The sequence below is a fragment of the Phodopus roborovskii genome, unplaced genomic scaffold (assembly GCF_943737965.1).
Source record: "Phodopus roborovskii unplaced genomic scaffold, PHOROB, whole genome shotgun sequence".
NCBI classification, from domain to species: Eukaryota; Metazoa; Chordata; class Mammalia; order Rodentia; family Cricetidae; genus Phodopus; species Phodopus roborovskii.
Window position 1 is genome coordinate 318,333 of NW_026126439.1, and position 144,179 is coordinate 462,511.

Genomic DNA, 144,179 nt, shown 5'->3' on the forward strand with positions numbered 1-144,179 from the left:
AGCAAATGGGAGCTGATAGCTTGGGAACACGCATAAGAATGAACTAGGCCCCCTGATTGTGGGTGACTTGGGGGGCTTGGGAGTATATGTGGTGAATGGCAATGGAACCAATATTTATTTTCACTGGATGAATGGACGTCTGGAGCCCACTTCCTATGGAGGGACACTGTCACCCTAGATACAGGGGGAAGGACCTCAGTTCTGCCCCAAATAATGTGACAGACTTTGATAAACCCCATGGGAGACCTCACTCTCTCTCTGAGTGGATTAGGGATATGAATGGGAGAAGGTAGAGGGGGGGGAAAATGGGAGCATGGGAGGGAGAAGTACATGGGATTGAAGATTGTTTTTTTTAATAAAAAAATTAATAAAAAGAAAAAAAAACTGAAAGACAAGTTAGAAGAGAAAACATCCACTGTGATGCATCAATAAACTTATAAAAGAGCATAAAGATTTATTGAGCTTTAAAAGAAGAAAAAATATCCAGTGATGAAAGTAAGAGATAAAATATAAAACCATAGTGATTTCAATCGAATGCAGATATAGTAGGACATGAAGTTATATGCATAGATATAAAGTAATGTAATGGGAAAATACCATAAAATTCTACAATGAGAACCAGAAATTGAAACAGCCTGTTGCAATATTTTCCTTATTTTTTTAAAATTTATTTATTTATTTTGCATACTTACCACAGTGTTTCCTCCCTCCTCTCCTCCCATTCTCTTCCTCACTCCCCATTTACTCGACCCCCCCCATTCAGTCTTCCTCTTAGGTCTCTTTTCATAAAGGGGAAGGCCTTCCATGGGAGTCAATAAAGCATGGCACACCAAGTTGAGGCAGAACCAAGATCCTCCCCCTTCATAAATTGTGGACATGCAAGGCAATCCACCATCAGGAAAATATGTTTCCAAAAGCCAGCTCAAAAGTCAGAGACAGGTCCTGATCCCAATGATAAAATCTCCACATATAGATCAAGCTATAAAACTGTCACACACATTCAGCGGGTCTAGGTCTTTCCCATGCAGGCTCCCTAGCTGTAAGTCTAATGTCCTTGAGCTCCCACTGGCTTGGGTCAGCTGTAACTGTGAGTTACCCAAACATGACTGCAGTATCCATCCTCCCTTTCAAGACTTGGACAGTACTTGGTTGTGGATCTCTGTATTTGCTTCCATCAAATACTGGATGAAGGTACTCTGATGACAATTAGGGTAGTCACCAATTGAATTACAGGAAGAGGCCATTTCAGACACTGTCTCCACTATAGCTAGGAGACATAAATAGGTTCATCCTTTTGGATTCCTGGGAGTTTCACTGGTACCAGGCTTCTATTTAACCCCAAAATGCCCTTCTACAAGAATTCTCTTTTATTAGTATCCCTGTTCATAACTACCCTCAATGTGCCCAACCTAATTCCCAGCCTCCAGTTTTCCCCAGGAAATCTCTTGTATTTCCCCTTCCCAGAGAAATCCATGAGTCTCTCTTTGGGCCCTTTTGTTACCTAGCCTCTCTAGGTATATGGATTGTAGCATAATGAATTTTCACTTTACAACTAACAAAAGAACACAAGCTTATGAGTGTCTGGATTATCTCACTTATGATAATTGTTTTTCTAGTTGCATCCATTTGCCTGAAAATTTCATGATGCCATACCTTTTTATAGCAAGTAATATTCCATTGTGTAACTGTACCACATTTTCTTTATACTTTCTTCAGTTGAGGGGCATCTACATTGTTTCCAATTTTCTAGCTATTAAGAGGAGCACTGCTATGAACAAAGTTGAGCAAGTGTCTTGTAGTATATGATCAGGAATTCTTTGGGTATATGGCCAATATTGGTATAGATGTGTTTTAGGTAGATTTATTCCCAATTTTCAGAAAAGCCACAGTACCCAGATTACCAATTTCCAAAGTGGCTACACATTTTTTTACTCCCACAAGCAGTGAAAGAGTGTTCCCCTTATGCCACACCCTCTCCAACACAGGCTTTCAGTAGTGTTTTGATCTTACCCATTCTGACAAGTGTGAAATGATATTGCATAATTGTTATGATTTACATTTCCCTGATGGCTAAAAAATGTTGAGCAATTCTAATGTATCTCAGTCATTTGAGATTCTTCTGCTGATGAATTTTCACCACCCCATTCTTATATTTTTGATTGTGAGTCTAGCCTTTAATGGCTGAGCCACCTCTTCAGAATTATTTGCTATTTATTTTGTCATTTAATTGAGTTCTTTATATATTTTGTACATCAGTCCTCTGTCGGATGTGTGGTTGTTGAAGATATTTTCTTTCTGTAGGCTGCCATTTTGTCCTATTTGAAGTGCCTTTGTATTACACAAGCATTTCAGATTCAGGAGATCCCACTTATTGTGAATCTCATTCTCTGTGCTACTGTTTTTTTATACAGGAAGTTGCCTCCTATGCCAATGTGTTCAAGTCCTATTCCCACTTTCTTTTTTATCAAGTCCAGTGTAATTGGATGTATGTTGAGAAGTTTGATTCACTTGGACTTCAGTTTTGTGCAGGGCAATTAATGTGGACCTATTTGCATTTTTCTACATGCTGGCATCCAGTTATTGAGCATACCAGCACCATTTCATGAGATATTTTCTTTTTCCAATGTGTAACTTTGGTCTTCTTGCCAAAAATCAAGTGTTCATAAGTGTGTAGATTTACATCATGTTCTCTGATTTGATTCCATTGATCCACCTCTATCTTTTGATGCCAATACCATGCAGTTTTTCTTCCTATACCTCTATATTAGAGTCAGGGATGGTGATTGTTTTCCCTATTTTGTGTTTTTGTCCTTTGATCCTTCCATATGAAGTTGAGTATTGTTCTTTTGAAGTCTGTGAAGAATTGTATTGGAATTTTGATAGGGATGTCATTGTTTCTGTGGAGGGATTACTTTTGGTAAGATTGCTATATTTACTATTATTAAATTTATCAATCCATAAGCATAGAAAATATTTCCAGTTTCTGATATCTTCTCTATTTTTCTTCAAAGATTTATAGTTCTTGTAATACAGGACATATACTTATTTGGTTAGAGTTACCCCAAGATATTCTACATTACTTGTGGCTATTGTAATATGTTGTTTCTTTGCTTTCTTTTTCAGCCCATTTATCATTGTACACAGGAGGGCTAAAGATTTCTTGAGTTAATCTTGTATCTAGCCAAATTACTGAAGGTGAAATCAGCTGTAGGAGTTACTTAGTAGAAGTTTTGGAGCCACATGCATATAGTATCATATCATTTGCAAACAACAATAGTCTGACATTTTCCTTTCCTATTTGTATGCCCTTGACCTTTTATCATCTTAGGTCTCTAGCTAGAACTTTAAGTACTACATAGATACAGAAAGAATAGACAGCCTTGTCTTGTTCCTGATTCTAGTGGAATTACATTGGGTTTCTCTTCATTTAATTTGATGTTTGGTGTCAACTTGCTGTGTACATTGCTTCTATTATGTTTAAGTATATTTCTTGTATCCCTAATATCCAAAACCTTTATTGTGAAGGGTTTTTTAAGGTATTTTCAGAATCAAATGAAAAGATCATGTGGTTTATTTGTGAGCAGAGGGAAAGAGTCCACAAAACCTGAAATAAATGAATATCAAATATTTATTTGGTGAACATTCACAGAATGAAAGTAGAGATCTGCCAATGTCTTCTGCCTGTGGGGCTGAAGACTGTATTTCAATCTGCAACCACTATGCAAGTGAGCACACCAGCCAGAAAACACACAACCCAGTACAACTTTTAGGTTACCAAGTAGGCAGGAAGGCCCTAAGGTATGGTTTGATGCCCCAAATTCATTGGCTAAATGGATTGAAATCTCATAATACTTCCCCATTTTTCTTAATAAGACGATTTGAATGCTATGATAAAACTATATACAATAAAGCAAATAACAAGTATTGTTCAGGAAAAGAAAAGACAAAAACAAAAAAAAAAAAAAAAAAAAAAAAAAACCAGTGACATTAGAGAAAACATCAAGCAAGAAACATGAACTAAATGTTCAGGATACAGGTAATTGGTAAAATTACAGATTAGCCCAGCAGGTGTCCTATCCTGAGGAGCATAAATGTTGTAACTAAAATGTCCTAGCTAAGAAATCAGAGGATAGTAGCTCAGACTATCTAGTCTTCAATCCCATCAAAGACTGAGAAAGAAAAGTAAATATTACCTGAGTAAGCTGGAAGTGAAGGCAGGCCACTTCCATAAGGTAGAAGAAATGACAGAAACAGCTGGCTACCAGGACAGTGATCCAAAGTTACACAGTAGCATTGGGTCAACCAAATTTGGCTAAGGCCTAGAATAACTGACAGACAGTTTTCTGAAGCAGGAATGTTTGAAAGACTGCCCTACCCCATCTTGGCAGTCTCTTTGTTTCTATCCTGTTTGTTCTGTTTGTACAGTTGAGGCAAGGGCATTTCTTTGCTCAGTAGGCCAATTTTGCCAAGAAGAAAGGAAACACCATCATACCCTCAGGAATAACTTGGCACTATCAGGAGCAATTATGTCTCATGTCAATTATTAAATCACGTAACTGCCATGTTCTGTATGTCTTTAGAGAATTTGAAGATCATCTAAAATGCAGAGTACATCTCTGGGCAACTGGAGAGGCTGACTAATATAACTATGTCTGAAATGCATGGGTGAATATAGTCTATAATTTGTAATACCTGCATAGCTTGAAGACTAAAGCTTCGCATATCTTTAAAGAGATGTGCAACAATAAGGACAAAGACCTCAAATTGTGTATGTGTGTATGTGTGTGCATGCACACACGTGTATGTATACAAACACACATTCACACACATGCACACACTATATGTATGTATATACATATGTGCATATGTATATATATAGTAGTAATTTATAGTACAATATAAAAAAATATCCTAAAATTGCATCAATATACAAAATATCTTAAGCCTATGTAGAATGCATGTAATGTGACAAAATAATTTTAAATTAGTGTGCAAAAACATTGTAAACAGAAAGAGGAGAATACACAAATAACAAATATAGTTTCACATTTTTATCAGTATCCAAATTATCTTATGAAGAAATAGAAAAATAATTTTACATATATAACAATATACAAGAATCTGAAATCAATGTATGTTATCTTTAACTAGTAGTTGCTGAAATACATCACAAATAGATAGACTAATCTACTGATAATTCTGTACCATTGATCCCCCCCCTTTACTTTTGCAAAAGAGAATCCTGAGTCCAAACTTTATATTCCACTCTGAACCCTATTACAACTTCAACCAATCCTTAACAGGAGATACTTAACCATAACCTCGAAAAAAGACCAAAAGTTATCCAACCCAAAAGTTGGGAGAGGTGGCATAATTTTATTACAATTATTTCCAGCTATCACTGGGGCTAAAAAACTGAAATCCCACATTCTTTCTGTCAGTTTATTTATATGGTGGATTACATTGACAGGTTTACATATCTTCAACCATCTCTGCATCTCTGTGATGAAGCCTACTTGATCATGTGAATGATTTTCTTTTTATTTGATGTGCTCTTGGATTCAGTTGACCAGAATTTTATTGAGTACTATTTTGTCAATGTTTATGAGGGAAATTGGTGTGTAATTCTCTTTCTTTCTTGCATCTTTGTGTGGTTTGGTTATAAGTGTAACTCTATCCTCATGAAAAGAATTTGGCAATGCTCCCTTTATTTCTTCTGTGTGGAGCAATTTAAGTTTTGGAATAGCACTTCTTTTTAATTCTGATAGAATTCTGTATCAGATGGTTTCAACCATCTGATCCTATGCTTTTTTTGGGAGGGGGAAAGAGAGGACTTTTAATGACTGGTTCTATTTCCTTAGGTGTTATAGGTCTATGTAAATTGTTGTCTGTCTTAATTCAATTTTGCTATGTACTACCTATCATGACATTTTTAATTTATTTTAGATTTTTCCAATTTTGTGGATTACCGGTTTTTGAAGTATGACTTTATGATTCTCTGAATTTGCTCAGTGTCTGTTGTTGTGTGTCCATTTTCATTTCTGATTTTGCTAATTTGGATATACTCTCTCTACCTTTTTGTTAGTTGTTTGGTTAAGGGTTTGTCTATGTTGTTGATTTAATTTCTAAATGAACCAATTTTGTGAGTTTAAAGTTTTATGGTAACTTATCTGGTAACTTCAGCAGTCACTTTCCTGTGAGTCATTCATGTTCAGTTTATGCAACATACAATAAAACAGTCTAGACAAGAGTAGTTTCTTGTCCAAATGGCTATTTTGCCAAGTTGAAGGCAAACTCCATACCAAGTTTCTTCAATGCCCATCTTCTTCTCTGATGTAGTTGATGTTGCCAGGAGTAGTTATGTCTCATTTTCATGAAAACCCCCCAAGAAACCATTTTAATTGTGATATTCTGTAGGTCTTGGAAAGGTTTTGAAGAATGCTTATCCATTTGAAATATGTCTCTGTATATCTAGAAATCCTATCTAACATAATTGTAAGTTTTGACTATTATAGGTTACAATCTATCATCTGTATTTAATTCTATATTACATTTTGCAATGTGCTGTATAAACACAATATCTAAACAACAGTAGAAATATAAATATACTAAACTGACTAAAATCCATATCAAGGTAAAGTGTTCATTTCTTCTCATATTCCTTTTCTTAAGAAAGAGATTGTGATCGTTATCCATTTGCAACCAACTCCATTTTAATAAAATAAAATATTTATTAAAATATTTGAGAATATGGGTATAGCTCTCTTCAAAATGCTTTCTGTTGTTTTAGGGTGCTGTCAATCTCAATGGAATCCTGAGAAAACCAAGAATCCTGTCCAAATCATGGCTGTAGTAGTCTGAGAGGCTGCAAGAAGCTATTATGGATGTTGGATCCCTTGGGCCACTGCTTCAAGGGGTCTTGCTTGATCAAACCATATTGGTCTGGAAGGAATCCACAGCTTTTTGTTTTCTGTGGAAACAAAATAAAAATCTTCTGTCCAAAGTAACATTTAAGTCCTTAGACTTAAAATTTGAAGTTAAGGCATTTTTAAAAAGCCTTGGATCAGTCTTGTAGCACTTAAAATCAAGTGTCTTTTAGCAGCTGTTGCTTCTTGCTCAGCAATCCAGTAATTCAAAGACATCATAACACAGGATCTAGACTTTCTGTGTATTTTCCATCTTTATATGGTGTTTCTTATTACTCTATTTCTTTTATTTTCATTTTTTTTTGGGGGGGGAGACAGGGTTTCTGTATGTAATGTTGTCTGTCCTGGAAATTACTCTGTAAAGCAGGCTGGCCTTTAAATCACAGTAATCTGCCTGCCTCTGCCTCCAGAGTGCTGTGCCATGACACCCAGCTACTCTATTTGATTTTTAGGGAATGTATCTTTCTCTTTTCTCTCCCAAGCCTACGTATATTTTTAAACATACTGTAAACCTTTTAGCTATTTTTCTTTCTTTGAATCTATCTTTACTATGTATCTTTTATTTACCACATGAGTCTTCCCAGCTGAACAGCATGGCTAAAATTATAGTGGTCCCTAGCTCCATTCTATTCCTTTGCTTTCTGGGAGTCTAGCTTCATGCTATTGCCAAAACTCTGTGAAGTTTCTAGGTCCATATCAGCACCAAGAAGCATGCCTCCTGCTGGTCATAAACAAAACTTAATTGTTTGGTAGAAGGGCCTGTTAAAAGAGCCCTGTACTTTTTGCTGCTAATGATGAATCAGGAAGCCTCTCTTAAAGGAGTTGTGAGCCTCTCTACTTGTCTCTAGCAAATAGAGCCCACTTGAGAAAATGTGAGTACCTAGACACCTTGCTTGCCTCTGTTCTTTGTGCTGAGAATCCCTTTTAAAGTTTTTGTCACATTTTACATGTAAATTCTTGTTCCACATGTGGGTGCCATTTTGTAGATAGTTTCCATTCTGCCAGATCACACAGCTACTTAATCCCAAATAAACACATAAAGGCTTTTATTAGTATAAACTGTATAGCATATGACTCAAGCTTCTTGTTGACTAGCTTTCTTAATGATTAACCCATTTTGATTAATCTAAATATTTTAACATGGTGTTAGGTTAACCTAGAATGGTTCAGCATGCTACTTCTTCATTGGCTACATGGTGTCTCCCTCAGCTTCTCTTCCTGTCCTTCTCTCCAAAATTCTCCTAGTCTGATAGCCCTGGTTATACTTCCTGCCTGGCTACTAGCCAATCAGTGTTTTATTCTTCAACCAATAAGAGAAACATATATACAGAAAGACATTCTCCATCATACTTCCATCCCTGCTTTTCTTAGTTTTGGTCTTTTCATGATGTCCCATATTTCGTGGATGGTTTGTGTTAGGGATTTATTAGATTTAACATTTTATTTGACAGTAATTCTATTGCTTCTATTGTATCTTCAATGCCTCAGACTCTCTACTCAGCGTCTTATATTCTGTTGAAGATGCTTGCATATGTAGTTTCTGTTCCCTTGCCCTGATTTTCCATTTTTCTAGAATTCCCTTGGTTTGTGTTTCCTTTATTGCTTCTATTTCAGTTTTCAGGTCTTGAATAATTTTTTTTCACATCTTTGTTTTTTTATTAGCTTTCTTTAAGGAATTCATTAATTTCTTTTTCATTTTTGTCTTTTCCTTGATTTCATTAATGGTATTTTCTTTTCCTCTTTAAGGGTCTCTATCATTTTCAAAACATAATTTCTTTTGCTTCAGCTATAATGTTCAGGCCTTTCTGTTGTAGGATTACTGTATTCTAGCAGTAATATATTGTCCTTTCTGTTGTTGAAAGTATTCTTATGTTGATATTTACACATCTGGGTTTGGGGTGATTATAGGTGTGTGTGTGTGTTGATATTTTGTTGTCTTTGTTGAATGGATTTCTTCCTTTATTATCTAGTTCTCGGCAATAGTGGAGAGGCTACCTTTAATGCCCTTCCCTTATAATGAGATTGGTGACTCCCTAAATGTCATCCTTTAGCCTTCATCCAGTAGCTGATGGAAGCAGAAGCAGACACCCACAACTAAGCACTTAGTCAAACTCCTGGAATCCAGTTGTAGAGAGGGAGGAGTGATAAGCAAAGAGGTCAAGACCATGCTGGGGAAACCCACAGAAACAGCTGCCCTGAGCTCATGAACCCCAGACTGACAACTAAGGAACCTTCATAAGACCGAACCATGTCCCCTGAACATGGGTGTCAGTTAGGGAATTTGGGTAATCTATGGATATACTGGTAGTAGAACCAGTATTTATCCCTAATACAAGAACAGGCTTTTGAAGCCCATTCCCTGTGGAGGGATGTGGAGGGATACTCTCTCAGCTTAGATAAAGGGGGGAGGGCCTCAGTCCTACAGATTTTGATGATCACCCATGGGAAGCATCACCCCTCCTGAGGAGTGGATAGGGGCACGGAATGGTGACCTGGTAGGGGGAATGGAAGTATGGGAGGGAGAGGGAACTTGAATTGGTGCGTAAAATAAGATTTTTAATTTACATAAAAAATAATTTAAAAAATTCATGGAGAAACATCTTTGCTTGTTCTCGGCTCTCTTGCTTGTGCTTTGCTTGCTTGCTGTTGCTTCTGCTTCTACTACTGCTCCTGCTGCTGCTCCTGCTGCTGCATTTGTACCCTCACCACACCCATTTGCCCCTTCCAGACAGTTTCTCACCTTTGGGATGAGAATTTGGTGTCTACATGTGTCTTATGCCAATTCCAGGTAGTCAACTCTCCCTTTCATGTTCCACATCTAATAACTGGTATCCAACTTGTTGAATCTAGGGACTTTGCAAAGTTACTGAATTTCACAAGGAATTGTAATGATGGAGACTTTAAAGAGTAGTTTCTTTTTTTTTTGTGATACTATTGAAACAACAACTGCACCTGATGTTAATGACACAGTTGGTTCATTTCAGAAAGTGCCTGGCTCTCTGGGGAAAAGGTTTGTGATGTTTGCACAGATGGTGTTCCTGCTGTGCTAGGATATCGAACTGAAATTCAAAATTTGGTATTGAATGAGTCACCAAAATCTCACTGCATGATTCATTGGCAAATATTATCATCAAGGCACTAACACAAGAGTTATAAGAAGTAAGGAAAAGGGTCATAAGTTCTGTCAGTTTTGTAAAGCAACCACTTTAAATAGTAGACTGTACTATTAACTGCAATTACTTGTATACACTGAAGAAAGATGTCCTTTTTTACACTACAGTGAAATGGCTATCTAGAAGATAAAATTTAAAATGTGGTTCAGAGCTCTGTGATGAACTCTAAACATTTTTATTTAGAAAGCAAGACCACAGTTCAGAACACTTTTCAGTATTAGAATGAATTGCAGAAAATAGCTTACTTTGTGGACATCTTTGCCATCTTGGATGAGTTCAATTTATGACTTGAGAGACCAAATGCAGAAGACTCATTTGTCTGAAGAGATTTTATCTTTACAAATGAAAAGTTAGCATTGTCAGAGAGAGAGAGAGAGAGAGAGAGAGAGAGAGAGAGAGAGAGAGAGAGAAAGAGAAAGAGAAAGAGAAGACACAGAGAGAGAAATGAAAAGAAATTGTACATAGTGTGTGCCTTACCTGCTTTCTTTGAGGAACACAACACTGAACCAAACAGAGAGATAATGATAATTTATGTGAAAAAATAACACCTGCATATGCTTGCTTCATCATATTTTCCAAAGCTACCTAACATCCCACTTGCACTTTCCAGAAGCACATTCACAATGTTGAAAACATTCCTGATACAGCACAAGAGGAGTTCATTGAAGTTAACAGTAATGCAGTGAGAACTGATTCTTTTCAATGCCAATTACACAATTCTGGAACAAGTATTTGCAGTCATACCCTGTTTGGTCTGAGAGTGTGTTGCTCCTTCTTCCATTTCTGACAACATATCATTTTGTGACTGGGTTTTCCAGCTTATTGGTTATCCAGTCAGCTAAACACTGAACTGAACTCCTGGAATCCAGTTGCAGAGAGGGAGGAGTGATAAGAAAAGAAGTCAAGACCAGGCTATCCTGAACAACGGGGAGCTCATGGATCCCCAGACTGATAACTGGGAAGCCATCATTGGACTGACTCAGACTCCCTGAATGTGGGTCTCAGTTAGAAGGCCTGGGGACCTAAGGGACCTTTGACAGTGGAACCAGGATGTATCCCTGGTACATGAAAAGACTTTAGGAGTACATTCCCCATAGAGGGATACTCCCTTAGCCTAGAGGCAGGAGGGAGGGCCTAGACCCCACTCCAAATCAGTTGACATATTTTGATGATCCCTCCTGGAAGGCATTACACTCTTTGTGGATTGTGGGGGGGGGATGAGGTGGGAGGGAGGTTCGGGGGCATGGGAGTGAAGAAGAGGGAAGTGGTATCAATATGTAAAATTTTATAAATTGAATTAAATTTAAAAAACAATTTATGGTTGGGTTAGCCACAATATGAGTAACTGTATTAAATGGGAGCAGGAATAGGAAGGTTGAGAACCACTGCCCTAGACTCTATATTATATTACAGAGCCAAATAGGCTCATCCTGGGTTAAATGAACATTGTCTGGGTTATCATTAATACTGGTAAAGGAAGTCATCAGAAAGAAATATGTATGCATATATATATATTTCATATTATCATTGATTCTTGCTACTGACTATGTGAATATAAATAGAAAAGAAATAATTATACATTGGCTTACTTGTTTTATAATAACACAATTTAATTTTGATAAAAGATTTAATTTAATAAGTTATATAAACTTTAAATCTGCTCCAAAATTATTTCAGTGTAATTTGGTGTTAAATTATACACACTTTACATATTAACCAAATATCAACAATTAAAATCAATCAAAGCAGAATATTTTTCTTCAGAGATTTTTAACAAAATTGATTGATAATAATACAATTTTTTTCGTATGACAATATTTGGTAGAAATTCATTGTCATTTTCAGTGACTCTCCTTCTATTTACATTTTTATTGGGTACTATAGTTTTGGACTTCCATAAGTACTGAAAATTTCTTAGTACAATGTCAGTGAAAATAATAGTGGTATTAATTACCATATAAATTAATAAATTAACGGTAAAGAGTGTTACATACACCAATTAACTGGAATATTTTTCTAGTACCCCTCCTTCTTCCTTCCATTCCCCATTCTTCATTCCTGCTCCTTTATCCTTTTCTTTTCAAAGCTCTTAAAAATGGTTAAATGTAATGCCATAATGAAACTATTCACATAAATGAATCATTGTGTGCTGTCTTTGTGTTCATTGTATCTATTTTCTGTGTGCACAAGAAACAGCTTTTTAGTGATAGAATGAGATAGTGCTCTTTGAAGCTTTTAAAGTGAAATACATTAAAACTAGTACTGGAAACTTTCAAAAGAAAAGAATACATCTAGTTTAAGGTTTTTCCAGAATATCAGACAGTTTGGACCTTAAACATTTAACCTTAAAAACCTAAATAAACAGAAAGCGACACCATTATGCCATAGTAGTTTTTTATAATAAAAGTGATGAACAACTGAATGGTGTCCTAAAATATTTTTGCTCAACATAGCTAGATGAGCAAATCAATATTGTTGACCTATTAGTTCTGATCCATACAAAACAACACAAGTTTCTCAAAAAATAATATGCTCCCTCCTGTTCCCATTTTCTGAATAAGAACCATGAAACTGGGAAGCCATAGCTCAGTACAAAGATGAAGAGGTTTTCAAGGGACACGTGTACTCTTACCCACAAAACATACACTCACACACAAGGAAGGAATTTTACTGAATTGCTGATTATGAAACAAAGAAGGAATGAAGAAGGATGTTTATTTCTATCTTATGATTTCTAGAATTAATGAAATTCCATCTACATTTAGAAATTGAGTGAGAAAAAATGAGCAAAGATTTTCCAATTGTCATTTCTTAGCAGTGAATGCTATGGGTTTACTTAGTGGAAGGATTTATAACAAAAAATAAAATTTCATACAACTATTACTCATTCATGACCCAAGAAGACTGGGACAGGGAGATAGTGATCAGCACTGACTTTGTGGGTTCACTTTATCCTAGAGGTTTTGATTTTTCCTTTTTTTTTTTTCTCCCATGTGGTAAGCCACATTCTGTTATCAGTGGATAGGTTTTGTGGTGTTACTTGATGTTGTAATATTTTAGGATTTTGGACTCAGCAAACAACAGAAACAGCATTTGGGTGGGGCAGCTCACATAATTATCAATGCCAGAAAATTAACTGAATTGATACTTAGCATATTTTATACTAAGTTTTGAGGCAGGAGGTATAGGCAGGACCACTAGACTAGGAGAATGTTAGGAAGAGAACGGCAGAGTGAATGAGTGTCAAGGGAGATGTCATGTAGCCACAAAAGGAGTATCAGGGTCAGGCATTCTCTGGTAACCTAAGACCACCTGAAAATTCTTAGTTTAATAGAAATTGGTTAATAATTAAGAGAGAGCTAGGCAATATGAAGTCTGAGCTATTGGCCAAACAGTTCATAATTAATATAAGCCTCTATGTGTTTATTCCCAGTTTAACAGCTGTGAAACTAGGTGGGAAAGAACTTCCATCTACAGAAATTAAATATTCTCTATGACAGTGTCATTTTATAAGAAAGTGAGTTTATGCTGAGCCCATTTTTGTTATCTATGTGATTTGGAATTATATGTATATTCTTCAGAGAAGTACCTATTTGAGTGTAGAGGATATAGAGAGGAACTTTGAGGGAAGATACATTGGAGGGTTTGAATAGACTATAAGGAAAGACATGATATAATTAAGTTTTAATGTGAATTTTACTTTAGAAAGATGCCATTGATTTTTTCCATTAAGTTGTGCTCCATTGTCTAAATTTACCATGTTTTCATGATCAGTTTTAAGGTTGAGAGGCATATAGGCTGTTTCTAGGTTCTGGCTATTATGAATAATGCTGCTATGAACATAATTGTGTCAATGTCCTTGTGATATAAGTATGCATCCTTTGGGTATATGCGCAAAAGTGGTATTGCTGGGTCTTGTGGTAGATTGATTCCCTATTTTCTGAGAAGCTACCATACTGATTTCCAAAGAGGCTTTAGACATTTGCAGTCCCAGCAGTAATGGAGGAGTGTTCCCCTTACCCCACATCCTCTCCAACATAAGCTGTCATCTGAGATTTTTATCCTAGCCATTCTGACAGCTGTAAGATGGTATCTCAGAGTTGTTTTGATTTGCATTGCTCTGATGGCTAAGGATATTGAACATTTCCTTAAGTGTCTTTCAGCCATTTGTGATTCCTCTATGATAGTTCTCTGTATTGACCACTACCCCATTTTTAAATTGGATTATTTTTTGTGTTTTGATATCTAATTTTTTGAATTCCATGTATATGCTGGATTCAGTCTTCTTTCAGTCTTCTGTCAGATGTGGGGTTGGTGAAGATCTTTTCCCATTCTGTAGGCTGTCATTGTTTTCTTGTTTAGACAAATAAAATGTGTACTCAGTCATAAGTGGAAATTAGATATAAATCAAATGATAAACAGCATATAGCCCACAACCCCAGAACCTAGGCAACAAAGAGGACCCTAAGAGAGACATACATGGATCCACCTAGAAACAGGCAAATAGACAAGATCTCCTGAGCAAATTCGGAGCGTGGTGGGCATGGGGCAGAGTGGGAAGGGAGAGAGGAGGAGGGAAGGAAAAAAATGCATAGCTCAATCAAAACACAGTAAATAAAATACCTAATCCAAAAAAAAACATAAAAAGAAAAGGATACATATTTAGAAAGCTGTATGAATGAAAAAAATACATAACTTCTATGAGGAGATACTTAGCTTTACCATAGATAAGCTAAGTAAAAGCAAGAACTCACTGTGGAAATGCAATGATCAAGAGAAACTGGGAAATTCTAGTTACTGTTCTTTATCTATCCATGCAATCATTTGGTACAGATTACAATATTCCTAAAATATTGAATCCAAGTTGGCAGAAGTAAAAAATGTATAAGTTTAAATTTTTTTCATATTATATTTTATTTTATAATAATATTTTATAAACATTTATAATTTGGAGTAATTTGTAACATCCACTACATAAATTAAGTCTTATGATAAATATACATGTGTAGAATCAGAGAAACATATTCAATACTATGTCTTTAATACTATGCTATGCTTTTTCTGGGTGCCAGCATTTCCAGACATTACTTCAATGTATTTACTTAATATATACATATATATATTTAATACATATATATATTTAAATTACTTAAATATATGTGTATAAATATATACTACATATAGTATATATGTATTTATGCATAAATATATACTATAAATTGCATGTTTAATTAACATACAATTTAATACTCATTATTTGAATATAATTCTGACTGACAATAGTGTAATCATAGCTATAGATCTAGAGTACGAGGAGAACTTTGCAGACCACTTAGGGACTTGGATTTACATTAATTAATACTTGTAACTTGAGTCATGTTTATAGTTATGAATCTGAAAATCAATAGTTTCCAGGTACTATAAATACATATAGAACTCTTAAAGTAATGATCAGCAAATGCTTTTTGCAATAATTGCTTTCAATTCTTCCCCATTAGAACATTTTATGTTCTTGCTTTTTGTTGTTGTTGTTTGTTTTCGTTCTTGTTTTTGTTTGTTTGTTTTGTGTGTGTGTGTGTGTGTATTTTAGTGTTGTTCTTTACCAACAATGTTAATGCCACAAGGACAAATATCCGTGTATTCTGTGGGCTATCTCCAGTCAGGTGCTAGTCAGGAACTCCTTGGAGGCCCCAAAACAGTACAAGTGTTCTTGGTTGGCCATTGGAACTACAAGAGAAGACAGATGGTATGAGGCTATTGGTGAAGACATCGCATAAAGGGAAATTAAGCTGAAACTGAGGTAAAAGCCTCCTTTCTGTTGATGTCTATACTAAAAAAGGCTATTGGAAAAGTGATATGGGATGTCCTTCTGTGTGCTGTGAATGTGTTGTTATTATTGGTTGAAAAACAATTTTGATCAATGGCCAGGCAGAATATAGTTAGGTGGAAAATTCAAACAGAGTTACAGAAAGAACGGTCAGGAAGATATCATATAGCAGCTGAAAGAGTAATATGTCACAATATTATTGGTAAGCCTTGACCACATGTGATTCACAGGTTCTGAAAAATGGGTTAATTTATAAGAGAGAACTAGCCAGTAATAAGCCTGAGCCATTGACCTTACAATTATATTTAATGTTATCTACTGAGTGATTATTTTGTAAGTGGTGGTAGGGACCCATGAGTGGGAAAGAAATCAGTCCAAGGGGACCAGCAGGACAAAGAAAACATTGAACTATAGGAAAGAAAAATTCATATATAGACTGTCCATCTGTGAATACTGTGACCTGCAATAATCCAGGCAAGAAATACTGAATAATACAATAGTGACATAACTAGTATTGGGTGGCTAACATTTCCTGATTGTATTTGAACCCTGCTTCAAATGAGGGGATACATGACTGATAGTACGTGCTTACAGGAATGCAATACTGATGTTTTGCTGAATGGATGTTCATTCTAATTGCCTTATAAATATGTATGTTTAGATGATACCTATAGATGAAATGCTCAGTCATGATCAGAAAAAAATCTGAATTTTTTTTCAGATCAGTGATGAATAACACAGAGATTCATAACTGGTCAAAATATCAAAAATAAGTGGTCAGTGAATCCACAGATCTAAATGAAACACTGCACTACTCCATCTAGAGATAAAGGAACATTTTAGAAGAGAATGGAGAAAAATTGTAAGAATTATGTGATGGGAATGCATGTTGTGAGAACCATCTTCTGGATAAAGATTGGACATTTTATTCATAAGTAAACAAAATCTGTGGCTTAATGAACAAAGGAAAGGTATAAAAGTAAAAGAAGCCTGGACAGGAGGGCTAAGGGAAGATGAGAGCCAAGAATTTTAGGTAAATGTAAATACTAAAACAAATTACTTACATTTTTGTTTTTTCCACAGTTTTATGTACCAATTGAAATATAATTTGTCAAAAATCAGGATCATACAGCAAGATTCTTATTGCATAATATTAAAGAAAATACACTTTAATTTGTTATATATACTAACATATGTACATACATATTTCAAAACAGATGTTGATATTTAAGTAAAATTTTGACTTCTCACTAATTTCATTGGCATAACAGTATCTAGTAGAAAATTTCATATGGAAAAACTTAAAATCACTTCATTATGGATACAAATGAAGTGTTTTCCTATACAATCATAGATCGGGGGGGAAAACTACATGGTTAGAATCTAGCTGCAAATCACATTCAAGAGCCTTCTCCAAACTATTCCACACTGCATTCATATGAGTTTGTATTTGCTCTCAAGACTACTTTCCTACTGTTGTCAGGTAAACTTATACTTATTATAACTTTGTGTGTAATTTTGCTTAAAGAAAATTTCCTCAGGCACATCCCCTGAATTTTTATCCACCAAGAGCAATGACAATAGCTTGCATTGTTGTGGTTACTTCTATAGTTTTGTAGTTTTAGAGTCTGATTTTAAATATCTCATTTCTCAGAAGGTTGCTAAGCTAAGAAATGCAATAACAAGTTGTGTCTGTTCTTTTTCATCATGGATTAATCATGACATAGGGCATTCTCAATTTAGAAAATTGATACCTCTTGCCACCATAGCTCACAACCATTAAAGACAAAACACACAGAATGGAAAAGAAAGAAGAAGAGGGAATATAAAGGCTTCTTCCATGACCTCAAGCTGAGATATGCAATGCCTGTTTCATATAATAGTTATTAAGGGGAGAGAGAATGTTATGAATTAACTACACCCCAGCCTTAGCTAACACACCAAGACAAAGGCAGCATTGCAATGCCACTGAAATTCAAAAAAGGACATGAAACAAGCAAAATATATTCATTAATACACACTTGAAACATAAGTTAGAACAATTGAACAACATACATTTTATAGAAAATATGACATTTAAAAAGCTTATAGATATATAACCTGAAAAACTTGTGACATAATTGATTTCTGATGATAATATAAATGTTCTTAGCAGCAATGTAATTTCAAGCCTTTGAAATTCAGCAAAAAAAAAAAAAAAAAAAAAAAAAAAAAAACTAACCTTGAGGCCAGAAAGAATGTCACAAACATACAGGACCTGACAAGCAAACAACAAGTACCAATTAGCATATGATTAATGTTAGCACTCTCACATTCCATATTTCATCACAAGTACAAAGTCATTATTTCTAAGACATACTTTTACAATTTGTAATGCTAAAGAATAAATATGGGCAATCATTCTCACAAAGTCCAGTACTATGAAGCCATTGTTCATGAATCATATTTCAATTTCAAGAGATTACAATTTGAAAAGATGGAGAGACTAGATGACTATAACAGTTACTGAACTTAAAACATTTCTACATGTCTTAAGATGTCTTTCCTATTATCTGAAAAGTTTTATTTTAAAAACATATGGTGACTAAAATACTAACTTAACACCAATGTCACATGTTGGTCAGGGTTAGTGATGAAAGTGAGAAGTTTATATTGCAGTGTCAATAGTCTGTTATTCTATATCCTCTCCTCAAGCACAACACATGGAATAACATGGATACATAATAGGCATATCACATCAATGATTTTTAAAAGTTCATCTGTGTTATGTGTATTCCAATATCCAGTTTTCTCTCATCACCACAACCCACATATGTCTTTATAAAATGAAAACTTACAAAAAGGAAAGTAGTAGGATATTTTCCCAGACATGCACATTGTTCCTCTATTCACAATAGCTAGGAAAGTGAGGCAACTCAAGTGGCTTTCAGCTGATGATTGGATACTGAAAATGTGGTTATATCCACAATGGAATTATATTCAATTGCAAACAATAAAATCATGCAAATTCAGGTAAATCAATGAAACGGAAAAATGTTATACTGATTTAGGTAACCCAGACCCAGAATGAAAAACATCACATTCTCCCGTTTTTGTGGATCCTAGAACTCAACTTTAGATTTGAAAATATAACTTGGTGTAATTATAGAAGTCAGGAAAAAAGAAAGGTCTGTGGTGCTTGAGAATAAGAAAGGAATAGTTGGATATAAGTGCTATGACAGGGGCAAGAAGAAACATGGGGGGAGCTTAACAACACACAAGGGGAGTATAAACAAGACAGGGTATAAATAATGCTAACTATATTTGAAAAACACAGGAAGTCATATGTTACCTATCATACAAGATATTCCTTCAGGAGGACTGAGCAGTAGGATGTAATTATACATATGTTTTTGTTACATGAAAATTCTTACACTTTTAAAAAATTTACATAATCACATCATTGATCCATATGAAACTAGTCTATTTTTTTATTTATTTTATATAACCAAGTCCATTTAAATGAAAACAAATATTTATACACAATATTTGGGAATTTGGGCGACGTTCTTTCCAAACTACTTCCTGCTGGTAAGGAGCTCTGTCATGGGGGATTCGAAGAAGATTCAGAATTCCAGGCTGTAGTCTGTAAGGTGCTTTGTCCAGCTGTTTTGAATGTAGGATCACCTGGTAATCTGTTTCAGGTGGTGTGGCTGGATCAAACCACATTAGTCTGGAAGGAATCCACAGCTTTTCATTTTCTGTGGAAACAAAAATAAAAATCCTTTTCCCCAGTAACTTGTCCTTGAACTTAAATTTTGGAGTCAAGGCATTTTTTTAATTTAATTTATTATTTTACATGTTGAACCCAGTTCCCTCTCCCTCGCTCCCTAACTCCCTCCCTCCTTTCCTCCCTCCTTCCTTCCCTCCCTTTTACCCTCTCTGCTCTAACCAACCTCCCCTACCATCCCCCACCCCAATTCCATATGTAGGGGAATGCCATCAGTTAGGTTCATGTAGATCTGACAGGTCATGTGAAGTAGGGACTAGGACTTCTCTCCTGTTTCTAGATTAGGGCAGTTATCCCTCCATGGGGGAAGTATTCGCAAAGTCCTTTTGTGCACCAGGGATACATCCTGGCTCCACTATCTGAAGTCCCTTAGACTGCTCATTCCTTCTGGCTGAGACCCATATTCAGGGGGGCCTGAGTCAGTCAAATGTTGGCTTCCCAGCTATCAGTCTGTTAGCTCCTCCTTGTTCAGGTAAGCTGTCTCTGTTTCTGCAGCCTGGTCTTGTCCTCTCCATCAACATCTGGGTTCTACTTCGACTCAGTGTTTATGTATGGGTGTTTGTTCCTGTTTCCAACAGGTATTAGTTGAGGGCTCCATGGATAAGTTAGTTGTTGATCTCACTATATGGGAAAGCCTTTCCAAAAATGCTCAAATTGTTAGTTGGCAGAAGTCTTGTACTTCTCTAGAACTTTCTTTGGGTTCAATTTTATCTTCAAACCATTATTGGCTCCCTCTTTTATGTTCTCTCTCTCTCTCTCTCTCTCTCTCTCTCTCTCTCTCTCTCTCTCTCTGCCTCTCTCTCTTTCCTGTCATCTATTCCTAACCAGGCTCAATCTTCCTGGTTGCACAGGTTTTCCTTTCCTCCCCCTCGTTTTCTCCTACTTATCTCTCCACTCTCTGCTCCCCCACTTCACCTGAGCTCTGGGGGGACTTGTCCATGACTAGTTCTGTGAGGGACTTTATATGAATCTCTTACAATGCACCTCGTATCCTAGTACATCTGGTGGTGTGAATAATAGGCTGGTGATCCTTTGATCTAGGTCTAAAATCCATATATGAGTGAGTACATACTGTGTTCCCCTTTTTGTGACAGGGTTACCTCATTCAGGATGGATTCTTCAAGTGCCATCCACTTGCCTGAAAATTTCAAGATACCATTATTTTTTCTGCAGAGTATAATGCCATTGTGTAGATGTGCCACATCTTCATTAACCATTCTTCAATTGAGGGGCATCTAGGTTGCTTCCAGGTTCTTGCTATTACAAATAGTGCTGCTATGAACATAGTTGAACAGATGTTTTTGTTGCATGGATGTGAATCCTTTGGGTCTATGCCTAAGAGGGGGATTGCTGGGTCCTGTGGTAAACTAATTCCCATTTTCCTGAGGAACCACCATACTGATCTCCAAAATGGCTGTATGAGTTTGCACTCCCACCAGCAGTGGAGGAGTGTTCCCCTTTCTCCACATCCTCTCCAGCATGAGTCATCATTGGTGTTTCTAATTTTAGTCATTCTGGCAGGAGTAAGATTGTATCTCAAAGTTGTTTTGATTTGCTTTTCCCTGATAGCTAAGGATGTGGAGCATTTTCTTAAGTGTCTTTCACCTTTTTTGATTTCCTCTATTGAGAATACTTTCTTCAGTTCTGGATCCCATTTTTAATAGGGTTATTTGGTGTTTTGTTGACTAGTTTCTTGAGTTCTTTGTATATTTTGAAGATCAGCCTTTTTTCAGATATAGGATTGTTGAAAATCTTTTCCCAGTCTGTGGGCTGCCATTTGGTCTTGTCCACTGTGTCCTTTGCCTTACAAAAGCTTCTAAGTTTGAAGAGGTCCCACTTATTAATTGTTTCACGCAATGTCTGTACCCCTGGAGTTTTGTTCAGGAAGTGGTCTCCTATACCAATTTGTTCAAGGGTACCTCCTACTTTCTCTTCTAAGAGGTTCAATGTGGCTGGACCAATGTTGAAGTCTTTGATCAATTTGTAGGTCTTTGATCAGTTTGGACTTGAGTTTTGTGCATGGTGACAGACACGGGTCTATCTGCAGTCTTCTACACACCCTCATCCAATTGTGTTAGCACCATTTGTTGAAGATGCTGTCTTGGCCCCATTGTATAATTTTAGCTGTTTTGTCGAAAATCAGGTGTTCATCGGTGTGTAGGTTAATATCAGGATTTTCAATTTGATTCCATTGGTCTACCTATCTATTTTTATGCCAATATCTGGCTGATTTCAGAACTACAGCTCTGTAGTAGAGCTTAAAGTAAGGAATGGTGATGACTACTGAAGTTCTTTTATTTTATAGGGTGGTATTGGCTATCCTGGGTCTTTTGTTTTTCCATATAAAGTTGATTATTATCCTTTCAAGGTTGGTGAAGAATTGTGGTGGGATTTTAATGGGGATTGCATTGAATCTGAAGATTGCTTTTTGGCAAGATTGCCATTTTTACTATGTTTATCCTACCTATCCAAGAGCATGGGAGATCCTTCCATTTTCTGGTATCTTCTTTAATTTCTTTCTTTAGAGTCACAAAGTTCTTATTATATAGATCTTTTACTTCTTTGGTAAGCGTTACACCAATATACTTTATGTTGTTTGTGGCTATTGTAAAGGGTTCTGTTTCTCTGATTTCTTTCTCTCTCTTTGTTTCCTGAAAAAGTAGGGCTTTTGGGGGGGGGGTTATCTTGATCCTGCTAGTTTGCTGAAGGTGTTTATCAGCTATAGGAGTTCCCTGGTATAGTTTATTGTGTCGCTTATGTAAACTATCATATCACCTGCAAATAGAGACAGTTTGACTTCTTCCTTTCCAATTTGGATCCACTTGATCTCCTTTTGTTGTCTTATAGCATTAGCTAGAACTTCTAGTACGATATTATAAACAAATCAAGAGAGAGGTCAGCCATGTCTTGTTCCTGATTTTAGAGGAATTGGCTTAAGTTTCTCTCCATTCAGTTTGATGTTGGCCATTGGTTTGCTGTATTTTGTTCTTATTATGTTTTGGTATGCTCCTGTGTTCCCTGACATCTCCAAGACCTTTATCATGAAAGAGGGTTGAATTTTTTCAAAGGCTTTTTCCGCATCTAGTGACATAATCATATGGTTTTTCTTTTTCTGTTTGTTTATATGATGGATCACATTGATAGATTTTCATATATTAAACCATCCCCACATTCCAGGTATGAAGCCTACTTGGTCATGGTGGATGATTTCTCTGATGTTTTCTTGAATTCAGTTTGCCAGTATTTATTGAGTATTTTTGCATCGATGTTCATCAGGGATATTGCTGTGTAGTTTTCTTTCTATATTGTGTCTTTGTGAGGCTTGGGTACCAAGGTTATTGTGGCCTCATACAAAGAGTTTGGCAATGAACTTTCTTTTTCTATCTTATGGAACAGTTTGAGGAGTAGTGGTATTAGTTCTTCCTTGAATGTCTGGTAAAATTCTGCCTTGAATCCATCTGACTCTGCACTTTATTTAGTTGGAAGGCTTTCGATGACTGGTTCTATTTCATTGCGGTTTATAGGTCTATTTAAGTTGTTTTTGTGTTCTTGATTTAATTTTGGTAAGTGATAGTTATCCAGAAATTTTTCCATTTCCTTTGAATTTTCAATTTTTGTGGAATACAGATTTTCAAAGTATGACCTGAAAATTGCCTGGATTTCCTCTGTGTCTGTTGTTATGTTACCCTTTTTGTTTCTGATTTTGTTAATTTGCATGCTCACTCTCAGCTTTTTCATTAATTTGGATAAAAGTTTCTCTGTCTTGTTGATTTTCTCAAAAAAGCAACTATTCCTTGCATTGATTTTTTTTTGTATTGTTTTCCTGGTTTCTGTTTTGTTGATTTCATCCCTCAAATTGATTATTTCCTGATGTCTACTTCTATAGGGTGAGTTCGCTTCTCTCTGTTCTAATGCTTTCAGTTGCTCTGTTAATTCTCTTATGTGACTATTCTCTGATTTCTTCATATGTGCACTTAATGCAATGAACTGCCCTCATAGCACTGCTTTCAAGGTGTCCCATAAGTTCAGGTATGTTGTGTGCTCATTCTTATTGAATATTAGAAAATCCTTAATTTCTTTCTTTATTTCTTCTTTGAACCAGGAATGGTGTTATTGCACATTGTTCAGTTTCCATGAGTTTGCAGGTTTTCTGCTATTTGTGTTGTTGAATTTCAATTTTAAAGCATGGTGGTTTGATAAGATACAGGGGACTATTCCTATTTTCTTGTATCTGTTGAGGTTTGTTATGCCACCTAGTATGTGGTCGATTTTAGAAAAGGTTCCATGTGGAGCAGAGAAGAAGGTATATTCTTTTGTCTTTGGATGGAAGGTTCTACAGATGTCTGTGAACCCCAGTTGAGACATAACTTCTGTTAATTCTTTTGTTTCTTTGTTGATTTTCAGATTTGTGGTCCTGTCTAGTGTTAAGAGTGGTATATTGAAGTCTCCCAGCATAAGTGTGTGAGGTTTTATATGAGCTTTGAATTTTCGTAGTGCTTTTTTATGAATATGGGTGACTTTGTATTAGGGGCATAGATGTTCAGAACTGAGACTTTGTGTTGATGGATTTCTCCTGCGATGAATATGAAATGACTGTCTTTATCTCTTTTGATTAATTTTGGTTTGAAGTCTAACTTGTTAGATAGTAGGATTTCTATGCCTGCTTGCTTCTTATAGCCATTTGATTGGAAAATCTCTTCCTAACCCTTTACCCTTAGGAAATATCTATCTTTGAAGCTTAGATGTGTTTCTTGTATGAAGCAGAAGGATGGGTTCTGTCTTTATATCCATTCTGTTAGCCTGTGCTTTTTATAAGTGAGTTAAGACCATTAATGTTGAGGGTGAGTAAGAACCATTGATTGTTGATGCTTGTTTGATTTAGGTTTGTTGTTGGCAGTGGTATTGTGAATATATTAGTTCTGCTTTAACCTTGGTTTCTGGTGTAGTTTTATTATCTGTTGCCTACATATTTCTGGGCGTAGTTCCCTTCCTTAGGTAGGAGTTTCCCTTCTAATACTTTCTGTAGGGCTGGATTTGTAGATAAGTATTGGGAAAATCTGGTTTTGTCATTAAATATCTTGTTTTCTCCATCTATACTGATTGAGAGTTTTACTGGATATAGTAGCTTAGGCTGGCATCCGTGTTTTCTTAGTACTTTTAGAACATCTATCCAGGACCTTCTGGCCTGAAAGGTTTCCATGGAGAAGTCAGGTGTAATTTTGATAGGTCTGCCTTTATATGTTACCTGTCCTTTTTCCTTCGCTGCTCTTAATATTCTTTCTTTATTCTGTATGCTAGGTGTTTTGATTATTATATTTCGAGGCTTTTTTTTTCTTTGGTCCAGCCTATTTGGGGTTCAGTATGCTTCTTGTACTTTCATGGGCGTGTCCTTCTTCAGATTTGGAAAGTTTTCCTCGATGATTTTGTTGAATATGTTTTCAGCACCATTGAGCTGGGCTTCCTCTCCTTCCTCTATGCCTATTATTCTTAGGTTTGGCCTTTTCATGGTGTCCCACATTTCCTGGATGTTTGGTGTTAAGGATTTGTTGGATTTATGATTTTCTTTGGTCGATGAATCTATTTCTTCTAGTTTATTTTCTGTTCCTGAGATTCTCTCTTCCATCTCTTGAATTCTGTTGGTTATGCTTGTGTCTGTAGTTCCTGATTTTTTGCCCAGTTTTTCTATTTCCAGAATTCCTTTAGTTTGTGTTTCCTTTACTTTCTCTATTTCAGTTTTGAAGACTTGAACCGTTTCCTTCACCTGCTTAATTGTTTTTTCTGTACTTTCCTTAAGGAATTTGTTCATTTCTTCCACTTTTTTGTTTGTTTTTTCCTCCATTTCTTGAAGGTATTTTCTCACATCTTCTTTGAGGGCCTCTATCATTTTTATGATGGTAATTTTTAAGTCGTTCCCTTCTGCTTCCTCTGCTTTGTTGTTGTGTTCTGTTCTAGTTGGTGTAGATTCCCTAGATTCTGGTGGTGTCATGCTTGTTTTTCTGTTGTTAGTGTTTTCTTGTATTTCCTTCTTCCCATAGCTTTTTCCAGTAGGTGTTGGTGTATAGGCAGGTCTCCTTTGTTCAGAGTTGCTCTGAGAAGTCTCTGTAGTATTATGGACTGTTGGCTCCACCCTCTGTCCCAATGCTCAACCAGAACGGCAGGACTGTGGGCAGGGTAGGGCACATTGTAGGGATGTGCAGGCTCATGGTGAGGATGGGTGGGGGTGTATCAGAGCTCCAAGGGTGCTCTCGATGGGGTCAGGACACAGGAGCAGCATGAACAAGGGCCAACCCCAGGGAGTTCAGACAGGTGGAGAGGTTGTAGGGGAGAGGCAGCCCCTATTGGGCCCAGACTCACCTCTGGCCAATAGCTGGACAAAGAGCACAAAGGCTGAACTGAAACTTGGGAAGGTTTTGCAGGATAGTTGGATCTCACTGGAAACTGGAACTCTCCAGCTGAGTCCTCTTTCTTTAGCAGAGGCCCAGATTTGGGTGTCAAGGATCTTGCCGGCAGGAACTCAGAGTGGACCCGAAGAGATAGGTAGATCGAAACTAGTCTATTTTTTGTATTCCTTAAATTGTGGAATTATTTTTTTAGTGTTAATAATATTACATTATATAAGTAAATGAATTTTAAACACAATTTTAGAGAAATTGGAAGATAGCTGAGTCAGTAATAGGCTTGCCATGCAAACTTGGTTGGACGCCTGAATTTGATTCCCAGAACATACATAAAGAGGGTCGTTGGTTTAGTGCCATGGGCTTGGGTAATCCCAGTGCTGGGAAAATGGGGAAAGCAGCAGCCTGGGGCTCTCTTGACAGTTAGTGCAGCCTATTCAGTGAGTTTTGGGAAGATAGGAGATCATCTTTTCAAAGTTCTCCACTCACACATTCATTGATTTGACATGTATTAGACACAAATGCATTTCATCAGAGACAGTGAACACAGAGAAAGTAGTTAAAGCTGATTCAATTCTAGCTAGTAGGTTAAACATCCATCTAGCATGTGATTGTTGGTCAGAAAAATGTTGGCCTAGGTTGTTCTTGTCTTATGACTTTATCCCTGTCACAAATCTCTAGGACAGAATAAAGTGATAATAAGTATTAATAAAATGTAAATGAGTTAAAACTTCAGTTATAAATATGTGTTTTATTATTGCTTATTCTAGTTTCACTTGCATGCTGAAGAACTAGGGAGAATGGAAGAAGGGTATAAAACGTGGTTCTCAACACTTTTGGGTTCACATATCAGTTATCCTGAGTATTAGATAATTACAATATAGTTCATAACAGTAGCAAAATTACAGTTATGAAGAAGCAAAAATTAATTTTATGAGGGTCACCACAACATAAGGAAATGTATTAAAGGGTCACAGCATTAGGATGGTTGAGAACCATTGCTGTAGAAGAATATATACCTGTATGAAATGTAACTAAATAAAGTCACCACATAATGGGGAAGACAGTGCCTCAACAAGACATCTTATGTCACCAAGTAAATCCCCAGTGACAGGAATAGTTTATATCTTATTGGGTAGTTGGCTATAGATTCCCACCCCCTGATATATTTAGAATCAAAAAGTACGTTTAAAAACTAATTTTATTGTTTAGTTGTGTGTGTCTGCATCTTTTTCCACGAGCTACTAGATGAGGGCTCTATGATGGCATATAAGTTGTTATCAATATCATTATCAGTGTTGGGTGAATGGGCTGGGAGTTCAGGGAACAAGTGAAGGAGGGAGGGAGAGGGAACTGGGATCATCAATATGTACATTAAGAGAAAAATAAGAAAATGTAAAAAAACTCACTTTATTGCTTTTTTAAAAATTTAATTTATATATGTGTTTTTGTCTGCATGTAAATCTGTGTACCACATACATGACAAATGCTCCAGGAAGCCAGAAGATGTCAGATCCTCTAGGAATGCAAAGTAATAGATTACTGTGAGCCACCACATAGGTTTTGGAAACTTATTCCTCTGGAATAATGGTCATGACCCTAAACACTGAGCAATTTCTCCAGTCCTGATTTTATGAACTTAACTACATGTAGTTCATGCCATCTTTGTCCTGGAGGAAAAAGATAAAAACTTGATTGATAACATCAGGTTCACATAATTAATATGAATCTAATGTTCTTGAGGTTAACATATCTAGAAGTAAATTATACTCAAAGGTGATATACTTCTATTAATCTTCACCACAATGCTTGTGAGGGTATCATTTGATAATGGACATTGCCACAGAATAGTTTAACAGGTTATGGTGGAAATTAAAGTGTTCCAAACAAACAGACAAATAAAACAGCAAATAATTTAAAACTAAAGTATACTCATTTTTTACTACTAAGCCTAAAAACAAACATGCAGACACACAATGCTAATACATTCCAACTTCAGTGCTATTTTGTGCTCTAATGACCCATTTTTAAATATCAGACAGTACCCAGATATTTTTTCTAGAAACTTGTTTAGTGTCTCATCCTCAAGGCTCCTTGCATTCTTTAAAGGAAACATGCTCTCCTGTGATGTCAACAGTTTGCTAAACCATTTGAGCCAGCAAAAATCCCAGTGCTGGAAAACCTATCCCGATTTTCGTGCCTTCACGGGTTGTCTTTCCTTGTGGTATGCCCACATGACACTTCAGGATAGTCATTGCTGCCATAGGCATTGATTTCTAGAACCAATTTTCTTCCTAGAACCATGTAGAAGGTTTATAATGACCCTTCTCTGACTCCTTTTGTTTCTACTGTTTCTCACATCCATAAGGTTTGCAAAATTCTTCTAGCAATTGTGCCCTATTTGTGGGTTTTTGTCATATGATATGATGAAGGCCCCAGTTAAAACTTTCCCCTGACTTATCACTTGCAGAAACTTCATACAATGTAATCTTGAACATAACACCCTTCTGGGAAACTGGTAAACATAAACATATAATCTTTAGAAGGAAATAGAAGGCTCAATGCTTGGGCTCACCTTATCTTCTAAAATAGATATTGTTTGTTCATATTTTTATTCTTCTACAAGAGTAGCAATTCTTAACAGGTTCTTCCAGTATGGTATAATTAAGAGTAGATTATAGAGTGTCTATAATTAAAACCATACCAAATCCTCATTCTCTGGGGGAAATTACTACTGTTGTTCACAGGATAATGTGTGAAGGTCAGTGTGCTATGATCAATCTTTCTCCGTTTTTTGCTTACTCTCTCTCGTAGGCATCAAGCTCATCTATTTTCAATGCAATTTGTAGTCATCTTACAAACAAATTTTCCTATTATTGTTCTTTCTGTTCAGTTTTGGGTGGTAGCCCATATCAATACCTGCACTACAATTCATTTTCCAAAACCAGAAGTGAGTTGTGCCTGGATATTTGCTTATGTACCTGGGATATTATGAAAAAAATAATTCTGCACCATAAACATTAGAGAAGACTAAAAAGTAGTTTCAAATATTTACTTACAGAGAAACCATCTTCATAAGAATCAACTACTGTCCTATCTACAATGCACACTTTAGTCTTAGCATATACTTCTCTGCCTTTCATTATTTTGTGTAAATATCCCACTTCAAACCAAGTCACAATGCCACATGTTTTTCTTTGACTACCACAGCTCTACTGTAGTAAAAAAAAAAAAAAAACAGTGTGTCACTGCTCAATGATATGGAGGCATCCTGACCAATGTTATCATAATCCTAAAAACAAAGAATCATAAGAAAACCCAAAGCTACTTCTGAGCAAAGCAGAGAGGACTAGATGGATTATAGGCCTACATAGAATCAGGATTTCCTCAATAAACTGGAAGCCTACACTGCTGACTTTGTACTACTAAATTGTAGAGCCTGGAACACCTAATACACTTTGTTTTATTTGACAAGCCTCTAGACTTTTGCATCATCTCCATCTGTCCAGATGGTATGGCTTCTTATTTGTCTGTTTATCTTTTCCATAGCACTGATCTCTCTTCTCTACACACTTACCCACTTACTAGCATTGTGCTTTGATTTTGTTGAATAATGTGTGTGCAGGCTGGAAAAAGCTGCAGGCAGGCAGCATAGAGGTCAAACGTCTGGATTATTTTAGGAATGAGAACAAATCCCAAATCCCTACCAAAACCTTTAAGTTGTCAGTTTTTTAAATCTTCAGCTTATACATATTTACACAATGATTTAATGATTTTATAAAATTGAAACCCTTAAACCAATTTTACAGATGATTTTTAGGAGTGATAATTTTGACAGTTGTTTGTTATGTCCATAAAGAAGGACATATAGTTAAAGATGCAAGGTTCCTGTCATTCTGCTTCCTGTGTAAAACAGTGAAATTCTAAACTTCATCTCCCTGAATACAGCTCCGTGTCAGTAAATATAATGCCCACAGTCTGAGAAAGCTCTGGAACCAACAGAAATTAAAAATTTCAAGACATTGAACACCTAGAATAAGAGTAACCGTATTTGAATATCAACATTGATGCTTAGAATCCCCTGTGTAGCTCTTCCCAATACTGAACCAGTACATTTGTTGTAATGAGTTTTACTCTGCTAAAACATTTCTGTGAAAATTATTCAATTTTCTCAACAAGAGACAAGCTTTGGAAACTATTCACTTTCTGTGTGGTGTACCAATAGCTCTGACATGTATAAATGCATTGATTTTATTTCTTCCTTTTGTTAGTAGTCATTCTAGGAAGAGGAGTCTCTAACTTGGTACCGTGTTGTGGGCAAACAAAAATGAATGTTGTGTTCAGTGTAGAACTATAAAATACCATCTGGAAAAGCAGAGTCACAACAAAATATTTTGGCCTGATTTTGGCAATTCATGCTACTGGCATATACCACACTGGAGAGCAAGGGTGTCATTCAGGAAAGAAATATATTATAGATATATTAAAAATGCTTGAGTGTGAGATATTTTGCCAAATATTTTAATTATGTCAAGAAATTAAAACACAAGTAAAAAAAAATAGAAAAAGAAAGCCTCAATTCCTAGGAGCATGCCTCCTTCTTACTAATATTATATTGTTTGAAGTTTCTTAACATTTGAGAAATTTATTCTGATCTTCTTTGCCATGACTAAACAGCTGGATCTGAAGTATATTATCATTAAACTGTTTGAAATAGAGGAATGTTTTTAATTAATGAACATATTAATTAATAAACATATTTCTGTAGCTATGCATCCATGTTTGGATACTCATCCACAATTCATGAATAGAATTTGGGCATCTTCATCCTTAAATCCACACAAGCTGAGGTAATTGGCAAGTTCAATAAAAGTTATAATGCTTGAAGAAGAACAAATAAGCAAATACTGGCATGAATCCAATTAAATTAACTTCCAAAGATGTATATGCTAACTCCCACTCCCATTCCCTCATGCTCCGAATTTGCTCAGGAGAACTTGTCCCTTTCTCCTTCTCCAGGGGACCATGTATGCCTTTGTTAGGGTCCTCCTTGTACCCTAGCTTTTCTGGAAGTGTTGGATTGTTGGCTGGTAATCCTTTGTTCTATGTCTAAAATCCATATGTAAGTGAGTACATACTGTGTTTGTCTTTTTGTGACTGGACACAGACCCCCTGAATGTGGGTGTCAGTTAGGAGGACTGGACAGCCGATGGGGCCTCTGGTAGTGGACCAGTATTTATTCCTACTATACAAATGAACTTTGGAAGCTCATTCCACATACAAGGGCTCTCAGCCTAGACATATGGGGAAGGGCCATGCTCCAAGTAATAATTCAGACTTTGAAGACTCCCCATTGAAGACCTCAGTCTCCCTGGGGAGTAGAAATGGATGGGATGGAAGTTGATAGGGGAAGACATAACTGACAAATGTGAGCTGACAAATATACAAAGTACAACAGACAACTGTGGAAAGCTGAGAATGGGAGAGGTGGTTTTCCTCTGGGAAGAGTACACCAATTATTTATCTAGTGTCAAAAGGTCAGCGCTGAAAACATAAAAGTAACATTATACAAATTAAACAGATTATACTTTTATTTAGGAATATATGCTGCCAATAATAATTAAAGAATGAAGAGCTCACAGACTTGAAGGACAGCAGAGAGAGGTATATGAGAGGGTTTGGAGGGAGAAAAGGTAGAGAAATCCTGTCATAATCTCAAAAAATATAAAAGTAAATAAATAAAAAATAAATAACTACCAAAAATACTGGTAGGCTGTTGTTACTCTTCTTGTCTAAGATTAAGATTAAGATGTATTCTATAGAAAAATTTCTTTATGGATCTGTTTTACGTGTGTGTGTATGTGTGTGTGTGTGTGTGTGTGTGTGTGTGTGTGTGCGTGAACATGTAATGGTACAATTATAGAAAAAGAAGTCACAAATTTGAGGAGAGGGTAGGACATAGGAGAAGCTGGAAGCAAGAAAATGATGGATATAAAATATATAAACAAAGTACTCATGCATGAAATTCTTCTAAAATGTTTAAAATTAAAGAAAGACTGTAACACACAGTTAGCATGGTTATTACTCATTAAGTTTAGGAAATTTTGTTTACCCCACTCTCTTATTACTTTATTTTCTGAGAGGTTTAAGTGCTGAAAGTTCTAAATTTGTCCTAAAGCATAAACTGTAATATCAGGGATCTGTTCAAGATAACGATGCCTACAATATCAGGACTGTAGCAGTCCCTAGGTTAAGCTGCCTGCCCTTCAGATAGAAACGTTGGAATACTTTTGGGCAAGAAAGTATACATCCTTGAAAACACTGTTCTGACTAATGGAAAATTACAAAAGTCAATCCCACAGCCAAGTGGTAAAGATAATTGTATCCCTTTGTTTGAAGTGCTAGCCTGATTTCTGACTCAGCACTGCTATCTCCCTTCTACTCTACTTGAGTCACACAGCTGAAAAGAAGACCCAACATGTTTCTCATTTCTATTGTCTCAATCTCTCCCTCCCAATAGCAAAGCAACTAGTTAGTTGTCTGGGGTTCATTTTATTCAGTAAATAGTAATCATAAGGCTTGACTCTCATTACCAAATCACACATAAATATTATCATGTTGGTAGGATGGTTGTGACTTAATTACTTAAGAGGATATCTGCCTGGAAACCTTGCAAAGTCATAATAATAAAAATGATGATGATAAAAATATTCATGAATTAGCCTTTGAATGTCACTATTTTAATGTACTTTTAATAAGAACTGATTTTATTGCACATCCATTTAAGTTTTTGTTCTGCTTCTTAGGGAGAATAAGGCATTCCACTTCTCTTGAGAATGTTGTAGTTAAGTCCTTCTCTACCAGATTCACATTTGAAGCTTTGAGTATCCTTCCTCAGACAATGAACCTGAGGATGACCCCACTTTGGGTTTCCCAAGGCTTTCCCTTCTTTTTTAAAAGAGAAGAAAAACAAACTAAATTAATAAAAGGATTTCGTTATATAACACAAATCCTTCTAAGACAAGAAATTCAAGGAATTGCCCAATTTAAATATTTATGACTTATGGATATGAAAATAAGACAATATTTGAAAAAGAACCGTATACACATGAAAAAAATGCTAACTTTTGTCTTGCACCAAAACAAACATCTCCTATTCCTCTACCTCACACGTTTTCAGCAAAGCACCCTGAACATTTGCATGATGGTTGTCAGGTCTTCACATTGTTCTGTGAAGACGGATTGGCTGACTTTCATACAGTAAACTTTTACATATATTTAACTAAATTAAGAAAACACCATGATATGTATTTAAATATAAAATATTGTTTTATTATGTTATGTATATATTCATAGAATCTTAAAATGTAAAGGATTAATGAAAGCTTTTCTAAGAATAAAGACATAACCTCTGAGCAGGAACATTTGAGTATAGTAGAAGTAAATCAGAGAGAAACTCCTGTGTCTGACTCTGGAAATTTGCAGTTGAATTTTAAAGGATGGCATGTTTGAGGCTGGGAAAAAATTTAAAGCAATTAATTGCATCCTGGGGGTTGTACATCACTTCATATCTGTATGAAATTTCATCTGGAATCAGATCCTTCAGATTTAAATGTCATCTTTATATTTCCTTAAGGATAAAGATAAGGCATTTGTTCCCTCAGTTCTTAAGAATGACTTGGTTTTCAGGAACTCTAAGGGATTATATCTCTTCTCCAGATGTCCAATCTCAGCTACTACTTCTTCAATCCTGGAGTTTTTCTGCCTCCAAAACAAGTGCTATAGAAAGACTCTTACACAATATCAATTTGGTTGCCAGCTTAAGATAAGTAGCCTTGTCCCCAGTGGAGCACAGCTTCTATGTGCTTTCCCCAAGGGAATACTTCCCTGAAGATTTTTGTGTCAATGGTGCTGATCTTGGTGGCTTAACCCCAGCTAATAAGCTCTGACTCCGCTTCAGTGGTGCTCTTCTCCTGTAATGGAGCCTGACTCTTCAGCCCAAGCTGAGCAGAATCACAGTTTCTGCATCTCATACACCGTAGCAATGGTTCTGATGGAGGCTTTGATGAACTCTCAATCTTCTCACTGAAACCCCACAAGCCAGGCCTCTGCCATCTGCATTGTTCTCACGTCTTATCCTCTAAACTCCCACAAGAGCATAGTAATCTCTGAATACCCAATTCTTTTCCAAGTCCAAAGTTCCACACTTCTTTCACAAGTGCCTTTTAAACATTATTAATAAGGGTATGAAAAGGTGGTTACAAGTAGGATGCAGACAGAAGAGCATGAAATGTTATCATCTTGAGGTAAAACAGCTAATTACAACTAATGCACATTGCATTAAGTTAGTTTGTTAAAAGGTAAATTTCTTTTTTCTTTACTTATTTACATCTCTCACACAAAGAGAAAGAGAGATCAAAGGTTCAAATAATTCACATTTATTTCATGTTTGAAATTTCTTTGAACCTTTCTTTTGCACATGTTCTTTAATGCCTTCTTAAAATGCTTCACTGTGTATTTTCTCTGTCAATCTTTTATTTATCTAACTATCATTCTGGTGTAGGAATAATAAATAAGTGCTTACTGTGCTGAATGAGCATTGATCCAAGTTTCTTAGAGCCTGGAATTAGATTTCTTGATGGAAAATTATTTTAAATGGATGAAGCTGTTCAAGACTCTTCATGTGTATCACAAGTTGCCTTGAATATGGATGTTTAAATTTAGAAAGCAGTGTGCATTGATTCTTATGAACACTTATAGTACATTTCAAAATATTTTTTGATAATTTGGAAAACTGCAAATGTCCAGTCTGTGCTTTAATTTATTTTCTCATAGTCCTTACTATGTAATTTCAGCATATTCTTTCATGTTTTCAGTAATCGGTTACTAGTCTGTGACGATACTCCTTTTCTTATGATATAGTTCATTTGAATGTCTGCTATATTCAAGTTTTGAACCATGTATTGGATATTTGATGTGTTTACTCCAGGGAATATTCCAAAATTTTGCTTAGAATTAAAAATGCTATTCCTTTAGTTATAAAAGTAAAACATTTCACATGACAAGTTATCAGAAAAATGGACCCATCAGATTTCAGTGAGGAAATTCATCTTCAACTCAATCAACAGCATTTTCCACCATCCCTTTCAGATGCCTGCAGTGCTATTTGCTTATTTCAGTGACTTCTACTCTAGTCTGGATCTCTCCCCTGGTTTCTCCACCACCTGCCCCCTTCTCTGTGCCTCCATTCCTCACTCCCTCCCTGTCTCTTGCTCACTTTCTGCATGGTTTAGAAAAACAAGATCGGTGGCAATTGTCTTATTTTCCTGTTCAGCATTTCCTTTTCAACTTCATCACAGGCATATATATGGTATCATCTTACTTTTGAGGTAATATAGTATCATATTTAGTAACACAAAGTTTTTATTTAGCCTCCTAAACATGAACATTTATATTCATTCCAATATTTAAACTTTCATGAGCCATAGAAGCAAAAATTATCATCTGCCTGTCTTTATGTATTTCAGGAAATAATAATTAAATTTTATGTATAGAAAAAGAAAACATTTACAGAAAATTTAATTCCCAAATTTCTCTTTGCAAACAAAGCCTAATGAAGATGGTCAGTCATAAAATATTGAGCACTTTAACATTAACTGTGAGTTCAAAATGGCTTAAATATTTTGTTTAGACTTATTTTAATGTAGTGACTTTACAATTTAAAAGAACATGTTAGAATGTAACTCTGAGATATCACTTTCCCAGTACAGCAGTGTAACACTTCTGCCAAACAAAATAAAACTGCTGAACTTGTCTGAAAATAAGCTTTGAAGAAGAGAGAGAACAGAACACAGTGTCTATTTCTCCAGAGATATTTTGAGAAATGATAAAATTGATTTATAAGTCACAATTCAAATTCAGCATTCATGATATGAAATATACCTAGATATTCTCATTTCTTCATTTTTAAATCTAGACCTTTGCAAACTGTTATGAATACAAATTTTTGAAAATTTAGTAAATAATCAAGAAGATACATGAGGAGGCAGGAAGTATCATCTCAAAAGTGGATGAACACTGCTGATATTTGAGTAAATCTCCCACATATACATGTAAAAAATACACAAAACACCAATTTAAACCCTGTGCTATTTTGTATCTGAATGCTGATTCTTTATTTTATTTTAATTTTGTTTTTTTCAAGACAGGGTCTCTCTGTGGCTTTGGAGGTTGTTCTGAAACTAGCTCTTATAGATCAGGCTGGTATCAAATTCACAGAGATCCGCCTACCTCTGCCTCCTGCGTGATGGGATTAAAGGTGTGCACCACCACTTCCTGGCAATTTATTTGATTTTATTTTATTGGAAAATGATGATTTGTATTAAAGAATAATTTTATTTTTAGTACTTTTTAAAAATGTATTAAAATTTTGAAGAAATGGTCTTAGTTTGTTTAGAATTATTGATTGAAATCAATCACCCAGTCCTTTATTTTGTGTATAACATGTTCCAGACACCCTTGCTGCTATTCCTGTATACTTCAGTTCAGGACACATTCAAATACCTGATGAAGACAAAGACAAGCACTTAACTTCTCAAACTTGAACATGGGGCAATGACAGTGACATGGCTTGGGACAATTAGAGTCTTCAGAATAATTCTTTTTAAAGCTAAGCTTGTTCAAAATATTGTTATCATTATAAGGTCAACATTACACATATAACTCAAAGAGTTCATTTCAAATGGGGTACTTTCAGTAATGGACTGCAAGGATTTCTTTAAGATAAATAGAGGAATCTGATGTCTATTGCTATGGCAAGTTGTATTCAGATTAGAAATAAATAGCATCAATTAATTTATATGTGTAAAATGTATGTTTTGCCCAAACTGTAAGATCAATTTGAGAACACTATTAATGTATTAGTTCTGTAGCTTTAAAAATACAACTAATTCTGAAAGACAGAAAACAGAAAATCCTCATGTCAAAATAAAGCAAGCATTTGATGATGGAGTGAGAGTAATGGAAAGAACAGACAAATCTCAGATGTTTACAATAGCCAGGGTTTCACTGTAGGTAATGAAGGAACAAAAATAAATAAATAAAATCATACATACATACATACATACATACATACATACATACACACATACATAAAACCAGGAAACTAATCCTGCAAGTAAAGTAGCAAGTTTCTCTAGCTTGCATTCTAAAGTATATTCAAAGGTATTGGCAATCAAGCAACCATGAAACATCTTTGCTATGGTTTCTATTCTATTTCAGCTAGTCACTGATTAAGAAATCCTTCTTTTCTGATTGACATACTGTGGTACCTTAGGTCAGGTCAAAAGTAACAATACTCAAAATACTTAAAATCCAAGAGCCAAAGTTCAAATCATGCAGGAGAGACTGGAACTACCAATTAATGGAAAGAGTGATTCTACACGTAAAGGAATCGAAGGTCCTGGCAATTATGAATGTAGTCCAGGTGATGTGGCTAAGGTCATATTACATGTTACTGGTGATCTTTATTTTCATATAGTTGTCAGTAAATGGCATGAACAGTCAAATAAAAGGTAATTGTCCTTCAGTTTTTGTTTCCTTTTGAAGTTTGAATGCTACTCTGGCCTAAGAAATTTATAAATATTCTCTCACTTGTGAAGGCAGTTGAGTTGTTCTGACTGTTGCTAATACAACATATTTCCTTAGACATTGTGCTTTACTAGGCAACAGAGTCAAGAGCTCTATTTTTTCTTTCTTACTGTTTGAGTACTTACATCATCTCTTATTTCTTCTCCCTGTCAACTACACTAACTCATTTAGAACTCTTCTGATTATTACAGATAAACTGAATCATTCTTTTCCTTTGAGTCTTGATGCAGATGGTTGTAAATGATACAATGTTAATGTGGATAATATTTTCCTTTAATTTTTTTATTCTTGAGAATTTTATAAATTCATACAATGTAATAGGCCATATCTTCTCAATTTTCCCACTTTGGTCTCCTCTGAAACATCTCCCAACTTCATGTATTTTTAAAAATAACATTCTAAGTCCAATTAGTACTGTTCATATTTTCATGGGTATGTTGTCATCCATGAAAACATAAGGAAACTAACAGTGGCGACATTACAAAAGACTATTGACTGTTCCTCAGCAAGGAGTGGTACATAAGGATCATTACTGACACCACATGTCCTGGTATTTTGCTGGCTTGATCTTGAACTGGACTTGTATTGTGTAGTTAACGACAGTTTCTATGACTTTTCAAGGGCTGAGATCATGTCATGTGCGGAAGTCAGTATTTCAAAGCAATCCCATATGGCCTTGAACTCTTATAATTTTTTTTGTATCCTCTTTCTAAATGTTCCTTGAGCCTTGATGTGGGGTTGACAATTGATAAAAATGCCTCAGTCAGAGCTGAGTGATAAGACTTTCCTTAGCACCTTCACCCATTGCATATCTGCATTGGCTGCTGCTAACTTCAAAATGAAGTTTCCTTTACCATAGCTGAGGGTAACCTTAGTCTGCTGGTTTAAACATAATATGTGGAAAGTAATTCTAAAACATGGCCATTTAGCAAAATAAAAATTGCAGACTTTAGCCTAGAACCTATCTTCTCCTAGTCATGGGCTTTTGGTCAAGATTTGATTACAAGACAGGAATTTCCTTCCAGTGGAGAAGAACTCAAATTTAATTAGAAAATAGTTGGTTATGCCCAAAAGGTCATGTCATTACTTCATGAGTGTGCATCTATCCCTTGACAGGTCAGTGTTGAAACATGCATGGTCCAGTTCAAGAAAAGTCTATTGATGACTTAGCACCTTCTGAAATGTGAAAGTTAGACAAAACAAAGGAAGCTTTCTGGGTTGTTCAGTACTGAATTATCTTTGGCTTTGTAGCCAAAGTGTGTGGTCCTTCAGTTATAGGTTCTTATAATCTAGTCATTTGGGTAACCAACCTATTTTCCTTTGAATACTTTTCATCCTTACTGAGAAACGGTTGATAAAGTACCTATGTATTACATTTTTCCTCTAATAGCCAAGTTCTTCTGAGAGTGACATTTTCCACATATTCATGTTAATCCCATTCCAACTCTTTTTATTTATGAATTTTTTCAATTACTTTGTTAAGTAGGTCACTAACACTTTTCATACATCATTATGTTGGGTTAGCCACTCAAGACCCCCAAGCCTCTCCATCCTTAAAGCCTTCAACTTTCTTTAACCCTTAAACTCCAGTAGTAACCTTCCATCTATAACTTTACCTACAACATGCCTTTGGGTTATCCTTCCACTACACTCGTTGATTTCCTCCATACTCTTATATCCATCCTTTCTGGTGCATTAAATACCTAGTATCTCAGTCATCTTTAATGTACAATCCATTATTCCCCCTTCTTTAATGTGCATCAAAAATGCCATTTCTATTTTCCTGTCCTCCTCTTCTGTCCTATTATGTTACACACACAATATAAAAAATTTGAAACTAGAATCTAAATGAGAGAGAATGTGTCATGTTCATCCTTCCAGGCCTGAGTCACCTTAGGATAATTATTATCTACTTCTATCCATATACCAGCAATTCTATGATATCATTTTTCTTTACACTTCAATAATCAAATTACTTTGTTCTTTAAATATATCACCTTTTCTTGTCCATTCATCTTGATTCTTTTTTTATTAATAAATTTTTTTCTTTGAAAATTTCCAACATGTGCAGAATTCATTCTCCCCTTTCTCCCCAACTTCTTTATCTCTGTCACACAATCATCAATCTACTTCTACCTTACAAATCTCTTTACCAAACTCATGCATATTGGCAACTAGTCTTTAGTCTGGCAGTTTCTCAAAACAACACCAATAACAACAACAAAAACCCAAAACTAAAATAAGCCCACCTATATGGTCCAGTGTTGTGGGTTTGATGATGAATGCTACTCACAGGCTTATGAATTTGAATATTTGGATCTATTTGGTGGGACTATTTAGGGTTGTGGGCCTCCTAATGTGTTAAAGGTATGCTTCACTTTTTGTGCAATCTCTGTTTCTTCCTACTCTCTCTCTCTCCCTCTCTCTCTCTCTCTCTCTCTCTGCTTTCTCTGTACATAAAGATATAATAAGTCAACTTTTTAAATTTTTTAATTTTTTTTTACATTTGAAACAAGCTTGTTTTATATTTTTTACATGTCAATTTCAGTTCCTGCACTCTCCTGGCCTGCCCTCTCCCCACCACTTCTGACTTCTCAAATAGAATTGAAAGAAAAAGACTCTTTCTTCCTTAAGTTACTTTTTGTTGTGGCATTTTATCACAGAAAAATGTAATAATAATAATATACATCTATAACACTAATGTGCATATAATCAAAAGAATTTACATCTTAATACAAGAGATATTTAAACACCCATGTTTACTGTAGCTCTACTCACTATAGCCAGGAAATGAATGGATAAATTTGAATTGAATTATTTATTGTTTCATTATGTCTTTTCTTTATAGTTAATGACCAAATATAGAGGCAAATAATGTTGATAAGAGAGGAATAATCAGCTTCCTCAGACATGAGCCCCCTAACTGGTTATCCAATACTAAGTGATAAACCATGAAATTATAAGTGTATATGCAAAAACTAAGCAGATTTACTATATTTCCATATTTATAGTGTGTATATGTATTTAACAACAATTAAAGAAAAATAGGCTGTTAATTTGAGAAGGAGTGAGGTGAGGGTCATGTGTTGACTTTCATCCACAAATTCACATCTGTATCTGCTAGGTCTGGGATCTGAGGACCTGAAAGAATGGGTCAGACTTAGTATAATACTGTAGACAACCTCACTTCAGTTTCAGGGTACTTTTGTATATGAATGTAACAAGAAAGCAATGATCCAAAGAAGGAAGAGTTCAGAAATTCATGATCAGAAAAACATGTAAATAAACACCAGCAAGCACTTACTAAATATTGAAAGTATAGCCCTTTCCCAGAACTTTCTCAGAACAGAACAATTCCCTAGCACATACTGTAGATTATAGCCAGGAAAGCATGAAAGCAAGGTAGAAAGTACCTGATTCAGGGTACACTGACAAGATAGGTTCTATAGCTATGGTATGATATCCAATAAGAATAAACATATCTTATGAATTGAATGCAAATATTTATCACATGAAGTATGAAATCAGATCCAAGAACAATCTAGAAAATAAAATGCACCAGAAGTTATAAAAAAAGCTCTTTTTCCATGTTCCTGGAGCATGTAGATAAAGCATCTCATATCTTACACCTCACACAGTTCCCCAAGGTGTTGTTCACTATTCATCATTCTTCTGACAGTGTTTCAACAGCTATGGAAAGGACTGGAGAGAGTGAAGGGAGTAAAGGGGAGAGGATGACATGATTTTATTTCATTTAAGAAATAAACATAAAGTATTTACAATAGTAAACTGGATGCAATGTCCTCTTCTTTTAAGATGTGGTTTTAGTTATTTCTCTGTTTTATGGGCCTAATAACTGTATTTCCCTATAAGGTACAATGCAATTTTGAATTTATGCTAAACATTGCATTGTAATCAAATAAAGATCATGAATGTATCTATGACAGAATATTTATGGTGTTTTGCTACAATTAGTTAAAATGTTTTCCATTATGTGGAATCATGCATCATTACTAACTACAGTCACTTCATTGTGCAGAGGTACAGGAGCAGGGCTTATAGCATCTGTCTCCTTGTAACATGGACCCACTCACCAGCCTTTCCACAGCCCTCAAAACACTACTATCCTCTGACTTTTAACCACTATTCTACTCTCAATTTTATAACATCAACCTAGTAAGTTCCATATATGAGTGAAATTATATGGTATTTTTCTTTCTGGAACTAGCCCATTCTGCTTAATATAATGACTCCTAGGTTCATCTATATTACAATAAATGACAGAATTACATCTTTTGTGACTGGATGACAGTCCTCTCTTTCTAAGACCCATAATTTCTTTATCTAGTCATCATCCATTGATGGAGAACTGTTCGGAAGAGTGCCGTATGGAACTTAGTAGTTCATGTGACTCTGACACATCCCATTTGCTTCATGTATATTCTTAGTAGTGTAATTTTGGATCATTTTAGGAACCCCATGCTGGTTTCTCTAATGACTGTCCTAATATACAAATATAATGTTAAAGCTTCTTTTTCTACCCATCATCCATTACCATGTGTTATGCTTGTCATTTTGGTATTAGGATCTCTATCATATGGTTAATCATGATTTATGTTTTTCAGATACCTGAGATTCTGAATAGTTTTAATATGTCTCTGTGTGATTGTATAACATTGCAGAAGAAATCTTTACTGGGGGGGGGAAGTCTTGGTTCTTTTTGGACCTTTTAGTTTTTGTTTGCTTGGTTTTTCTATTGGGCTGAAGTGCCTATATCTTTTTTATTAGTTGTTTGAGAACTTTCTACAATGAACATATTCACATGCTCCCAGAGCTCCTCCAACTAAACAAGAAAGCAGAACATGAAGAAGTCTTCACTGGTGAGGATTTCATTTGTGAGCATTTGTCGCAGTTTGCTGATGATTTTTGTATATCTGTCATCTTATAATCAGTGTTTGAGAATTCAAAAGAAGAATCTATTAGCAAAGAAAAATATCAAACAGGAAAAGGTTAAGAGGACAGCATAAGGTAATAAAATAATAATTAAAATATTATTTTAATTCGCCAGAGGAATCAAAGTGTATTTTCTTTTTGAAATTCTGTAGAAAATCTGGGTGTTTTTTTTTATTATTTTATTTTATATAACAAAGTCCAATTAAAGGGAAAACAAACATTTATACACAATATTTGGGAATTTGGGCGACGTTCTTTCCAAACTACTTCCTGCTGGTAAGGGGCACTGTCATGGGGGATTTGAAGAAGATTCACATATCCTCTGGCTGTAGTCTGTAGGGCTGTTTTATCCAGCTGTTTAGAATGTAGGATCAGCTTGTACTATGTTTCAGGCAGTCTGGCATGATCAAACCACATTAGTCTGGAAGGAATCCACATCTTTTCATTTTCTGTGGAAACAAAAATAGAAATCCTTTTCCCCAGTAACTTGTCCTTCAACTTAAATTTTGGAGTCAAAGCATTTTTTTAATTTAATTTATTATTTTACATGTTGATCCCAGTTCCCCCTCCCACCCTCCCTCCCCCCAAACCTCCCTGCCTCCCTCCTTCCCTCCCTTTTACCCTCTCTGCACTCTCACATGCACTCTAAACACCCTCCCCTCCCATCCCCCCACCCCAATTCCATATGTAGGGGAATGCCATCCAGTTGGGGTCATGTAGATATGATAGGTCCAGGTCCTGTGAAGTAGGGACTAGGGCTTCTCTCCTGTCTCTAGATTAAGGCAGTTATCCCTCCATGGGGGATATGTTCCTAAGTCCTTTTGTGCACCAGAGATATATCCTGGCTCCACTGTCTGAGGTCTCTTAGACTTCTCAGTCCTTCTGGCTGAGACCCATATTCAGGGGGGCCTGAGTCAGACCCATGCTGGCTTCCCATCTATCAGTCTAGTGGCCATTAGCTCCTCCTAGTTCAGGTAAGCTGTCTCTATGTGCTTCTGCCGCATGGTCTTGTCCTCTCCATCTGCTTCTGGGTTCTAGTTCAACTCAGTCTTTATGTATGGGTGTTTGCTCCTATTTTCAACAGGCATTAGTTGAGGGCTCCATGGAGAAGTTAGTTGTTGTTCCCACTCTCCGGGAAGGCCATTTATGATAGCCTTTCCACGGAAGCTGAGATTGTTAGTTAGGAGCAGTCTTGTAGTTCTCTTGACCTTTCTTTGTGTTCAATTTTATCTTCAAACCAATATTGGCTCCCTTTTTTATGTTCTCTCTCTCTGTCTCTCTGTCTCTCTCTGTCTCTCTCTGTCTCTCTCTGTCTCTCTCTCTCTTTCCTATCTTCTATTCCTAATCAGGCTCAATCTTCCTGGTCGCACATGTTTCCCTTTCCTCCCCCCTCATTTTATCCTACTTCTCTCTCCATTCGCTGTCCCCCCTCACTTCACCTGAGCTCTGGGAGACTTGTCCCTTCCCAGTTCTGAGAGGGAATTTATATGAATCTCTTAGAATACAACTTGTATCCTAGTTTGTCTGGCGATGTGAATTATAGGCTACTGATCATTTGATCTAGGTCTAAAATCCATATATGAGTGAGTACATACTGTGATCCTCTTTTTTGTGACTGGGTTACCTCATTCAGGATGGTTTCTTCAAGTGCCATCCACTTGCCTGCAAATTTCAAGATACCATTATTTTTTTTCTGCAGAGTAGTATTCCATTGTGTAGATGTGACAAATCTTCATTAACCATTCTTCAATTGAGGGGCATCTAGGTTGCTTCCAGGTTCTTGCTATTATGCTGCTATGAACATAGTTGAACAGATGTCTTTGTTGCATGGATGTGAATCCTTTGGGTATATGCCTAAGAGGGGGATTGCTGGGTCCTGTGGTAAACAAATTCCCACTTTCCTGAGGTACCACCATACTGATCTCCAAAATGGCTGTATGAGTTTGCACTCCCACCAGCAGTGGAGGAGTGTTCCACTTTCTCCACATCCTCTCCAACATAAGTCATCACTGGTGTTTCTAATTTTAGCCATTCTGGCAGGTGTAAGATGGTATCTCAAAGTTGTTTTGATTTGCATTTCCCTGATAGCTAAGGATGTGGAGCATTTTCTTAAGTGTCTTTCAGCCTTTTTGATTTCCTCCATTGAGAATTCTTTCTTCAGTTCTGTACACCATTTTTAAATAGGCTTATATGGTGTTTTGTTGAGTAGTTTCTTGAGTTCTTTGTATATTTTGGAGATCAGCCCTTTGTCGGATATAGGGTTGGTGAAAATCTTTTCCCAGTCTGTGGGCAGCCGTTTGGTCTTGTCGACTGTGTCCTTTGCCTTACAGAAGCTTCTAAGTTTGAAGAGGTCCCATTTATTAATTGTTTCTTTCAGTGTCTGTGCCCCTGGAGTTCTGTTCAAGAAGCGGTCTCCTATAGCAAATTGTTCAAGGGTACCTCCTATTTTCTTTTCTAAGAGGTTCAATGTGGCTGGATTGATGTTGAGGTCTTTGATCCATTTGGACGTGAGTATTGTGCATGTCGACAGACATGGGTCTATCTCCAGTCTTCTACACACCCTCATCCAATTGTGCCAGCACGATTTGTTGAAGATGCTGTCCTTGCCCCATTGTATAATTTTAGCTGTTTTGTCGAAAATCAGGTGTTCATAGGTGCATGGATTAATATCAGAATTTTCAATTCGATTCCATTGGTCTACCTGTCTATTTTTATGCCAATACCAGGCTGTTTTCAGGACTATAGCTCTGTAGTAGAGCTTAAAGTAAGTAATGTTGATGCCTCCTGAAGTTCTTTTATTGTATAGGGTTGTTTTTGGCTATCCTGGGTCTTTTGTTTTTCCATATAAAGTTGATTATTATCCTTTCAAGGTCTGTGCAGAATTGTGGTGGGATTTTAATGGGGATTGCATTGATTCTGTAGATTGCTTTTGGTAAGATTGCCATTTCTACTATGTTAATCCTACCTAACAAAGAGCATGGGAGATCTTTCAATTTTCTGGTATCTTCTTTAATTTCTTTCTTTAGAGTCACAAAGTTCTTATTATATAAGTCTTTTACTTGTTTGGTAAGCGTTACACCAAAATACTTTATGTTGCTTGTGGCCATTGTAAAGGGTGATGTTTCTCTGATTTCTTTCTCTGAGTCTTTGTTGTCTGAAAAAAGCTACTGATTTTTTTGAGTTTATCTTGTATCCTTCTTGTTTGCTGAAGGTGTTTATCAGCTGTAGGAGTTCCCTGGTAGAGTTTATTGGGTCGCTTATGTAAACTATCATATCACCTGCAAATAGAGACAGTTTGACTTCTTCCTTTACAATTTGGATCCCTTGATCTCCTTTTGTTGTATTATAGCATTAGCTAGAACTTCTAGTACGATATTGAAGAGATATGTAGAGAGAGAATAGCCTTATCTTGTTCCTGATTTTAGAGGAATTAGCTTAAGTTTCTCTACATTCAGTTTGATGTTGGCAGTTGGTTTTTTGTATATTTCTCTTATTATGTTTAGGTATGTTCCTGTTATCCCTGACCTCTCCAAGACCTTTCTTATGAAAGGGTGTTGAATTTTGTCGAAGGCTTTTTCTGCATCTAGGGAGATAATCGTATGGTTTTTCTTTTTCAGTTTGTTAATATGGTGGATCACGTTGATCGATTTTCATATGTTAAACCATCCCTGCATTCCAGGTATGAAGCCTACTTGGTCATGGTGGATGATTTCTCTAATGTATTCTTGAATTTGGTTTGCCAGTATTTTATTGACTATTTTTGCATCGATGTTCATCAGGGATATTGCTGTGTAATTTTCTTTATATATTGTGTCTTTGTGAGGTTTGGGTACCAAAGTTATTGTGGCGTCACAAAAAGAGTTTGGCAATGAACCTTCTGTTTCTATCTTGTGGAACAGTTTGAGGAGTAGTGGTATTAGTTCTTCCTTGAATGTCTGGTAGAATTCTGCCTTGAATCCATCTGGCCCTGGACTTTTTTTGGTTGGAAGGCTTCCGATGACTGCTTCTATTTCATTGCAGGTTATAGGTCTATTTAAATTGTTTATCTGTTCTTGATTTAATTTTGGTAAGTGATAGTTATGCAGAAACTTGTCCATTTCCTTTGAATTTTCAATTTTTGTGGAATACAGATTTTCAAAGTATGACCTGAAAATTGTATGGATTTCCTCTGTGTCAGTTGTTATGTTCCCCATTTCATTTGTGATTTTGTTAATTTGCATGTTCTGCCTCTGCTTTTTCTTTAATTTGGATAAAGGTTTGTCTATCTTGTTGATTTTCTCAAAAAACCAACTCTTTGTTGCATTGCTTTTTGTATTGTTTTCCTGGTTTCTGTTTTGTTGATTTCAGCCCTCAAGTTGATTATTTCCTTGCGTCTGCTCCTGCGGGGTGAATTCGCTTCTCTCTGTTCTAAGGTTTTCAGTTGGGCTATTAATTCTCTTATGTGACTATCCTCTGTTTTCTTCATATGGGCACTTAGTGCAATGAACTTCCCTTGTAGCACTGCTTTCAAGGTGTCCCATAAGTTCGGGTATGTTGTATCCTCATTCTCGTTGAATATTAGAAAGTCTTTAATTTCTTTCTTTATTTCTTTTTTGACCCAGGAGTGGTACAATTGCACATTGTTCAGTTTCCATGAGTTTGCAGGTTTTCTGCTACTTGTGTTGTTGTTGAATTCCAATTTTAAAGCATGGTGGTCCGATAAGATACAGGGGACTATTCCTATTCTCTTGTATCTGTTGAGGTTTGTTATGTCATCTTGTATGTGGACGATTTTAGAGAAGGTTCCATGTGGAGCAGAGAAGAAGGTATATTCTTTTGTCTTTGGATGGAATGTTCTATAGATGTCTGTTAACCCCAGTTGAGACATAACTTCTGTTAATTCTTTTGTTTCTTTGTTGAGTTTCTGATTTGTGTTCCTGTCTAATGTTGAGAGTGGTGTATTGAAGTCTCCCACTATAAGTGTGTGAGGTTTTATATGAGCTTTGAGTTTTAGTAGTGTTTCTTTTACGAATGTGGGTGACTCTGTATTAGGGGCATAGATGTTCAGAATTGAGACTTTGTGTTGATGGATTTCCCCTGCCATGAATACAAATGACCGTCTTCATCTCTTTTGACTAATTTTGGTTTGAAATCTAATTTGTTAGATATTAGGATAGCTACGCCTGCTTTCTTCTTATTTCCATTTGATTGGAAAATCTTTTCCCAACCCTTTACCCTGAGGTAATGCCTATCTTTGAAGCTAAGATGTATTTCTTGTATGCAGCAGAGGGATGGATTCTGTCTTCGTATCCATTCTGTTAGCCTGTGTCTTTTTATAGGTGAGTTAAGACCATTAATGGTGAGGGTGAATAAGGACCATTGATTGTTGATGCTTGTTTGATTTAGGTTTGTTGTTGGCAGTGGTATTGTGAATATATTTGTTCTGCTTCACCCTAGGTTTCTTGTGTAGTTGGATTATCTGTTGCCTACATTTTTTGCGGGTGTAGTTACATTCCTTGGGTTGGAGTTTTCCTTCCAATACTTTCTGTAGGGCTGGATTTATAGATAAGTATTGGGAAAATCTGGTTTTGTCATTAAATATCTTGTTCTCACCATCTATATTGATTGAGAGTTTTGCTGGATATAGTAGCCTAGGCTGTCATCTGTGTTCTCTTAATACTGTTAGAACATCTATCCAGGAACTTCTAGCCTTGAGGGTTTCCATGGAGAAGTCACGTGTAATTTTGATAGGTCTGACTTTATATGTTACCTATCCTTTTTCCTTTGCTGCTCTTAATATTCTTTCTTTATTCTGTATGCTAGGTGTTTTGATTATTATATTTCGAGGCATTTTTTTTCTTTGGTCCAGCCTATTTGGGGTTTGGTATGCTTCTTGTACTTTCATGGGCGTGTCCTTCTTCAGATTTGGAAAGTTTTCCTCGATGACTTTGTTGAATATGTTTTCAGCACCTTTGAGCTGGGTTTCCTCACATTCCTCTATGCCTATTATTCTTAGGTTTGGCCTTTTCATGGTGTCCCACATTTCCTGGATGTTTGGTGTTAAGGATTTGTTGGATTTATGATTTTCTTTGGTCGATGAATCTATTTCTTCTAGTTTATTTTCTGTTCCTGAGATTCTCTCTTCCATCTCTTGAATTCTGTTGGTTATGCTTGTGTCTGTAGTTCCTGGATTTTTTGCCCAGTTTTTCTATTTCCAGAATTCCTTCAGTTTGTGTTTCCTTTACTTTCTCTATTTCAGTTTTGAAGACTTGAACCGTTTCCTTCACCTGCTTAATTGTTTTTTCTGTACTTTCCTTAAGGAATTTGTTCATTTCTTCCACTTTTTTGTTTGTTTTTTCCTCCATTTCTTTAAGGGATTTTCTCACATCTTCTTTGAGGGCCTCTATCATTTTTATGATGGTAATTTTTAAGTCGTACCCTTCTTTTTCCTCTGCTTTGTTGTTGTGTTCCATTCTAGTTGGTGTAGATTCCCTAGATTCTGGTGGTGTCATGCTTGTCTTTCTGTTGTTAGGTGTTCTTTTGTTTTGCCTTCTTCCCATAGCTTCTTCCAGTAGGTGTTGGTGGTGTATCCCCCCTCTCTCTATGGTTTTTCCCCAATGGGCTTATGTGGGTCTGAGATTCAATATCTGTAGCTCTGTGTGGTCCAAGCTCTCTAGGAGGTTTCTCCGCAGACAGGGATCCAGGGATGGGTCAAGGATGAGGATCCAGAAGAAGATGTAAGCAGGTACTCACAGTGGTCCTTTGGCCAATAGCTCTGGCCAATATCTCTGGCCAATAGCTGGCGGAAGATGGCAATGGCTGAGCTGGAACTTGAGAAGGTTTTGCGGGATAGTGGGATCTCACAGGAAACTGGCGCTCTCCAGCTGAGACCTAGTTCTTCTGCAGAGGCCAGGATTTGGGTGTCAAGGATCTTGCCTGCAGGAACTCTGAGTAGACCCGCAGAGATAGGCAGTTCTCTGGGAGGGGCCCGGGACTCCAGCAGAGGACTAGAGGCGGGGTCATAGACCAAGCTGTTGGAAATTATGAGTGGTCCAGTGTGGATAGTCAGGTCTCCTTTGTTCAGAGTTGCTCTGAGAAGTCCCTGAAGTAGGGTGGACTGTTGGCTCCACCCTCTGTCCCAGTGCTCAACCAGAGTGGCAGGACCGTGGGTGGAGTAGGGCACAAGGTAGGGGTGGTAGGCTGGCGGTGGGGATGGGTGGGTTGTATCAGAGCTCCAAGGGTGCTCTCGATGGGGACCGGAGACAGGAGCAGCAGGAACAGTGGCCAACCCAGGGCTTTATTGAGTATTTTTGCATCAATGTTCATGAGGGATATTGGTCTTTAGTTCCCTATCTTAGTTGTGTCTTTGTGTGGCTTGGGTACCAAGGTAATTGTAGTCTTGTAAAAAGTGTTTGATAATGAACCTTCTGATTTTATTGTGTGGAATAATTTGAGGAGTATTGATTTTAGCTCTTCTTTGAATTTTTGGTAGAATTCTGCACTGAAGTCATCTTGCCCTGGGCTTTATGTCATTGTGAGTTTTTGTTGACTACTTCTATTTCATTAGGGTTTATACGTCTATTTAAATTGCTAATCTGTTCTTTATTTACATTTGGTGATAGCCAATCAGAAATTTGTCCATTTCCTTTCAATTTTCAAATTTTGTGCAGTACAGGTTTTCAAAGTATGATCTGAATATTCTCTGGATTTTCTCAATATACATTGTTATGCCCCCTTTTGATTTCTGATTTTACTATCTGCATTCTAAATACTTATTTTTATATCCACAAATAAGTGTTGTTCTTACCTCTCATCCAAGAACCTAATGTTTTGCCAAGAACTTTTTCCAGGAAACTTGCTCATTTAAAGCATTTACTATAACTCTGTAAAGATTCCTTAGTCTTTTCTGTTTGTGTCAATATATTATTTTGAATTAATTGAGCTTATTCTTTCCAGTGTTTATGGATTAAACACAACCATTGACATTACTTTGTGTTAATCCAAAACACTGGAAAGATTAAAGTTCATTAGGTTCAATCTGGTTAGGAATTAATAAAGAGTGATTTCCTAATTATTCCTCAGCTAGAAAGGATGTTAATACTTCTATCTTATTACTATGAAACTTCAATTGATATTCTTTAAATCATATTGACATATTTATATTTAACTTTAAAACAATAATTTGTTTCTAAGGGTAAAAAATACTTAATATTTTGTGTATACATTAAATTGCTACACACACACACACACCACATTAATAAACCTAATGATTTCATTTCTTTTTATGAAAGCCATTAATGTGAGATATATTTTCTATTCATTTTTCTTTTAGTTTTTAAAGCAGGTCTCATTCTATAACCCAAGCTAATCCAGAGCACAGTGGCAACATGGAGCACAAGTATATTTCATGATATATAAATAGGAGGGATAAAGGGTTCTTTCTCACTTCTGCTCATCCTATAGCCTCAATTATAGTCCATCATCAGAAACTATCATGAAGGGGATCAGGGAGATAAAGTTAATCTTCTCTGTATGTGAAGGCTGATATATCCTGTCCTGTCACATTAATTCACATACTATTGACCATGTCACTGGCCTCTTGTAAGAAGTAAGGTTTTTCCGCCCATTGCCTGGTCTTGTCCTGCCGCACGCCAGCCCCAAATAACACACAGAGACTCTGTATTTGATATTATACTGTTGGCCAGGTGCTAGTTTCTAATCGGCTATCTCTGTCTTAATTATTAACCCATTTCTGCTGATCTATGTATTTTCACATGGCCTTCTCTTACCGGGGAGGCGGCTGGCGTCCAGCTCTCTCCAGACCCTCCATCTTGGCCCCTATTTCCTCCTTGTCTCCTAGTCCCTCCTATCTTCCTTTCCTATTGGCCAACAGTGCTTTATTATTAACCGGTATGAGAAACATATACAGAATGACATCTCCCATCAGCCTCTCATCCCAGGAGAGTAGCTTGAATATAATGGATTTGACCAACTGTCATGGCCAGATTCAGCATGTGCTTCAAGGGGCAAAGGAGCTACTGATCCTTGCTTGTCTAGAATATTTTGATTTCTAGTTGGAATATAATCTTTATACATTTAAAATCATCAGGATTTTGTCAAACAAAAAATAACTGTCTCCTAATATTTCAAATGTGCACAATTATGGACACATTTATTTTTGGTGGGGAAGATTCTGACATCCTATCAAGAATAGACTATCTGTAATTAGTCTCTACCAAAAACTATATTGCATTATAACCTTGGTAATTGCTAATGATTTAGGATACAGCTGTGTATAGATTTCTACACTAATCACAAGGCACAATATAGTTTGTTATTGCATTTGAAACTAGTTGAAAATAATAGTGAATATATTTTTATCACAATTGTCCTACATTTCAGTGCATATACTACATGATTTTAAGCCATAGAAAATTTTCCCAAATACCATGCACTACATTGATTTCTGATTGCAGAAAACATAACCAAGTGTAATCAGTCTGGAACCTATCTAAAAGTCTTAGCACCTTGGACAGTGCCAATGATTGCCTCATATTTATATAAGCACATGTACATCACCTTCTGGACACGTGTATTGATAGAATCTTGTGACTTGTCTACTGATGATATGAAAAGCATTCTGTTATCTGATTGGCATGCTATTTTCTGAGTCACTAAATATATTGAATAAGCCTTTAATGCCTTTAACCCCACATATGTGTATATTATAGCTAGTATTGATGGACAAAAGCAAATAAAATTAACAACTGATATTATAAACTATACAAATCATGGTTAACTCTACAGATGCTAATGAATTACAATGAATTATACTGCAGAGATGGGTATGAAAAGAGTAAAAAAATTCTAATGACCTAAATATGGAAGTAGCTAAAACACTTGTTGAAGCATGGCATAGACATAGTTGGGTAAGTGGATCCAATCCAAACAAATACCAGTACTAATGCAAGACCATATAATAATATGAATATGCAGTTTGTGAGTAAATAAGAAAACTGCGGCTATGTTGTGGTATGGGCCTGTGTAGTATATATGTTAAGTAGAATGAAAATTCAAAGGAGAGAAAAAAATCTGATATTTTCCTCAGAATTGATACTTCACATAAGAAATGATACTTCTCCAAGTTGGCTTCAATACTTTCAAACCAAACTATAAATCTTTACATCTCAAGCATTCACTTTGTCTACTCTGAGCTAAACTCATAAAGATAAATGCAACAGCACTACTGACAGAGAAGCAGGTAAGCTGACTGCAGATCCTTACCTCCCTCCTCTTCCTCCAGATGCAATGCCATCACTGGCCATACAGCCGAACATGTGCAGCAGCTTCCACTGACATCCATGGTGGACTACACATATCCTCCCCTCTGAGTCTGTTTTCCAACACTCCTTGTTTTATCCTAGGCCCCAAGTCCAACAGCCATTCCCTGCAATCTCACCAGTCACTCTTGCTAAGGATGTAGGTAGACTGGCTGCAGATCTTCACCTCTGCTTCTGCTTCTCCAGGTCCAACCACCAAGTCTCATCCACAGATCTACTGTAGAATATCCTACCAGGCAACACACAGCCACCACACTCTCCTAAAATCCAGAGAGGAAGCAGAACCAATAAACAAAGTACCAACTCACTAATGACAAAGCCAAATGTTCACACATTGAATATAATGCTCCAAATCCCAAATGTCTAGATGCCAATATAAAAACACAATCAGTAACATTCAGAAGAATATTTATCCACTAGCTGCCCAGCAATCCTACCAAAGCAGGCCTCAAGTAGTCCAACTCAGATGAAACATAAAGGGGACCTTAAAACAGCCTTTATGAATATCATAGAGGTCCTTAAAAGGGAAATGAATAAATCCTTTAAAAAATCTATAAAACCTGAAGGTATAAATACAATCAGTAAAAAGAATCCAAAGTGAGGAAAATGTGGAAATACAAATTTTAGGTACTCAAACAGCAACCTCAGAATTATGCATCACCAACAGAATGGAAGAGAAGAATCTCAAGTACTGAAGATACCAAAAAAATAAAAAAAAGAAAAAAAAAAAGAAAAAAGAAATATATACATCAGTTAAATCTAAAAATAAATAATCATTGTACAAAACTTCTGTGAAATCTGGCACAATATGAAAAGACCAAATCTAAGAATAATAGGAATAGACAAAGGAGAGAAAAAAATTAGTCAAAGGCACAGAAAATATTTTCAACAAATTTCTAGAAGGAGATTTCCATAACCTAAAGAAAGAGATGCCTATCCTGGGTCAAAAGGCACACAGTGCTTCAAATAGAAGAGTAAGTTTCCTCAGCTCATAATCATAGGAACACTAAATAGGTAGAACAAGGAAAGAATATTAAATAAATGTTGCAAGGGAAAAATACTAAGTAACTTATAAAAGTAGACCTACTAGAATTATATAAGATTTCTCAATAGAGACTCTAAAAGCCAAAAGAACTGAACAGACAAACCTATAAATTTTAAAAGACATTCCAGTCCTGGCTATTATACTAAACATAATTTTCAATCATCATAGATGCAGAAAATAAGACATTTCATGATAAAACCAAATGCAATTTTAAAAAATGTATATATAAATCCAGTCATACAGAAGGTTCTAGAAGGAAAATTCCAACCTAATGAGATTAACTACATCCAAAATAGCACACACCTATACTATACCACCACCACTCAGCTGTATAACAGCAATTGGCATGCAAGTCTGGGGACCTAAATTTGAACTCCTAAAGCCAGGTAAAGTAGTGAGCCTAGAATTCAGTGCCTCATCAGCAAGATGAAAGACATGGAAAGGAAAATCACCATAAGCACACAGGCAGGTTCCCTTGGTGAACACAGCACAGAAGCAAACACAGATATCCTAACCAAAATAAAACAGAAAGTGGGGACTAGAGAGGGTTCTTGATATCCTCATGCCTGCCTTCGCAAGATGACTAAACACACACACACACACACACACACACACACACACACACACACACCACACACACACACACACACACACACAACATTGTTGCTTTGCATTCCGTTCTCATGGCTACGAGCTAATGGTAATTTGTCATTCTCATTTTATTGTGGTTTTCAAGGCTACTAACATGAACCACCAACTTAACATCAACAACTTAAAAATATATTGACTGATGTTGTAAATATTTGGCCAAGGAAAAGGGAACACAACTGTGTAGAGCAATACTTATAAAGTTAAGGGATAGTTTTTATATTCCCAATTGTGATGATGACATGACTATATGCATATGTGTGTATACATGTAAAAACTCATTAAAAGCAAGCATCAAACAAAAATGTTGTATATATTCACTATGACTCAATAAAATAAAAACTGAAACAAATTCATGAAACAAAAATATGAAAATGATGTAATTAGACACCACACACCTGCACAGAACTGTACACCATCACCAAAAACTCTTAGTCATCTCCAGATCTAGATCACACATTTAGCATCTAGCCCTGGGCAACTGCCTAGCTTCCTCAGAAGTCAAGACTTAGAAAGGTGCTGGCATGATGGCTTGCTATTTAGACCCTTTGAACAAAAACCAGTGAGGAATAAATAAAAGTAAATGAAAAGAAGGTACTGTCAGTATGTTACTAAGTTCAGGACTCTCAAGGGAACTGAAGAAGAGGCCCAAAAGTATTATTCTGAGACAAGGAAACTATGTTTTCTCCATCAGCTTTCACACCATATTGATTGAAGCTTGTCTTGGGAAATTCCAGATATGTGCACATTCAAAATGACCTGGTAGATTTCATAGCTGTCCCCACAGTAGCAAATGCCAATTTTAAGAGAAGATGAATGTTTTCTTGAAAGAAAAGGGTATAGGATTTCACCCACATATGTTTGATTTCTGTATCTGTGGCTGGAGGGTCCAAATTAGATAAATTGAGTAGTTTTGAAAAGACATACATCAAGATTTGAATAAATTCAGTAACAATATGAGGACTGTAATGGCAATGACCTACCCTCCTCTGCTGTCTATTGGCAATACTTTAATTTCAAAAATCTGTGAAAGACTCCTCCCACCTGAAAGATTATGATTCCTGAAATCTGCTAACACCAGTAAATAAGTGTGTTACCTTATGAGATAAAGAAACTTCTGTCCTTTATTGGGAATGAGTAACATCTCTTTGAAATGTCTTCCTTATTTCAGACTCAGTTTCCTTAATCTCCAGTTTTCTGACTGATGTGAATCTCCTCTATGTTCTTAGAACCCATCTTTTGTCACTTCGGGGTATTAGTTTCACCTCATATAGAACTGTCCCATCACCTCAGATTAGCAAGTAGCAGAAGTGGATTTGCTCTGACTTTGGGACTTTGGGTTTGATAATCTAACTGGAACACTGGCCGGCACCTGTAGGGCACACAATGAATAAAGGCAACTGAGCATCTAACTGGATCACAGTTAACACTAGGCATAGTTAGTACAATTCCCAGGGAATTTGTGTTTGTATCTGTGTTCTATTTACAATGTAAAGCATTATCTTTAGGCCACACTGACATCCTTTTTCCTGTAAGGAATTAGTGTTATATTTCTTTATATTCATTAACAAAACAAAGAGCAAACAAGAAATATTGTTTATTCAGATGTCTTTTTACCAGTTTGCTACAGTTCCAGCATTATATTAGGTACTGGGAGAGTGACATCTACTATTCACAACCTCTTCTACAAAATAAAAAAAAGAAAGGAAGAAAGAAAGAAAACATAGCCAGTAACCTATAAAAATGTTAGCATTCAAAATTATAATATAAAATGCATTGAGAGCCCAGTGTGGTGGTGGATGACATGGCCATGTGGGTAGTTGAAGCAGGAAGATAAGAAGTTCAAAGTCATCCTCAACCATAAAACAAGTTCAAGGCCAGCCTGAGCTCCATGTAACCCTGTTTAAAACAAACTACAGATGAAAACAAAAAAAGAACAACTAAAAACAAGACATGATTGCAGAAACACATAGAGACAGCAGACCTGAACAAGGAGGAGCTAATAGGACCCCAGACTGATAGCTGGGAATCCATCATGGGACTGACTCAGACCCCCTGAATATAGGTCTCAGCCAGAAGGCCTGAGCAGTCTGAGGGTCCTCAGACAGTGGAACCAGGATGTATTCCTGGTGCACAAAAGGACCTTACGGGCATATCCCCCATGGAGGGATAACTGCCTTAACCTAAAGACAGGAAAAAGTCCTAGTCCCTTCTTCAAATGACTTGACAGATTTAGATGACCCCTCCTGGAGGGCATCACCCTACAAGTGGAGTGTGGGTGATGGTGGGAGGGGAGGGTGGTTGGGGTTCAGGTGAGGGGGGGAGAAAGGGAAAAAAGTGGGGAGGGACAGGGAACTGGGATCGATATGTAAAATAAAAAAATAAAATTAAATTAAAAAGGAAAGAAAATAAGACATGATATTGCCCTTTAAGATAGTTAACATAAATACTTTAGTTATCACATCTGATCTGATCTTAGCAAAATCCATATGATCATTTTTAGTTAAGAATACTATTTAAGTAAAAACAAAAACAGTTGTACCATATTTTAAAGAAACAGAAGAAAATTAAACATTTTTCTTATATGTTGAGTATTATTCCTGATATATGTTGTAATTTTCTGTCTTACTGGAAATTTTTAAGTCATAAGTATTTGAATAGTATTACCCATCTGTTCTTAAAATTAGAGAATCTTACTTTTAAAAGCTACACTACTAACAACTGGCAACTCCTCTAAGTTAATCTAATTTCTGGTCTTGACTGGCCATGAACTAGAAACGTTACAATCTACTTCCCTACTGCTATTTTGTTTTCCTCTATACTTAACTTTCCACCTCCCCTCGATGATTAGGACTGGCTCTAACAATGCAAAAAAAAAAAAAAATAATGAAAGAAAGAAAGAAAACTACCAATCACAGAACAGGTAAAGGTAAGAACAGCTTCCTGAAATTACCAGGAATTTCAGGTAAGTTTATGTTCTATTCTCCTGCAACCAGGTGAACTTCATTCCACATATTAAGGCTCCCCACAAGAGTCAAGCAAACATCCACTAAAGGGCAGTTTTTCTTGCACACTTCTATTTTTTATTATTTCATATACTTCATTAAATATAGAGCTTTGTTTTCAGACATATTTGTTTTTAATCTCCTGTGTTTGCCCATTGTTTATGACCTCAAATGGGATATATGTTATAAATATGTAATATAATTCTGGTAGTATTCCTTAAGCCCTTATAAATATAAATATTGGATCAGTGGCTATAACAATGTACAGTTGTTTTTAATTCCAAATTGTTTTCTAGAAAATTAGAAATATTTGATACATTTTTCTTATGTTATCTGTGTACAATCATTGATTCCTATGGTGTAAGGTTATAGAAAATGGTATCTCTCATTGATTAGGCATTTTCTCAAATTCCAGAAAGTGTGAGTGTGTCTTAATCATGCTTGGGGCAAATGTGTTTTCATAATTTGTTCATTGTTTTTTCCCTGTTGCTTTCTAACTTTCACATCTTACCAGTGACTTGTAAAGCTACTCAATAATCTTGATACTTATTTTTCAAATGCTTTCTAAGTCTCTATCTCCTTTTTTATTTTATTTTGCTGATTTTCATGGGAGTTTTATTTTCCATTATGATTTCTTGTATGATGTCCATACTTATAAACCTTGCCCCTTCCATTTTCATTAATATTACTTTATAACTTGTTTTTACTGTGTAAGGTATTTGGTGTACAAAAACACTTGAGCCATATACCTTCCAATACTTTGCATTTGCAAAATAAATTGATGGTTATTAGTTATTTAATGAACTTGGTGTGGCTTATAAATTATACAAAACATGGAAGTCAGTAAGGCAGGGCTGGGGGTTCTGTGGAGGGCCACACTTGTCCCTCCTGTAATGATGACAACAATCCTGATGGACACTCACCTTTCATTTGCTGGCACTTCTGTGTCTTTTAACAAAGTCTTCTTTTATTTCATTTTTCTTATGAACATTCATTGAACTTCTTTATTGATCCTCTATAAAGTACAAACAGATAGCACCCAACAAATGAAGCATAAACATTTTCATGACCTCTTCTTGCTTGTCTGAAATGAACCTTCAGACAGGATCTGTACTGGTTTGGGTTCTCTCCCTCCCTTCCCAGCTCTCTTTACCTCTCTGTAGAGACACAGTCTCATTATGTATCTCTGGATTTCCTATAGTGTAGCACAATAGACCAAGCTAGTCTTGGACTTAGAGATCTGCCTGCCTTTGCCTCCTGAGTACTAGAATTATAAGCATACACCACTATGCCTGGGTTTCACTAGCTTTCTTTAAAGTAAGAAGAAATGGAGTGTTTTCTTTAACACTGCACAAATTATGATGAAGTTCTTGCTATTCTCCTTACCAAAACTATTTTTGCGTATCTCAGTTCTTCATTCTGGTATTCTACACTTATTTTATGCTATTTTATCCAGATAATTGGGTGTTTTCACACTCATTTTCAATGACTTATTGATTGATGTGCAAGTGTCACTGCCTCTTTGTAAAGAATGAAGAATGTATCCTTCTTTCATAATACATCATCCCTTATTGCACTAGATGTCAAGTGACACCACACCAAAAAATAATTTTAATACATTAGGAATCTGTACAAGCTCCAGCAAGTGTGTACCATAAACCTAATATGGAGTGAGTCTTACTTCTATAGTTGTGTTACACGAACTCATGACTCCCAAGGATGACTGTAGCACCTTAAATATTTCCATGGAAAGTGAAGCATCAGTGACTGAAGTTTCACCGGAGAGTAAGGACAGAGAAAAAATACAGAATTTAAGAACTCAGTTGGATGTGACCTTCCTGTTTATATTTTATTTGTTTGTTTGTAAGGATATGGGGTACCCTTGGCTGTCCTCTAACTGGCCAGAATAGCCTTAAATTCACATCAATATATCTGCTTAGTCTTCCTACTTCTGGAATAAAGATATGTGTCATTATGCCCTGTTATTTTCCTTATTTAAAGAGTACCAATGAAATCAATTTTTGGTAGTTATTCTGCACACTATATGAAGTAGTTAAACATCATGTGCAATTAACAAAAAAGCTTCTGACACAAAAAGGGCATTCAACTGAGGGAAAGAGGAAGTGAATAAAATAATTAAAAGAAAAATAAAAAAGAATATCTTAGGTTAAAAGAAGCATCACACTTAAATTTCTCTTTTACATTAATTAGTATTGGTGATATAAAATAAACAACTGCTCAATCTACACAAAGGACATTAACATTTCTTATCTAACTATACTCTGCACTTATGTTGTATTTCATCATTACCATCCTTGACTATGGGTGTGAAATTAGGTGAATCATATTGTATTTACAAATAATAGGAAAAGTAATATGTGCAAATATTATTTTAAAAAAAAATAAAAAAGAAAGTAAAATACACCATGAAGGCAGCTATTTACCAAGATGTATTCATTTGCAAGTACACACACAGCAAATCTGTTTTTTATGTATCAACAAGTAATTTCATGGTTGAATACACTTATGTAATTAGCCATTATGTTTTAGCATTTAAGTGGCTTTATCATAGTTGATGACTAATACTTAAACTGAGAACCCTGACACAGCCTACGTAACTGAATAGGATTCCATGATTTCAAGAATTTTTCCTATAAATCATTGAATTTAATCTTCAAAATAACCTCACGAGTTAGTTACTTAGGGAGTGTATGCTACTGGTCATATTCACCAGTATTAAGAACATCTTTCCTCAAAATTGCTCACTGGTGTAAACACTAGGATATCCTCATCACCTGTTTCCTAGGAGTGTGGTATTTTCCATACCCACCCTTATTCATACTTTGTATATATGTGCCACTTCTATTGATAATTGTACCTAATTAATTAATCTAGGCTTGTAAATTCTCATTTCCAATGACAAGGGGATATATATATATATATATATATATATATATATATATATATGTGTGTATATATATATATGTATACATATATGTGTGTGTGTGTATATATATGTATATATATATTGGCTGAATCCATGGTATATGAATCTTAAAAATTTGAGAGGTCCAGTCTTTAATCTTAGGTAAACAAGTAGGAATGACAAAATATTCTTATGGGCATTCAATTCATATACAATTTCAAAATGATGGTGGAGAGGCAATTCAGGGTTGTTTGCATGCACATATATCATCTATCAGAAAACAATCCATTGATTATGAAGCATGTGTATCTTTATTTTACTAGTTGCAGAGAAATTTGTATCTACTTCTATTCTCCAATGCTGCATTTCTTCCTTAATAACTGTGAATAAAATAAAACAAATCTACACATCTTCACACCACATGTGAATACACCAGAGTCTGAAGCTTTAAGATTGTCCGGGTCAGGGGCAATTTACAGACAACAGGCATAGTAGTGGATATAAAAGTGTTACAATCCCTGAAGTATGATTTTCATTTGTCTACATGAAGAAGATAAATAATTAAAGACTTTTTGCTATGTAATTGATGGCTTTGGTTTTCTTGTTACAAACTGACATACTAAAGAAAATCTGTTCTCATACATTTTAACCTCAAAAGAAAACCAAACAAACAAACAAAAACAGAATAATCTCACAACATATTTAGAAGCATTTTTGACATTCTTATTTAATGTTTAGTTTTACGTTTTCATTAAAATTGTCCAATTTGAATAAATGTCCAAAACCCCTTTGTAGCCTTAATGCTATGTGGGAGTGGGATATTTCTTGAAAACTTATTATAATATAAAGTTTCTACCACTAAGCAGCATATTAACTTATAGAGCATGGTTTTTGAACAGTTTTCATTGAGTTAAATTGTAGAAGATTCCATCAAATCCCACCCTTTACATTCAGACAGAGTAATTCTGAAAGATGCCAAGTGTCTATAGTTTTTTTCTTAATTAATTATTGAAAATATTTTTTATTTAGCAATATGTTTGAGACAGAAGTTCAGTAATTGTAATATGTTTATTCATAACGGTTCATTTTTAGTCATTCATTTATTCTGGCTTTCAGTTGAATACTGGCATCACTAATATTAAATTTTAATTTAGGCAGACATGTTGTATTTTATCATTGGTTGCTATTTTACACATTTAGTACCCTTAGTAATTTTAGATGTTTCCCTTGAGTTCTAAGAAACATGTAAACTAGAAAAAAAAATTCACATGTCAAATTAACCATCCCTAAAGACTATACAACTAAATGAACTTCTGTACAATACAGTTAAAGTGTTCATTTCAAACTGAAATTATGGAACTTCACATTGGATTTCACATGTTGACTACAGAATATATTTAATGAGCTTACCTACCATCAACACTAAGGAGCTAGAAAAGCAGTTGCCTTTATGTTATCTTTCATAACTCATATGGTATCAGTCTACATAATTAAACTTAATACACCGACTTCCAGGTTCATATTTAGGTTAAACCATCTCAGATTCCAATCTTGTTTTAGACGTAGTTCTATAACTGATCCCAACTGTAGTGAAACCATTTCTACATTCAAATTTTATATTTCCTACTGATTCTGCTATTAGTAGTCACAAAAGCTGGTAGATTTTATTTTAACTCTTGTGGTAAAGAGAAGAGTGATGTTTATCAAAAGAAGAAAAATGGCACATACTTTCCTCTCCTCCCCTTCACATTCTCCTACTTCTCTCTCCATTCACTGACCCCACCACTTCCCATATGCTCTGGGGGACTTGTCCCTTTCCCCTTCTATGAGGGACTTTATATGGATCCCTTAGAATACTCCTTGTATCCTAGATCCTGTCAATTATAGACTTGTGATTTTTGCTCTAGGTCTAAACTCCATATAAGAGGGAATACATACCATGTTCCTCTTTTAGTGACTGGGTTACCTCATTCAGGATGGTTTCTTCTGGTGCCATCCATTACCTGTGAATTTCAAAATTCCATTATTTTTTTCTGCAGAGTAGTATTCCATTGTGTAGATGTGCCACATATTCTTTATCCATTCTTCAGTTGAGGGGCATCTAGGTTGCTTCCAGGTTGTTGCTAGTACAAATAATGCTGCTATGAACATAGTTGTGCACATGTCATTGTTGCATGGATGTAGAAAATTTGGGTATATGTCTAAGTAGGGGATTGCCAGGTCCTGTGGTAAACTAATTTCCATTTTCCTAAGGAACCACCATTCTGATCTCTAAAATGGCTGTTCAAGTGTGCACTCCCACCAGCAGTGGAGGAGTGTTCCCCTTTTTCCACATCCTCTCCAGCATAAGTTGTCATTGGTGTTTCTAATTTTAGCCATTCTGGCAAGCTTAAGATATTGTTTTTATTGTGTTTAGGTATGTTCCTGTTATCCCTGACCTCTCCGAGACCTTTATCATGAAAGTGTGTTGAATTTTGTAGAAGGCTTTTTCAGCATCTAGGAAGATGATCATATGGTTTTTCTTTTTCAGTTTGTTTATATGGTGGAACATGTTGATAGATTATCGCATGTTAAAACATCCCTGCAAACAGGGATGAAGCCTACTTAGTCATGGTGGATAATTTCTCTGATATATTCTTGGATTCAGTTTGTCAGTATTTTATTGAGTATATTTGCATCGATGTTCAACAGGAATATTGGTCTGTAATTTTGTTTCTTAGTTGTTTCTTTGTGATGCTTGGGTACCAAGGTTATTATGGCCTCATAGAAAGAGTTTGGTAATGAACCTTCTGTTTCTATTGTGTGGAAAAATTTGAGGAATATTGGTATTAGTTCTTCCTTAAATTTCTGACACTTGCGACTAGGGAGATTGAGCCAGTGTAGGAATAGAAGACAGAAGAGAGAATGAACGAACATTAAAAAAAAGGGAGCCATTAATAGTTTGAAGAGAAAACTGAACCTGCAAAAAGGTCTAGACACCTACAAGACTACTGCCAACTAACAATTTGAGCAATCCTGGAAAAGCTACCATAAATGTTCTTCCTGGATAGTGAGATCAACAACTAACTTATCCACCATCATGGAGCTCTCATCTAGTACCTGTAGGAAACAGAAGCAAACACCCCTAACCAAACACTAGTCCAACTTGAATCCAGATTCAGAGGGAGAGGACAAGATCAGGGTGCAGAAACACATAGAGACAACTGACCTTAACAAGGAGGAGCTAATGGGCTCCCAGACAGATAGCTTGGCATCCAGCATGGGACTGACTCAGACCCCCTGAATATGGGTCTCAGCTAGAAGGCCTGAGCAGTCTAAGGGAACTCAGTCATTGCAATTAGGATGTATTCCTGGTGCATAAAATAACCTTGTGGACACATCCATCATGGAGGGATACTCCCTTAACCTAGAGACAGGAGAGAAGTCCTAGTCCCTACTTCAAATGACTTTACAGATTTACATGACCCCACCTGGATGACATTGCCCCACATGTGGAATTGGGGTGAGGGGATGGGAGGTGAGGGTTGTCAGGGTGCATGTGAGGGGGGAGAAAGGATTAGAGGGAGGGAGTGAGGGAGGGAGCGAGGGGGATAGGAAAAGAGGGAGGGAGAGGGAACTTGGATCAACATGTAAAAAAAAAAAGAAAGATAAACTAAGATTAATGTAATAAAAACTACTGAAGAATTATATAATTGTTACTCCAAGTTCAAATCAGAAAAGACTCAAAACCATCAACCCTGTGATTAATAGCTCAAAAACCTTTCAAGACACAAGGGAAAAACCTATCAAAAATGTGTAAAGGACTAAGATCTGTTGACTATGAAGCAAATAAAAAAGTATAGACGAAAGTTGTTTTCTTTTCAAAGAAGACTTACCAACTATTATATAAAGAATTGTTTCTTGATGACTACAATATCTATGCTTCATTGGTTAACAGCTTTTGTTATTCTGGCAGAGAACATGGGTCGATTCCCAGAATCAAAATTGTGGCATAAAACTTTCTGTAATTTTGTTACAGGGATCTAATACCTACATCTTAATTCCATGGGCACCAGACCCACATGAAATACATGAACATACATGCAAGCATAGCACTTATAAGACAAAGCAAATTAATTTAAATATTTTAGATAAGATAGTTGGTCAGGTGGAAATACTCAACCTTCCTTAATTTCTTCAGCAGTGGCATCCTGCTTTCATTTCTATAGTACAAAACAGAAGTATTGCCTACCTATGTTTGGTAAATCTGTCTAGAATTTACTGTCAAGAATATGGTCTCTAAAATTCCTGTTTTGGTTTAAAAGAAGAAGAAGAAGGAGGAGGAGGAGGAGGAGAAGAAGAAGAGATAATTTTAGCTTTCATACATCATTCTGGTATCCTTAAGGGGTGTAATGCTGAAAGATAACAGTGAGATTAGTGGAGGGAATTCCGCCTATAGCAAGGAGAGGAACAAGCAGTTTGGATGATTCTGAAATTATGAAAGCAGAAAGATCCAGCCTTGGTTGTCCAATGAGGTGGTGTGAGCACAGTCCAGTTTTTCTAGAACTATTAGATGGTTTATTTGTTGAAATGATGAAAGCTAATGAACAGCTCTGGAAGCACATGCAGAAAGGGGAAATCATTACCTTAGTCCCTGGCCCTGTAGTATGTGGTATAGCATGAAGACAGCACCTAATACATACAATGCAGGATGATTAAGATTGTGTGCTCATTGTATAAATCCCATCATTTGTGATAAAAATGTTTGAAATTCACTAAGGGATTTTGAAATATATAAATTGCTTCTGAAATTTTTATCATGCTGCTCAATAGATCAGGAAGAAACAGTACAAAAAAAATGAAAAAATAAATTCCTCATTGGCATGTTGATGATGTTCCTTTGACCATGGTGATCCCATTCTTCCTACTTTCTTTGCCTATGACTTCAGGCATTTAGATTTCACACAGAGAACAATGCAAACATTTGTCTTTCTTTGTCAGGTGTATATCACTTAGCATAATATTATTCAATTTTATACATATTGCAAATAACATTGCCTTTCTTCTTCAAGGCATTTTATCACATACACAGATGTACACAAGTGTGCATGCTTATGTCTTTGCACATTCATTTGTTGATTTTAAAAAAACATGTCATTATTCAATAACCACAGTAGCCTGTAATGTTTTAAAATACTGATTTAAAATCTTTTTTATGAATACTCAGAGGACCATTAGTATATTCTACTATCTTCCTCTCTCTTTTTTTATATTTGTGGTATAGGCTGTCATTGTTTTCCAGACTGGCTTTAAACTTGTAATTCTTCTGCACCAGCCTTCCAGGTGGCTGAGATTAGAGGAATTACACATCAACTCCTGCACCATTCTATTTATATCTTTATTATCATCACTATTTGTTCACAAAGTATTGTTTTGTATATAATGACTGTACTAATTTATACTCCCAAATATGCAGTGCTTCCCATGTCCCATGCCTTATCAACACTGTGACCTTTAATCTGGCTGCTACTCTAAAAAAATGTTAAGTGATAATTAAACATGATATTAGTTTACATTTTAATAATTATTCATCATGGCAAGCAGTGTTTTTAAGAACTTTACGTCCATTTATAACTCCGTTTGAGAAATGTCCTAAGGTCTCTTGAACATTAATTGTTTGTTCACATTTATTATACTTATTGTTTATGTACATATACACATGCATGCTATAGCACACACTGGGAGTAGGCTAACTTACAGGTGCCTGTACTTTCCTTTCATCACATTTGTCTCTTGAGCGAAATGCCTGTTGTCAGTCTTGGCTATAAGCATCTTTATCTGCTGAACCACTTTGCACTCTCCAGCCAACAGTTTCTGACTATAAAATATATTAATTTTATTTCATTGCTTAGATTTTCTTGAATATGGGCCTCTAACCAAAAGTGTAGCTTGACAATATCTTCTCACTTTGCAGAGGTTTCCCCTTAACTATAAATTCTGTACTGTTTTTTAATCTTGTTTAGAAGGCACTCTTTTATGTGGATGTGATCTTCTTAATGTTTGCTTTTCAAGCAATATTTTTGGAGTAAATATAAGCAAGTCTCCATTTGACTCACATTAATTCTTATGGTTTCTTTTTTTTTTTTTTTAATGTGTAGCCCAGGCTGGCTTCGAACTTGTGATCCAACTGCCTCTACCTCCTTCAGCCCATCCTACTGGCATGTGCCACCACAACTGGCTTTCAGTTATGGTTCCTATCACCTCAAACACTTCCAAAAAGAAGCCAACGTACTGGATCTAATTAACATCAGGAAATGAAAACTATCATGGCTTGAGTAAACACTCAATTTAAATCTCCACCTACCTACAATAACTTAGTCACAGACACCTCTGGACCTCGGTTTCTTCTATCTAAGGAATCTGTAACTCTTAAAACTCAAACATGAAATGACCATTAAAGGTTAGAGTACTAGAAGGTAGTCTGTCTGGGACTCTGCAGAAAAGAGCTGTTAAATATTAGCATATGAAGGCATCAACTGAAAATAGTACCATACTCATTCAGTTTTTCTCCAGCATTTTTTTTTAATTTTATGTTTTGTGTGTGTTTCCATTTTTTATGTGTATAGGGTGTTTTGTCTCATTTGTGTGTATGTAACAAATGTATACATTTCCCAGATGCCAGTAAAGGAAGTTGGATTCCCTGATATTGAAGTTACAGATAGTTGTAAGCTACCATGTGGGTAATGGGAAGTCAACCCAGATTTTAGACTAACACTCATTTCTCTCCAGCCCCCACACTCAATTTTTCTAACTTTTCAATTTTACTTTTTTCTAACCAACACTCATCCTATATATTTTAAAGCAAAAGCCACATACTAATCTATAGTGTTTATATATATACATATATATATATAACTATATATATATACACACATATAGTTATATATATATATATATATAGTGTTTGTACACTGTATGCATATCAACACTGTGTTTATATTTGTATATGTGTATGTATATCCACATACATACCCCTCCCACCCAGCACTCTGAACTATTACCAGCAAAGAAAAGGACGGGGTAATATCACATTTAAAAACAAGTCAAAACCTCTTGTGAATTTTTTCGTTATACATGTGAGATGTGTTTGATTACTTAAAGGTTTCTTCCAAATTTAAGATTTATGATAAGAATTTAAGACTTAAAATCCCAACCCACAATGAGAAATCAAGCATTCATTGTGAGCAGACAACATTAATTTAAGGTACAACAAGCTTGCTATAGTCCATATCCACTTATTCATCTCTGCTCTTGTGAAGAAATCTTTTTGAACATATACTTACTGCCTTATCTAGAACCCTTTTATCATCCATGCCTCAGCATAACTCATATTATTTTAACTAATGCTCCTAGGATTTAGAAGTAAGTGTTGAGAGCTGGGCTGTGGCAGAGCATGCCTTTAACCCTAGCACTAATGATGCAGAGGAAGGCAAATCTCTGTGAGTTAGAGGATAGTCCTACAAGATAGACCTACAAGACTGACCCCAACTAACAATTTTTTAAAATTATTTTTTATTTTTATTTTATATATCGATCCCAGTTCCCTCTCCCTCCCTCCCTCTTTCATTCTCTCCCACCCTCTAATGCCCTCCAGCCACTCTCCCCTCCCATCATCTGCACTCTACATGTAGGGTGATGACCTCCAGGAGGGGTCATCTAAATCTAGAAAATCATTTGGAGTAGGGACTAGGACTTCTTTCCTGACTCTAGGTTAAGGGAGTATCCTTCTATGTGGGATGTGCCCGCAAGGTCCTTTTGTGCAACAGTAATACAGCTTTATTCCATTGTCTGAGGCCCCTTAGTCTGTTCAAGCCTTCTAGCCAAGATCCATGTTAAGGGGGTCTGAGTCAGTCCCATGCTGGATTCCCAGCTATCAGTCTGGGGGCCCATTAGCTTCTCCCTGTTCAGGTCAGCTGTCTCTATGTGTTTCTGCAGCCTGGTCTTGTCCTCCTTCTCTGCATCTGGATTCCAGTTCTGCTCAGTGTTTAGTTATGGGTGTTTCCATCAGCTACTAGATGAGAGCTCCATGATGGTGGATATATTAGTAGTTGATCTCATTATCGGGGAAGGGAAATTATGGTAGCCTTTCCACTGTTGCTCAAATTGTTAGTTGGGGTCAGTCTTGTAGTTCTCTGGACATTTATCTAGAGTCAGTTTTCTCTTCAAACCTATAATGGCTTCCTCTTTTATGGTCTTTCTTCTCTCTTTCATTCCTCCTCTGACTCAATCGTCTTAGTCCCAGGTACTTTCCTGTCCTCCCCTTCTCTTTCTCTTAGTTCCCTCTCCATTCACTGCCCCCTTGAACTCCCCATGTTCTCCATTCCCATTCTGTGAGGGATCTTATGTGAATCTCTTAAAATCCTCCTTGTATTCTAGTTCCTCTGGCGCTGTGAATTATAGGTGGTGATCTTTTGCTCTCTGTCTAAAATCCATATATAGGTATGTACTTACCATGTTCCTGTTTTTGTGACTGAGTTACCTCATTCAGGATGATTTCTTCAACTTCCATCCACTTGCCTGGGAATTTCAAGATTCCATTGTGGTTTTTTTTTCTTTTTTCTTTTTCTTTTCTTTTTTTTTTTTTTTTTTTTTTTTCTTTTTCTTTTTTTGGTTTTGTTTTTTCTGCAGAGTAGTATTCCATTGTGAAAATGTGCCACATCTTCATTATCCATTCTTCAGTTGAAGGGCATCTAGGTTCCCTCCAGGTTCTTGCTATTACAAATAATGCTGCTATGAACATAGTTGAACACATGTCTTTGTTGCATGGATGTGGATCTTTTAGGTATATGCTTAAGTAGCGGATTGCCGGGTCCTGTGGTAGACTGGTTCCCATTTTCCTGAGGAACCACCATACTGATCTCCAAAAAGCTGTATGAGTTTGCACTCCCACCAGCAGTGGAGGAGTGTTCCCTTTTCTCTACATCCTCTCCAGTATAAGTTGTCATTGGTGTTTCTAATTTTAGCCATTCTGGCAAGCTTAAGATGGTATCTCAAAGTTGTTTTAATTTGCATTTCCCTGAGAGCTAAGGATGTTGAGCACTTTCATAAGCGACTTTCAGCCTTTTTGATTTCCTCTATTGAGAGTTCTCTATACTCAGTTGTGTACCCTATTTTTAAAAGGGTTATTTGTTGTTCTGTTGACTAGTTTCCCAAGTTCTTTGTATATTTTAGAGATCAGACCTCTTTCAGATGTAGAATTGGTGAAAATGTTTTCCGAGTCTGTGTGCTGCCCTTTGGTCTTGTCAACTGTGTCTTTTGCCTTACAGAAGCTTCTAAGTTTGAGGAGGCCCCATTTATTAATTGCTGATCATTAGTGTCTGTGCTACTGCAGTTATGTTTAGGAAGCAGTCTCCTTACCAATTTGTTGAAGGGTACCTCCTACTTTCTCTTCTAAGAGGTTGAGTGTGGCTAGATTCATGTTGCGGTCTTTGATCTATTTAGACTTGAGTTCTGTGTGTGTCTGTAGACACCGTCGTCCAGTTGTGCCAGCACCATTTGTTGAAGATGCTTTCCTATTCCCATTGTATACTTTTAGCTGTTTTGTTAAAAATCAGGTGTTCATAGGTGTGTGGGTTAATATCAGGATTTTTTATTAGATTCCATTGGTCTACTTGTCTATTTTTGTGCCAGTACCAACCTTTTCTCAGGACTATATATAGCTCTGTGGTAGAGCTTAAAGTTGGGGATGATGAGCCCTCTTGAAGATCCTTTTTTGTATAGGGTTGTTTTGGCTATACTGGGTCTCTTGTTTTTCCATATAAAGTTGATTATTATCCTTTCAAGGTCAGTGAAGAATTGTGCTGGTATTTTGATGGGGATTGCATTGAATCTGTAGATTGCTTTTGGCAAGATTACCATTTTTACTATGTTTATCCTACCTATCCATGGGCATGGGAGATCTTTCCATTTTTTGGTATCTTCTTTAATGTCTTTCTTTAAAGACACATACTTCTTATTTTATAGGTCTTTCCCTTATTTGGTAAGTGTTACCCAAGATACTTTATGTTGTTTGTGGCTAGCTAGTGTAAAGGGTGAAGTTTCTCTGATTTCTTTCTTAGCACCTTTGTAGAATAATGATATGATAGTTTACATAAGCGACCCAAAAAACTCTAACAGGGAACTCCTACAGCTGATAAACACGTTCAGCAAACTAGCAGGATAAAAGATAAAATAAAAAAATCACTATCCCTACTTTATTCAGCCAACTAACAATTTGAGAAACAGTGGAAGGGCTACCATAAATGCCCTTCCCTGATAATGATATTGATGACTAATTTATCCATCATTATGGAGCCCTCATCTAGTAGTTGATGGAAACAGGAGAAGACACCTAGAGGTAAACATTGAGCTGAACAGGAATCCAAATGCAGAGAGGGAGGACAAGACCAGGCTACAGAGACCCACAGAGACAGCTGGCCTGAATAAGGAGGAGCTAATATGCCCCCAGACTGATAGCTGGGAATCCAGAATGGAACCAACTCAGACCCCCCTGCTGAAAATTGGTCTCAGTTAGAAGGCCTTTGAAGCCCAAGGGACCTCTGTCAGTGGAACCAGGATGCATCCCTGATGCACAAAAGGACTTTGGGAGAACATTCCCCATGGAGGGATACTCCCTTATCCTAGAGGCAGAAGGGAGGGACTAGTCCCTACTCCAAATGACTTGACAGATTTCGATATCCCCTCCAGGAAGGCATCACCCTATATGTGGAGTCAGGCAGGTGGGCGGGAATATTATGGGAGTGTAGTCGTGGGTTATGGGAGGGTGGAAGAGCAGGAAAAAGGGAGGGATGGAGAGGGAACTGGGATCGATATGTAAAATAAAAATATAAATTTTTTTTTTAAAAAAAGAGGAAAGACAATTTAACATTTTCACATGGTGTAAAAAAAAATGGTTTCAGTATATGGCAGACTCTGAGATCAAAAGCTTACTCCTGTTAGCATCACATAAAGTTTTAAACGTTACATGTTCCATAAACAAATATTAAGTCTGTTCCAGACAGTGACTCTAATGTTGCATGGTATTATTCTCTTACCTCTTGTACACAGGCATTTATGTTTCCACATCATGAGTAATTGATTGGAAAGCCGTGTATTCTTGCTCTTTTGGAGAATGAGCATGATTCGTGTTACTTTGAAATGTTCAGTGAGACATTTTCTCCTAGGTGAAACTTAGATAGAAAAATCATGCTGACTAGAATCAGCAATCTCAACCTCCTTTCAGCTTAACATAAAATAATGGACAAAGTGCACAAATAACTGTGGGCTCTCAAGTGCGCCGAGGTCAGTTAGCAAATACTCCCTCTGCAGTGCAAGAAATGTATGCTGCATGTCTCCTCCTCTGCAGCTGGCAGGCCTAGTCAAGGCATCTGAACTTCAGTCAAGCCTCATGCTGTAAATTCCACAACCAGTGTGCTTGCTGGAGGAAGCCGTTGACACCCAGTGAAGGAAAGAGCAACATGCACATTTTAGAGGATACATCTTTACAGAAAAATAGGTGCACACTCCAAATAACTTGAAATATTCGTCTGTGGCTTGTGACAAAAACCTACTTGCACAGGAAAATCAAGGTTTCAATCTGTTTTGCCTTTCAAATATTATAGGCAATTGGGGTTTATTCAAAGAACAGTAAGGAGATTCAGCAAATTTCAATCTTACTGAATAATAAATGATTTTTGTGGACCATCCCTGATTACAAGGGACCTTGACACCTTTGTGTTGCCATGGGCTATTTAGCCCCTGACAATAAATCTCTCGTACCATAGGATGAACTTATGTTCCCTCTAAAATCTGTTTGTGACACAATCCTTGAGATTATGATGTAGAAATATCACAAACATAAAAAATTTCAGTACCTTGAGTAGTCCTTTTTATTTTCTCTCTCCTGATATTCAAACTAACCTAAAGACTTCCAAAATCAGCAACTTCTTCCTTTGATATCAAAACAGAAGACAATCAAAACAATAATACCATGACCAAAGTATCTGCGTTGTCTTTTATAGTCATTGAGAGCACAAATCATAGACTTCCATAATGCTCTCTCACCACTCAAAAACAAACAAACAAAAATCATAGCAGCATAGTCAGAATGATTTCAAAGACAAATCTTAAAAATTGTGATATGGATGCTAAACTGAAGTTCTTTACATTTGATGATTTCCAGTGGGGGTTAATGTGGAGGACTCAGTTTTTTTTTTTTTTTTTTTTTTTTTTTTTCATGGCCTGGCCACTGGGAATCTGACCATGTTCTAGTGGTCAACACAATCTGGATCTGGATTTTGTTTTTTGTTTTTTGTTTTTTTTTTGTTTTTGTTTTTGTTGTTGTTTTTGGTGGTGGTGGTGGTTTGGTTCTTTTTCTTCTTGTTCTTCTTGTTCTTTCTTTCCTTCCCTTCCCCCTTCCTCCTCTTTCTTCTTCTTCTTTTTCTACTTCTTCTTCTGTCTAAGAGAGGGTCAAAAGGATGGGAGCAGACATGAAAGGAGTGGGAAGTGAATGTAATGAGGGTTCATGATGTGAAATTCCCAATTGATCAATAAAAATGTTATATACATGGTGATGGCATTTAACGATAATTTAAAGAGCAAGTAACATTTCTAGTGTATTGCAGTATTTTAGAGGAATAACAAGCATTTATTTCCTTTCTTTTTCCTCCTTTTACTTAAAATCTATTATTTTTTCATATATCTTAATATGGTTTCATTCTACTTCCCTCTACTCCTCCAAATTCCTCATCTACCCTCCCCTCTAGATGTACTCTTTTTGTCTTTCATTAGAAAAAAACACACACTTCTATGTGATAACCATGAAATATAAGAAGATAAAATAAAAATGGTCAAGTCAGTGTTAGACAAGACAAACACAAGAAAAAGAACCAAAGAAAAGTCACAAGAATCATAGGTCCACTCACTCATACACTCAAGAATCCCATAAAAATGCTAAACTTTGAGCCATAATTATATATGCAGAGGAACTTGGATAGATCCATGATGGCCTATGGATGATACATCTGTCTTTGTGTTCATATGAATTTTGCTCATGATGATTTAGAGGGCCTAGTTTTCTTGGTGTCTTCCATCCTCTTTGGTTCTTACACTATTCCTGCCTCCTCTTCTACAGGGTTCCCCAGAGGACTGCGGATGAGGACAAGAATTTGACATAGATATTCCTTTTAGGATTAAGTGTTCCAAGGTCTCTTACTCTCTGAATAATGCCTGGCTGTGGGTTGCTGCATTTGTTCCCATCTGTGGTAGAAGGAAGCTGTTTATCATAATACTTGAAAAAGGCATTGATCTATAAATATAACAGAATATCATTAAGAATATTTTTAGTCATTACATTTTTTTGAGACAGGGTTTCTCTGTGGCTTTGGAAGCTGTCCTAGAAGTAGCTCTTGTAGACCAGGCTAGCCTCGAACTTACAGAGGTTCACCTGCCCCTGCCTTCTGTGTGCTGGGATTAAAGGCATACACCACTATACACAACTACTCCCAGCAAATCATTACTTTTTTTAGACCAGTAATATTTGGTTTTACACATGTTTCCTGTGCTATCTAGTCTATTATTGTTGGCCATGCAAACAGTGTCAGGCATAGTTTTCATCTCTTGGAGTGAGCTTTAAGTCAAATCAGTTATTGGCTGGTTATTCATGCAAACTTTGTGCCACCATTGCAATGTCATATCATCCAGTTAGAAAACATTGTGACATTGTGGATCAAAGGGGGTTTTTTATTTACTTTTTTTTTTTTTTTTTTTTTGCTTTGCAGGAAGTCGAGAGATTAAGATGGAGTAGAAAATATAGCAGACTATTGAGTGTGGCTTCATCTAGCTAATTTATGGAGCAGGGGATGAAGGAAAATGCCTTAATATAATCACTGATTGAAAGCAGATGCAACATTGGTTTGCGCTAAGAATTTATAGAGAACTATTGTCCCATTAGGATAGATATTTTGTTTTAATAACACAGGGCTGTTCAGAAAAGGAAAGTCCAGTTTCAAAAGACTGGCCATTTCTTTGCATGTATAACTTGGCATACCCACATGTAAACACACACACACACACACACAGACAAACTTTCATGAACAGATACTCATACTTATGCACACATACACACACATGTACATACATGCACACAAATGTGCATATAATCATTTACTTATACATATTTACATACTCATGTACATTTACATAAATGCACTCAAACACAATCATAACCACATATGTAAACAGTTATTCATATATCTTCTCATATATACATCCACACTTATAGACACCTACATAAACATATATACATACTCAAACAGACATACACATACATATTCCCATATACACATACTTAAACAAAAAGTCATACAATGTCATACATACTATATCACATACTTTCACACAGTGGTGCACAATACAAGAACATGTACAATACTCAAAAAATCAAATTCATATGTACACATACTCATGTATATAGACACACACATGTATACACACAAAGACACATGGTAATATGTGTTCAAGAACACAAACAAGCATTGATGGACACATACAGATACACACTAAAATAGATGCACATGCACACATACAGGCAGACATACTTCGATGGTTTCAGTGACAACCAGAATGATTGCTTTTACATAGCATAAAAGTACATTCTTGGTGAATGAAATTCACCACAAAAATTTTAGGTATTGCAATTAATGGTAAAGAAAATAATTATTTTAAATTTCAGAAATTTTAAATCAATTATCAGAGATTTCAGAGCTATCCTCAGGGACAGACAAGCACACAGGTATTCATAGGCTTAGACAGAAGTTGTCTGCTAAGGTCACATATACATGTGAACATTTAGAAATATCCACTGTCAAGATAAGAACTTAGCATCTGAAATAAGGAAGATAGCCTGACAGGGCATGGTCAGTAAGCCCTTCTTCTCTAATCAACTTGGCAATAGTATACAAATTTTTGGGTTCCCTCTAGCCACCATCTAAACTATCTCTAATTATGTTCCTGCTCACGGACTGACATTCAAGCACAGCCCATTATGAAAGGAACAACATAGCTCATCTGTTTAGCTGAGTGAAGACTATAAACATGGATCACTCTCCAATTCATCAAAATGGTTCTTATTGGTGATGAGTTATTTCTTTTATTCATACCCTATCATATCTATAAATTTTGCTATATATAGCAAATAAATCTTCTGAAACTGTAAAATTCTTCCTATAAATTTAAACAGCAGCACTGTCTTTGAATATTTTAATGTAATATATGATTTATTGTCTCCTTCCTTAGCTTTTAATATATGAAGGGCTGTCCTAGACACTGCAGTCTCTGATTTGCTAAAATATATATCTGAACACTTTGTTCTTGTTGCTGTTTGAAACTGAGGTAAAAATGTCAACTGTAAGAGTTATCACCACTGTGACATCGAAGCAGTTACATTATTATTAATAATAATGTTTTGCTGGATTTTACTTTCATTGAAAATATTTTTCTTGTTTGTTCCTAACACTTATTCTGAACTCTTTCCTAAACTTAATCAATTAGCAAAACATAATGTATTTATAACATGGAGATTTTTGAAAATTAAAAATTTGGAACACAGTAGCCAATGCCAGAAATGTTTTAGAGAGGCCCCATGTCTAGTCTATGGAGAAGAAACAGATCTAATTTACTAGCCACTAAGCGGCCAAATGCTATTTTGAAACATAAAACCAGATTATGAACATTGTCTGCTTAACACCCTCTGTGGACTAGTCAGCGTAATTGTTTTAAAATTCAGAGCATATACAGAGTAAATCAGACAATAAAGGAACCAGTAAAGCTGTCCCCTCACTAGTTCCTGAGCCACATACAACAGACATTTGCCTCCAGCTCTTAGGATCTAGTCCATTTACCTTAGTTTTGGTTTCCCTATTAGAGCCTTTCCATTAGTTTTGATTTTCTGGCCTCTATCTGCCTGTGGAATTTTGCAAGTCACTTTCTGTTTATTGGGGAATAATCAACTAAAATACTGTTTCCTAGGGAAGCCTTCGCTGATATATAAGATGCACCTACTCCTGTTAACAGATTATTATGATATTTTCAATATTATTTGTTTATTTTCCAACCATTTATTTATTGTAAAAGGTACAATAATGGGCTTTCAATGATGTACACATCCTGTACTATTGAATATTTAATATAAAGTATCCTAAGGAACTGTCTAGATGTCATTAATATGATGATATTTGGGTTAGTGATAAAGTTTGCATTCTCAGAAGCCATGTAAATGTCAGGTAGGCATGGCAGTCAACTGTAATTGCAATGCTTCGAAGGAGAGACAGAGCAGCAATCTGGCTAGCTATACAGGCACAACTGGTGAGCTCTGGATTCAACTGAGATATTCTTCCTCAACTAACTCAACTAATTAATAAACTAATTAATTAATTAATTAATTAATCAATCAATCAATGGGGAAAGCAATCCGGGTATGGTGGTGCATGCCTTTATCCCCAACACTTGGGAGACAGAGGAAGGCCTATCTCAGTGAGTTCAGTCTAGACTGGTCTATTGAGAGAGTTTCAGGACCACCTCCAAAGCTACAGAGAAAGACAATACTGAAAATCAATCAAACAAACAAACAAACAAAAGAAGAGGAAAGAAATATATAAAGATTCTTTTTATTGCTATTGAATATTTATTTATTTATTTAATATAACCAAGCCCATTTAAATGCAAACAAACATTTATAGACACTATTTGGGAATTTGGGCATCTTTCTTTCCAAAATACTTCCTACTGGTAAGGGGCGCTGTCATGGGGGTTTCTAAGAAGATGCAGAAATCCTTGCTGTAGTCTGTAAGGCTGCTTTTCCAGCTGTTTTGAATGTAGGAACACCTGGTACTCTGTTTCAGGCGGTCTTGCTTGATCAAACCGCATTAGTCTGGAAGGAATCCACAGCTTTTCATTATCTGTGGAAACAAAAATAGAAAAACTTTTTCCCAGTAACTTGTCCTTGAATTTAAATTTTGGAGTCAAAGAATTTTTTATATTTAATTTATTATTTTACATGTCGATCCCATTTCTCTCTCCCTCCCTTCCTCCCTTTTTCCCTCCCTCCCTACCTCCCTTTTACACTCTCTGCACTCTCACATGCACACTAACCACCCTGCCCTCCCATCCCCCCACCCCAATTCCATATGTAGGGGAATGCTATCCCATTGGGGTCATGTAGATCTGACAGGTCATGTGAAGTAGGGACTAGGGCTTCTCTCCAGTCTCTAGGTTAAGGCAGTTATTCCTCCATGGGGGATGTGTTTGCAAGCTCCTTTTGTGCACCAGGGATATATCCTGGCTCCACTCTCTGAGGTCCTTTAGACTGCTAAGTCTAAGTTTGAAGAGGTCCCATTTATTGATTGATACTCTCACTGTCTGTGCGCCTGGAGTTATGTTCAGGGAGCAGTCTCTTACACCAATTTGTTCAAGTGTACCTCCTACTTGCTCTTCCAAGAGGTTAAATGTGGCTAGATTGATGTTGAGGTCATTTATCCATTTGGACGTGAGTTTTGTGCATGGCAAGAGACATGGGTCTATCTGCAGTCTTCTACACAACCTCATCCAATTGTGCCAGCACCATTTGTTGATGATGCTGTTGTCACACCATTGAATAATTTTAGCTGTTTGGTCGAAAATCAGGTGTTCATGGGTGTGTGGATTAATATCTGGATTTTCAATTTGATTCCATTGGTCTACCTGTCTATTTTTATGCCAATATCAGGCTGTTTTCAGAACTATAGCTCTGTAGTAGATGCCTCATGAAGTTCTTTTATTGTATAGGGTTGTTTTTGGCTATCCTGGGTCTTTTGTTTTTCCATATAAAGTAGATTATTGTCCTATCAAGGTCAGTGAAGAATTGTGGTGGGATTTTAATGGGGATTGCATTGAATCTGTAGATTGCTTTTGGCAAGATTGCCATTTTTACTATATTTATCCTACCTATCCAAGAGCATGGGAGATCTTTCCATTTTCTGGAATCTTCTTTAATTACTTTCTTTAGAGTCACAAAGTTCTTATTATATAGATCTTTTACTTGTTTAGTAAGCATTAAACCAAGATACTTTATGTTGCTTGTGGCTATTGTAAAGGTTGATATTTCTCTGATTTCTTTCTCTATCTCTTTGTGGTCTGAAAAAAGTAGGGCTACTGATTTTTTTGAGTTTTGCTAGTTTGCTGAAGGTGTTTATCAGCTGTAGCAGTTCCCTGGTAGAGTTTATTGGGTCGCTTATGTAAACTATCATATCACCTGCAAATAGAGACAGTTTGAATTCTTCCTTTCCAATTTGGATCCACTTGATCTCCTTTTGTTGTGTTATTGCTTTATCTACAACTTCTAGTACAATATTGAAGAGATATGGAGAGAGAGAGAGGGCAGCCTTGTCTTGTTCCTGATTTTAGAGGAATTGGCTTAAGTTTCACTCCATCCAGTTTGATGATGGCAGTTGGTTTTCTGTATATTACTCTTATTATGTTTAGGTATGTTCCTGTTATCTCTGACCTCTCCAAGACCTTTCTTATGAAAGGGTGTTGAATTTTGTCGAAGGCTTTTTCAGCATCTAGGGAAATAATCATGTGGTTTTTCTTTTTCAGTTTGATTATATGGTGGATCACGTTGATCGATTTTCATATGTTAAACCATCCCTGCATTCCAGGTATGAAGCCTACTTGGTCATGGTGGATGATTTCTCTGAAGTATTCTTGAATTCGGTTTGCCAGTAATTTATTGAGTATTTTTGCATCGATGTTCATCAGGGATATTGGTCTGTAGTTTTCTTTCTATGTTGTGTCTTTGTGAGGCTTTGGTACCAAGGTTATTGTGGGCTCATAAAAAGAGTTTGGCAATGAACATTCTGTTTCTATCTTATGGAACAGTTTGAGGAGTAGTGGTATTAGTTCTTCCTTGAATGTCTAGTAGAATTCTGCATTGAATATATCTTGCCATGGACTTTTTTTGGTTGGAAGTCTTTCGATGACTGCTTCTATATCATTGTGGATTATAGGTCTATTTAAGTTGTTTTAATGTTCTTGATTTAATTTTGGTAAATGATAGTTATCCAGAAATTTTTCCATTTCCTTTGAATTTTTAATTTTTGTGGAATACAGATTTTCAAAGTATGACCTGAAAATTGCCTGGATTTCCTCTGTGTCTGTTGTTATGTTCCCCTTTTCGTTTCTGATTTTGTTAATTTGCATGCTCTCTCTCTGTTTTTTCGTTAATTTGGATAAAGGTTTGTCTATCTTGTTGATTTTTTCAAAAAAAGCAACTCTTCGTTGCATTGAATTTTTTGTATTGTTTTCTGGTTTCTATTTTGTTGATTTCAGCCCTCAAGTTGATTATTTCCTAGTGTCTACTCCTACAAGGTGAGTTTGCTTCTCTCTGTTCTAAAGGCTTTCAGTTGCTCTGTTAAATCTCTTATGTTACTATCCTCTGTTTTCTTCATATGGGCACTTAGTGCAATGAACTTCCCTCGTAGCACTGCTTTCAAGGTGTCCCATAAGTTCGGGTATGTTGTGTCCTCATTCTCGTTGAATATTAGAAAGTTCTTAATTTCTTTCTTTATTTCTTCTTTGACCCAGGTGTGGTGTAATTGCATATTGTTCAGTTTCTATGAGTTTGCAGGTTTTCTGCTATTTGTGTTGTTGTTGAATTCCAATTTTAAAGCATGGTGTTTTGATAAGATATAGGGGACTATTCCTATTCTCTTGTATCTGTTGAGGTTTGTTATGCCACCTAGTATGTGGTTGATTTTAGAGAAGGTTCAATGTGGAGCAGAGAAGAAGTTATATTCTTTTGTCTTTGGATGGAATGTTCTATAGATGTCTGTTAACCCCAGTTGAGACATAAATTATGTTAGTTCTTTTGTTTCTTTGTTGAGTTCCTGATTTGTGGTTCTGTCTAGTGTGGTGTATTGAGAGTGGTGTATTGAAGTCTCCCACTATAAGTGTGTAAGATTTTATATAAGCTTTGAATTTTAGTAGCATTTCTTTTACGAATGTTGGTGCCTTTTTATTAGGGGCATATATGTTCATAACTTAGACTTTGTGTTGATGGATTTCTCCTGCGATGAATACGAAATGACTGTCTTCATCTCTTTTGATTAATTTTGGTTTGAAATCTAACTGACTGCTTGCTTCTTGGTTGCATTTGATTGGAAAATCTTTTCCCAACCCTTTACCCTGAGGAAATGTATATCTTTGAAGCTTAGATATGTTTCTTGTATGCAGCAGAAGGATGGATTCTGTCTTCTATTCATTCTGTTAGGCTGTTACTTTTTATAGGTGTGTTAAGACCATTAATGTTGAGGGGGAGTAAGGACCATTGATTGTGAAGCTTGTTTGATTTAGATTTGTTGTTGGCAGTGGTATTGTGAATATATTACTTCTGCTTTACCCTTGGTTTCTGGTGTACTTGGATTATATTTTTCCTACATTTTTGTGGGCATAGTTACTTTCCTTGGGTTGGAGTTTTCCTTCCAATACTTTCTGTAGGGCTGGATTTGTAGATAAGTATTGGGAAAATCTGGTTTTGTCATTAAATATCTTGCTTTCTCCATCTATAGTGATTGAGAGTTTTGTTCGATATAGTAGCTTGGGCTGGCATCTGTGTTCTCTTAATACTTGTAGAACATCTATCCAGGACCTTCTGGCCTTGAGGGTTTCTATTGAGAAGTCAGGTGTAATTTTGATAGGTCTGCCTTTATATGTTACCTGTCCTTTTTCCTTTGCTTCTCTTAATATTATTTCTTCATTATGTATGCTATGTGTTTTGATTATTATATGTTGAGGGGTCTTTTTTCTTTGGTCCAGCCCATTTGGGGTTCGGTATGCTTCTTGTATTTTCATAGGCATGCCCTTATTCAGATTTGGAAAGTTTTCCTCGATGACTTTGTTGAATATGTTTTCAGCACCTTTGAGCTGGGTTTCCTCACATTCCTCTATGCCTATTATTCTTAGGTTTGGCCTTTTCACAGTGTCCCACATTTCCTGGATGTTTTGTGTTAAGGATTTGTTGGATTTATGATTTTCTTTGGTCGATGAATCTATTTCTTCTAGTTTATCTTCTGCACCTGAGATTCTCTCTTCCATCTCTTGAATTCTGTTGGTTATCCTTGCATCTGTAGTTCCCGATCTTTTGCCCAGTTTTTCTGTTTCTAGCATTCCTTCTGTTTGTGTTGCCTTTATTTTCTCTATTTCAGTTTCCAAGTCTTGAACTGTTTCCTTCACCTGTTTAATTGTTTTTTCTTGGCTTTCTCTTCTTTCTTTGGTTTCCTTTAGGAATTTGTTCATTTATTACACTTTTTTGTTTGTTTTATCCTCCATTTCTTTATGGGATTTTTCTCACATCTTCTTTGAGGGGCTCTATCATTTTCATGATGGTAATTTTTAAGTCGTTCCCTTCTGCTTCCTCTGCTTTGTTGTTGTGTTCCATTCTAGTTGGTGTAGATTTCCTAGATTCTGGTGGTGTCATGCTTGTCTTTCTGTTGTTAGGTATTTTCTTGTATTGCCATCTTCCCATAGTTTCTTCCAGTAGGTGTTGGTAGGGTCTCCCCCCCTCTCTCTATAGTTCTTCCCAGGTGGGCTTATGTGGGTCAGAGATTCAATGTCTGTGGCTCTGGGTGATCCAAGCTCTATAGGAGGTCTCCCTGCAGACAGGGACCCAGGGATGGGGTCAGGGATGAGAATCCAGTAGAAGATGCTACTAGCCAATGGCTGGCGTAAGAGGGCAAAGGCTGAACTGAAACTTGGGAAGTTTCTGCAGGATAGTCTGATCTCACTGGAATCTGGCACTCTCCAGCTGAGGCCTTTTCTTTAGCAGAGGCCCTGCTTTGGGGGTCAAGTATCTTGCTGGCAGGGAACTCAGTGTAGACCTGCAGAGATTCTTGATATTATTAATAACATGCTTACACACATGTGTGTGCCCTGTTGCAAATATGCACTCCAAATACATATGCATGAAGAAAAACATGATTCAGGAAATCTATTTGTAGTTACTATCAAGGATTAATCAAATTCAATCCTGAATATTCTTGAAAGTGGACATCGTTTCCTGCCAGTGGTTATTCAGAGTGAACAAAGGCACACAGAGAAGGAATTTTGATGTCTCTGAAGGTAGTCAGAGAATGTGACTGTCATCTAAAAGACAGATGTTAAGAAGAAGCAGATTCTCTAATTAGAGCTACAAGAGATACACTTGTATCAAAACCTAGATTGAATCCTTGCACAATCTAAGTAAGACATTTGACCTAAACATTTTAAAAGACAATATTTTTACTGATTAATTCACTAAGTCAGCATTATGGTAATAGAAGACTGAAACAATGACAAAGATCTGGAGAAATCCAGTATTTCTGAGTCTTGCTTTAGTGTCAGAGATACTGACATGTGCCTCATGAAAGTGTGATTCTGTAGTTAGACATCATTAATACACTCAAAGGAGCTGAGATATACAAACACCCTTATGTGTATATTTTTACAAGATATTTGTGGATTTTTAGTATGTTTATTTGATATTAGTTATTTCTTTATAGTATATAACTGTTCAAATAAATCTTTGAATTATTTTTTTCAATATTTATTGTATTTCCTATATTACAAGTCCACTTTTTTCTACTCCTTATATATTATATAATTTTTATTCATTTTAAATACCAACCACAGTTCTTCCTCTATTCCCTTCCCCCTATCCCCTTCATCCTAATTCATCCCTTAGAATACATTCCTCAGAAAAGGTAAGGCCTCTCATTAGGAGTCAACAAAGCTTGGCACATTCAGTTCAGGCAGAAGCAAGCTGCTCACACCCACCCCACATCAAGACTGAGCAAGGCATCTCACAATATGGAATGGGATTCAAAAGACCATCTCATGCACTAGGGATTGATTCTGGTACCATAATCATAACATAATCAATAATCTATCCACAACAAGTACTGAAAAAACGGTCGATAGTAGAATAAATATCATGCTTATTTCCTATTTCCCAGTTCCACAAATTTTCAACAAATGATCAATTATATTTTTTCTTAGCATTAACCCTAGGACCAGTTTTAATCTAATTTGTAACATATCCATGTTCTAACAAAATTGCAATTTCAATTAACTCAGTGTATAAATTTAAAACATTACAGACTCAATTCATTCAGGTAACAATTTTTCATAGTTGCAAGTTTTTTGTCTTCATCCATGTCATTTGAATTGGTTAATGAGGCATTAGAACAAAATGTATAGATGACTCCCACTGCTTCTGAGTTCTGTGTGATCATATCCAGAGCAGGAGACTGATGGATTAGAACCTTAAAATACACTTAAGCCACTCACTTCGTGTATGCTGAGAGGGCATCCCAGCTCAGCTTCTACTAACATACCCGACTAGTCAGTGAATTTACATAAAAGTAATCACTACAGACTCATAAGCTCATCATGCTGCCCAACTTTAAAGTAAGAAACTGCAGTATGTAAGGTTTACTATTGCTATATTTTAATTTAGAATTTGAGAAGTTTTAATTTTATTGTTTTTATTTTACATGTTGATCCCAGTTCCCTCTCCCTCTCTCCCTCCCTCTTACCTTTTCTTCACCCTCATATGTACCCTGACCACCCTTACCAAACCCCAATTTCACATATAGGGCAATGCCATCCAGATGGGGTCATGTAAATCTGTCAAGTCATTTGAAGTAGGTACTAGGACTTCTCTCCTGTCTCTAGGGTAAGGGAGTATCTCTCCATGGGGGATGTGTCTGCAAGGTCCTTTTGTGCACCAGGAATACATCCTTGTGTTCACATACTATGCATTCCTTATTTCTCTTCTTCTAACTCCTATGTCCCAAACTACCTTTAAATGTATGATTACTTCTTCTATGAAGATTATTGTTTCTTCTATAATTATTACTTTCTTATAATTATTTATACACATAAAGGATATATGCATATTTATGTACATGTGTATATATTATATATATAATGTATATGTGTATATGTCATAAATATATATGTATGTGTCATATACATATATAAGAACATTATACATATACATTTATTCCCTGTTGAGTCCATTTAGTGTTGCTTATAGGAAAATTAATTTTGGAATAGTCAGTTGGTGTTGGATAACCCACCCAGGGCCTGTGAGGAGAAAACTAATTCCCCTCCCTCTCCATCCCTATTTACCTTTCTCCTCATCTTTCTCTACTTCCATGCCTCTCCCCTTCTCTCTCATCAGCCATTAATTGTCTGCAGCTATTCCTCTAATTGTAGAGTTTTGTGAGAGTTCCTCCATCTGTATTGGAATGTCAAGTTGTATTCTCATTGTTCAGATCTTCTTTAGGCATTTATATTGTGAAGTCTAGTTTCCCTGTCTTTGTGATGGCACTGTCATGAAGCACATGACCTGGTCATCTCGTTCTTAAAATATTTCTTCTATTTATTCCACTGTGTTCTCTGACCATTCTATGAAGAAGTTGTGTTGCATCCACAGGGGGTGGGTACCTTATTATCTGCTGTTGGCTTCATTTTTACACATATACTCACACTTTTCCCCAAAGTTGATCTAATATTTATTATTTGATTAAATCTCATAAGATGAACATTCTACCATACTATCTTCATTTTGAGTTTTCTGCCAGAGAATCATGTGGATAAATTTAATGTTATAAAAAAATATATTCTTGAAATGTATGTATAATTACAGTATGTTAGGAAATGATATATATTTAGTAAAGGGAGAAGGTGTTCTACAGGTAGGAGTGTCAATTATTTAATATATTAGCAATTTTCTGTACATAATAGATTTGAAGATTTATGACCTGTAGATGTCTAATGTCAATCAAGCCTACTTTTAATAGTTTTTCTCTGTAGAATTTATGCAGTGTCAAATTAAATGTCCCTTGATTTATTTAATATTTTGTCATGATGTTTTGTATATGAGTGTATGCAATGAAGGCAGATTTACCTGCTACTACACACACCTATCTGAATTGGGGAAAAAAGGATTAACATGATAAAATCTCTCACTTAAATTACACTTTCATGTTTAATTTCAGGCTTATCATAGCTTACTAACTCTTTCTGCATTTGTGCAATTAGAAAATCAGATTGGGTTTGCTCCAGGAGTATAAACTATTTAGACTCTATCAGTAGAAAATAAAAACCAAAACCAAATTATGTATTTCAAAAATAAAGAAAAAGATTTGGTAATTAGTAAATATTTTAAAAAACTATTAAAGTGTGTTCCATTCAGTAATGTGTAAATCAACTCTCTTTTTAATATCAAATTGTAAACAAGCCCTTGAAAGAGATGAAGGCATTAACCCTGTTCCCAGGCCAGATCTTATTAGGATAATTGTACAGAGCCAGTAGGCTAAATTCTCTCTGTAATTTCATTTTCAAAACGAAAATCACACAGCAGAATCTGTGCCCTCTTCCCCAGTGTACCATGGTTATACAAGTGCTCTATTCAGCAGCTGCTGTGTTCCACTCCGTAAGTGGTTACATTCCCATTTTTCAGAAATAATTCATTTCTGTAGAAAGAATACTCATTTATATTGAGTATTCCATTCATTTCATAATGTCAGGGCAGTTTTCATTCAGCCAACATAAACAGCATCAGTATGAGATTGTGGATAATTTCACAGATGATAAAACAGGCTCATAAAACACACAGAGGAAAGGCACATGGTGGACTGTTGTTCTACTTCTTATGGAAATGACCCCAAACAGTTCCCTGGGATGTTTTCATTTGCCCCATATTTTTCTTTGTTATGAGCTCTATATAAATAATGGAAAGGGTTAGAGGATGACACCATTGTCACCATGCAGGGAGAATTAGGAAGATGAGATTCATGGGCCATTAGAATAAATAGCTGCAAGATAAATCAATTAGTTAGCCTTCTAATACATATCTCAGTGTCCTTGGTTAACTTGATAATTAAAAAATATGTAATGGTACTAATTGTACCATTGTAGCCTTAAAAATATAATATGTAAATATCTTATTTAGGGTTTCTAATGCTATAGTGAAACAACATAAACACAAAGCAAGTTTAAGAGGAAAGGGTTTATTCAGCTTACACTTCCACATTTCTGTTTACCACTAAAGGAAGTCAGGTTGGAAGTCCAAACAGAGTAGAATCCTGAAGCCTTGGAGGGATGCTGATTACTAACTTGCTCCTCATGGATTGTTCAGCCTGATTTCTTATTTGAACCCCATACCACCAGCCTAAGGATGGCAATATTCACAATAAGTTGTGCACTCTCCCATTAATCATGAGTTAAGAAAATATCTTGCAGCCAGTCATTATGGAGACTTTTTTTAATTGAGGTTCCTTCCTTTCAAATAGCTCTAGTTTGTATGTCAAGCTGACATAAGATTAGCTAACACACTAACTAAGAAAGCCATGTAATAACGTAAGGTAGAGATACTAAAACGTAGATGGCCTTTGTTACCTTGAAAGTGTTTTTCTAAATGTGTGGAACTCCTATTCTGCATCTCTCCTGTGTTTTCTGAGCCTCAACATGCATATGTTAAGAAGACAAATGTGTTTTTTGTAAAAGAGAAAAGTAGAAATAAAAAAAAAAACACAGGCCATATTTACCTCTTAAAATTAAAGCTACTTTCCCTCCTCTTGTTAAACCTGAATGCATCTACCAGGTTTACTTTCCCTAATCTTAGTTGCTAATATTTTCAAACACATGCTAAATAAGCATATAACATAATATCATTAGGCATCATTACACTGACATTTTTTCTCTAATTATGCTTTGTTCTATCCTAGGTCTCTAGATCATGCAGTTTCTGGGCTGTGATACTCTGGGTAATATCAGGTGTAAGCTTACACTTGTGGCATGGGTCTCAGGCTGGACCCATCTTTGGATGGTCACTCCCACAATATCTACACCACCCTTATCAGAGCATATGCCATAGGCAGGGCAGATTGTAGGTTGAAGATTATATAGATAGTTCCCTAATACTTCTATTGAATGTGTTCCCTGGTCAAAGGAGATGACTAATTCAGGCTACACATATGCTATTGCTAGGAGTCTTAGCTAGAGTCTTCCTGGTTAGGGAAAATGTCTTTACCAGTCCCATATCTGACAGAGGGCTGATTTCCAAAATATATAAAGAACTAAAAAAACTAGACATCAAAAATCCAAATAATTCAATTTAAACAAAAGGAGTCAAGACTGTTGTGGAGAAACCCACAGAAACAGGTGACCTGACCAAGTGAGAGCACAAGGACCCCAGTCATAAAGCTGGACAACCAGTACTGGACCAAACCAAGATCACTGAATGTGGGTTGCAGTTAGAAGGTCTGGGATGTCTATGGGACCTCCGATATTGGAACCAGTATTTATCCCTAGTGTATAAATGGACTTTGGAAACCCATTCTCCATGGGAGGATACTCTCTCAGGCTAGATACATTGAAGAGGGCCTAGGCCCTCCTCCAAATGATGTAACAAACTTTGATGATCTCCCTTGGAACACCTCACCCTCCTTGGGGAGTGAATGGGAGTGGGATGGGGCCTTTGGTGGGGTGCATGGAAGGGTAGGAAGGGAAGGAAACAGGTATTGATATGTAAAATAAGATTGTTTCTAAATTAAATTTAAAAAAAAGAAAATTCACCAGTGCCAGATTACCAGTGCCGGATTAAGAGAAAGAGCATAAAAAGATGGAGTACAGATATAAACAGGGAATTCTCAACAGAATAATGTTAACCTGGGACTTCTAATGATGGGAATGGGAGTTGTCTCTGACTCTGTTGCCTACACTTGGGACCTTTTTATCCTATTATTTTCATTCAGCCCTTATATGAAGACTCATGCCCAGTCTTATTATACCTAGCTATACCATGTTCATTTGATGTTCATGGGTGGCCACTTTTATTTGAAGGCAAATGGATGATCAGTGTATCTGAGGAAGAGGGGAGGTACATAGGTGGCACTTAGAGTAATGGAGGGAGGAGGAACTATGTTTGGGACATAATGTATGAGGGAAGAATAAATACTTTGAAAAGTTAAGAAAAATGAGTGAAATTTTCAACCTCCTTAGCTATCAGAGAGATGCAAAATAAAATGACTCTAAGTCATTTTACCTGTAAGCCTTATACCTGTAAGAATGGCTAACAAAAACACAAGTGACAGCTCATGTTGGTGAAGATGTGGAGTAAGGAAAACAATGCTGTCAGGAATGCAAACTTGTACACCACTTTGGAAATCAATATGGTAGTTTCTATGAGAAATAGGAATGTATCTACCTCAAGACCAGGTTTACCTCTTTTGGGAATATACCCAAAGGAAGCTCAATCATACAAGGACAGTTGCTCAACTATGTTCATAGCAGTTTTATTCATAATAACCAGAACCTGGTAGCAATATACATGTCCCTCATCTGAAGAATGCATAAAGAAAATGTAGTCCATTTACATAATGAAATATTACTCATCTGTTAAAAACAATGGCATCATGAAATTTGCATGCAAAGGTCTGGAACTAGAAAAAATTCTTCTGAGTGAGGTAACCAAGACCCAGAAAGACAAATATAGTTTATACTCACTTATAAATGGATATTAGGTTTAAAGTGAGGAATAATCATGTGGCTATCTATGGATTCCAAGAGGCTAGTTAGCAAGGAATATTCAAGGCTGTGGATTTAAAAGCCTGAGAATTTCTGACCAGCCAACACTACAAGGATTTCCCCATGTCTACTCACAACTTCTATCTAAGTAAAAGCAATGAACACAAAATTTGTGACAATCCAATGATGAGGTCATTCAATGACAGAGTTCTCAGAAGAGATGCATGAAAAATGCAAGTTTGAGCTTTCCTCTCATTGTTTTGTTGAAATTGTGACCAATATATTGTTTATGTGCCTTTTATAAGACACTTTGTGAAACTCTATTTCAGATGTCTTCTTTTGATAAGACAAAAATATGGGTTTTTGTTATAAATATTTCACCCTGATATTTTTCTCCTTACTTACTTTTCATTTAAAAAATCATGATTAAATAAAGAAAACACAAACTGAGGGAATGATGAAAATAGAAAAATGGAAAAAATGAACAGGAACTACACATGCAAGAGTAACTAACAGAATATAAGAGATCGAAGAAAGAATGTCAAGACCTGAAGATAAACTTGAAGAAATAGATTCATCAACCAAACAAAATCTTGAATCCAACAAATTATTAACACAGGAAACAAATTATTATCCAGGAAACGTGGAACACCATGAAAAGACCAAACCTAAGAATAGTAACCATAGAAGAAGGCAAAGAAGTCAAACTCAAAGGTACATAAAACATATTCAACAGAATAATCGAAGAAAACTTTCTCAATCTGAATACAGACATGTCTTTGAAAGTACAATAAGCATACTGAAAACCAAAAAGACTTGACCAAAAATAAAAAAAAAAAAAGTCCCCTCATCACATAACAATCAAAAAAATCTCACAGAACAAAGAAAAAATATTAAAAGCGGTGAAAGAAAAAGGCCAGGTAACATAGGTAACATACAAAGGCAGACCAATCAAAATTATACCTGAATTATCCATGGAAACTCTCAAGACCAGAAAGTCTGGGATAGAAGGTCTACAAGTACTAAGAGTCCACTGATGCCAGCCCAGGCTACTATACCCAGCAAATTTTTCAATCACTATAGACAGAGAAAACAGGACATTCAATGACAAACCTAGATTTCACAATACATATTAACAAATCCAGCCCTACAGAGAGTTTTGAAAAGAAAATTCTAACCCAAGGGAGAAAACTACACTCAAAAAGACATAAGCAATAGATAAAACCACTTTACCAAAACCCAAAAGAAAAAGCACAGCAAATATACTCACAATTCCACCATCTACAACAAATCTAAAACAAACAAGAATTAACAATCAACGGTCCTTCCTTTCCCTCAATATTAATGGTTTTCATTCACCTATAAAAAGACACAGGCTAACAGAATGGATACAAAGACAGAATCCATACTTCTGCTGCATACAAGAAACACATACCACAACTTCAAAGACAGATGTTACCTCAGGGTAAAGTGTTAGGAAAGATCTTCCAATCAAATGGATTAAAGAAGCAAGCAGGTATAGCTAGCCTAATATTTAATAAGTTAGATTTAAGCAAATTAAATCGAATAAAATGAAAATGGTCATTTCATATTCATCACAGGAGACATCCATCAGTACAAAGTCTCAATTCTGAACATCTATGTCCCAAATACAAAGGCACCCACATTTGTAAAACAAATGCTACTAAAACACAAAGCTCACATAAAATCTCACACATTCATAGTGGGAGACTTCAACACCCCACTCTCACCCCTAGACAGAACAGCAACACAGAAACTTAACAAAGAAACAAACAAAAAGACAAAAACCTAACAGAAGTATCTAACAGAAGTTATGTGCCAATTGGATTTAACAGACATCTATAGACCACTCCATCCAAAAACAAAAGAATATATCTTCTTCTTGGCTTCACATGGAGCCTTCTCTAAAATTAACCACATACTAGGCAACATAACAGATACAAAAAGAAAAAAAAATGGAATAGTACCCTGTATCTTATCAGACCACCATGCTTTAAAGTGGGAATTCAACAAAATAGAAATTGGAGAAACCCTACAAACTCATGGAAACTGAACAATGCACAATGGCACCATTCCTGGGTCAAAGAAGAAAGAAAGAAAGAAATTAAAGATTTCTTAGGATTAAATGAAAATGAAGACACAACATAATCAAATTTTTGGGAATCCTTGAAAGCAGTCCTACGAGGAAAGTTCATTGTACCAAGTGATCATATGAAGAAACCGGAGGATAGTCACATTAGAAAACTAACAGCACAACTGAAAGCTCCTTGAACATAAAGAAGCAAACTAACCCCTGAGGAGTAGATGCTAGGAAATAATCAATTTGAGGCCTGAAATCAATAAAGTGGAAACTAGGAAAATAATAGAAAGAATCAAAATAACAAAGACTTGGTTTTTCAAGAAAATTAAGAAGATAGACAAACCTTCACCCAAACAAAGCCAAACATTCATTTCAGAAATGAAAAGGGAGACATAACAACAAACACTGAGGAAATTCAAAGATTTTTCATGTCATTCTTTGAAAGACTGTACTGCACAAATTTCAAATATTCAAAGGAAATGAACAAATGTCTGGATAGGTAACACTTAACAAAATTAAATCAAGATCTGATAAGTAATTTAAATAGACCTATAACCCCTAATGAAACACAAGCATTTATCAAAAGCCTCCCAACCAAAAAAATCCCAGGACCATATGGCTTCAGTTTAGAATCCCACCAGAAATTCAAAGAAGAGCTAATAGCAATTCTCCTAAAATTGTTCCACACAATTGACGCAGAAGATTCATTACTTAACTCTTTTTATGAGACTAAAATTACCTTGGTATCCAAGTCACACAAAGACACAACTAAGAAAGAGAAATAAATACCAACATCCCTCATGAACATTAATGGAAAAATACTCAATAAAATACTGGCAAATCAAATCCTAGAACACATCAGAGAAATCATGCAACATGACAAGGTATGTATGCTTCATCCCAGGGATGCACATGTGTTTCAGCATACCAAACCTATCAATTGGATCCAGAATATAAACATATTGGTGAAGAAAAATCATTTGATCTTCTAATTAGAAGCTGAAAAAGCCTTTGACAAGTCCCAACACACTTTTTTGATAAAGGTCTTGGAAGATCAGGGATAACAGGAACATAACTAACAAAAAATGCAATATACAGTAAACCAACAGCTAAGATCAAACTGAATGGAGAGAAGCTTAACATACTTCCTCTAAAATCAGGAACAAGACAAGGCTACCCACTCTCTCCATAACTCTTCAATATTATACTTGAAGATCTAGCTAGAGCTATAAGACAACAAAAGTACATCAAGGGGATACAAATTGGAAAGGAAAAAGTCAAACTGTCACTATTTGCAGATGATATGATAGTTTATATAAGAGACCTGAAAATCTGCACCAGGGAACTCCTACAGCTGAAAAATACCTTCAACAAATTAGCAGGATACAAGACTAACTAAAAAAAAAAATCAGTACATCTACTATATACAGATGATAAAGGGGCTGAGAAAGGAATCAGAGAAGCATAACCCTTTACAATAGCCACAACCAACATAAAGTATCTTGGCATAATGCTAACCAAACGAGTTAAAGACCTTTATAGCATGAACTTTGTGTCTTTAAAGAAAGAAATTGAAGAAGATACCAGAAAATGGAAAGATCTCCCATGCTTTTGGATATGTAGGATAAACAGTAAAAATGGCAATCTTACCAATAGCATTCTACAGATTCGATGAAATCCCCTTCAAAATCCCAGCACAATACTTCACTAACAATGAAGGATAACACTCAACTTTATGTGAAAAAAAAAAAACAAATAACCCAGGATAATCAAAACAACCCTGTATAATAAAGGAACTTCAGGAGGCATAACCATGCCCGACTTCAAGCTCTACTATAGAACTATAGTTCTGAAAACAGCTTGGTTTGGCACAAAAATAGACAGGTAGACCAATGGAATTGAATTGAAAATCCTGATATTAACCCACACACCTGTGAACACCTGATTCCCTGTGTGTAGGATAAGAGACTATCCCTCTTTGGGGAATGGGCTTCCGATGTCCATTTTTACACTAGGTATAATGCTGTTCCATTACCAGGTGTTTCACAGACTACCAAGGCCTCCTAACTGAAACATGCATTCAGGGGGCCTGAGTCCCTATTATGGTAGTTTCCAAGCTGTCATTCTGGGGTGCATGAGCTCCCCTTTGTTCAGTTCAGCTGTTTCTGTCGATTTCCCTAACATGGTCTTGACTCCTTTGCTCATTACTCCTTTCTCTACACCTGGATTCCAGGTATTAGGTTGAGTGGTGAGCTGTGGGTCTCTGATTCTCTTTCCATCAACTACTGAATGAAGGCTCTATGTCAGCATACCAGGTAGCAATCAATCTCAAAATAGGGGAAGGGTATTTAAGTTAGCCTCTCCACTATTGCTTACATTCTTAGTTAGGGTCACCCTTGTATGTTTCTGGACATTTCCCTAATGCCAGTGCCAGATTTGTCTTTAAACCTATAATATCTCCCTTTATTAAGGTATCTCTTTTCTTTCTTTCCTCTATTCTTCCCCCAACACAATCTTCCTTGTCCCTTCTGTCTTCCTCCCTCCTCTTCTCCCCTTCTTTTACTCCTAAATCCCTCTCCCCTTCGCCCGTGCTCCCTGTTTGCTAAGGAGTTCTTGTCCCTTTCCCCTTCTCCAACAGATCATGTATGCCTCTCTAAGGGTCCTACTTGTCTCCTAGCTTCTCTGGCAGTGTGGACTGTGGGCTAGTAATCCTTTACTCTATGTCTAATATCCATATATATGTGTGACTACATACAAAGTTTGACTTTTTGTAACTGGGTTTCCTCACTCAGGATGATTCTTCTAGTTTCTTCCATTTCCCTATGAATTTCAAGATTCCATTGTTTTATTTTTCTCTGAGTAATTCTCCATTGTGTAAATATAATACATTGTAGTGAGATAGTCCTTCTATGGCAGTGACCACTCCCATTGGGGGGTGGAGCCATGGGCGGAAGGGACCTGTGGAAGGAAGTCGGAGGGAGAGCCGGAAAAAGCTCTTTTGCTGGCGTGACTGGGACAGGAGAGGATCAGGTTGAATTTCCTGGTGTTCATCTGTCTAGGTTGTAAGTTATTTCTCCCTGAATAAACATCTATTCGGCCTATTTGTTTATCCTGATACTTATTTAACCGTGTTAATACATTGTCTTTATTCATTCTACAGTTGAGAGGCAACTAGGTTGCTTCCAGGTTCTGGCTATTACAAATAATTCTGGTATGAACATAACAGAAAAGATGTTTTTTTTTTTTTTATTATTATATGAATGTGTATTCTTTGTGTACATGCATTAGAGTGGAATTGCTGGAACTTTAGGTATACTGAGTCCCAATATCCTGAGGAACCACCATTCTGATTTCCAATGTGTCTTTCCACCATTTTAGATTCCTCTGCTGAGAATTCTCTATTTAGTTCTGTACCCCACTTTTTAATTGGATTGTTTGGTATTTGCTGACCAGTTTCTTGATTTCTTTTAATATTTTGGAAATCAGCTCTCTGTAAGTTGTGGGGTCACTGAAGATCTTTTCCCATTCTGTGGGCTGCCATTTTGTCTTGTTGATTGTGTCCTTTTTAGCAACATATTTTAAAGTAATAAATTTGTTTGGACTAGATAAGTGCACTACCAAGTGGGTCCCTTTCTAAAAGAGAATATGGAAGAAAATATGTTTAACTTATCAAATAATGAAAATATAATCATCAGTATGACTATATGCACTTCTGAGTATTATTCCTAGAATAGGAATACAATATAAATTTTCCTAATGGGTTACTTTGTTCAGCCTTAATAGGAAAAGTAGTGCGTAGTCTTATGGCAACTTGATATTCCATGGATGGTTAATATCCATGGGAGTCCAGCACTTTCTGAACACAAACAGTATAGTGAATTCTGGGGGGGGGGGGGGAGGATCTGTAAGGAGGGGAAAACTTCTTTCAAAGTGTAAAACAACAGGGTTTCTTTTTTTTCTTGGAGACAGGGTTTCTCTGTATTGTTTTGGAGCTTGTCCTGGAACTAGCTTTATAGACCAAGCTGGCCTTGAACTCACAGAGATCTGTCTGCCTCTGTCTCCCAAGTGCTGGGATTAAAGCAAGCACTACCACTGCCCAACAAGTGGCTCGTGCTGGTCGTTTTGGTACCAAAGGCCTGGCTGTCACTTTTGTATCTGTTGAAAACGATGCCAAAATTCTCAATGATGTTCAAGACCGGTTTGAAGTTAATGTGGCAGAGCTTCCAGAAGAAATAGATATCTCCACATACATTGAACAGAGCCAATAACCAGATGTGTAGCCAATGCTCCATGACCCTCTTTCCCACCTGCTGCTTCAGATCCTCTTCCTACATGACAAATGGGTGTATCTTTTTATATTGTTCCAAAACTGTAGCTGTGTAAAAAATAAACTTTTACTGTGGAGAAAAAAAAGTGTAAAACAAACAAGTATAAATTCTTACTTTAACTGAGTTACATCCTGATGGATTATAATCTAGAATAGGGATAGAATACTTCATGAAATATCATTTCATAAGGAAAACCTGCTTGGTAAATAAGCATGGACCCTTTTGAAGCTAGATTTCTAACTTTTCCTATGGAACTTGTAATTTTCTAACATATTGTACATATGTTATACATAGTAAAAATTTACATAGTTAATACATATACAAATTTAACTCATATTTTGTTGGCTTTCTCAAAAATCAGGCATTTACAAGGTAACTGAAAATTAAGTATTCAGTAATAATGTTAAAAACACAGTTTACACTGAGCCTCAAACCATGGCTCATTTGTCTTTATTTTGTTGGATGTGCTATTTGCTTATAAGTATTTTAATTTTTATTTGTAATATATTACATACACACACACACACACACACACACACACACACACACTTCTATCCTGCCTTCCAGTCTGTGATAGCAAATTACTGCAAGGTTTGTCTGGTTCCAGAGAAGTCAAACAGCATGGAACTTAGGTAACTATGCAGTAGAAAAGATTGATGGATTGATCTGATGACCTGACTAAAATATCCTCAGGACAGAACTGTCAAAAAAAAAAAAAAATGCTGTAAAAGAAGGGCAACTGACCAATGGCAACTTAGATGTCAGAAAGTGAAGTGCCTAGTAGTGTCAGCTCTGTGGCTTTCAGTAAGGAAAATGGAAAACAATGATCCAGAGATCACAGCTCTAGCTCAGGAGTTTGATGCTGGGTAAATCTTCAGACAGTTGCGACACATGACCTTCCACATAGAAGGTTGCAAGCTGGATAGCAACTGATCACCACCTTCCTTTCCTCCTTGGTACTTGATTACAGAATGCTACCTTCCTGTCCTTTTCTGTAAAAGGTGCTTGTCCTTTTGTAAGAAGCCTGTCACTCAGGGACATCTCCCTGGCTGCCTGCCATTTCTAGCTTTTAATGCATCAACCTGCTAGGAGCTGAGAGAGAGGATTCTTCAAGGATATGCAAAGGACAAATGAGGGAAAATGGAGCATCTTGAGCAAAAGAGAGAGAAATAGAAGGGGAGAGATAAAAATATAATAAAAGGAAGATTCTAACAACAACAATTTCTAACACCTGGCCCCACTTCTCATTTTCTTCTTTGTGGGTTCAACTACATTTGTTACAACTTTGAACTACAGAATTAGAGAGAGAAGTAGGAAAAGAAATAGCTTGGAGCATCAGTTTTCAACTTGTGGGTCTCACCAGTGGAAGACACATATTTCTGATGGTCTTAGAAACTGAGCCACCACTCAGTAGAAAATGTAGCTATGAAATAGCAACAGAAACAGATTTGTTAGAGGTTCCTAAGACCATCAGAAATACGTGTTTTTCACTGGCTGATCCATACGTTGAAAACCATTGACTTGGAGAGACAGGAGAATGTAGCTCTTTAGAAGTCAGTTACTGCTGGGCAGTGGTGGTGTATGCCTTTAATCCCAGTACTCGGGAGGCAGAGGCAGGATGATCTCTGTGAGTTCACGACCTGCATGGTCAACAAGAATGGCTTCCAAGGCCAAAGACAAACCCTGTCTTGAAAATAAGAAAAAGAAAAAAGGAAAAAAAAAAAAGAAAGAACAAAGAAATCAGTTACTGGCTAATGTGCTTCTCAGCCTCTCTTCATGTAGTTACAGTTCTCATTTAGTGCTGAGAATTTAATGCTCACTGCAAACTAAATATTTCCATTTCTACTCTCTTGATGATCATTATATGGTTATTATTTATTATTTAATGATTGCAAAGATTACAGATTATAAATTAATTGATAATTTATGATTCTTGATAGACCGTCTTTAAGTAAAAAACATGTTTTTACTGAAATTATTGTGAATTTCAATGCACTTCAATGTAACAATTATTCATGTAAAGTACATATAACTTTCCATCTGTTTAACTTGGCCTTTTAATATTAATAATAATGTTCAAAATGAAGAAGCAAAACACCCCCTTTTAAAATGTAACTAACAAATGAAATGATCATAATTATTACAAAGATTAAAATAGCCTGTGTGTTATATTCAATATCAACATTGCAGTAGAGAAAACAGTGAACTAAATAGAATCAAAGTTTGCTTGGGGCCTTCTTCTAGTTACAAGAGGTGGATATCAAAAAAGCAAAGAAATCAAAGAGAGGAATCAAGATTGTAGAGTCAAGCCAGCATATTAGTTGGGACCTGAGATCCTAACCTGCTAGAACAGCCAGGTGGGTCTCTGGAGGTCACTGACCTGCTAGCCAAAGGAAATGTGGAGCTCAGGTGGTAAGAAAAAAATTCTGAAATAATAACAACATGACAAGTTACTGAGGAAAACTGACTAACCTCTGGTCTCTACCCTCACTTAAGTGAACACACACACACACACACACACACACACACACACACACACTCATACAAACACATAGCTTGGAGGGCACTATTTGGAAAGCTTCCTTTGTGTAGGAGATACTTTAATTATGACATAAATACTACATAGATAATCACAAATTTATCTGAAAGAAATGTGTTCCAGAAGTAATTCACCGTTTAACAAAGTCTCAGCTCAAGAAAGCAGGACAGGCCTGAGGCAGAATGATTATGGAGGGATTTTGCAGGGATGATAACTAGGTAAAGAGGCAAGCCAGATAAAATCTTATATAATACCTTAATAAAATACACTAGGAATTAGATAGATGGTTCAGAAGTTAATATAACTTCCTTCTCAATCATGAGGACCAGAGTGTGGATCCCAGCCCCAAAGGGATCAGATGCCATCTTCTTGCCTTCAATGGCATTTACACTCACATGAGTACAAACCCACACAAATACAAATACACACCAGAAAACACTGATAAAAAATTAATTTAAACATAATATATGGGTAAAATGTTCTGTGCTTTGGCTTTTATCTCCTTTACCAAAATGAAGCTCTAAGGCACAAAGTAAAATATAAAGTCAAGGGAAATTTAATCTCTTTATAAAAGATCAATCACATAGTTCAGCTAATACTTTTAAATATTTTTTTTTATTTACTGATACTCCAAAATTTCCAGTAACATCTGTTTTACTGTTATTTTTCCTGTTTTATTTGCGGCTTTGGGGTTTTGTTGTAAAATATTTGTTTAACTATATGTTTTATTTGTTTAATTCTATAAGGTTGTGTTACATTTGTTCATGTTGAGGAATATTTGGTCCAATAAAAGGCTGAAGGACCAATAGCAAGTGAGAATGTATTTATGGGAATTCTGGGCAATGAGAGTAATTAGGAGGAGGATTTCAGGCTCAGAAAAATAAGAAAGAAAAAGAAATGCCAGGGAGATGACAAGGATCAAACAGCCAGACACAATTAAAGCAGGAAAGTAGGACATAGAGAATTAAAGAAAGGTAAAAATCCCTGAGGCAAAATATAGATAAATAGAAACTGGGTAAATTACATTGAAAGAGCTAATGGGACAAGCCCAAACTAAGGCCAAGAATTCTTAGTTAATAATAAGTCTCCATGTCTCTATTGTGGAGCTTGTAGGAGGCCCAGGAAAATGCCAACTTGAGGTTCTGTTTGTTTGTTTGTTTGCCTTGATACTGGGACTTAATGTATAGCTCTGGCTAGTCTAGAACTTGGAGACCCACGTTCCTTGGAATAAAGATACAAGCTACTTTATTATTCTTTTTTGTAGGGGAGCTCTAGAGAGGGTTTCTCTGTGTACTCCTGGATGCTCTGGAATTTATTCTGTAGACCAGGCTAGATAACCGCCTGCTGTGCTGGAATTAAAAGCATGCACCAACACTGTCTAGTTCATCTTACTATTCTGAATTTGTTATTTGTATGTAGACATATAGATCTTTGCCAGATGAATTAGCTTACTTTCTCAAATTTAATAATTATAATCTAAAAACAAAACCATTCAGATTTATAAAGTAAATTTAGTGTAGTTCAACAAGGAGAAACCTTTACCCATTTAATATTTTATTCCTTAGTCCATAGAATGCTATGAAAATGAAGTTATGATAAATATACTATATATACTTAGTTTAAAAATTACTAATTACTCATATTAAACCACAATAGTTAGTATATTTTATTGTAATAACACTGTCTACTCTTATGGTTGACAATGTTTTATCTCTTTCTGTGGTTTGGAAGTTTCTTTGCTGCTATTTCTTCTTCTTCTACTACTACTACTACTATTACTACTACTACTATTACTACTACTACTACGACTACTACTACTACTACTACTTTTCTTCCTCATCCTTCTCCTTCTTCTTCTCCTTAATTTAAACTTTATTTATATTTAGTTATATTATCCAAAGGACATACTTTATTATCTCACAAGTTCTATTTCTTTCTCCTGAAATACTTGGTTCCATGTAGTTACCCAAGCCAGTGAGCATCAATGAAACACACTTTGGGTCCATCAGCAGCAACTATTCTAATCATGCTGGTGGGTACTACCTGCAAAGGGATGCTCCATGGGATTCATGGTCACACCCTGTACATGTGGCCAGCTTCTCCTCGTTGCCTTGTACTTTAAGAAAGTTTCCTCAATTATGTTCCCACTGGCTACCACACCAATGCCAGCTCTGTTGGCAGAGGAAATGACCTTCTTGAACCCTAAAAACAGCTTCTCTCCAATCTTCTTGGTCTCCAAGTTACAAAAGATGAATATGACATAGATTTGGAGGCCCATGCCAGCTTGCCCCTGTCCCTGGGCATGTCCCCATGATAACACAGGATAGTATCCTAAGGCATGACTCCCACCTGCAAAACATTGCCAACAATCAACTGGGTCTTTCTGCCACAGTACACTGTCCAGTGTGGTTACACTCAGCATTGGTGAATGCTCTGTATGCTTTTTAAAACTGCAAGAATCACAAAATCCCACTTTCTTGAGGAGAGCTCTTAGTGCCAGAGTCAGGAATGATGTCCTTAATATATCTTTGCTGCTTAGTAAAGTCCTTAATGTGTCTCACATGCCTGTGGAACACAATACTGGCAACTTTCCTCTGCTCTTGGAACCCATGGCCCATGGTGGGAGTCTGCGGGCAAGCACCTCTGGAAGAGGAAAAGGTTCTTAAATGTTTCCACAGGTTTATATGTGGAACATTTGGTCACTGCCTGAGGTTAAATTAGTAGAAATTGCAGGTGAATGGGCCACATAAAAAGAGCTTAAGTCAGAGGGGCCATGTCTTAGAAAGGGATAAAAGCACAGCCCTCCTATCTTTCTTTTCTTCTTCCTGGATGCCAGCCACTGTGCACTATGAATACTCAGGATTAGTGGAGACCCATGCAAAGCCCATCCTCTGAGGGTGTGACCTAAATGTCAGTCTTACCTCATTGTCATCTGATTGTTGTCAGCTATTTTGTCTCAGTCACAGAAAGCATCTTGTTACTGAAATATTAATTTGGGTTTATGTTTATAAACAACTGCACATAGATGACTATTAGTGTATGTAAAGCTTACTTGTTTGATATGAAGCTTACTTGTTTGTATTAGCCAAAGGACATACTTTATTATCTCACAAGTTCTATTTCTTTCTCCTGAAATACTTTGTTCCATGTAGTTACCCAAGCCAGTGAGCATCAATGAAACACAATTTGGGTCCATCAGCAGCAACTATTCTAATCATGCTGGTGGGTACTACCTGCAAAGGGATGTTCCATAGGATTCATGGTCACACCCTGTACATGTGGCCAGATCTTTATATGCATTAGTAAAAAAAATTATCTAGATGTGTTTATTTCAATATTTTGACCAAATCAGGTTATTTCAGATTGTGAAATACAACCTGTGTAGGACTTAAGAACTCCAGTATATTTTCACAGTATAATTTATCACCTAAGCACTTATTTATAGAAATGGACAGACATGATTAACACCTAATGTAATAATCAGTAGAATTCAGCAACATAAAAATTGATTTACCCATTGATTAAAATAATTAAGACAGTTTGACAAATAAGCTGGTTTAGTCAAAAGTAACAGAGGAAGTACTGGGTGAGTTATATCCTGAGTTAATGTGTGTTGTTGACTTGGGCACAGCCATGACAAGTACTATGGCCTTCTGTCCAAGGGAAATTAACAAAGCCTTTCCCAGTCAAGTAAGGCTAAATAACTGACAGCCTTCTTTCTATGCTCAAATAAATAGGATGAAATATGTTTGTTTGTTTGTTTGTTTTCAGTTTTAGGCACTGAAGTTTGGGCATTGTGCATACAAGGAGGGTGCTGTATTACTGAAGTACATCCCTGACCTGCCACTAACTAGTTTTAGATTCTGAAAATTACCTTGCTTCACACAGAGATGTGCAGAACTTTTGTCTCATAGATTTCCAAAATGAAAGTCTTTCTTAGGATTTTATAGAACCTGATTTCCAGGCCACAATAAAGCATTAGATCAGAAAGTATACATTGTTCAAGAGCTGGCTTTTGGGAGCCAATATTTTCTTTTCTTTCATTCAGCACTTCATAGAACAATTAATAAGCACATTGAACTAAACTTTATTATATATATATATATATATATATATATATATATATTATATAACCAAGTCCATTTAAATGAAAACAAGCATTTATAGACAATATTTGGGAATTTGGGCGTCGTTCTTTCCAAATTACTTCCTACTGGTAAGAAGCGCTGTCATGGGGGATTCTAAGAAGATGCAGAAATCATGGCTGTAGTCTGTATATTTTCAATTGCCATTACCACTATCTCTGTGCATCACCATTAAAACCATTCTCTGAATATGCTTTGATATTTGGCATCCTTGTCTTCCAAATAATTTCACAGGTGAAACTGTTACTCCTTGAGACAATGTATCATTATTTGTAAATAGAGACATCATCATCCATGCTACCTCCTCATCTCAGAGGACCAATACCAAAAAGTTCTTTGTGAGATCTTTGAGAATAAGGCATTACTCTGACAACAAACTATATTCTTGAAGCCACTTAATAACACATTCTGTTGAAGGATGCTAAAAATTGAACGGTCCCCAGCTCCTTAAATACCCATAATAGAATAATAGCCACATCATCTAGCAAAAGTCACCAGTTTTCAAAATTTTATTTTACAACTAATCTATTGACACTGTGCAAAATTCTGTCAAGTGGCCCATTTCAAACACTTCCCAATAGCCTTCTTAGAGACTTCATTTAAAATTCGCTTGTCAGTAAATTTATTCAGCTGGACTTCTTCTATTTTTTTTTTTAATTACTTAGAACAACATGGCTTTGTCCTAGTTTCGGGACTTATGCATGCCATTTAGTACCCTGTGAACATAGTCAATGGTTTTCCTCTTAATTAAGCAATGTGGTGATTCGTGCATTAGGGGTTGTGGAATGTTTTGCAAGATTGAAGCAATATTATCCTCAGATTTGGAGAGAATTCGCTTAGAGTCACTTCATTATTTGGATATTTGTTTGTTCGACATAATTATTCTTATATTAATAGCAATTTCAGATTAACAAAATTTGTGTACCTATATTTGCTTTTGTTTGAAAAGAACAAAAGAAAATTAATTCCAGTTAGCTTTCTACGACCAAGAGACTAGCCATTTCCACCAACTGTATACAGATACAGAGCTGTGAAAATAGTTGAAATAAATATACATTGGGGATTGGGATTATGACACTGTGGTAATGAGTAAATCTAGAATTCTTAAGGCCCTGGCCTGATCTACAGAAATACAATGGATGGATGAAGAAAGAAAGGAGAGTCAGGTAGGTAATTGTTTTGTGTAACCTGTTTAAGTAGGTATTCTCTTTTATTTATATCCCTTGTGGTATTGTTTTCCAACAACACAAAATGTTCTTCACAAACTTAACCTTAATGCTCATATTATATTTTAATTCCTTCCTACTTTATATATAAATATTATCCTCAGAAGATCGAGATATTAAACAGTGCCATATGTAATGTGATGAGTGAGTGAAGTTGGAAATTAACCTGTGTTGTTAACATAAACAATTGCCATGGCAGACACTCAGCAGAATGGCAAAGCTTTCTTCAGGACTGCTACAAGCCATAATATCACAGAGTAATTTTACAGCCATTGTATCATGAGATAACACAGAAGAATTAAGAATTCCCCTGATATGTTAAACCAGTACAAAAGTTGTATTTGGCATTTTAATCTTGTGAATGTATTGGCTGCAGATTCTCCCTGTAGCTTATTCCTCTGTGTAACAAACGTATGATTTACTTCCCACAGTATAGCATTATCTGATCATTTATAGGGATGAAATTTCCCCATGCATTTGGAGTTTACTGATTATATTCCCTAGCTATGTGTAAAACCTGTTCTCCATTAACAGGTCCTAGTTTACTGATTACATTCCTTAGCTATATGTGAGACCTGCTTTCCACTATCAGGTCCTTGTTCCCCTCTCCATTGCAATTGCAGGGTTCTACCTTCCTGCAATTACCTTTATTGACAGGCATTTGGTCAGTATTTAAGGCTCAAGCAAAATCATCCCATCTAAGACATTCCCAGATATCAAAGGACATACAATTACTATGCACCCAAAGTTGTTGATTCATTGCTGTCTAGATAGACAGAAATAAAAAGCATGCCCTGCTTTTATCTCACTGGCAGACAGAGAAACAGTAACCTAAACTAACCCTACATTAAAAGATTCTCAAACTTTTTGTTTTATTAACTCAAGACTTTAGCTCAGAGACTTACTCTTCTCTCCTGTTTCCCCTGAGAAGATAAAGGCAAAGGTAATCAGTCCATTTGCTCATCCTCAGGGAAAAATATATTTTCATGAAGGCCTGTCCAACCACTGAGGCCAGAGCACTGGAAGTCACCAGGATTTGTTTCTTGTGTAGATTAAACTTATAGCCACTCTTTGACCTATGGCCCTAATCAATTGATGCTAAAAATTTCTCCTAGCAGTTTTAGATCATTGTTCTGTGTTTACTTTCTGACCCTGAGAAATTCAAGCCTCAAGTTATATTATTAAAAGAATTACTGTTGCAAATTTATATGTACCCATACCCCAAAATCATGGGAAGAAAAAGAATGACAGAAAACAGAAAAACAGAGAAAAATAGAAACAAAACAGGAAAAGAGAAAGAGAACAAAAGAAGAATAAAGGAACAAGCAGAGGAGTAATTGTGTGTGAGCCAATTCCTTTTTTCCTCAGATTTTAGTTCCTTTGCTTATTTGTAGTTCCCTTTTTTGAATACTGATTGAAAACTCAAGAAGCAGTCCTTCTAAAGTTTTCAATACAGGACCAAGTACAAAGGCTGATATGTGTACAGAAAATATTTGTCATAGCTTGCACTCTGATATTTATATCCTAAAGACAGTTCCTACCAAGATTACCTAACCCTGTCAACAAGCTAAGCTGTATAAAATAGTCTTTGTCCCTCTTGAACTGTACATAATAAATATACTGTGCTTCCCAAATGCTATTCTTCTCCATCTAAAAGTCCAGCACTCATGACCCCAGCTTTTTTCTGTATATGTGTTTGTCCTCACTGTACTCCCTTGTTACCCCAAGTCAGGGTTGCAGAACCCAACCTAAGCAAAGACAGCACAATGTAATGTTATACTTGTGCTGGCAGTAGATGGGTTATGTATTTTCAACCATCAAAACTAACAAGTCCAAGTCCATCCCAGACTGCATCTTACTGATTATTGTAAATGTTAAAAATATTTGTAGTTTATTCTCAATTTGTTTAACATCTTTGGGAGTTTTTAAATTTCTTGGGTTTGGTTCAATACCATTTATTATATATACATACCTGTGCTGAGTTATAATTTTTGTAGCTTATAAGACATCATCTTTTGTTGCTCTTCTTCCCTAAATGTTTCTGTGAATGCTAATGTTTAATACCTTAATCAGAATGTCAAATGTTTCTTCATTCTTCAGAAATTAAATATCTGCCAAACTTTCTGTTACCTTTAAATCAGAAATAGCCAAACTTTTTTTTTTTTTTTTTTTTTTGGCTAGGAAAGCCCACATAAAAGAACATCTACTATAACCAATTTTGTAGTATAACCATCTTAACAATTCTAGATGTTCCCTTGCTGTCTCTCATTTAACCACACAGTGTTTTCTAGAAATGCATGCTCTTTGATATTCATGTGTCCTTAATTGTAATCCAAGTATTCTTTCTTCTGCTATTTTTAATATTCATTTATATTCGCTGACCATGTTAAGCTAAAAGGAAGGCTTTCTGTGTTTCTTATGTTGTCATTTATTCAATGCCGCCTGTCCCTTTCCTTGTTTCCTCTTTTTACTCAGTATTAAGCTAACGTGGGTGACGGCAGACTGACTATGAATGAAACTGTGATGGGGTGAGATCCTTCCATCTATACTCTATCTCCATTGACTTTACACCTCACTGGCGCTTTTACAGAGTTCTCAATTTAATTATCTTCATGCTCATCCTTCAGGAAATCTTTGTTACTATATTTCACCTTACTCTTTATTTTATGGAGCAGTAGCCTAGCTATTCCTTTGTATTTTCATGTATTGCTTATTTTGTGCTCATTGTACTGTGATTACAAGACTAATCTCTAGGATAACACTCATGTGTTTGAAGCTGTCACCCTCTTACACTAAACATCAGTCTCTTCAGAGTCACAAAGGGAGACCATATCAGAGCTCCAAATAGAGATGTGCAAAAAGGGAGGTAAAACAGAAGAAAAGGGGAAATGAAGTGAACTGAGCAGAGGTTGTGGGAGATGGGCAAAGAAACTGGGAGGAAGAAGAGGGAAGAAATGGAGCAGAATGGTGGGAGAACAGAAAATGAGGGAGGCATTGGAAAGAGCACACTGAAACCAAAGACCGGTAAAATGTTTCAGAAGTCATACATTTTACATATGAATTACTAGTTGTACTTAGAACTGGTGAATTAATTCAATCTATCTGTATGCTTAAGATCATTCTCAATGTTGGAACAGTTTACTTGATCTCCCTCCCCCTAAATTTTCCATACATGCTTACTCAGGCACATGTTTTATTTCAGTCCTGTATCATTTGAGCTAATTCAACTGTTTCTCTTCTAATTATTTTACCTTTAGTACATGCTATCCATTCTTATTATTCAAATGTGGGAACTGAGATTTAGCAAAACTCAAGTCTCTTCTGATTGTATTTTCACATATACATCTCCCATTTCTTTGTTTTCTTTGCTTTAATCTCTTTGTAACACTTGGCACCTTGGAGCAGAAGAAGCTATTGCACAATTGAGTAATGTCCAGGACTCATGTCTTAACAAGTGCTAATAGGTGCTTCTAGACTGCAAGTTGGATGATCACTTCATATTAAATTTGATAAAAAGTAATAAATAATAAAATGATATTGGTGAGAAAAATACAAATTTGGAATTCATATGTGATTTTAATATAATATATCCTCTTGAATAAAACAAATGCATTTTTGTATGTCAAATTAATGAATACTTAAATTATAGGAGAAAACAAAAAATTAGTATAAAAATCATATAATATTTTTTTAAAAACACATAAAACACATGCTTGTGATAGCATGCACAAGACCATGAAAGTTGAACCCAGACAAAATATGACAGACAGAAGACAAAACATGACAGAGAGAGAGAGAACTCCACAGCACATATATGGATTTCAGAAAATAGCTTTGGTGTCAGCCATTGATCTTCATCTCATTTCTCACTCACCTTTGCATATGCCAATCTATGAAGAATTTCAGAACTTCTCTTACCACCCTGCTCATTTTGTTTTTGGAGCCTTGAGATTGCAGATGTGTGTTACTACATTAGCTTTAAATGGATTCTGGGGATCCAAATCCAAGGGTTCTTAGTTGTGCTCCCTGTGCTTTAATCAGCAAGGTATCTCCCAGTCCTTAGCAATTTCATATAGTTTTAGAGAACTTCTCCAAGAGCTGTATTGTTCTGTTCATGTACACATAGAAGTACTGGGAGCCAAATAATTGGACTTAATATAAGCAGTTTCTCTGTTCTCTCATGATTCTATTCTCCCTTGAATGTTACAGTTTTGTGTTAACAGTCTGAGGGGCTGGAGAGATTTCTCAGTGGAGAAAAGTGCCTACTCTTCCCTAAACATATATTATCAGGTTCAAAACCAGTTTTAACACTATGAGATTTAATATCTTTTTCTGAACTCCATGGGGACCTGCTTATCTCTTTTAAATGTAAGGGTGTATTTGTCTGTTTTCTTCACAGAAAAAAAAAAAAAAGACCTAAAGGTTGTTCATATGGAAACAGAGAAAGAAATAGCTTGCATTATTGTGGTCTCCTATCTTTAAGATGCAGGTCTGAAAGTTCCCTAACTAAAAATCAAAGCCCCAGGAGACCAACACTGCAGAACCTAACAATTTAGAGCAAATGTTTCATAAAATGATTTCCAGCCACTTCTTCACTCTGATGTCACTTTTCTTCCTAGCCAAAGGTGGTAGATAAATTCAAGGAGATGGTGTTTTCTAGACACAACAGAGCACATCCACATGTGAACTCACAGTGCTTGTGAGAGTATACATACAACTGTGCATGTTGAACCAAGATAAAATGAGAGAGGGAGGGAAGAGTAACATCAACATCATTCCTTAATCAGAAAGCAAGTTTACCCTTTCATGTCTCTCAAGGTATCCAGAAATTGGAAATTTTACTTCAAAATAATGAAGCAAAATACTGTTTCATTAACTTGGCCAGGACATTCTTTCTCAGTATACAAACTCGAATGTCAGCCTCCACTCAAAATATTGTTTCATTAACTATAACTATTGACCCAATATCTACATAAAACTAGACATTATGGAAGATGGGGTGGTGATACATTATTTATGATTTATTAAGGTTATCTAAGGATTCAGACAGAAAAGCCATCCACAAGCTATAGAGGTCAGGCAATGGTGACACACACTTTAATCTCAGCAGCCATTTGAGCTAACCAAGCAGAGGTTGCATACACCTTTAAATTCCAGGACTCAGGAGACAGGCAGATGGGTCTCTCTGAGTTCAAGGCCACCATAGCCAACACAAGAATGAAGTGTCCCAGCATTTTGGATCACTTTAGTCCCAGCATTAGGGATGTAGAGACAGGAGTGATATGACTGGGCAGAGAAAGAAATAAAAGGAGGAGTAAAATCAACTAAGAGCTTTTGCCTCTTGGGATTCATAAACACGGGATTGACATTTCAGCTTGGTAGAGATAAAATCTACTGTCATGCCTGCTTTGCTTCTCTGATCTTCATTTTGAAGCTTGAACCTTGGTCTTTTATTTTTCATGCTACAGGATGGTTTGATTATGTGATTGCAGATGGCAAAATAAAGAAAAATAGGAAAAGAAGCTTATTCTGATGGAAATTCTGAGTACCTCTGCCCAGAAATCTTGGAGGGTCTCTTATTGTGTATTTGCTAATAATGCTGCTAATCTGTCCACACCACACAAATGCTTGAAAATGTACCTTCTGAATAAACAAGCATGAAGTGAAAAACACTTCATTGAACAAAAAAGAAACAAAAAAATACCCAACTTGTCTGAGTATGTGTGATATGGGGAATTAACATTATAATTACTTTCATGTGAAATGCTTACCCCCCCCTTCTGTTGATAAGGGGAACATTAGTGCCTGCTGTTTATTAGTTAGCTATCAGCATATTCAGGGAAACCAGCTCTTTCCCCAGTCTCAAGTTCTCAAATACACCCAACATTGCCTCCTTAAGTCATCTTGTGTTGCACTAAATGTTTACAGCATAAGAAGTCTGCTGCATCTTGATGCCAAGTAGCCTGTCTCATTTCCAGATGTGACTCCATCTGAGGCCTTGCCTCTAACCTTTGCTCTCTTCTTGTACTTTTATAAACTTTTTAATTTTATAAACTTTGAAGTTTAGAAGAATTCTTAAGTTTATTTTCCTCTCTGATATGATAATGATCTTCCCCTTGGCCTTCCTTACTGGAATCCTAGCAATCAAAATAAAAATTTTCATGTTGTGTATCATCTTCTTTGCCAATTATATTTTTATCAACTAGGGGGAAAAGGGGTTTCTTAGTGGTCTGATAATTTGTTTCTGGATTCCCGTAGGATTTTAGATCCACAAAATGTTTTCATTATATTTAAATGAGTGTTCTGCTTTAAAACACTATTAACCTAGATAACCTGGAAAATATTCTAGTATAGAAAATCTGTACATCTTAGGATAATATAGCATGTATGGCTTACTCTTTATAGCAGATTTGGTAAAGTCACTAATAAAATTTGATTTTCAACATGACAGAAAAATGTGCATATGTAAAACTTCATACAAATAAAAAGAGGGTATAACATAGAATTATAAAAATTAATCTGAAAGTTGCCAGAGATCAGGCTATTACTTTAGAAGGTAAAATAATTGTATCATCCCATTTGTTTGTTAGGAATTACCTCCATCATACAAGCTTATCACAACACCCATTCATTCCTACATGTTTGAATAGATTAGAAATCTAGACAATGTCTGGTTTTCATAAGACAGGAATGACAAAGAATAAAGTCTTCTAAACATGCAGCTCTTCCTCTTGGTGATTTCCCTCATCTTTAAAAGGCTCATTAGATTCAGTCTGGCCAACAAAAGAACAATCTTCCTTTTCTTACAGTAAGTATGTAATGCCATAATGAAACCTAAACATCAAATGATTCCCTATCAGATTGTTGGTGTCTGTGCTCCTGAAGGCAACAATCTTGGGGACATCTAAAAGTGCAGTTTACGTGGGAGATACTTTGAGTAAATTCTCACTTATATGACCTTTCTTAACAGGAGTATTCTACAGAAAAAAAAGTGTTGGGTATCTATAACAAGTAGAAACAGTTTCACTCATTTGTAGTATGAAAGGATAAGAGTTCAGAATTTTTTGAACACGTAGAAATTGTGGTGATGAATTTAAAAGAATAAAGCACTAAAGGGAACAAAATATTTGTGTATTTAAATTCCTGATAAATTTTTGGTTGATCTCTTACCCTGTGTATGAGAAAAATACATTGATTGATTTTGAATACTGACTCAGCTCTTTTAAAATTAGACTTCACATGATCATGATGTATTAATATAGTTAATATTTCAGAGGTTGGGTAAATAGTATGTTATGAAAGATTTTCATATTATGTTCAAGATATATTGATCTATAGTTTTCTATTCTCATTATACCTTTATATAATTTATTATTAGAATAATATTATCCTGGTAAAATGAATTATGGCATCTTCCCTGTTCCATTCCAGGTAAAATAAATTAAGAGTAATTGGTACTATTTCTTTTGCAAAAGCTTGGTAAATTTTCTACTGAAACTCTTAATAGGCCACAACTTTCATTTTTTAAAAAGATTTTTGTTGAAATTAATTCTAAATGTTTTATGTGTTCCATAGGGCTTCTCTCTTCCTTTAGTTGAAAATAAAATGATTTCAAATATTGAAGAACTGCATGCAATTACTAAGATTATAATCCCTCAGCAGTACTTTTTTCTTGCTCATACAGCTTAGCATTCTGTCAGATATTCAAGGAGTTCCTACTGAGACTTCTGGGGCTCATTACAACTTCAATGTTTCTATTATGCGTATATTTCAGAGCTTTGAATGCACCCATATTCTGGTCTACCCTTTATTTCATCAGGGGAATTGTAGTCTACTTTCATTAGCCACACTAAGACTGATATTCTGCAGGTTTTTGTTAATAAAAACTGTAAGCAATTCTCTGGTATATCCCATTACTGTTCTCCAACAATGCCTATTATTTTATCTACCTTTAATACTTAAATCTTCCTGTTGAAATTTACAAGCTTTCTGACTATAGCCATAAGTGTATCATCCTTTCCTTGCTTTTTCTAACTATACCAAAAACACATGTGCATTGCTAAAATCCAATAATTCAATAATTTCTCATGGGGTTTGCTGTAGTCACTGTTGGTAAAGAAATTCCAAGTGGTAGTAATGTCTATTGCCTTGAGTTTGAGACCATGAAACTCTACTGTGACTTTCTAGGAAATACAGCCACATATTTTAATATTATAATTGGGGCACCTATAAAAGTACAAGCAACGTTGTTAGTAACTACTGTGGACATTAATCATGGAAATCTAAGATTAATTGGGACTACTGTAGTAAGCTTTGATGTATGTTTGGTAAGCCCTTTGCAAGACTGTATTGTTGGTGGACATACTTTGGTGTAATTGACCTCTCTTCTTCAAGGTCTTCCTTACAATGATCTCATCCTCCTCCTTTGTGTTTTCCTTTTCAGAAAAGATTGGTCTGCAATATGACTCTTACACAAATAGATATAATGATCAATTACGGAGCTCTTTGTACTTTTTAGTATTACTCAACAAATGACCTACTCTCACCCTAGGAACAAATCATTTTGCATTCAGAACATCGCAACCATCTATATAGCTCACTACATAATCAGCTGTTTCCTTCTGAAATCATTCAATTATTTGTCTTCATTTCCCAGACTTCACCTTAGTGCCTGTGCTAAGATCTTCAGTTCTCTACATTTAATATCTGCAACTACTCTCCTGACTTCATACTGCCTGCTGGTGTTATACTCTAGATGCTCATGAGTTCATACTGTGTCTTCATGTGAACTTTGTCTCCTCAACATAAGGAATTCATATTCTACTTTTCTCTATCCATGGATAACTAAGAGCTATTTTCATTGAGCAATGTTAATGTTAAAACCTTAATGTTGTCAGAATGTCTAAAATCAGAAACACCAATGACAATTTATTCTGGAGAGGATGCAGAGAGAGGGGAACACCCCTCCACTGCAGGTAGGAGTACAAACTTGTACAGCAATTTTGGAGATCATTATGAGGAAAACAGGAATCAGACTACCACAGGACCTGGATATTCCACTGTTAAGCATATACCCAAAAGATCCACATCCATGCAACAAATTCATCTGTTCAACTATGTTCATATCAGCATTATTTGTAATAGCAAGAACCTGGAAGCAACCTAGATGTCCCTCAACTGAGGAATGGATAAAGAAGATATGATACATTTACACACTGGAAAACTACGCAGCAGAAAAAAACAATGGCAAATGAATGAAACTTGAAGAATCCATGCTAAGGTAACCCTTACAAAAAATAGGAACATGGTATGGACTCACTCCTATATGGATTTTAAAAATAAAGCAAAGGATCACCAGCCTACAGTTCATACCACCAGAGAAGCTAGATTACAAAGAGGACCCTAAGAGAGTCATACAAGGACCCACAGAAGGGGAAAGGGACAAGGTCTCCTCAGCATATTGGGAGCAGGGGGAGGCAGTTTGTGGAGAGGGAGAAAGAGATGGGGAGAAGAGGAGGGGTGAAGAGATTATGAGGGACCAGTCAGGGGACGAATAGATGAGAGCATGTAAAGAGATACCATAATAGAGGGAGCCATTATAGGTTTGAAGAGAAAACTGACTCTAGAGAAATGACCATAGACTTACAAGGATGATCCCAACTAGCAACAACTGAAAGGCTACCTTAAATGCCCTTCCCTGATTATAAGATTGATAACTAACTTATATGCCATCTTAGAGACCTCATCTAGTAGCTGACAGAAACAGAAGCAGATACCCACAGCTAAATACTGACCCAAACTCCTAGAAGCCAGTTGCAGAGAGGGAGAAGTGATGAGCAAAGGGATTAGGGCCAGGCTACAGAAACCCACAGAGGTAGCTGACCTGAACAAGGGGGAGCTCATGGAACCTAGACTGATAGCTGGGAAACCAGCATTAGATGGACTCTGATATGGGTCTCAGTTGAAATGCCTAGGCAGTCTACATGACCTCTGACAATGGAATCAAACGATGTTAAAATTCTCCAAGTAAAATGCAGACTTTGGACAGAAGTGATATGAATTTCATTTAGTCATTTTTGGTAGGAACTTAAGAAGCTAATAATCAATTGAATTATGACTCTATGAGAAAGACTGCCATTAGAGTTTGAAGACAGAATCAAATACAAATAAAAAGTTGACTTAGTTAGGGTTTACTATTGATAGGAAGAAGATACCATGACCATGGCAACTCTTATAAAGAAAGCATTTAATTGAGGGTGGTTTACTAACAATGTCAGATTTTGAGTCCATTATGATCATGAAGGGGAGTATGGCACCGGCAAACAGACACAGCCCTGGACCTGAAAGTATTCTATCTTGCAGGCAACAAGAAGTCAACTGACAGTCACACCTAGAATCCTTGAGAAAAAGATACCTCAAAGCCCACCTCCACAGTGGCATACTTCCTCCTACAAGGACATAACTTCTAGTAGTGGCACTCCGTTTAGATGCCATTTTCTTTCAAAATACCCCAAGAGTGGTCATTAAATAGTAGGTGTCCATCTTTCTAAGAAAACTATGTTGTTCTATTCATCTTGTTAAAGAAAAAAATTATCTGAGAATTCTATGTAATTACTAAAGGAAATGTCAATTAACTTTATTACTAACTGTTTACTAATGGATCAGTCATACATTTGAGTCTTAATTAACACAGTATTTGAGAACTGGCATTTCTAAAGGACACACACACACGAAAAAAAAAAATTGTACCAAATACAAATACCCCTGGGGCTTTGTGTATCCTCAGTCAGAAGCAGGGTAATTTTGGTAATCAGAGGGATTTACACTAAAATATTAGGAACTTTTTAAACTGTTGTAATTCAACACTGAATTTAAAAGGGTTTTTGACTAGATAAGGATAAACTGAAGGCTAAAGAAATGCATCTTTGCAACATGAACAAATAAAAGACCCAGAGACTAATATTGGGATTCAAACTTCAAGCTGAATATCAGAAAAGCAAAGCAGCTGTTTATGAGTTTTGCTGTATATCTCAGGCTGAAAGGGCTGATCCATGAGTAGTTCTTCACCAAATCTCAGACTGCTGCCTCTCAGTGTGGTTGAACAATAAATGCTATAACCTTGCTTCTGTCATGTACACTTCCCTGAAGCTATGTCTCTTTTAAACTAATCCATTTTTGTGTAGATCTGGTTGGGCTTGGAATCACACTGATCTATCTCTTAACCTGGAGTCCTAGGAATAAAGATGTGTACCAATACCTCCCTAATTTCGGGTTGCTGGGATTGAAGGTGTATACCTGGACTATATGGTTTGTGGCTTCCTTTGCATTCTGAATGCTCAGTCAAGCTTTAATAAGTCATAAATAACATATCACTACACATTCTGGTGCTGATACATTTTTATCATCTATAAATTATTTAAATTAATATTGGATGAAATTACCTCCTTATTGAAAACTTCAATGTAATAGTTCATTTGCCAAAGAATATAATTTCCAAACTTATCAAGATTATAAACACTGACATTTAGATGATATCATTTTGTTGAATTTTTATTCTTTCATATTTTTATTTAGTAAATTTTATACTGATTATAAGATACTATAATTCTTTTGGAAATTAATAGTATATGGTCAAAATTGTCATAAAACAACATCTGCCAGAATAATATAATTTATTCACAGGAAATATCATTGAGTTCTTCAGTGTTGCCAATAGCCTAGTACTAACACTCAGAGAACACAAATCCTCCAAATATCAGAAGCAGTCATCTCAGCATAAATCAGTCTCAGTTGAGTTTAAAAGGACTAATTTGTGCACTTGATCTTAAGACAAGAACTGGTGAAAATCTGTTCATCAGACTGAACTGAAAACAAACAAAATCCAAAGCAAAAACTTACAGAAAAATCACAAAAGAGTAAATATGGCCTGTGGTACAGTTTATAGTAATGAGACATCTGCATGTAAATTAAAAATTTCATTAGGAAAAAATGTATGTGTAAATACTGTTAAGTTGTATATACTATATTCTTCACTTTGAAATTCCTATTAACCTAGTGTCTACAGTATTAGCATTAGTGATTATGAATTACTGAATGTACTGCAAATAGAAACCTGGAACTGTTACCCTGTGTTTTTGTTTAAAACAGTAAGTGCTCTGTATACTTGTAAACATTTGTGTATATATTGGATTTTTGCATTTTTTAGCAAGCTGTTTGGTGTATCAGTTGGCTGGCTAATTGGGAAATTTATAAATTTTAGAAAGCTGCAATGTACCACACACAACCTCCAATTTCTCCCAAAGTTCAATATTTGTACAAATTTGTAAAATAGGGCTGAATGAACTTGTGTGATTTAGTGTTCTGATTTCTTTTCAGAGTCTCTCAAAGCAATTTAGAGACAATGGTGAATTAATAGACCAACATATATTCCCATGAATTCTTAGACATTTCCTACAAAAGCTCAGAGCACTATATAAAATACTATATTGTGCATATTCCATAGTATTTCTGATTCCGTCATTTGCCATTAAGCAATTAAACAGTACCAATAATTTTGTTACAGAGACAGCAATTGAAGATATAAGAACTTATCCAATATGCTGTTTGCAATCAAGGCAAAAATTAGTTTTTTATAGGACATATTAATATATAGTTGGTCACTATGTTGTTTTGATAAACACATTCCTAATAAAACGTTAAAGCTATAGATTTCTCTGAGGATATCTATTCAGATAAAAGCAATATTTTCGTGGACACTTTGAAAGATGAGTAGATTTTCACTATATCAAAATTGAGTAGGACATATACCAATAATATTAATAATTACAGAGATAATGTAAGCGAGGAATAAAGAATGTGGGAAAGTTGTGTACAGGAAAATTACATAAACTATATATTAGGAAAAGAAAAGAAAAAAAAATCAGCAAACATTAGAAAACTCAGTATGAATTATTTGAAGATGAAAAGCCACAGGGGAGTCAAAATTGGAATGATACTGTAAAAACAAGCATAGAAAATTTGTGATTAGTTACTGAGTATTAACAATCTATAACAAAATTGGTGTGGGCATATGTTTTTAGATTTTGCTGTGTGTCATTTTGGAGAATCAAGCCAAGACTTATCAATGTGTCATCGATACAATTTCTGCAATATGTTCTAGTTGACTTCACTGTCAGGTTACCACTTAGAAACATTGACTTCCTTTATAAGTGTCTATTTAAAATAGAAAACATTGAAATTGTTTGTTTTCACTATCAAAAATTTCATGAAGTTGAAGAGCAGCTGTTTTCTGAAGCATTTTCTTTATGCTGTGAACTGACAATCTTCAAAATGAATTTTTTCTTACATAAAAGAATTGAAGATATTTCTTCCTTTGGCAAAAAAAACCCTAGTGCATTAAATTCTAGAATGTGTCTTATTAGAAATCTTTAAACATTGCTTTGATAATTTTTAAAAAAATAATTATTTTTGAAAATTTCATATATATGTACACAACATGATTTTATATCCACTTTTCATTTCTCCCCTTAAACTCTGGCAAGTTTCAGCCAACACATCCTGCTCCTAACAACCTGTAGCCTTCTTTCTGTAACCCCACTGCATATGATTAGTGTTGATGTATTGCCAAAGGATGTGGCTCATCCACTGGGGGTGGGAAACCTAACAGTGACAACAACTTCCAATATCAATGAGTATCCCTTCCCATAGCCTCCCTCAACTGCAATAACTCCACATAGAGTTGAGGCCTGATGAATACCTCCCTTATCTATGCTAGAAATTTGGTCGTCTTGATCTTATGCTAATCTTGTGCAGGTGGTCACAGATGCTGCACATTTACGAGTGGGCAAATATTTATAGAATTTTCTGGGTTAGTTAGGAAATTTGGAAAAGAATTGAGGACAGCCATGTAGCTCTTTGATACTAATCTCTTATTAAGGTCACAGATATGCATGATCTGGTTAATAGATTCTTTATGTTTTAAGGCATATCTTCAAGGGAAAAAACATTCATATCACTTAGAATGGAAGGAGAAAGATGCATAAAGAAGATACAGACATAAGATCTACAATATTGGATTCCACAAGGAATTAGAGCAATAGTGGATACAGAGCCTGAAATGGACATCTCCTGTAACCAGGAAAGACTTCTAGTGGAGGGATTGGGACACCAACCCAGCCACATTACATTTAAACTACAATTTGCCCTGCATACAAGGTGTTCTGGGGTAAAAATGGCTGAGAAATTGTGGGAGTTGCCAATCAATGACTTGTCTAGCTTGAGACCCATGTCACTGGAGTGAGCCTACCCCTCCTACTGCCTGGAGGCTCAGGACACAGAGGCTGAATAGTCCAAAGATAGAACAAGAGTGGCAAAAACAACAACAAAAAGTTACTGAATAATTTCTAAGGACATTTAACTGTGCTCATAGATTAGTGCCTATCCTAATTGTCAGCAGAAAGGTTTCATTCAGAAACTGACAGAAACAAATGCAGAGACCAACAGTCAAACATTAGGTGGACCTCAAGGAATCCTGCAGAAGAGGGGGAAAGAAGGATTGTAGGAGCCATGGTGTTAAGGACATCATAAGAAAACCCACAAAATTGACTAACATGGGATCGTAGGTACTTACAGTAACTGAACTGATAGCCAGGGAACCTGCATAGGATTGTCACAGGCCCATTGCATATGTTACATTCATGTAACTTGGTGGTCTGGTGGGATTCCTAACAGTGGGAGTAGGGCCTGTCTCTGACTTTTGGGATCCTTTTCCTCATACTGGGTTGCCTAGTCCAGCCTTAATGCAAGGCAAGGTGCTTAGTTTTACTGCAGCTTGATATGCCATGTTTTGATGATATCCATGAGAGGCCATCCCTTTTCTGAATAGAGTTGGAGGAGTGGTAAATGAATGGGGCAGAGGGTAGCTGTGGGGAAAAGGACTTAGAGAAGATAAAGGAGGGGAAACTGAGTCTGGGATGGAAAAATAATAAAATGAAAAATAAACAAAACATTGAATTTCAACTGAAAGAAAGCAAAAATTAAAATTTTACTGTAAAACATGGGATACCTCCTTATGAGTGATAGAGGACCCAAAGGTCTCCAAACCAACACAAGCTATTACCACAGGACTTGATTACCCACCATGACTACATGCTAAGACCTCTTTCTACAGACAACAAACACTTCAGTAACAAGATGTAGACAAACTTGTTCCTTCTGGCTAGGTTTCATATCCTCTAAACTTGTCATGATATCCAGGCTCTTGGGGAGAAGAGACATCAGCAGTGTTACTCATCATTGGACCTCACATGCTGACAGACTCACATCCTTCCAGATAATGTGAGACCACTTATATAATGATGGCATGGATATTAATGGGTAACTAACCACATACTGATTGGCCTTGAGGCCATTTTCATAGAAGCAGATTTAATCTCTGATACTGTAATACTGGTCAAACATTCATGGAAGGGGAGTTCATGAGAACTAAAATGTAATCTGTTATTCTCATTTTGCTAGATGATCATATTATCAAAATGCCTTCTAGCTATCAATATTTATACCCATGAACCATTATCAGAGAAGCATGTTCTATACTGGGCAGCCATTATTTGAGAAGAATAAGAGATTGACTGTCCTAAATGGGACATTTATCTCAACTTCCCCAAACATAAGCATAAAACCCAAACGCGGTTATCATCACTGAGGAAGAAGAAAGAAGGTAAGATCTGCAGGATGAAGAGGTGTTGTGTAGACTGTTTTATGTACATGACTTGTCTACTGCAACATCACAGTAGCTGGGGTGTTATGGACATGATCAATACTATAGTCAAACACTGGCATGAATGGAGGAGGTGATCATGAGGCCTCACACCTAATTGAGGAGCTGTTGGCAGTTGATAATCCTAGGGGAGGGAACATCACTTATTTTTTGAGAATGTGGCTACTAATAAGATTGACTCTATTGAGTGGATCCAAACCCATGCCCATACTGATAGCAATAACTGGACTTAGTGAATTATAAAAAGAGTAATGAAATAAAATGTGAGCAAAGACATGGAATTGAGAGTGACATGTTAAGGAGAATTTTGGAGGAATTAAAGAATGTTGGTCATACATATGATCAAATTTCATTGTATTCAGATACAGTAAATCCATAAATTAAAAGTGAATACAATTTAAAAGCCAATAGATGCTACTATAAAGAGAAATTAAAAATAAATACTATCTGTATGTCACAGTCAAAGTTAGACTAACTAATTTTTACTGGTTCCAATTTAGAAGCCTACATCTTGATTCAAGAGGGAAAATTATGTGGGGATTTTTGGCGCATTTTGTTTGTTTGCTTGTTTTGTTTTGTTTTGTTTTTATTTGTTTTGTTTTTGCATGTGTTTCTTTGTTTAGGTAAAGATGTGTAGTAAATAACAGCAGCAGCACAAACTTAGATGAAGTTAATAAAAATGGCATGCAGTAAATAGGTTTGTATAGTACAGTACTCTTACTTGAGAATTTATCATTTATGTTGAGAATATTTATGAAAAGTGTTGTATTCATGTGTTTGACAGATAAAAGAATGAGGTTTCCCTCTATCTTCATGATCTCTTTAAATATATAACATATTCTATATTAAAGTTTATTCAAAAATGCTTTTCTGTTTTATGTTTGAGAAGAGGTAAATCATTTTGTTTTCATTTTATTTCCCCACACTGAATACCTACCAGCTTGGCTCAAAAAGATAGAGCAAAATTAACTAGATATTAACCAGACTTAACAGAATAGTGGCAGGAGCCATAGAATTATTCATGTATCTGTACCAAACCTCCCTTAGTCATTGATAGAAAGCTGCCCATAAAGGAATTAAACAAAGAACCTGAAAAGCACTGTGGCTATACAAAGATAAACCAAGATAATTTTGGCTGCCAACCGGTTTCATTTCTCCATATCCACAGTGTTCTAATTGACAGTGATCAGGTAGTCTACAGGATTGCATCAGAGAACTTTAATTTACATAAGCATACACATAAATTATATTCATAATGTATATGGCAAACATGCACACATCTATTTAAATAGCTATATTCCTAACATGTTTCACATGTTAATGCCAGCTCATCTGTACTTGATCTCAAACTCTAAGAACATATGTGCATAAGTACACGTAGGTCAAATAAGTACATGTGTCTAAACTGGGCTTATGCCTTTACATATTTAAACATATTCCTAATAAGAAATCACTGTTATGAGGACATGTAAAACATACATTTTCAGTATAATGGCCATAATTTTATAAAAGAGTGGGGCTGAATATAGGAGGATCTTAAAAGAACTTAAACACACAATTCTCTCCAATTATCATAAAAGTCTTGATAGGGAAGTTGTTGTCTCAGCAATTTAAAAATAACATCTCAGGACATTTGTGTATTCAGCCAACATTAAAACACTGATGAATCCCAGAAAATGTACAGATAAATAAACCTTGTTAAAATTTCTGATACATTTTTATTTTTGAATGTATCACTTTCTTTTTTTTTTATTATTCATTGCAGTTTTATTCATGATAGGCAGAAACTTGAAACACCCTAGATATCCCTCAACAGAAGACTGGATAAAGAAAATGTAGTACATTTACACAAAGAAATATTATTCTTTTTATGCTACTCCTGACTAGGAGAATGAGTGGGTCTTTGACTCTTTTGCCTGCTCTTGGGACTCTTTTTTGCCTGTTGGGTTGCCATGCCTATCTTCAATTTTGATGTTTCTGCCTCATTTTATTATGTTTTTTATCATGTTTGTTATTATCTTTTACAATCCTGTTCTTTTCTGATGAGAGACAGAAAGGGAGTGGATCCACAGGAGAGAGTAGGTGGGGAGGAAGTCAGAGAAGAAGAGGGTAGAAAACTATAATCAATATATATCATATGAAAAAAGAATATATTTTATCTAAAATGTATTGATTTCTTCAAGGTTATTCTTCTAGATCACATTTCCTTCCCCCAAACAAAACTGGCTCCTTAGAGATTCTCAGTACCTCTTTCTGTGATTGCTTTACATGTTGGTTAGGTAAATCACAGCCCCCAGCTTCTCAATCCAATAACTCAGGTGTTGTTGAGCTATCTTGATAAAATGATTAAAGACTACTGTAAGACAGAATAACCCAGGCAACCCAGGTGGTACAGTCAGTCTGTTGTCTGGCTTTAAGAAACAATAGACATTTCATTCAGAAGAAATTCAGTTATGAACCGAAGCCCCAACCAGATCCTTGGAGTTTGTGTTCCCGTGTTCCCTCATAACCTACCCCATGACATCTAGTCACTTCATAATCAACAAGCCAGTTTCACACAGTAAATCTCATATGTATCTCCCCCTAGATTTGTTGGTCTGATTGAATGAAGACAGCTACATTTTTCTTTTATTCATTACACCACATATCCATTGCTTGTAGATACCTCCAGGCCAGTCTCTTAAATATACATCGATTCTACATCATCTAATAAATGATTATGACCTAGAATAGTTAAGAATTAATAAGAGATCCCTACTTAAAACAGTGGCCATATCCAATTTCCCAGTTAGTGGAGCAAATAATTTTTTCTAAAGGAAAAGCACCAGATACTGCACACATGCTCTTTCTCTTTCTCTCTCGCACACACACACACACACACACACACACACACACACACACACGTGCCCACACACACCAATAGCAAAAGAAATCAGATTTTTAAATGAATAAAGTCCATTTACTCTAGAGAAAATAACCGCTTTAAAAACTGAAAAAGTGAAATTGATTATCAAGAAAATGAGTGGACAAGAACTTCAACATATCCCCAGCCTCCATGAACTCAAGGTGACAATAAATGCAACCAACATTAGCACACATGTGCTAAGCCCTGTTCAAAGTGCTTTATTGTGAAACATTTCAGCCCCACTCCATGAAGTAAACAGTATAGCTATCTCAAGTTTATAGGTATTAAAGCAGAAGCCAAAAATAAAATGAATTGGCATTAGGTAAGTAGATTCAGTGCTTAAAATGCTTGTTGTGCAAGCATACAAAGATGATTTCAGTATGGAACCCTGTCTCAAAAGAATAAAGTAAGGAAGATAGGTGACGAAATAAGGAATTCTTGCCAACATAAACCTCTAGCCTCTCTAAACATACCTGCAGGGTGAGCAGACCTATGTGCACTTGTGTGCACTCGTGCAAACACACACACACACACACACACACAACCTTAGAATCTATCATTAACATCATTAAATACATTGAATAGAATTCAATCATGGATACAGGGCTGCATTATTAGCTGCTTTAGACCTGTAATGCATGGTGTGATTAGTAACACCACTATTCCTAAGGACTCAAGTATGATAGGTACAGAACAGCTGCCAGGGGATTATCAACTATTGCAACAGGCAGAGAAATGGAATGTATCATTTTCATATATTCATGTCTAAATTTTACAACTAACCTAAATTAAGGAAGGTCTAGTATTTTATATATTTATATGTGTTATTTATCATTTATTTATATTAAAAATTATTTAAATATTTTTTCTGAGTCACAGTATTTTAATATATTTTATGATATATGAAACATTTTAAGGACATTTATACATAATTTAATATTAATCTGCATGATATTGGCTTATACTGTATAAGTTTGTCTTGTTGTATTCATTATAAAAAAAGTATTTATTTACTGTGGGTGGGTGTGCCATGGATTCCATGATAGGCATATAGATTTTCCCCATTTATATAAAGTATTTTGTCTTTTATAAAATTAATTTAATTGTATTTAACTTTTCATACAATATATTTGATTATATCACCCCAACTCCTCCCAAATCCTCTCCATCTCCCTTTTCACCCAAATGCATGTAGTTTCTCTTCCTCCTCCTCACACGCACAAAAAAACAAAAGAAAAAAATTTAAAACTCAAAGTCAAACAAATATTCTTCATGTCTTTGTAGTAGCCTTGTATATCCCTTCAGAGAAGCAGTATTTCAGAAATATATTTAATGATATCGTACATCTCTATTTTTGTTTTTGTCTTAAAAACATAGTTTTATCATCTTAAAATGTAGATAACAATAGTATAAACCACTCCTTATTCCTTTGTGGAATCGAGACAAGACAACCTTCAATTATGGCTTTTCCAGATTTTGGACATGGCATACCTTCCTTAATTTATGACTCTCTTCTCCCATCTTCAAACACAGCAACATCATATCCCTCTGATTGGTCTTCTGTAATTCTGTCTCCTGACTATAGCTAGTTTAGAGTCATCTATTAAAAACAAAAACAAAAACATAAACAAAAAACATTCAGGTAATTCAAAATGCTATCATTCCAAAGTTGTTATTCATGGAAACATGACACAATGTCACATACGTTAGTTCTTCGAGAATTCTCTACAATATATTCTATTCATTGTCACCCCTCCCTATGCTTCTGAGATTAATCTCCCTTCCTAAACCCAGCATTACATTCTAACCCACCAAGTCTCCCATTGGTGCTGCCTATACTCCTGCATATAGGCCTTCTTTGGAGGGTAATCAACACAGAGGCTACATACTTAAAAACAATTGACATACCCTGTCCTGGCAATCAGCAACTACCAATAGTTATTTAGCTAGGGTTGAGACTTGTGACCCCTTCTGCTATCCTTTCTTGGATTTTTGTTTTGTTTTGTTTTGTTTGAGAAAGATTTCTCTCTCTCTCTCTCTCTCTCTCTCTCTCTCTCTCTCTCTCTCTGTGTGTGTGTGTGTGTGTGTGTGTGTGTGTGTGTGTAGCCATGGCTGTCCTGGAACTATCTCTTCAGACCAGGCTGGACACAGACTCACAAAGATCCACCTGTCTCTGCCTCTCAGGTGTTGGGATTAATGGTGTATACACCATTATCTTGCCATTTCTGGATCTTTGTCTGCCATAAGCTTTGGCGAGACTTGTTCAAATTGTTTCAACTGCTATAAATTTATTTATGTATCTGTCCTACTTGTTGAAAATAAGACTGATTCATTGTACTCACCCAACAACTATGGCTCTTACTGTCTTTTTCCTCCTTTTTTACAATGATCCTTGAGCCTTGAGAGGAGGGGTGAAATGTAGATGTTCCATTTAGAGCTGGATATTCTAGTCTTATTCTGTGCATCTTGACCTGTGTAAGTTTCTGTATCAATCATAGCTTACTGTGTTAAGTAGCTTTTAAAAATTTTCTTTGCTCTAGACTCAAAGCTCCCCCGGACCCCCTGTTTTCTCTACTGGTCATTGATTCCAGGCCTTGTACCCACATTTACAGAGTAGCAACAGATAAGCTATTTCTGACAGAGAAAGAAGAAGCCAATACCCTGATGCCCTATTGATGGCACACCAGACTTTACCCAGCCTGGAGTTTAGTGGCTCTGATATGTGCTTACCTTTGATTTTTTTTTGTTTGCCACAGCAGTCTGCTTGATTTGACTTTTTAAATTTGGAATACATTGTTTTCCATATTGATCTTGACTATTACTTACTTTGGTAACTTCACATAGCAATCACATGTATAGCACATAAATTTAAATGGAAATATTACAGAATTGTCTGTGTTCTTATACAATTTTACTTTTCCTCATATTAATAGTCTCTTCCTATTACAACACCACACACATTGTCAAAAATTATGTCCCAGGGACTGGTGAGATGACTCCATGGTTAAGCTCACTTGTTATTCCTACATTAAATCTGAGTTTGATTTCCAGCAACCACATGGCAGCTCCTAAATGTATGTAACTTCTGTTCCAGAGAATGTGAAGGTATCTTATCTCAATAGGCACCAAGCTCACACACAGTGCATATGTATCTCATTGAGGAAAACATTCCTATGCATAAAATAAAATCTAAAAATTTTAATACCAGTTTTATTTTTAAAAATCTGAAACTAAGTATATGAATCAGAATATAATAACTGTGCCTTAATGTTTTCAAGAAATATTTTATTTGTATATCAACAAACAGACAATGAACTTTAAAACATTCTGTGGGACTCAATTACTTATGATTAAATTGCTGATATTTATTAGCTCAAAGAAATATCAACATTACATAAAATATATCAACTCAGTAGTCAATTATTTCTTTTTCATATATACACATGCCAAGCATTGAGAATGTAATGTCCCTCAGTAGATGTGCTAAATTAGACACTACTATTTTAACATATTACATAATTTAGGAAGATAAATGTTAAAGTAATATGAGAGATAACAAATAACATAACCATCTTTATTTCTTGAACCCCATTTAACAATCCTTAAAAAAATAAAGATGTATCTGGTATGTGTATCAGTTCATCATCTTCCATCCCTTATAGCTGGCATGACATATTGCACCAGAAACAGAACTGAACTGAACACAGATATGATGCTGAATTTGTGAAATAACCCAAGTTCACACTATGTGAACAATAAGTTAGATCTTGTTTTGCCAATTAGTAAAATTTAAGAGATGCTCTTTGATAACTGATCTGTGTTTAGAAAAAATAAAATAGTCAGTCAAATACTGTTCAGGTTCATTGTGCCCTATGCAACCATGTTTCATATATTCAGAATCAAGTTACTAAAGTACAAACTGGTATTTATACTAGGAATTTTGGTGATATTGTAAGTCTAATTGAAATAGAAGCATTCATTTATAAGATTTTCATCTGCCCATAAACCTCTGTATTAACCACAAGAAAGCCTTTCTTTATAAAGGTTACTTAATGATATGAAGTGTAGTGATGTCAGTATTTATTGACTATATTAATTATAGTTTGGGTGTACTATATCACCCATGCTGACATTATTTTTCTGTTTGGCCTAGACTAAAGGAGGATTAAAAAGAACTAATTGTTCTCCTAGAGAATTTTAATTGTGAATTCCTTGATAATCCTGAAGATAGTAATGCATCTTCACTTAAGTAATAAGAAACAGATTTTGTGCTGTTGTATATTTAGAATTAATGAAATAAATAGCTCCAACAAGAACAGTGTGGTTATGGACAAAACCAGATTTTCCCAATATGTATCTACAAATCCAGCCGTACAGAAAGTATTGGAAGAAAAATTCCAACCCAAGGAAGGTAACTACGCCCACAAAAATGTAGGCAACAGATAATCCAACTACACCAGAAACCTAGGGTGAAGCAGAACAAATATATTCACAATACCACTGCCAACAACAAACCTAAACCAAACAAGCATCAACAATCAATGGACCTTACCCTCAACATTAATGGTCTTAACTCACCTATAAAAAGACACAGGCTAACAGAATGGATACGAAGACAGAATCCATCCTTCTGCTGCATACAAGAAACACATCTTAGCTCCAAAGATAGACATTACCTCAGGGTAAAGGGTTGGGAAAAGATTTTCCAATCAAATGGAAATAAGAAGCAAGCAGGCGTAGCTATCCTAATATCTAACAAGTTAGACTTCAAACCAAAACTAGTCAAAAGAGATAAAGACGGTCATTTCATATTCATCTCAGGAGAAATCCATCAATACAAAGTCTCAATTCTGAACATCTATGCCCCTAATACAAAGTCACCTACATTCGTAAAAGAAACACTACTAAAATTCAAAGCTCATATAAAACCTCACAGACTTATAGTGGGAGACTTCAATACACCACTCTCAACACTAGACAGGACCACAAATCAGAAACTCAACAAAGAAACAAAAGAATTAACAAAATTTACGTCTCAACTGGGGCTAACAGACATCTATAGAACATTCCATCCAAAGACAAAAGAATATACCTTCTTCTCTGCTCCACATGGAACCTTCTCTAAAATCGACCACATACTAGGAGACATAACAAACCTCAACAGATACAAGCGAATAGGAATAGTCCCCTGTATCTTATCGGACCATCATGCTTTAAAATTGGAATTCAACAACAACACAAATAGCAGAAAACATGCAAACTCATGGAAACTGAACAATGTGCAATTGCACCACTCCTGGGTCAAAGAAGAAATAAAGAAAGAAATTAAAGACTTTCTAATATTCAACGAGAATGAGGATACAACATACCCGAACTTATGGGACACCTTGAAAGCAGTGCTACAAGGGAAGTTCATTGCACTAAGTGCCCATATGAAGAAAACAGAGGATAGTCAAATAAATGAATTAACAGCCCTACTGAAAACCTTAGAACAGAGAGAAGCGAATTCACCCCTCAGGAGCAGACGCCAGGAAATAATCAACTTGAGGGTGAAATCAACAAAATAGAAACCAGGAAAACAATATAAAAAATCAATGCAACAAAGAGTTGGTTTTTTGAGAAAATCAACAAGATAGATAAACCTTTATCCAAATTAACGAAAAAGCAGAGACAGAACATGCAAATTAACAAAATCAGAAACGAAATGGGGAACATAACAACAGACACAGAGGAAATCCAGACAATTTTCATGTCATACTTCGAAAATCTGTATTCCACAAAAATTGAAAATTCAAAGGAAATGGACAAGTTTCTGGATAACTATCACTTACCAAAATTAAATCAAGAACAGACAAACAACTTAAATAGACCTATAACCCGAAATGAAATAGAAGCAGTCATCGAAAGCCTTCCAACGGAAAAAAGTCCAGGGCCAGACGGATTCACTTAAAGATGCATTGTTTACCATTAATTTCCAGGGAAATGGTGATGCATAGTTAAATAAGTTGCTCTAAAAAGTTCTGTTGAAATCATATTTCAACCATGAATACCTGAAAGAGTCTGAAAGGATTCACCATGTTTTATAAATATCATCTCAAACAAAATGAATTGAAAATGACCTGAAATAATAAGAATGTAGTATTATAAAATGAACATACTAGCATGAATAGCCACAATCTTCAATTTATCGAAACTAATAGGATTACATTATAGAATGATTTTATTTACGAAAAAAGAGATTGTTTTATTTACTAAATTGAAGGTGCTTCTGTGTATTTTTAAATTCAATTTCTGTCAATATTGATGTCATATACTACCTGCCCCTAAACTCACACAAATAAATGCCAGGAGACCTGAAATTGAATTGCATCATTTTGCAAAGTGCACATAGTTCAAAGCAAGTTCTTTTCCAGCCTCTTCTCTAGATCCTTGAATTCTTTTTTCCAATTCTGATTCTTCTGGACTCCAAGCTTTCAGAAAGCTTTTACATCAATTTTAGATCACAAATTTTTTCATTACTTCATATCAGCCAGCCATCTTTTACAAGCCATTCATCTTTTATCTGTGTCTGATGTCCATAACAATGTTTCTTTCTCACCTACATAATCAGTCAGCTCTGTAAGTCATCCGGTTTTCTTATCATCTAATTTTGTATCACCTTCCAGAAAGAGTCAGGGACAATGGTTCCTATTCTACCTCCTGCTCCACAAATCTTCAACTAAGAATCCTATCAAATGAAGCCAGAAATAATATTTGTATGTAGATACTCAGTAAAATATTCTATATTAGCTCATAGACTCTAACTTAATAAATTTGATTTATATAGATTTTTTGGTCAGTAGCAAGAGGCAGTTTCCTCCAAAAGATAGATGCTAATCCTATATATTGTTTTTGTTTTTTATTGTCTTTTTTAATCACAAGAAATGAGATGAATATGATGGCTAATTCAAATAAAATTAATCATTGCTGTTGGTGCAAACAAGCTCACCTATTTCAGATTTGGGGCATACAGAAACTTACAAATCCTCTACTATCATATTTTATCTAAAAGTTTTCAATAATTCCACCAGAAAGATGTCAATTTTTTGCCTTGAATATATCTATAGGAGTAAACACTATACCTATCTACTTTACTTTAGGAAACTCCACCCTAAAAAATTAAGTCTATTATTTCCTTATTTGTTTTATTTTTGAGTTTATAATTACATCAGTTCCCTTCCATTTTCTTCCTCCAAACTCTTCAACATACCCTCTTTTCTACTCTTTCAAATTCATAGCCCCCTTTCTCATTATTGTTACATAAATATATGTATCTGTATATAAATATGTGTTCCTAAATATAACCTACTCAGTCAGCATATTGTTACTTTTATGCATATGTTTTCAGGACTTGCCATTTGGTATTGGATAGCTAATTGGTATGCTCTTCCCTGGGGAAGACTACTTGTCTCACTCTGAGCATTTCTTAGTTCCCTCACCATTATCTCTCATCTGAGACTCCTAGCTCTTAATCCTAGATGTGAGTATACAACCTGAGTAACTGTGGAAACCAGGAAGGTAAAAGGGAACATTGAAGGAGTGAGGGGTGGGGATGAGGGAGCAACAGCGAGGTGAATACTAGGTTACAAGTGATCTAAAGGGGAAATTGGAAAGATTGAATGACTCTAATTTGGGAGTGCAACAGAGAAAAACAAAGGAGAAGGAGAGAGAATGGAAAATAACAGTGAATATATCTGGAAAGTCATAAGGAATGAAATAATTAACTACCTAATAGTACCTATAATATACATAAGTTAGTATATAAATATGCATACAGTTTTATAAACAATCCATGTGGGTTGACAATGGTCCTTCCAATAGCCAAAGACAGTCTAACAAAACCCAACACTAGACATAGGAACCCATTTTTGATTTGTTGATCAAGTTTATCCAAAGACACCCAAAGCATTATAAAGTATTGCTATTGCCCTTAACCAAGTATTAGCAGATAAGTCCTGATTGCTGAATCCATGATCTTTAAAGAGTCTAAGAAATTTATAGTTTATAAAGAACTATCCTCAAAGAATGAAACACTCAGCACAAGTTACAAAGACTTCAAGTATTTTGTAAGTTTCTTGTGGTCAGCCCCCATGAGCAGAAGAGATAAAAATAGTTGTGTTGTTTTTCCATATGCTTTTATGAGAAAGGGCCACATAAATTTAAGCAAAGAGTATTTGATTTGGGGGAATGAAGAAAAGAAAAGCACTTATTTGTTAAAGTGAATCAAGTCCTCCTGGATGATTATGGGATATGTTCTCCAAAAATAAGCACACAGAATATATGCTTCTAAGGTAAGATGGGGAGAGTTGCAGGGAATGTTGTAGACAAGATTCAAACTCCAATGCAATGAAAAGAGGAAGGTTATGAGAGGCTGAAAACTTGAGGGGGATTTGAGGGCTCATAGACTGAAAGGACAGCTAAGCTGGTACCCTGGAACATACTGGTATATCCATATAGGCCATATGGTGATAGACATATAGGCCTATAAACAAACATTCACAGGCAGTGTAGTGAACGTGGAGTTGAAGACCTCAGGCAGGGGCTTAAACCTCTGAACTCAAGGCTCTATTTACACAAAGTGCTAAAAATAGTTCAGAACAGATTACATAATTTCACCTTTTATTGTTCCCCAGGCATCTGGTGGCAGCCATTTTATGCTGACTCATAGCCCCCACCACCATCTTCCCACCATAACCCCCAGTGCCAGCCACACTTTAGCTGACTGATACCAGATATACATATTAGCACCACTTTGTATGAACATAAATTGTCCCTGGAGTACTTTTCTTGCCTTTGTTCCATCCTTTATCACATGCTTTACCACAGCAGCCCCCTAAAAGGGTTTTCTTTGGGATCATAATTCACAATAATAGTACAGAGTACAACACTCTGTGGTTTGAAGATTTATAGATCGTGTCAGCACTCCAAGCCCACGATTAGCTCTCTAGAGAATGTAGATACCCTCATGACCTATAGGCTCCCATGGTCAATGTAAGCTCTCTAGGCTTGAGGGCTTTTTCAGCATCTTTAGTTCTCAGGAATTCCTACACCTCCTCCACCATATAAAAGAAACATTGAGGTCAGAGGCTTGAACCTTTTCCTGAGCTCTCAATCTCTTCACCATCCTATCTATAGGCCTGTGTGCTTACTACCATGTTTGCTGTGTATTGTTGTTCTATGTTCCTGTGCTATAGCACCTCAAATTCTGTCGAGTTGCCTGAATTTGTATGACCCTCCTTTCTTGTCTTCTGTACATGAACCTAACACTTCTGCCCAGACCCCATTGCACATACTCCCATTTACCTGGAAGATACATCCTAACATCAATATTAGCAGTCCTTGAGCATGTATGAATACCTCTCTGGTCCACACACTTCAAAGAGAAGATTGGACAGCAGAGTCCCCTAGTGGATAAACAAAGGAAGCTTTTGAGGGGAAAGCCATTGCAGAGATATTTGACAGTGTCTGTTAATGTTTAGCAATAACCAACGCTATAGGATAGTCCATATTCAACTCACCCATTCCCCCAGCAGACAGAAGAAGAAAGTCTAATACATTTACCTTTGAAAGATTTTTTTTGCCCATTTTTTGCCACTTGTGTTTGTCTTGTTTGATACTTTGAGTGTCATTATGAATATATTCTATCAAAGAAAGGACTAAAATTTATGCTGTGGTTGAGTCAACTGCTGAAGAGACTGTCAGGAGAATTTCTGTGAATTTGAGACTTGTCTGGACTTTAGTGTGGGACTGTCTCAAACAACAGCAAAACCAAATAATTACCATGGGACTGAGGCAGGCTTACTTACCCTAGTTCCCTGAATAGTGATTATTTGCTTTCAGGTTCTCAAGGTAGCTTTCTCTTTTAAAAATAGTATGTATGGGTTGCCCCCCCTTCTTCACAACCTCTCCTTATAATTTTCCTACACACACACACACACACACACACACACACTCACTCACAAGAATCTTCCCATTTACTTGTGTACTACATTTATTTCATTACCCTGCCTTATCCACCTTTTCTTCCTTTTGAGTTCTTCCACTCTTCTCATAGTTTTATTTCACTTTCAGGTCTCTGTTTCATTCACACACATTTATATATGGATATATAAATTTAAGCTAGTTCAGTCTTCAACAATAGATTTTCAAGAATACAACAGGACTTGGGAAAAGACAATATAGATTCTTCTTGACTCCTGGCCAGATCTGCAGAAAGCATTACTCTCTACTCAAATCCTGCATCTGGATTCATGTATCAGGAGATGTAGGGTCTTGAGAGGATGGCAGGACTGTCATCACCTTTCACTATTTTCATTACTCTTTGTATGAAGTTTATATGTCCCCTCCAACTTTTCTGTAATTTACTTTCTTATGAACAACAGTTTCTCCATGTTTTTCAGTCCTGTCACCTCCATTGTGATTTCTGACATTGATTTAATTATTTTCCCTTTCAATAGACTCAATTATCACTTTATTGTCATCTCTTTCAGAGCCATATGGAGGTCACATCTAATCATTCATCCTCAATAGGGTCCTTAAAAAGTGATTACATTTAAAAGGGGCCCTAATACAATCTGACAAGTGTTTGAGGTAGGCTACATAGAAACAGGGAGATGAAAACAGCCAAATGTATGACAAAGCAGGCCTGAGCACAAAATCCTGTTTTCACATTATTTTGATCTTGAACTTCTAGTCTCCAAGGCTATATGAAAGATTCTCTTGCTGAAGCCTACAGCAGTCGACAGTATGGAGGTAAGCATAGTGAACTAATGGAAAAATCTGAAATGTGGTTTGAACATGATGATTTTTTTTTTGGCCTTTTTGGTCATCCCTCAAACACCAAGAAAAAATAATAAAATACAAACAATTCCAGTTAAAGAGAATTCTCATCAGTAATCATTAAAATTATTTAGGTCAAAGTGAAGAAGGAGAAGAAAAAAAATCAGCAACTACGGACACAAGCATAACCAACAGAATTCAAGAAATGGAAGAGAGAATCTCAGGTGCAGAAGATAAACTAGACGAAATAGATTCATCGAACAAAGAAAATCATAAATCCAACAAATCCTTAACACAAAACATCCAGGAAATGTGGGACATCATGAAAAGGCCAAACCTAAGAATAATAGGCATAGATGAAGGTGAGGAAGCCCAGCTCAAAGGTGCTGAAAAAATATTCAACAAAATCATCGAGGAAAACTTTCCAAATCTGAGGAAGGGCATGCCCATGAAAGTACAAGAAGCATACCGAACCCCAAATAGGCTGGACCAAAGAAAAAGACGCCTCGACATATAATACTCAAAACACCTAGCATACAGAATAAAGAAAGAATATTAAGAGCAGCGAAGGAAAAAGGACAGGTAACATATAAAGGCAGACCTATCAAAATTACATCTGACTTCTCCATGGAAACCCTCAAGGCCAGAAGGTCCTGGATAGATGTTCTAAAAGTATTAAGAGAACACGGATGCCAGCCTAGGCTACTATATCCAGCAAAACTCTCAATCAATATAGATGGAGAGAACAAGATATTTAATGACAAAACCAGATTTTCCCAATATGTATCTACAAATCCAGCCCTACAGAATGTATTGGAAGGAAAATTCCAACCCAAGGAAGGTAACTGCACCCGCAAAAATATAGGCAACAGATAATCCAACTACACCAGAAACCTAGGGTGAAGCAGAACAAATATATTCACAATACCACTGCCAACAACAAACCTAAATCAAACAAGCTTCAATAATCAATGGTCCTTACTCACCCTCAAAATTAATGGCCTTAACATACATATAAAAAGACACAGGCTAACAGAATGGATACGAAGACAGAATCCATCCTTCTGCTGCATACAAGAAACACATCTTAGTTTCAAAGATAGACATTACCTCAGGGTAAAGAGTTGGGAAAAGATTTTCCAATCAAATGGAAATAAGAAGCAAGCAGGCTTAGCTCTCCTAATATCTAACAAGTTAGACTTCAAACCAAAATTAATCAAAAGAGATGAAGACGGTCATTTCATATTCATCTCAGGAGAAATCCATCAACACAAAGTCTCAATTCTGAACATTTATGCCCCTAATACAGAGTCACCCACATTCATAAAAGAAACACTACTAAAACTCAAAGCTCATATAAACCTCACACACTTATAGTGGGAGACTTCAATACACCACTCTCAACACTAGACAGGACCACAAATCAGAAACTCAACAAAGAAACAAAAGAATTAACAGAGGTTATGTCTCAACAGGGGTTAACAGACATCTATAGAACATTCCATGCAAAGACAATAGAATATAACTTCATCTCTGCTCCACATGGAACCTTCTCTAAAATCGACCACATACTACGTGACATAACAAACCTCAACAGATACAAGAGAATAGGAATAGTCCCCTGTATCTTATCGGACCATCATGCTTTAAAATTGGAATTCAACAACAACACAAATAGCAGAAAACATGCAAACTCATGGAAACTGAACAATGTGCAATTGCACCACTCCTGGGTCAAAGAAGAAATAAAGAAAGAAGTTAAAGACTTTCTAATATTCAATGAGAATGAGGATACAACATACCCGAACTTATGGGACACCTTGAAAGCAGTGCTACAAGGGAAGTTCATTGCACTAAGTGCCCATATGAAGAAAACAGAGGATAGTCACATAAGAGAATTAACAGCCCAACTGAAAACCTTAGAACAGAGAGAAGCGAATTCACCCTGCAGGAGTAGATGCCAGGAAATAATCAACTTGAGGGTGAAATCAACAAAATAGAAACCAGGAATACAATACAAAAAATCAATGCAACAAAGAGTTGGTTTTTTGAGAAAATCAACAAGATAGACAAACCTTTATCCAAATTAACAAAAAAGCAGAGGCAGAACATGCAAATTAACAAAATCAGAAAGGAAATGGGGAACATAATAACAGACACAGAGGAAATCCAGGCAATTTTCAGGTCATACTTTGAAAATATATATTCCACAAATATTGAAAATTCAAAGGAAATAGACAAGTTTCTGGATAACTATCACTTATCAAAATTAAATCAAGAACAGACAAACATCTTAAATAGACATATAACCCGCAATGAAATAGAAGCAGTCATCAAAAGCTTTCCAACGAAAAAAAGTACAGGGCCAGATGGATTCAGTGCAGAATTCTACCAGACATTCAAGGAAGAACTAATACCACTACTCCTCAAACTGTTCCACAAGATAGAAACAGAAGGTTCATTGCCAAACTCTTTTTATGAGGCCACAATAACTTTGGTACATAAACCTCACAAAGACACAACTAAGAAAGAAAACTACAGACCAATATCCCTGATGAACATGGATCCAAAATTACTCAATAAAATACTGGTAAACCGAATTCAAGAATACATCAGAGAAATCATCCACCATGACCAAGTAGGCTTCATCACTGGAATGAAGGGATGGTTTAACATATGAAAATCTATCAACGTGATCCACCATATAAACAAACAGAAAAAGAAAAACCATACGATTATCTCCCTAGATGCGGAAAAAGCCTTCAACAAAATTCAACACCCTTTCATGATAAAGGTCTTGGAGAGGTCAGGGATAACAGGAACATACCACATTGAACCTCTTAGAAGAGAGAGTAGGAGTTACCCTTGAACAAATTGGTTTAGAAGACCGCTTTTTGAACATAACTCCAGGGGCACAGACACTGAAAGAAACAATTAATAAATGGGACCTCTTCAAACTTAGAAGCTTCTGTAAGGCAAAGGACACAGTCGACAAGACCAAACAGCAGCCCACAGACTGGGAAAAGATTTTCACCAATCCTATATCTGACAAAGGGCTTATCTCCAAAATACACAAAGAACTCGGGAAACTAGTCAACAAAACACCAAATAACCCTATTAAAAATGGGGTACAGAAGTGAAGAAAGAATTCTCAATGGAGGAAATCAAAAAGGCTTCTGAAAGACACTTAGAAAATGCTCCACATCCTTAGCTATCAGGGAAATGCAAATCAAAAAATCTTTGAGATACCATCTTACTCCTGCCAGAATGGCTAAAATTAGAAACACCAGTGATGACTTATGTTGGAGAGGATGTGGAGAAAGTGGAACAATCCTCCACTGCTGGTGGGAGTCCAAACTCATACAGACATTTTGGAGATCAGTATGGCGGTACCTCAGGAAAATGGGAATTAGTTTACCACAGGACCTGGCAATCCCCCTCTTAGGCATATACCCAAAGGATTCACATCAATGCAACAAAGACATCTGTTCAACTATGTTCATAGCAGCACTATTTGTAATAGCAAGAACCTGGAAGCAACCTAGATGCCCCTCAATTGAAGAATGGTTAATGAAGATTTGGCACATCTACACAATGGAATACTACTCTGCAGAAAAAAATAATGGTATCTTGAAATTTGCAGGCAAGTGGATGGCACTTGAAGAAACCATCCTGAATGAGGTAACCCAGTCACAAAAAGAGGAACACAGTATGTACTCACTCATATATGGATTTTAGACCTAGATCAAATGATCAGTAGTCTATAATTCACATCACCAGACAAACTAGGATACAAGGTGTATTCTAAGAGATTCATATAAAGTCCCTCACAGAACTGGGAAGGGACAAATCCCCCAGAGCTCAGGTGAAGTGGGGAGGACAGCAAATGAAGAGAGAAGTAGGAGAAAATGAGGGGGAGGAGAGGAAGGCAATTGCGACCAGGATGATTGAGCCTGGTTAGGAATGGAAGATAGGAAAGAGAGAGAGAGAGAGACAGAGACAGAGAGAGAGAACATAAAAGAGGGAGCCAATATTGATTTGAAGATAAAATTGAACACAAAGAATGGTCGAGAGAACTACAAGACTGCTCCCAACTAACAATCTCAGCTTCCGTGGAAAGGCTATCATAAATGCCCTTCCCGGAGAGTGAGATCAACAACTAACTTCTCCATGGAGCCCTCAAGTAATGCCTGTTGAAAATAGGAGCAAACACCCATACATAAAGACTGAGTTGAACTAGAACCCAGAAGCAGATGGAGAGGACAAGACCATGCGGCAGAATCACATAGAGGCAGCTTACCTGAACTAGGAGGAGCTAATGGCCACTAGACTGATAGCTGGGAAGCCAGCATGGGTCTGACTCAGGCCCACCTGAATATGGGTCTCAGCCAGAAGGACTGAGCAGTCTAAGAGACCTCAGACAGTGGAGCCAGGATGTATCCCTGGTGCACAAAAGGACTTGGCAAACATATCCCCCATGGAGGAATAACTGCCTTAATCTAGAGACAGGAGAGAAGTCCTAGTCCCTACTTCACAGGACCTGTCAGATCTACATGACCCCAACTGGATGGCATTACCCTACATATGAAATTGGGTTGGGGGGTTGGGAGGGGAGGGTGTTTAGAGTGCATGTGAGAGGGCAGAGAGGGTAAAAGGGAGGGAAGGAGGGAGGGAGTGCTGGGGGGAGGGAGGGAGGAAGGCAGAGGGAACTGGGATCGACATGTAAAATAATAAATTAAATTAAAAAAAAATGCTTTGACTCCAAAATTTAAGTTGAAGGACAAGTTACTGGGGAATAGGATTTCTATTTTTGTTTCCACAGAAAATGAAAAGATGTGGATTCCTTCCAGACTAATGTGGTTTGACCATGCCAGACTGCCTGAAACAGAGTACAAGCTGATCCTACATTCAAAACAGCTGGACAAAACAGCCCTACAGACTACAGCCAGGATATCTGAATCTTCTTCCAATGCCCCAAGACAGCGCCCCTTACCAGCAGGAAGTAGTTTGGAAAGAACGATGCCCAAATTCCCAAATATTGTGTATAAATGTTTGTTTTCATTTAATTGGACTTTGTTATATAAAATTAAATAAAAAAATAAATTAAAAAAAAAGAAGAAGGAGAAGAAGAGGAGACACGGAAGGAGGTTGATAAAGAGGAAGATGATGAAATGGGAAACTCATATAATTTCTAACTTCAGGTAGCAGTTATCCTTATACCAACAGGTAACTACAGCTCTAACACTTCATCAGAAAATCTTCCTTCTGAATCATATGTTGACTGTCACAGAGATGCACAATTGATCAAATGCCGAGAACACATGACTATGGAGTACCCAGTCCCAACTGATACATCTACATCACAATTGCTACACTAAGGCACAGGAAAAATTGTGGAAGAGGGATCAGAAACACTGTGGGAGGCAGAGGACAAGGAAAGTCTTCTGTGCAGTTGTTTATTCCATATATGACTGAAAAACCACATTCATCAACTCCCCACAAAATTTGAACAGTGACAATTCCAGTTGCCATGTCAATGTAGATAAGAGAATCCTCAAGAGCCCCACACACAGATGAAAAACTACAGGAAATTAAGAACTGCCGAGAGAGGGAGATTAGTCTTCCTCAAGAATGAGCTCCCAAATTAGTTCCCAAATATTAAATAGTTACCCTTAAAATACATACAACACAAGATATCCTAATCGACTCAGTAGGTTGTACTCCGGTATTTACTGATGTGTGTGTGAATAATAATTAAAAAAAAAAAAAAAAGACCAGGAATTTTGGAGTAGGTTGGGGATCTTGGTGTGGAAGTAGAAAGAAGGGGGAGATGGTGTAATTATGTTTTAATTTTAATTAAAATAAAATTATAAAGGAAAAGAGATGACACTGAAAAACATTAATTTGACAGAGCTCTGTGACATAGGCATGGGAGCACTTGGAAAACACTTGGGCACTGGGAGAGTGAATACTTCTCAAATTACTCAGTCACACAAGGTCATAAGCTGGAATCTCGAATTATTTGTTCTGCCTATCTCATGTGTTAGAGATACAATTTGAAAAAGGTATAGCTCTTTTAAATAAGCTACCCTGTTACTTTTCTCCATTACTGTCATAAAATACTATCTAGATAAGGGATTTTATTTTTCTACTTTTATTTTTTAATTCAATTTACATTCCAATGATAGGTCTCCCTCCTACCGCTCCTCCTACCCCTCCTCCCACCTACTCTCACCTCCTCCCAGCCTCCCTCATCTGCCTCATATGCCACCACCAGTAGGCCACCTCCCCACAGGTAAGGACTGCCATGAGAAGTCAACATAGTCTGGCACACTAGTTTCGGCCAGGGCCTGCACCTCTCCCATGCATTATGACTAAGTATGGCCTTCTTGCATATCTCCAGCCTGAAAATCTATCCCTCTGTTTGAGATGAGCTCCCAAAGTCCACTTGTATACTAGGGATAAATACTGATCCATTACTAGAGGCCCCATAGACTGCCTAGTCCTCCTAACACCCACATTCAGGGAGTCTGGGTCAGTCCTATGCTGGTTTCCAAGTAATCAGACTGGGGTGCATGAGCTCTCCATTGCTCAGGTCAACTAATTCTGTGGGTTTCTCCAGCCTGGTCTTGACCCCTTTTCTCATCCTTCTTCCCTCTCTGTAACTGGATTACAGGAGTTTGTCTCTGTGGGTGTCGGCTTCTGTTTCCATCAGCCACTAGATAAAGGCTCTAGGATGGCATATAAGGTAGTCATCAATAGAAAGGGGATGGGCTTGGGTTTGTTGGGGGTGATAGGGAAGGATAAGAGGGTGAGGGAATTGGGATTGACATGTAAAACAACCTTGTTTCAAATTTAAAATAAAAAATAAAAATAAAGTATTTATATAAATAAATAAATAAAGACTAAGAATGGCATCCTACTACAGATAATGGGTTCTAGCAAGCTAGCTCATGTACCAGAATTATGTCCAGGTACTACTGCCACTGAGCATGGCATGCTACCCTAAGGAATGTGCTCCAACAAGCTAGCTCGTGGTTTGCATCGTGGTCCTACTGCCAGGGGCCCATCTGATATTCCAAGCTTCACAACTGTCTCCCACATATGGAGGGCCTAGTTTGGTCCCCTGGAGTCTCCACAGATGTAGGTCTAGAAATCAAGAATTTCCACAAGCTTGGGTCTGCTGTCTCTATAGATTTCTCCATCATGATCTTGACCTCCCTTGCTCCTATGTTAGCTCCTCCCTCTGCTTCTGGAAGTGGGCCTGGTTCTTGTTTGTGGATCTCTGTGTCAGGTTCCATCAGTTACTAGATGAGGGCTCTATGATGATAGTAGAAATATTTTTCAGACTTATTACATGGATAGGCCAGTTTAGGCATCCTCTCTACTATTGTCAGGAGTCTTAGTTGGGGGTCTCCCTATGGATTTTGGGGAGTTATCTTAACACCAGGTTTCTCCCTAAGAGCATAGTGGCTCTCCCTATTAAAATATCTGCTTTATTCGTCTTCCACTGCATCTCTCCCTGCCTAGGCCTTTTTGTTTCCATCTGTTTATACCCCCTCTCCTCCACTTACCACCCTCAACTCCAGTTTCCTCTGTAGATAAAATCTAATATCTCTTCCCAGGATAATCCATCTGTATCTCTTAGTTTCCTCCTTGTTACCTAGCTTCACTGGAGCTGTGGACTTATTCTGATTGTCCTTTGTTTTATACCTAATATCCACTTACGAGTGAATAACTCTTATAAATATCTTGCGTGGTTACTTTTCTTTATTTCTGTCATAAAATAATTTATAGGTAAGATTTTTAGTACTCCAAAGATCCATTAATCATGAAAACATTAAAATATCAAGAGACAGAATAGAAACTTCAAAACATGTGCAGCCCTCAGCTAGCAATACATTTGTAAGAATTTAATTTGAATGGTTTAGTTCTCTTTGAAATTTTTATTGAAGGTCATAGATGTTTTTGAAATAGTACAATGAAGATGTTATTTTATTAGTGAAATAATCAGTGACCTGTCAACATATACAGGGAATCTTGTTTTATGGTGGGAAATTCCTTTCCCTCCATGACTCTGATTTATATGTGAGACACCACCTTTAACCCTTTAACTGTTGAGTTCTGTAGAAGTATCGTACTCACCTGTGTGCTTCCTTACACTAGATGCTCTTGCTTCCCCACATAATTTACATTTACTAAATGATTTCCTGAATAATATTGTGCATAAGTTGAGTGGAACCAAACTCTTATCTGTTCTCATCATTAGTTGTTTTTGCTTAATTTCTAATGTAACCCCAATACATTTAAATCAAACATGCCAGTTTCCATGACTGTCTTTCCCTTACCCACTCTGGAAAGCTGTTCCACACCCATATCCCTCAGAAGACTCCCCCCTCACCCTGAGCACTACCATTCTCCCTTTCTCTTTTCATGTTATACATTTTTTAAAGTGTTTGCAGATTTCTGAATAACAACATTCCAAATGTCCTTCCTGGTAGAAAAATCTCAACTATTCAGTTACAATGGTTCTTAAAGTTGCTATGAGATAGTGCTACACTCTTTGTTCTGCATTGATGCTATATTCCCTTGACCTTTAAAGTACCAATGTCATTCAGATCCCTTGACTCATGAATCACTGCTAGTTTTTAGCTCATCTGACAGCTTGCTGTCTGTTTCTCTGGTATATTTAGACACATCTCCCTTCTTCTTTCTGAACATATTTATATGTGTTTTTCAAAATTTCCCTTTTTGCACCTTCTGTCCAAGAACTACTTTTTTTCTCCCAGAAATGTATAAATATATATGTGACAAAGTACGTGGGAATACAGCACCATTATCGCAGGGGTTTCTTAACAGGTCTTCTTTTTTAATGCCCAGTTTTATTTTTGACTGGTTCATATCATGGACAAAGTTGGCAGTGTGATAAACTGGTCACTCTACAACATAGCGATGCATCTTACCTCTTCTTTGGTTTTAAAATATAGCCTCCATTTTAATCAAAAGTACAATTATTCTATTAAATTAAGATCCAGTTGTCCTTCCAAAAATATATTATTTGTAAGAATGCTTCATGTATGTTGCATAGAGCAATTATTAAAGGGATAGTTCACTGTGATATAATACACCTGAATTGGTGGTTGTGATGCTGGTATAACCTCATAATTTCACTTAAATGTAAATGTTACAGTTCAAATGGGTGAATCTGTTGGATATACATTATATTTGGATATGTCAGTTTTGAAAATTAAAGCTTGTGGAAGTCCCTTTCTTATTCACTAGTCACTCAAGTCCTTTGCTGATAACTGACCCTCATCTGTAGCTAAGCATCCCTGCCCTGCCCTGTCCTGTGGTCTTGTATTCTTTGGATTGCTAAGGTGGCTCATTCTATGCACACCCATGCATTGTGGTCCTCACTTATTTGTGGCCTATAGTGATGCTTCAGAATGTATTTAGATTAGTGTTAAATATAACATATTTATTTACTTTGTTATGCCACTAAGTAGCTTGTTTTTCTTACCATAATTGGAGGGTAAAGTAATTTAAATCTATATCACTGGCATTATACTTCCAGTAAGAAGTATGTCATTTTTTTAAATCACAAAATAGAAACAATTCTAAAATCCATAAAAAAATAAACACAATTGCCTTCATAATGTTAGACAATCATATAACAGCAAGACACACCATTTTGTCATGAATATCACATAAAGAACTCAAGAAATAGCTACACAGCATTGATAATACAATTTCTGCATTCTGTAGAGAGACAGACATGCTTACATGAAAGAACACCAACAACACGTAAGTGCTTATATTAATAACATGGATTACTACCTCAGGATCCAAGGTAGAACACACTCCTTTTTCTAAATTCATTCCTCTATCCACAAAATTTAGGTTAGCTCGTTCTTATGTATGTTTCTTTTCACTAACATATTAGCATTTCAAGGCCAGTAGCTCTGTGGATATTATATTTTAAATCTTAGCAGCTAAATAAAATGTTTGTTGAATTACTAAACAATCTAATTTTTAATCACTGAGTTTCACTGTATGCAAAACTCACATTTTTCATTCTAGCTGTATTCCATATGCATATTTTGACCTTTAGCATGTTTGTGACTCATATCTTCTGCTTCACAGTTTCGTTAAGCTTTTTATTTTGACTTTCCAGCTAGTGTGTGGTTGTTTTTTTCCTTCTTTGAGTTTCCATGTCATGTTATTTCTCTCCTCCTTGTAGTGTTTGATTCGATTTTGCATAATAGCTTTCTCACCTTGGCTTTTAAACTTAAAACCATCTGTGTGAGTAATTGGGATTTTTTTTCCTGTTTCTTTCACGTATGTCATATAGACCAAAAACACATTTTATAGCAATGAACTTGGAATATTTTTACTGAGGGTTCAATGTGCAGGGCTTGTGGGATAGACAAAGGGAGGAAACCCACTGGTTACTGAAGTATTTTTTCCTGACCTAATAGTGATCTAGAAAGCATATTCTGTTTTTAATGAAGAATGAAAACTTCTGACTTATTCTCTTTAATCATTTATAATACAGAAATCATTTACCTACATCTCATGGTTTGACAAAGCAAACTAAGTTCATTAGGGTAGCAAAAGTGTAGATCAATAACATGTTAATATAATCATCTATGCTGAACTGGAATCCAGATGCAGAGAGGGAGGACAAGACCGGGCTATAGAAACCTACAGAGACAGCTGACCTGAACAAGGAGAAGCTAACAGGCCCCCAGTCTGATAGCTGTGAAACCAGCATTGGACAGACTCAGACCCCCTGAGCATGAGTCTCAGTTAGAAGGCCTGAGCAGTCTAAGGAACCTCTGACAGTGGAACCAGGATGTATCCTTGGTACACAAAAAGACTTTGGAGGCACATCCCCCATGGAGGGATATTCCCTTAACCTAGAGGCAGGAGGAAGGGCCTAGTCCCTACTCAAAATGACTTGAAAGATTTGTTGACCCCTCCTGAAAGGCATCACCCTCCCTGTTTTAATGGGGGGGGAATGGAATTGGAGGATGGTTGGGGGACATGGGAGGGAGGGATGGAGAGAGAACTGGGATTGA